Source organism: Peromyscus maniculatus, chromosome 5, assembly GCF_049852395.1.
Source record: "Peromyscus maniculatus bairdii isolate BWxNUB_F1_BW_parent chromosome 5, HU_Pman_BW_mat_3.1, whole genome shotgun sequence".
NCBI lineage: Eukaryota > Metazoa > Chordata > Mammalia > Rodentia > Cricetidae > Peromyscus > Peromyscus maniculatus.
The window spans coordinates 101376098-101520276 of NC_134856.1; the positions used below are offsets into that span (position 1 = coordinate 101376098).

At 40.4% G+C, this 144179-nt stretch overlaps 2 protein-coding genes and 1 pseudogene across 3 annotated transcripts; 2 read left to right on the top strand and 1 right to left on the bottom strand.

The window, feature by feature from the left end:
• Positions 1-13658: 13658 nt before the first annotated feature.
• LOC102925618 (T-cell receptor gamma chain C region 5/10-13) lies at positions 13659-42624 on the top strand. The gene is made up of 8 exons (XM_016007345.3): positions 13659-13947; positions 14054-14360; positions 21322-21377; positions 27829-28158; positions 30928-30975; positions 38912-38950; positions 40150-40194; positions 41909-42624. Exons 1-8 carry the CDS (start codon positions 13905-13907, stop codon positions 42049-42051), a joined length of 1011 nt encoding a protein of 336 aa, XP_015862831.1. The 5' UTR covers positions 13659-13904; the 3' UTR covers positions 42052-42624.
• A 3423-nt stretch (positions 42625-46047) lies between these two features.
• Positions 46048-86407, bottom strand: Stard3nl (STARD3 N-terminal like). 2 transcript variants are annotated; one of them, XM_006988903.4, is made up of 9 exons: positions 86279-86407; positions 63868-64150; positions 60628-60705; positions 59998-60075; positions 57941-57994; positions 57716-57833; positions 54528-54623; positions 47460-47533; positions 46048-46508 (listed from the first exon to the last, which is right to left on the bottom strand). In XM_006988903.4, the coding sequence occupies exons 2-8, from the start codon at positions 64090-64092 to the stop codon at positions 47475-47477; spliced, it is 708 nt and encodes a 235-aa protein (XP_006988965.1). In that variant the 5' UTR covers positions 64093-64150; positions 86279-86407; the 3' UTR covers positions 46048-46508; positions 47460-47474. The 2 variants fall into 2 exon arrangements, with proteins under 2 accessions (XP_006988965.1, XP_042134186.1); XM_042278252.2 differs by having other exon boundaries at positions 46375-46508; positions 47450-47533.
• A 13490-nt stretch (positions 86408-99897) lies between these two features.
• LOC102925300 (cofilin-1 pseudogene) lies at positions 99898-100369 on the top strand (annotated as a pseudogene).
• The last annotated feature ends 43810 nt before the right edge of the window (positions 100370-144179 follow it).

Consider the following 144179-nt stretch of genomic DNA (forward strand, 5'->3'; position numbering starts at 1 on the left):
TGGGGATCCTGTCTTTATGAATCCTCAGATGGAATGATGGCCAGATCCTGTCTCCACTCACCTTACATTCCTGTCTTCACCATCCTAGTTTTGGGATTAAAGGCATGTAACAACACCACCTGGGTACGTTCTTCTTTCAGACTGATTCAACCCCATGTAGCCCTTGGTAGCCTTGAACTCCTAATCTTCCTGCTTCCTCCTCCCAACTGCTGGCATTAAAATGTGTGCCACTACTGCCTGTCCTCTATGGTTAACTAGTGGCTAGCTCTGCCCTCTGATCTCCAGGCAAGCTTTATTTGTCAGAACACAAACAAAATATGATTTAATAGTTGTTTTATGCTTTTCTATTTTATTGGAAAGCTGGCTCTAGAGTTGGGTTATGGCTCTTCCTTCTCTAGACTCAAGCATATTGGAAAATTTCCTTTATGTCCTGTCTCAGAGTCACCTGTCTCTGTGACCAGAGAAGAAAGAAAAGCAGAACAACCAAAAAAATAGATTTGATTTATATGAACATTCTGTACCTCAAGATTTATAAGTTTATTTTATTGGGTATGGTTAAAAAGCTGTAAAATCTATGAAAAAAGTTAACTTCAGATTAGTAACATGGGGTTGATAGTTAAAAATCTACGCACACTAAAGGAACCATGAGCACGACTCCATTTGGGGATATGAGCAACATGTAGATTGCTGCTATTTTTAGACAGCCACATGGCTGGCAGCCATCTTTGCTAAGGTTGGAGAAGACAGATGTCATATGACTTCACCAGTATCTTGATAAAGGTGACCACATGATGTGGGCCCACAATGAGGCAACAAAGGATCTCCAAGATATTTTGGATTCAGATGGATGTTTGTATGATAATTTCTGTCCTGTCCTGAAAACAAGGTTTATGAAACAGGGTTCAAAAACAATGCTTATTTAGTAAGGTATTAAAGCTGCACCTCTATACTTTCATATGCAATAATTTACCTTGTTCTGGTAGCCAAACTGTAACATGGCAGTTACCCAGGTTATATTGTTTTAAAGACATGAAGGGGTAATGGGGAACAGATGAGGCTTGCAAATGTGTGGCAGGGCTAGAGTTCTCCAGTTGTAATGGTGGGCCTTAGTAGTTTTAGAAATGCCGGTTGGTGCCATGTGATAGTCACCAGAAACACCAGCCACAGTGAAATGGAGCAGGCTGGGATCTAGAAGTAGGATATATAGATATATATTGCCAAGGGTGGGGCCAAAGAGGTTATCCAAGCCCTTGATGGAAGCCCAAAGGATTACAAATGAATCCCAGATATTGAGCTTTGAATTGTTTGCACTGTTGAAGCTAGGCTTTGCCTTATGCAGAAAAATTGTGCTCTGTATCTTCCCTCTTGAAGTAAAAAAAAGGGGGGGGGTACTTTATTTCTTGATATTGCAGACACACACAGTTGAGGGATTTTAACCTTCTTTAAGAGGAAATTTTGGAGTTTTACAGAATTTAAATTAAAAACTGGATTTTTTTAAGGAGCAGCTTTTAAAATACTTAAATTTATAAGACTATGGGACACTTTAATCATATAAAATATTTTATATTATTAATATTTGAATTTAAAAATGAACAAAAAGGTTAAAAATTAGGGCTACCAGTATGAGCACCAAATACTAGACCCCAGAAACTGGAATGTCCCTGTCTTACAATGCAGTGAGACAACAACCTAAGCAGTCTGGCAAAGGGCTTGGAGCAGCTTCTCAGCCTGTGAGTCTCTACCCTTTGGGTAGCCAAGAACCACCTGCATGTTGTATGTTTGCATTGAGATTAATAACAGTGGTAAAATTACTGTTGTAAAATAGCAATGAGAATAATTTTATGGTTGAGGGTCACCACAGCACGCGGAACTGTGTTTAAGTGTCACAACATTAGGAAGGTTACACTATTTTGATAAGAAGCTGCTATATTAAATAATGGTGTATCATAAAAGGATCAGAAAATTTCTCCATATGTGGACTGTGTTTATGAGTCGTGTTTTATTTTGATGCACAAGGAGCATCAATTTAGAAATGGTTATTTTTAAGGCTCAAACTTAACAAAAATTAAGCTATAAAGTCCTAATCACATAAAAGCTTATAATTGTAAACTGTTAAAGATGATGATTAAGACATGCAAGTTAATAGTCACCTTATAAACAATCAAATTCTTTAATGTGTTCAGAACTATACCTGTAGTTATGCTAAGTACTAATGTAATTAAGTACAGGAAAAAGATTTATTTGGCCTCCTATATGTGTTTTCAAGGTTAAGCCTAGGTTTGTTTAGCTCAGATATACTTAATAAATAATGGTCATCACTGGTAAGAGATCTGATGAATATGACATTTAAAATGTTTAATAGAAAACGCTTACTATGACAGAGACATCCAGCTTTTAGTAGTGACCAAAAGGTCTCCAAAGAAGATGATGGGGCACCATTATGTCTCCACCTGGATTGTAGTAAAGCTAACCCCTGGGCAAGAATGCCCCAATGCTACACCTGCTGCCAGGACCTGGCTCAAACTGTAGAAAAGCAGCATCCTGGACAGTTGATTGTCCCACTTTGCCTGGACAAAGTAAGATCAGTCTCCACTCAATCCCCATGTTCCTCTTTCACAGGAAAGCTTCTAACCTTCTGGATCTAGCAGCCAAAGATGGATGCTGTCCTGATTCCTCTGCACCCCCCCCCCCCAATGCCATGGAGACCACAGAAGTGTGGGATGACTGGCTAGGTAATGGACTAGTCTTTGCCTTTTAACTATTTATGGGGATATTTGGTGTGATGCAGATGTGGGCAAAAGATAGCTCACTAGGAGGTTCAATATATCCCCCAAACATTGTAATTTGGCTACTGGGTCAGTAACATCCCAAAGTCCCCATAGTCGTTGAAATTTTTAATCAGCCTATGCAGATAGTGTCTCTTCGGGAATTCTTTCTAATTTGAAATGACAATAACCTTTGTTGTTTTAGAGGCACCTAGGGGATCCCTGGCCAACAGCTTCTAGGGAGTAACCCAACCTCAAAAATGAGATTTTTAACAACTATGTGGCTTTGGGGCATATCTGTTCCTACTCTTACAAGATCCATTTTTACTCTTTGTGAACAGATTTTTTTTCCTCTTTACTCATTTTACTGTACTCACATATTTCTCAAATAGGTTTCTAAATTGGCAAAACCATTTAAAGGTTAGTATTATGTTGTTTATATGTAATAACAACTTTTTCACAGAGGATGGGCAGGACACTAATGTGAAGGACTGAACCACTACCCTATAATATACAGTGGGGTCATGGAGATAACTGTCAGGTCCAAAGGAAACTCCATTTCCCCAAATTCTGGTGATTAGACAAAAACCTGCATTCCTCAGGAACTTGTGAAGCCAGTTCCCTCTATCAAAAGAAGCCACTTTCCTTATCACTAGCAGAAGGGGCAAGTGACCATCTGTGGTGCCTATTAGCATACAAAAGCACATGTTGGCCTCCAGGCTCCCTCAGTATCACAAGTGCCTGTTGCAAAATTCAAAGTCTGTACTGTCATTCCAGCTTTTCTCAGCTTCAAAGTCTCCAGCACATGGGCTTCCCTCTCCCAAGCTACTCATTTCTCCTTATAACCCCGCTGTTTGACTGTGCTGTCTCTTTTGCCTTTATCCCTCACGCTCTCACTCTAGTTTGCTTCTGCTTCTCTCCTGGGATAGTCCAATCTGCTCATTATGTTCAGTCCACTTTTTTCTTTCTCTGCTCTGGAGTCTTCCAGATGGCTCTGGCTGTTTTCTCCCTCATATCTACAATAATCAACAATCCTGTCATCCTACCACAAGGACACTGGCTCGATCATGTTCAATGCTGCTCTATTTATAATAGCCAGAAACTAAAAATAACCTAGATTTTCCTCAATAGAATAATGGATAAAGAGTCATACAAGAAACTGTGATATTTTATAATGATGCACCATCAAAGGATAAAGTTTCTTCTTAAAGGCGTGATGAGGCAGTCTTGTGTTTGGGTTTACAACCAATGAGAAGGCAGAACAGAAAGACTATTTAAAGACAGACACACAGGAAGTAGCTCTCTTTCAGGGAAGCTAGGAACACTGCAGGAGGTAAGATTTTAGCTCTGAGCTCTGACCTCTCGGCTTTCTCTTTTACATTGGTTCTGTGTTTTTTATTTTAATAAGACGGTTGATTACATCTTATTAAAATAAAAAACATCTCATCTCTATATACTGTATTTATGATTTAAAGGTTTATTTTGATGCTAAAGGATCTTAGATTAAATCTACAGCTCAAATTTTTAGGACTCAAACTTAACAGAGATGAAACTGTAAATCCTAATCTTATAAAAGCTACTAACTTGTGTTATGTAATTCATTTAGTGACAAGTTTTATTTAGCCACATTTAGTGTTTTCAAGGATAATCCCAAAACAAGTAACTAAAAACAAGTAAGGTTTATAGATAATGGGCCTCATACTTATCAGAGATCTGCTGAATATGGCATTTAAAATGTTTAATTAAAAAGCTTCCCATAATAGACAGGAATTCCAGATCCTAGTGGTGACCCCAAGGTCTCTAAAGAAGATAATGAGGCACATACTCCACCTGACTGTAACACTAACCACCAGGAAAAACTGCCCCATGGCTTGTCTGCTGCCAGGACCCTTCACAAACTGTGTACACTGTTGTGTTGACTGCTCTACTCTGCCTAAGTCAAGGTAAGGCAATTTCCCCATGTCCTTCTCCATAGGAAAATCTTTCAGACCTTCGAGGTCTGGCAGCTGAAGGCCAATACTGTTCTATACAGCAGATGAAGATGTTATTTTGTCCTATGTGGCAGCTGAAGACCTAAAACCACCACTCCAAATGGAGCTATCAAAACTACTGGAGCCTAGGGTAACCACTCAGAGGTGATGAGGGGTAGGAAAATGGCTTTGGAGTTACAGACATAGAGTTTAGGGTTACATGAGTGAGAAGAATAGCTGCCACCAGGAATTAGTCCAAGGGAGCACAAAGGAAGTGTGAAGTTACCTTAAGGGTCCCCTTGTTAGTGCCATAGTCACATGAGATGCTACAAAAGGAAGCATGTGGCCTCTGCATCTTGCATTTCTTTCCAATTCTGCTTTGTATTGGCCTGATTTGGTGTTCTGTGCCCTTAACTATGAAAATCAAGTGTAATTGCGTACCTTATAATTTCACTTTTAGGGTTCACCACACAAGAACATTCAGCATAATGCAGAGTTTTGTGAATTCCAGGGATCCCTTTCCTCTGTTTACTTTCTTCCAGTTGAAACAGCTTCAACACACAGTATTTTTTGGGATTGAGTGTATATTCTTATCTTACATTAGTTTCTTAATTTTAAGGACATCAATACAATTTCTTGATTAAAAGGATCTTTATCTTTCACATTCTAGTAGATTCTATCTATGATAGAGCTTCATGTTCAGAGTCCTGGAACAGCCATGCTCATTTCCCTGTGTAGAGAGGCGACACTCCCGAACCTTGAAACAAACACCAGTAAAGATGAATTGGGTGTGCTTTCCGATTTTTTCCCTTCCAAGAATAAGAAGAAAATTAGTTGGATATTCTAAATAAAAGCCAAAGCCAATGTCTACTGTGAACTGAAATGGTCAGCAGAGAAGCTGCACCCGTGTTACAGATGTTACAACGCCAGATGGCTGCCGTTTGTGGTGATGGAGAGTCAGTATGTTACTGAACAAAGCCAAATTACCTTGGGCTCTTTTTAGTTCCTTTGAAGATCATTCATTACTTTCTACTATGTCATAATTATACTGGAGATGTCCCTGCTTTGTTGTGACTCACCTGTCTTACCTATTTGACAAGTGTCTTGATGTCTAACTTTGTCTGTTACTATGAACAACTTCTGAAATTGTTATCACATTGGAGATAGAATTTGAAATATTTTGAATCTGTGTTCCCATATTTAGCTCCACAATAAACTATTCCTTGTTTCCTGTGAGGTGAGTGCAATGTTTTTATGTTGACAATAACATCTTACTTTAAAAATTGGGATGCTAGGGTTTTTTGAGATATACCATATATGAATCAAAAACTAGATGGAAAAAAGTTACTAATCATTATTTCAACAAGACTCTATGTGACAAAAAGTGGTCTTTCTCATCATAATCAGCAATAATTTTATGAAAAACTTATGCTCCATAAAATATTTTCAGTGACCCATTAATTTCTGCATTTTGGAGAGATTCACATTAATCATGAAATCAAATAAGAGTGTAACTTTATTTTCTATGGTTTGCACACTGAATGACAGAGTGATTTTCTTAACACTATTTGCTCAAACATTCAATTGATTGTTTAATTTTGCTTCATCAAATAAGTTAGGATTTTATATTTTGAAGCTTTATGTGGGACACATTTGTAGAAATATTTTTGTGCATCTTTACAAGCATCCACAGAAGCCTCTGCACCTTCTGTCTCTTGTCCTATGTTCTAGATGTTTCCTGGGTTAGTAATTGGGAAATGGTTAAATTTAAGTGATGGTCATACTTGTTTTAAGTCCTTCTCTGCTACTAGTAATCCTGGATGCTGAGGAATCTCTATGAATCTCAAGGGGTACAAAGTTCATTGTGTGTGTCACCTAATTGGTACTTAGCCCATGCTCTGTTTTCTCTAGGCAATTACAGAAGAAGCAGAGCTGAACAGAGCCATCTGGCAAGGCTCCATCCAGTCCAAAACTTTCCTTTCCACCAACCTTAGATAATATTTCTCTGTCCCTAACACGATGAAAGATGGACCACGCCATGCATGTCAAAGGTGATAAGCAAGAAGTTTATTGTAGTGTTTGAATGGAACCATGATTGATAATTTGAGCTAAAATTAAATTTGGAATGACTTTTTATGAGATTTTTCTTCATATGTAAGTGTTCTCTCCCCAAACTGTAACAGCATCACTACAAAGATATGATGGTGAGTTCTCAATACACAAATATCCACATGTGTGTGTGTGCGTGAGTGTAAAGAAAGAGGAAGATCAAAAATATGTTTATTACATATAGAAAGGTAGTATATTAGTTAGTTTTATGTTAACTTGACACAAGCTAGAGTCATTTGGGAAGAGGGACTCTCAGTTGAGAAAATGCGTCCCTGAGACTGGCCTACAGGCAACTCTGTGGAGCATTTTTTTTTTTTGACTAATAATTGATATGGGAGGTCTCAGCTCACTATCGGCAGTGCCATCTCTGGGCTCGTGGTCCTGGAGGCTATAAAAATGAGGCTGAATGAACTGTGGAACTGAGAAAACCAGCCAATAGCATTCCTCCATAGCCTCTACATCAGTTTCTGCCTCCAAGTTCCTGCCCTAGTTTCTTTAGGTGGTGGACTGTGATGCAGTAATATAAGCTAAATAAACCATTTCTTCCCTAAGATGCTTTTGATTATGATATTTTGTCACAGCAATAGAAAGAAAACTAAGACAGGTAGATAGCTACATAGATTCATAGGATATATATATATATATATATATATATATATATATATATATATATATATGGTTTAGTATATAAGTTAGCATGTTCTGTACATTTACAAAATGCCAGATACCAGGCTAAATCATGGAGGACTCAACAGCCAATACAGTAACCACAGGACCTTTGTTCTCTGGGTGAGAAGATAAGGATATGGGAGCATTGAGTGGGGTAGGATAGTTTAGCTCATCCACAGCAGCCTCTTTCTCTATATACCCTCAGAACTGCTGTAAAAGGAATGGCAGAGACCATTGTGTGACTGCCACTGTGTCTGTCTGTAATCCCCACCTTCCCAAGGGAAGTTTGCCAAGAGACCTAATCAATTAATGGCTGCAGGAGGCTTGTCCTATATGATGGACACAACTTAACCAAAGGAACAAACCTTGCTGCCCAAGGCAAGCTGACTTCAAACATGCAGTGAGTTATTCATCAACTACATCGCAGAGGACCTTCTCTCTTCCTCAAAACCTCTAAGAGCAGACCTTTGGGGTCTGAACTTTCTTTGGAAACTCCACCACACACTAGGTATGGAACATAGGTCTTTGGGTAAATGATGCAATGATATACCACCTACCCTCTAGGAACAACTCAAGGGAGAGGGGCATGGCTTGAAGCCATGATGTGGGTATTTGCTTTCTTTTTTTTTTTTTTTCTTTGTTTTTGTTTTTTGAGACAGGGTTTCTCTGTGTAGCTTTGCGCCTGTCCTGGATCTCACTCTGTAGACCAGGCTGGCCTCAAACTCACAAAGATCTGCCTACCTCTGCCTCCCGAGTGCTGGGATTAAAGGCGTGCGCCACCACTGCCCAGCCAGGTCTTTGCTTTCTTACCTAACAACTGCTACAGAATAACTACTCAATAATTCACTGAGCTATCTGGCCAGACTCAACTGTGCTCTGCATCATTTGGCACACAGACAGTCTGCCTTCACCTTGGTAGAAACCATGATTTACCAGTCTATAACTCCCTCTAAACTCTATGAATGGGCTTTGCCTTGGCCATAGTTACAGTCTTATTACTGATTCCAGGTAGTTCATCTTTGTTCACATTTATGGTCTGTGTCTTTTCTCACACACTCTAATTATTTCTAATAAATTCCAGAATTATCCCTTCAAAACTAGTCACAAAATTTCCAGATCATTAGTTTTTGTATGTTTTCCTTTCTAATCCAGGACATTTGACCAGTGTTAGGGTGCTTTGACAAACTGCTCTTCAAAATCTGCCCCTAAAGAGTTGTCTTTGGTTTTTACTTCACTGACTCTGAACAATCACTTACCATCCTTGGCTTATCTTTGAGGGGAGGGAGGCAGTTCTCTCCAGAGTTCCCTGTGAACACATGCAGCTGCACACAGACCACTGCAAGCTTAACACAGGGCCTTGGGTAAATGCACACACAACATGGAGTCTTTCTCCCTCCAAGTCCAGGGCCTGCCACAGATGTCCACGTGGCCCACTGCAGAGACAGGTGTGTCAGCTCATTCACTCCACTACTTCACACTTTAGTTCCTGGAGATTCTGTCCTAGGCATTTTTTTCAGTGTCTCCTGCTGCTTCCACTCTGAGCCATGCCTCCAGCCTTGGTCCTTTACCAACGCTCTCCACCTGTGACAGATTTCATCTGCCCACTTCCAGGCTGTGAATTCTTCTCCTGTTCTGCCCTGTTTGTGAGCATGAAGTCGTTTCCAGAACCCTGGCACTCTAGTGCCCCCATCTTCCTAGCCTTTCCACCTTGAGCTGCTCCCTACCTAGAATCCCATGTTTTGAATGTAGGCGAGGCTGGCAGCGTTTCCTAGGTGAATGCTGCTTTACCAAGCCTTTCTGGCTAACTCTACCCCCCTCTAGTCTCAGAGCAACCATGTCTCCTCCAGGCAGCCTCTCTCTCCTAGGAAGTCACAGGGCGAAGCCTCCAATTGCTGGATAGTGGCGCCCCCTTGTGTCCTCATCTGTCACAAACTTTCCTGACCATTGTTTTCTATTATGAACTGTTTCAGGAGATGTAGACCACGGTTAGTGTTTCTTTTATTTGTTTGTGGAGAAGATGAAAAAGAGAAGGAATTAGTGAACCAGTGGAAGTATTTTTATTTATTCTTATATTCATGAAAGATAACTACCTAAGGTATAATTTTTGAAAAACTTAACTAAGTAAAAAACAAGAACAAAGTCCTTCCTCCATTATGGGACTTTATAAATATAAATCCGATGAAATGAAAGTATATCAGTGTTTGACAGCTCTTAAAGGACATCCCTGAGTCTGAGTCTGCCTATCTACAAGGTCTGTGTCCTCTGAACATTTCCTGCCCTATGTTTCCTCATCTATCTGATGACAATGAGAAACACCCTGCCCACCAACACACACACACACACACACACACACACACACACACACACACACACACACACGACTCACTAGGTGTCTGTGACAGTCAGTAATCAAGCCCAAGAGAAGTGTTTAGTGTTTAGTACAGTGGCTGACCCACAAGGAGCTGAGGGAGGGGCACAAGAGGCCCAGCTCCTCACTGAGGAGCTACTAGAAATCAATGTGTGCTGAAAGAGGAGAGTCGTTTTTCTTCTGGTGTGTGTGTGTGTGTGTGTGTGTGGTCTTTTGCACTACATTTATTCATTCATTCATCCAAATACAGAATTATGAGATTTTCACACCCTCTATGATGGGATGAACGCTCAGTGAACATGGGAGTGTGGACATCCCTTTGCAAAAGCAAAGGGGATTTAATTTTCTTTGGTTTTCTATTTGGGAATTTGACAGCTGTGTCTCTTGGCATTTCTACTCTTGCATGGGAACTCTCCATTATGGTTTCTGTAATGACTACACCAATTTGTATCCCCACCAAAGGGGTAGAAAGCTTCTTTTCATCTCATACTCACCAGCATCCATTATCCTTGGACTTCTGCTGCTTTCCTGGCGGGTGTAATGTGTACTGCTTTCCTTAGGTAGCACGTTCCACATTGCACCTTAAGGGATCACAGAACTAAGATGCTGAAGATGGAAGCATCCTGTTCCAGAAGACTTGCTATTACTTGCTTTATTTTCATTTCTTCTTTTTAAAAGATTTATTTTACTTTCAGTTATGTGTCCATTTGTGCCTCACTGTGAGGGTACATGCACCGTGACTATAGATCTCTGCAGAGGCTAGAAGAGGGTCAGGATTCCTGGAGCTGGAGTTTCAGGCACTTGTAAGCTGTCCCAGGTTGGGGATAGCAGCCCAATTCGAGTCCTCTCCAAGAGCAGCACAAGCTCTTAACCACTTTCATGTCACTCACTTTAAAGGAGAGGAAGCCACTTCCAGGGCAGTGGCTTCACTGGAACAGGAGGAGGAGAAGGAAGAAGGATGAGAGCAGCCACTCACACAGGCAGTTGTGTGACCTCCATATAAGCGACCTGTCATCTCCAAATCAGCTGGCATCTATAGAGCACCTGTACCACTCACCAGGCCAGGTCCACAACACTGCCTTGGTTCGTCTAATCCTTGGGAATAATATGACTCTGCAGCACAGCTAGACGTCTTATTCAACAGACCATCAACATGGGCTCTTTCTGCTCCACACATGGGATTCCTTAAACAAGCCACTCAGCTGATGGGCATGATGTGGAGGCCTATAGTCCGTACCTCTTAGAGAACTGAACGGAAAGGATATCTTCAGCAAAGCATACATGACCAGCCCAGGCAGTGGAGTGAGATTCTGTCTCAAAACACAGATAAATAAAAGTAAAGTCAAACAGGACTATGACTGATGAAGTCTGGGACAGAAGGCAAAGCTTTAATCAGGGTCCATCCAAGACCCAGTAGTAAGTAATTCTGAGAATGAAACACAAATGCACTCTATAAAGTTACTTTGAGATTTTTTTTTTTTTTTGAGGAACAGAAGAAGACATTGAATGTGATTTATCATAAGGATTTGGGGTTTAAAAAAAAAGGAGTATGAAGAATTCAATGTCAAATGTAAGACTGGCATCACATCACCATCTGTGGTTATTAGTCCATGATGGGTTGTAGAAGACAGTATCGCGGGTAAAAGGAAATCAGTACATTACTCTGCATTTTAAACACACATTTGAAATGCTTCGTTTTCTCTTCTTGATGACAAAAGTTATGCTAGGACTTGATGACACTGAAGACTCCTGATGTGTTGGCTACAATTATGTGACAATTTTATGTTATATTCTAGTGTCATCCTCCTAATGCTTTTCAAAATTCAAGTGTGAATGAGGTACATGTGCTGAAATAGAAGCTTAAATAATTTAGGCAACATTTCATAGGGTAAAGAAATATTGAAGATTTTTTTCTCTTTGCCTTCATTAAATTTTCACATAAATTATTTGAAGCTCTACGCTTCTTCTCAGTGAGTTCATCAGTGGAAGAGAATAAAAAGCCATACAATACATACATGCAAATAGCACTAATACGTAGACCGTGTGCCTGGGTATGTGTGCATAACAAAGGATATTATTCCTTCTTTTTTCATCACCCCTGTTTTCACTAAGTAAACCATAAAATTCTCCTTTTTAAGAAGTTTCCAGAATTATAAACATATAAAATATGTATTTTGTAATGAGCACATAATAGTTGTATATAGTAATATTTACAGGGTAAAGTGGGACATTTATTGTTTTATTTTATTTTGAGACAGAGTCTTATATAGCCCCAGTTAGCCTTGAAATTGATATTTATCCAAGGATGACCTTAAACTTCTGATCCTTTTACCTCCATTTCTCAAGTCCTGGGAACTCGTGCTTGTTACACACCCAGTTTATGTGGTGCTGGGAATCAAACCCAGAGCTAAGCAAGCACTGTGCTGACTGAGCTGTAGCTGAGCGGGAAGTATGATACTTGAAATGATTCCAGGAACTAGAATAGCTGTCCACAATCATTCTAGCCTGCTGGAGAACATTAGAGATCATCCTCACTGCCTAACTGTACTTTGTCCCTTCACCCAAACTATCTCCATTCCTTTCTCCTCACCACTCTTCCTATGCTCTATCAATCATTATTTTATTTTCTACGTCTGGGACACCAGTTTTTCAGCATCCACACATGAATGCCCTCTTATAACAGGAATGAAGAAGAGTGACACACATATGTCTATGTTTCACTTATTTCGTACAACACAATATATTTCAATATTATCCTTGTTGCTACAAATAATAGAATTTGTTCCCTTTGGTAAGTGAATAATGTCGTTATTCATTCGTTGCATGCATTGTGCTCATGCGTGTGTGTGCACACACACACACACATGCACACCCACCTCACATTTTCTTTATCTACTCATCCATGGTTAGAAACCAAGGTTACCTCACATCTTGACTCATGTGAATAGTGCTACAAAACATGCAGAATCATATATCTCTGACAAACAGAGGGAATGTTCGCAGTCTGTCTCTGATGGGGTGCAATCCTGTTTCTATCCACAAATATGTGGAGGAAAAATTGAAGAAAATGTAAACATCAGGTGTCTTCGTGACTTTTTTCATCTTACTCAGATATTCGTTAACAGATTTTTTTCTCTAAATCATTATACTTAAAAGTTCTGTTTTATTGAATGTGTGATTTCACTTCTCTTTGCCACCATCTCCATTGTCAAATGGAGAGGAGTACAGCACCCACTTCATGGAGCTGTGGATAGGGATAAATGGAATAAAGCTTGTCAAATGCCTGAGAAATCTCCAGTGGCTCTGAAACACTAACATTAGCCTTAAGGCTATCATTGAGTATTAATCATGGCTGTGTCTCTACCTAATATATTTGATTCCATGCACCACTAAGAGGAGATGGCACTTTGCATAGATTGACTTGCTTGATATCTGTTGACAATTTTAATCCAGTTTTTTTCTTCCAAGTTTCTATATTAGAAATGAAATGTAATTATCCAAGTCACAATCTACTGGGTGACTTTGGAGTTAATAGAAGAAAACACAAAATGTCTATGTACTTGTGCACAGTGTCTGACAAACAAATACAGCGTCCGACGTTTTTGTTTTGTTTTCTCCCAGTGCAGAACATCATGGTCAGCCCTTGTATCTGAGTCTTGAATCAGTAGCAAATCACAGAAACATAGACAGAATATAGCAAATGTCTCTTTCTGGTCTCCAGGCAACATAACTACAGTAGCGTGAAGGATTGGCTGGTGACTCTCCCTACTCTGTACCAGATGAAGACATACAGACAAAGGATGTTTCTTAGACCTTTAACCCACATATATATATGACCTGCTGCTGTGGGGCAGGAAACCCCAAAACTGCTCAGAACTGGAGCAGATCATGACCAACCCTGGGGGATCCGTGGACCCTGCATTTCTCTGAGACACTAGGACAGTCCCACCTTCCTGCTTGTGACCTGAGACACCCACTCACAGACTACATCCTGCCTCCTTGTGAAGCAGCCTGACAGTCAAGATGCTGCTCCTCAGTGGATTCACTTTCTCCTGCCTCTGGGCTTGTAAGTAGACATTTCCATGTGCAAGAGGCAACGAAGTCAGCCTCATTTCCATTTCTTCAAATGTCTTTCTGTTATTGTTGTTGTTCATGAGAATTTTCTCTTGCAGTTGGGCTTGGGCAGTTGGAGCCAATCGAAATATCGGTCACCAGAGCAGTAAGCCAGAGTGCCCAAATATCCTGTAAAGTTTCTCTTGAAGGCTTTGACAAAGTAGATATACATTGGTACCGGCAGAAGACAAATCAGCCATTTGAGTATCTAATATATGTCAGGAATGATAATACTCATCGCCCTTTAGAAGGGATCAGCAAGAAAATTGAAGCAAAGAAAGACTTGCGAACTTCTACTGCAACCTTGATCATAAATTCCTTGAAGAAAGAAGATGAAGCCATCTACTACTGTGCACTCTGGGTTGAGCACAACATTAAAGCTTCTAGAACAGCCTGCATAAGAACCATCTCCCATCTGTGCCAACCCACATCCTTCTCAGCAGGCACAGCTACTTGCTGCTCAGCTGAGGGGCCACTGAGCCTTTCCCCACCACAGAGCTCTTGGAGCTGCCAGGCCACATCTCGGGTTCTATTTCCCCAGTGAGGTCCTGTGGACTATAGTCTGAAGGCAGGATGGCCCCACACTATTTCCTACTCAGGTAGGGTGTCTGAGAGATATTCAAATATAGGATGGAGAGCTTGCAACCTGACCTTATCTTTTGTTAATTCACTGCACAAAGGTTTGCAGTAAATAAATGGCTTAGAATAAGTCAGGAGAGGTCAAAATGTGACGAGAGATGTGTACCCCACAGGGATATTTCCTGATATAGTTTCCTAGTTCCTTCACAAGCACTGGAGATTTTCAGAGATTGGGAGACCTGTCATTAATTACAATTTATAGTTTATACCAAAGAAAGTTACTGGCCATTACACCTCTAAGTAAATAATCAGCTCACTGGGGGATATTAGAGGCCAAAGTACAATTCTTGGGAGATGGCTCAATGTGACAAAGCTTGGTCTACACCCTTGGATTCATGGCTGAGTCAAAGAAAGCTCTGTTCCTGTACTTAAGTGATTTGCTAAGAAAATAATGAAAAAAGGGCAAGAGCAACAAGAAATGCAGTAGGTCACAGAGCAAAATAAAAAACAAAACAAAACCAAAGTAGGTATTTGTTCCACCTATGGCCTTGGGGTACCAGCCCCTAGGCCACAGCCTCTTAGCTAGCTTAAGACCTGAGGAGCATGTACACAGGCCCCTTCTTCTCTCTATTGAGTTCTTGGGTGGTGGAGACTGATTCAGGCAGCATGAAACACAGTGGAACCTGTTCTCAGCCTTCCAGGGACTTTGCAACTGAAATTGCCATATCCCTTATCAGTGAGTTGATACCCCATATAACCCCTTAATAAATAGATTCATTATTGGTATCCATGGATTTTAACTCCTGCGTTATCTCCTGTAAACATGAAAAACAGAACCTTGCCCCGACCTTTGTTTGGTGAGTTTTCCTTACAACTTGTAGAATTGTTACATCAGTAGATGAGCTATCACTTCTCCTCACCAAGGGGTTTCTCTTGTTCAAACAGAATTTTTATTAATTTTGATGATATCTGTAGCTTTTCTTCTCCTGCAGAAACAAAAGCAAAACCCCTTCCCCAATGTAGCACATATCCTGGTTTCCATTCTGAGGTCAACACATCTTTGAAGTAGACAGGTTGATTTAACATGTGGATGAGATGGAAGATGAGGAAGAGTCAGATGGTGAAGTACTAGCTGGGTAAGAATAAGATAAAAAGGGCCTAGATGAGGCAGAATTAAAATGAGAGAATTAAGATAGAACTTAGAGAGAGCAGTAGATAGATATAGAGAGAAATCAGGCAAGAAAGGAACTAAAAATGAGAGTAGACTAGAAGCTTGTAGAGAGAGAATTGACACAGAATAATAAAATATATGGACTAAGGAGTTTCGTGCACATAGATTCATTTCTTTTCATCGAATATTAATTACCAGCTGGTTGTAGATTCTTCCCGGACCCTGCCTCAGAGGGGACTATCGAGGGGCTGGACCCCCATAGTCGTTGATAATGACCCACCTACCTAATATTTTCACCAAAGTATTTGAAAAGTGCCTTGATTTATGACTTTCTTTTTTTCCCATTACCACAATAACTTCATTAAACTGTTACATATTGGAACACAGCATTTGTGATACTCTCAATCCATGTTCCTGAGCAATGATCATTTATATTACCCTCTGAAATCATTTGTCTCTTATTCCCACTGAAGTGAGAGCTATGTTTTACAAAGATATTTCAAAGAATTACTGGGGAAAATCCTGATTTCAAAAAGTATACTTCGGTAGGTGCTGTGCTAGTCATGATATTTAGAAGGCCAAGCAAGAAGAGCATGGCACTGCGGGGCAGCAACATAGTGAGACACCAGTTCAGAGGAGTGGAGGGGCAGGGCTGGAGAGTGCAAAGCAGAGGAAAGTTTTTTGATATCACTGATGTAATCAGTATTAATAATAGAGGCATTTATAATGTGGGCTTCTCCATAGTTTTAGTAAATTTTCTTCTATGATTTTATTTAAGACATTTCTGCATCTCTGGCCTGGAATTCTCCTCCATCTTCTATATATATTATATCTAGGCTTGTTCTTTTCTGCATGTCCCGAAGGCCTCACATGTTGGGTTCGTATGGCTAAGATTTAGTATTTTTTTAAAAGATTTATTGTTTTCTTTGACTTAATGATTCACTTCTTCTACCTTGCCTTCAAGCCCTGATATTCTGTTCTCCACATGATCATGATATTGCTGAGACTTTCCATTTAGCTTTTTAATTTGGCTTATTGAATTTTTCACTTCCAGCATTATTTCTGCTTGAATTTTCTTTCCCTAATTCTCTCACTTTGTTCAATTCTGTTTTCAGATTCTTAGTTGTTTTCATTATTTAATCTGACTGTTTGTTTCTATTCTCTTAGAATTCTTCCAGGAGTTCCTTTCTCTCTCTCTCTCTCTCTCTCTCTCTCTCTCTCTCTCTCTCTCTCTCTCTCTCTTCTTTCTTTCTTTGATTGTTCTCTATGTAGCTCTTGGAACTTGCTTTGTAGACCAGTCTGGCTTTGAACTCACAGAGATCTACCTGCCTCTGCCTCCCGAGTGCTGAGATTAAACACCATGGCCTGCTTATGAGTTTAATCTTATCCTCTTTGAGTCCATCTGGGAGTTACTTCATGTTCTCTTTGAATTCTCAGATACATATTTATGAATTTAAAATCATTTTTCTGGGGTTTTGTCTAAATTGCTCTCACTGAGGACTGAATGGTAATTTTGGAGGAGAGGCAGTCTTGGCTTTTCATGCCACTCCTATTTTAAGATTGAGCTTGAACCCTTGGAGGTAATTTGCTGGTTCAGTTTTTGGTGTGAGTTTCTGGCCTGCCTTCACTGAGTAGGTGTTTGGATCAATGCTTGCTGTTCCCTTGGTTTAGCTGGTTTTCTTCAGCTGGATGCTGCTTGAGGTTCAGGAATGGCGCACTCCATTCTGATTCATGAGTGAGGAAGCTGTCCTGACCCCAGCACCGTGGGGAGGTGCACTACCTCTGATCTCACCAGTTGGTGTTCTGCTTGAGTTGGCATAGAAGTAACGGGGTGCCATGGTTGTCAGAGATGTTGTCCTTAGGACCTGGGGAGGAGGCAGTGTGTAGCCGGAGGTTTTCTCAGGTCCCTTCTGGCTCCATGGTCCCTCAGCCATTTATGAAATAATCATTCAGTGGCTTGATATTAATTACCAATTGTATGGCCGATGGCAGACGTCTTGCTAGCTAGCTCTTATAACTTAACCCATTTCTATTAATCTATAAGTTGCCATGTGGTTGTGGCATTACCAGTCTGCTGGTATCTTGCTTCTCCTGTGACAGCTAGAGTCTTCCCTCCTCTGCCTTTCTTTTTCCTGTCTCTCGGCTTGGATTTCCCACCTGGCTGTAAGCTTTCTTGCCATAGGCCAAAACTGCTTTATTTATTATCCAATCACAGCACACAGAAGACATCCCACAGCAGCAGTGTCCTGTGGCAGTGGGGGTTGGGCTACCAGAGGTGGGTGGTGTGGTCTCCTACCTGAGGAATGGGCAGGTATTCTGGAGGGTTCTGTACATGATGGTGGAGTTTGGGATGGCAGGAGTTGGCTAAGGTATGTTCAATTTAATTTTATCTTTCTCTATTTCTCAATGCTTAGTAAATGAATCTTTGTTACATGCACATTCCCTGGCATTGTCTGTGTGGCTTTGGTTAAATTATACATCTTTGACTAATTTTCCTAATTTGCAATGGAGGACATTAATATTAACCTTAATGAACTATTGAAAGGTCTCATCAAATTATACACATAAAGTTTTTTGTAATGTCTGTACTAATCTATCATTCAACAATTGAAACATTAGACTGATGTCCTGAGTTATTAGCACATATTACTGTACGTAATTTTTTAGAAAACTAAATATATAGAGCTGACTAAAATGTGCAGGTTTGGGGCTGGAGAGATGGCTCAAAGGTTAAGAGCACCAACTGCTCTTCCAGAGGTCCTGTGTTCAATTCCCAGCAACTACATGGTGGCTCACAACCATCTGTAATGAGATCTGGCACCCTCCTCTGTATACATAATAAATAAATAAATCTTTAAAAAATGCGCAGGTTTGTTTTTGATGCATTTTAAAATGGTACAAAAACATATTATGTCATCTTTAAGTTGGCCATTTAATGGAAAAACTTAATAGCAAAACAAAGTCTGAAGCAAGTTTCTTTGACTGGGTGGTCATAAGCCTAAAGTTTGGACAGAATTAAATTCTCCCTGCAGTCTATCACCAAATATTCCAGGTGAAGTGTAGTGTGAGCATCAATGTTAGTAGGAAAGTTTTGCCCAAGAGAAATGTCAAATGTAGACCTCAGGGACTATTTAACTTCTATCTATCTCTTAACTGTCATTTAGCTATCTATCCAGTATCCAATGTCTATATATTTATTTGTCATCTATTATCTACCACCTACCTATCATCAGTCATTTACCTATCTATCATCTATCTATCTATCTATCTATCTATCTATCTATCTATCTATCTATCTATCTATCTATCCATCCATCCATATATATATCTACTGTTCATAATCTATATATCTATCATTTACCATTTACCTATATGTTTCTATTATCTAACATCTACTTTGGTATCATTTCAATCACCCCCAACATCTCCTTTCTACCTCTCTCTCTCTCTCCATCCCTACCTCTCTCCTATCTTCATTCCCTCCTCCTTCTCTCTAGCTCTATAACTTTCTCAAATTTAAGCACGAAATAACTTTACAAATGAGAGACATACAAAGGTGGCTGCACTTGTATTTCAGTCTCAGTGCCTCTTCCTACCTCTCTTATGATCAGAGCTGAGCCAAGCTTCTTTTAGCAAATGTTTTGATTAGCTTTAATTCTCAACTTGGCACAAGTCAGAATCACCTGGAGAGTCTGAATGAAGAATTGCATATATGTATATACATACATACAGCCTACTTGTTTTTCTCATAGAAGTCTCCAACTAGTTAAGGACCAGAAGCCAGAAGTCATTAAAAGACATCAACATTTCTGGATGATAAACTGATGTGAACTCAATGCATAAACTATTATTTTCTTCCAAAATGCCAATTGGGGCCTGGAGAGATGACTTAGCAGCAGTACTTTCTGTTCTAGCAGAGGTCCCAAGTTTGTCTCCCAGCACCCACACAAAGGCTCACAAGTGCCTGAAACTGCAGTTCCAGGGGACTCCTGCCCTCTTCCGGTTTCTGTTGGCACTTAGCATTCACGTGCTATACATAACATATATGCAGGCAAAATATATACATAAAACTAAATCTTTAAACATTTACATTTAAAACCACATTCAGGACATAATTTTCTTCTACAGTCCTGTCCTCTCATTTGGGTTGGTGGCTGTGGGTGGGCTTTTGATGGGCAATTGTAGATATAACTAACCATTTTATTAAAAAAGAAACACAGAGCCAATACAGAGATGAAAGCCAAGAGGTCAGAGCAATAGCTAAGAGCTAAAAACCTTACCCTTCACTGTCACTGTTGTCCTACCTCTCCGAAAGAGACCTACTTCCTGTGTGTCTGTCTTTTTATAGTGTTTCTGTTCTGCCTTCTCATTGCTTTTAAACCCAACCACATGACCTCCTAGTCACTGCCTGTCTGTACAGACCTCCAGGTCTTCTATGGTTGGTATTGAGATTAAAGGTGTGTGTCTCCATGCTGGCTGTATCCTTGAACACACAGAGATCCACTTAGCTCTGCCTCCCAAGAGCTGGGATTAAAGGCGTCCTCCCAAGAGCTGGGATTAAAGGCGTGCACCACCACCACCCAGCTTCTGATAAGGCTTACTATTAGCTCTGACCCCCAGGCAACTTTATTTATTAACACACAAATAAAATCACATTTCAGTACAAATAAAATATCACCATAGGCAGTTGTTCTGATCACCATCAGTCCTCCATTTTCAAAAATAGAGTTCATGTCTGCTCATATAACTTAGGCCTGGACAGTGAGATGTGGGGAGGACAAGGCAGTCAGCCAGGCCAGGTAGGTGCTTCACCTATGCTCCAGGGTGTTTCTGGCCAGTCCTCTCCTCCTAAGGTGAATGTCAGGAGATCACAGAAATGCCTTCAGGGGGCTTTTTTTTTTTCAGAATTTCAGAGCACTGGATTTTAGTTTCCACTTTCTAGTATAAATAAGGGATTTATAATTTCATGGAAGATAGAATTTTCTCATACAAGGGAGAATAGGAAGTCATCCAAAAAGCCATATCCCAGTTGCCACCACTCTGATAATAAATCACGTTGGCAAGAGGTCATGTGGCTTTCTTGAACATGGAGGGCTTGGTTCACCATCCTTAAACTTTCCTTGGTTGCTGTATTTCCATTGTCGTTGATAGAGAGCTTTCTCCCTAAGAAACCCCCAAATTATTGCATGAGTGGCTTTGGTATTTCTCAGAATAGAGGCATATTTGATAAATTATCTTAGCAGATTCAACAAGAATAAACATCTGGGAATTTTAAAAAGAGACTTAATTCTCAGAATGTGTTTCCTGGTAACTTAGGGAAGTTGGTTTGTGGCAGGGCCCAGCCCTCTTTCTGCTTTGATCCTTCCCATCGTCTGTTGATACTTTCCAGTAACTGCTACCTCAGAAAAGAGAAGTTTGTGAAGTCAGTTTACAAGGAAACTCACAAACTATTGGATGACACAAAACTTTCCAAAGAAATTCGGGTCAACTTTCTAAGACAGAATTCCTAAATGGCTCATCGTACTGAAGGTCAAGAAAGGATTCGTGTTTTTGTAGAAGCCCTGAGCAGTGTGATAGGTCATCATGGATCAAAGTATTTTCAAAAGGGACGAAGCTCATAGTAATTCCCTCAGGTAAGAAAGCTGCTGTATTGTTATCTTAGTAGTGAATAACCGATGAGATTTTTTTCTTATTTTTAGAAAAATTAAAACCAGTTATAATCAACCATATCTGACAACAACTTCACAGTTATGAGTTATTGGATATAGAGTCAAAGCTACTTTGTAAGCAATTTCTTCCTTCCTTGTCAGTCAGCAAACTGAAATCCTGCGTTTAAAATACATACACAGGTAGAAATTAGAATTCTGTGAAGACTTAGTGTCTATGCCATCTACCAGCATTGCTGTTATATAAGGTTACTTCTCGGTGGAAGGTCTTTTAAGTAGGACTCCTCAACATGGAACTTTATTAATTTCTCCTCTATATACTTGAGGAATTATAATAGTTCCTTTCTTCAGAAAACTAAAAGATCTCTGTTCTTGCTTATGAATAGATCCTAAGTACCACTGAAGCATTAGTTCTTACAGAAAATTCTAAGAATATCAATGCACCCCTCTCATTTACCTGACGACACCTTAGGGTAGTATGAGAGAACAGACAGAATTTATGGCACTAAGACACTTGGGTACTGCCTGAAGAAGACCCAATTTAATGGAATGTGTATGTCCCACAGGCATTTGAGTCCCAGCTCCATGGAAAGTCTCTTTATGGCTCTGCTTCTGCATTGGTTCATGCTCTCAGCAGCTGAATAGCTTTTGTTCAGAATGTTAGAGATAAAAAGACCAGACATGGGACAAACTCTACATTAAAGAGCTTCCTGTCCTGAGGGTTAGATGTTGTGATTAGGCCTCACAAGACCTCTGGGTTCCAGAAAGTCAGGAGGCCCTGGGTTTCCGGAATCCTTTCCACTCTTAATTTGTGTAGTAGTTATTGCTTTTAAAATACGAAACCATATACAATCTAAAACACTTGTGGGTCTAAGCATTTTGGATGAGTGATATTTGAAAATAGAGCTAAGAAAAATTAGAGGATGTGACCACAAATCATCCTATTAAAGAGAAGAATAACATTACAAAAAGATTGAAAGCTAGACATTATGTTAAAGAGTGTGTGCCTTCAGTCATTATTCTACATCATTACACAGACGTTTATCTCCTTTCACAGGAAACAATGGGGCTGAGGCTCTTGATTTCTCCCCAGTTACAGAATACACAATGGTGGCAGATATCGATATCGTGTATTCCAATGTCACAAGCATTGTCATCTTTTAAGTTTAGAATATTCCCTGCTCTGTGGCTTGACATTTTACATGGACATTTTCATTGACACTTGATTAACATTCACCATTTGTATGATTACATGAAGCATCACATGAATGAAATGCTTCTGTCATGGAGCCAAACTTACCCCTTTCTCTCCACAAAAGATAATGGGGATAATTCTGTATACGTTATTATCAAATGATTAAGCTATGGTTCTTGGGTTATTTCTATAATGTGACCAGACAGCTTAACATTACTCGCTTTTATTTCTGTATCGGCATTAAATTTGCTGGAAATGTTGAAGATGTTGAAAGAGGTAAGTTGTATTAAATGCACTCCTTAGTTGCATAATTCACAGCTGCCTGGACTTTTATGATGAGACAACCAAGGGAAAAATATAGGTTAGTATGTTCTGATGTATAGTGCAGAATTTAAATTCAGTGCTCTGGAAACTGTCAAAGAATCCTCAAGTCAAAATGAGATTTTCCAAGCAAGGACTAGCTTGTGAGGTCATCATTAATAATTCACACCTTGAGGTTGGGAACAGCAGCTCAGTGGTAGAATTCTTGCCTAGCATGCCTGAGGCCTGGCCCCAGAGAAAAAATATGAATTTACTCTGTGAAATAACTCAAGTCTTTTTATCAGTTGGAATTGGATCCTAGCAAAAAAAAAAAATCATGTCATAATACATCTAGATGCCAATCACTCCATTCATTTGAATCACCAAATGACTAAAAGTATTATTTAATATCTATTTGCTAAATGTTCAAATTCATGAATACTATTATTGGTTCATCAAAAGTAAAGAAATATCTAAAAAGTGTAATTACGTTAGGCTAAGAGCTGATTTATACATGAAAACTATTTAAGGGAACAGATTTCTTCTTACAGCTATTAAAATTCCCATTGATCATAGGAGAATTGTTACAATATATAAGTAAGAAAAAACACCTGCTACTGCCATTCATGGCCATTATTCTGTGAAACTTACATTCAGTTGTTTATCCAGTATATTTTAATTATATTTACAAAATCAGGGTAGAGTAGATTCATGATACTGGATCTGACTGTTTTTACTTGGTACTATGTTATAAAGAGTCTTCACAACTGTTGTTGTTAAAATTATTCATATTTTCATTCATAGTTGGCCTGTACTATGAAGAAAATGACCTCCCTCTTTAGTGGGTATTATAAGAATTATTTGAAATTAAATATGGAAATTATCTAACTTGTTACCTGGGACTAGTAGATAATTAAATATTAACTTCTCTACAATTCAGGTTGCCATCTCTTATAGGTTCATATGAACTCAGTAATGAAAATGTATGAGCCAAGCCTAACACAAGTCTCACATTATAAAGTTCAGGATCTACACCATACTTATTCCTTCTACAATGAATTTTTCCTGATTCCAAAAGTGATTGCAATTTAACATGCATCTTGCAGAAGGTGACCTTTATTTCCCAGCTAACTATAGAAAAAAAAACTTTTCCACTCTAATTTGAATAAACTTAAAGAGACAACAAATACTCCAGTCAAACTAGCATTTACAATATCAGATTTCTTAATTTAAATTTAAACAAAGTTAAAATTTCTGTCAATACCAGCATCAGCTAAGAAATGATGCTGTGCCCTTATGTTTTATGAGAGTGTTTCCAGACTTGAACTGACTTACATCTACCACATAGCAACCTTCTCAGTCCTGAGTGGCCAGGAGGAATCACCCACCATTTTGTGGTATCATGAATATTTTATGCCCTAAAGCAATGATCTACTCACACAACAAAAGAAGAGCAGTTTCGCAGTTAATCTTTTATCAACATATGTGTGAAATAAGCATTATCTACAAAGGCTATATACTCATGTAATAATTACTAAATATATGTTAACTGTGTTTGCATTGTTTCCTTTTTATAATTTTAGTTTTTTGAGTATTTCATGAGCACTACATTTATATCATGTCCATTCCTACCTTTCCTCCCACTAACACCTATAATGTCCCCTCCCAACTCCCTCTCAAGTTTATGGCCTCCTATTCTTTAACTCATACTGTTACATACACACACACACACACACACACACACACACACACACACACACAATGAATTTATAAATAAACATGTTGAGTCCCTTTGGTTTTGCTAGTACATGATTAGGACTGACAACTTGGAATTGGATAACCTATCAGAGACCCTGATTCTCCCTAACTCAGCAGCCATTAATTGCCTGTAGTTTTTCAAGGAAGAGGGACCTTGTGAGATTTCTCCCATTGGAATTGGCATGTCAACTGATGTTATTCTTTTTCTCAGTTTTTGTTCAAGCAACCATATTCTTGAGACTCCGTGGGTGTAGCTTCCCATATACAGAAGACATTCCCAGCAGATGTCCTGGTCCTCTGGCTCTTACAATCTTTCCACTCCTCCTTCTATGATGTACAGAGTTATGCATGAATTGGGGCTGGGTACCCACTAGGCAATTGTCCTCTGCATTTTGACCAGTTGTGACTTTCTGTAATGGTTTCCATCTGCTGCAAAGGGAAAATTCCTTACCACACAAAGCTGTGTGCATAAGGAAGGATAGGCATTTGGAATGCAGTTAGAAATTATACTGCTTTAGGGAAATGGCAGTAGTAGGCTCTCCTCTAGAGTGGACAGCATCACCAGCCAAGAGTAGTGAGCCAGGTTTACAGTATTAGGCCCAAATTCTCTCCATTTGAGAAAGCTTTAGATCCAATTAGATGGCTTTTGGTTACCCCCCAAGATATACTTGCCACTACAACACCTTTAAAGACATCTGGTCATTATGGTTCATAGGTCTTTCTTTGATTGCTTTTCTGCCTTGGCAGCTTGCATACCTCCTTCTGGTACTATGAGAGATAATCCTTAGGAAGGAGGCTTCCAGGTCAACTCCACTTTAATTCCTCCAAGTCCTATATCTAAAGTGTGGTTCCTTCAGCAATAGGGTCTTATTTGCAACCTTAGAGGCAACCAAGAGCAATGTCAATAACCTATATTGTTCTGAGGGTCTCTTGGGCTCCTCTGATCAAAACCCAAAATGAAGTTTCCCATGGCTGGCACTAGAATGGGACAGCCTATGGATGAAAAGAAAGCTGCCACCCTAAGTCAGTTTCTCCCTCCCCCTATGTGTGTGTGTGTGTGTGTGTGTGTGTGTGTGTGTGTGTGTGTGCACGCGTGTGTGCATGTGCATGTAAATCTTAAGTAAATATAATTCCCTATGGCTTTTCACACCTCTTTAGTGTTATCTATCCTTCCCTCTCCCTCTCTGGCTTGCTCTCTCTTCTCCCTCCCTACTTAAAGCCCCCTCAATATCAAGGACTCTTAGTTGCTTAGTTATCCCTCCAGCCCCTGACTGCTTTTGGGGTTATCTACATATTTTGGATGTTAATCCTCTGTCAGATGTATAGCTGGCAAAGCTTCTCTCCCACCTGTGGGTTTCTTCATCTATTAACTGATTATTTCATTCGCTGTACAGAAGCTTTTTAGTTCTATGAGTTCTGTTTATGAATTTCAACTATGAAGTTAGCATTAACTGAGTCCATATAAATCTGATATTCTCTAAACTGTGCTGTGGTTCAGAAGAACAGAAGAGCATCTTCTCACATGAAGGTTGCACGAAGCCTACATGCACAGTTAGCCCTGTATCATGAGCGACAACTTGGTAAAGAAATCCTCAGTCTACGCTCTCATCTTAGATCTGCTTACATGCAGCCAGATGCATCCTAGTCAGGATGAGAAAGCCAGGACTGAGAATCAAATCTCCCATCCTCCTCAAACAATCATCTCACAAGGTAGAAAGAGAAATAGCTACACCACACAAACTGTGGATTGACTGTTCCCAATGCCTGTTTCTGAAATCTACTTAAGAAAAACTGGAACAATATCCACAAGGAGTCACCCAGTTAAGAAACAACAGAAGATCAGAATGGGAAACAAAAAAGGAGAAGCAGTTGTGGTTACCTAGCAAGAGACATTAAAATTTTATGCTCAAAGATAAAAGAATATGTAGTGAACACACATACTTTTTATTATTTGATAAAAAGAAACAAATCATATTTTGAAATCCACAATACATTTAAGAAGGGATTTCAGTGCACAAGACCTTCAGAAGGAAAGCAAAGCATAGAGCAGACACTGTCCTCCATCCACTGAGAGACTTGTTAAATGAACCCATGACCCTGCCGCCATGTCAGTGCTATGAACCTTGCAGACTGGGAACCCTCAGAAGACAGGTTATGATACGGTACTTAGCACTTAAGGATCTACGTTGGCTGTGCAGCCTGGCTATCTGCTGTGCCTCTAGTCAATCCTCATTAAGACTAAGCCAGCAGTTTCAGGCCATGCTTTGGAACTAGCTGGCTGAAATCAGTTTGCAGCTGTTCTTTCTTGGAACAGATTGGATTTGCATGTGCCATGCTGCTAACTTGGAGCAGAATGATTCTTCTGTACAGCAAAAGTGAAGTGTTGCCATGCATTGACACACCTTAGGCTGTAGCCAGGCAGGGCTCTCTTGGTTGCCTTAACATGAAGCTAAGACAGATGATCCACTGAAGCTGGTATGGGAAAGGCACTTTTCCTGAGATTACAACCTTGGGAGTTCCATCAGTCAAGCAGAGCAGAATGCAAAGAGAAGACAGAGGACTTTGTTTTGCTTAGATTCTGAGATCCCCAAATGCATGCTATTGTGCTTTGGAGGAAATGACCACTAAAACAGGCAACTCACCTTGTGACAGCTCATATGTGAGATAATGTAAAGAGGGCACATTTGAGAATCAGCTAAGTAGAGGGTGGGTTATTTGAATTGCAAATACATGGGAGAGTGACTTAGCCAAACAGTCTAGAAGACCAGCCATTAGGGAAGTGTTGATCCCAGTCCTCAGAGACATCACATTCCCAGTACTTTTTCATCCATCTTGAAAATGTGATCTAATCTGAGAAAACACAGGAGATGCAGCAAAGAATCCATGCTGGCCTGTGGAACAACTAAAGACAGATTTCAATTAGGCTTCTCCAGTCAACAGCTGACTTCTGGAAGTCATGCAGAAACCTCTATGAATCGTTCATCTATAAAGTCAGGACAATAGTAAATATCTGCAACCTACGGTGGGTGGAAGTCTACAGTGGGTGCTAACTCAGTTATAATTTGTCTTCCCAGTACAGTGCACCAGATTGTGTCAACTTCATGTAACAGTTGAGTCTCCCCAATAACTCTCTTTTTATATTTTATATTTTATGTTTTCCTACAGACAAACACCTTGGTTCAGATGTTTCCCCCAAGCCTACCATTTTTCTTCCTTCTGTTGCTGAAACAAATCTCCATAAGGCTGGTACATACCTTTGTCTCCTTGAGAAATTCTTCCCTGATGTTATAAGGGTATACTGGAAAGAAAAGGATGGTGATAAAATTCTGAAATCTCAAGAGGGAAATAGCATGAAGACTAATAACACATACATGAAGTTTAGCTGGCTGACTGTGACTGAGGATTCAATGGATAAAGAGCATAAATGTATTGTCAAACATGAAAACAATCAGGGAGGAGTTGATCAAGAGATTCTGTTTCCTCCCATAGATAAAGGTATGTATATGTTATAAAAGGGAATGGTCCTATTGTTATAATGTGTATTGATTAAAAAAATGAATCTTTCTGGGGTTGGGGATTTAGTCAGTGGTAGAGCACTTGCCTAGCAAGCACAATGCCCTGGGTTCGATCCTCTGCTCAAAAAAAAAAAAAAAAAAAAAAAAAAAAAAAAAGAATCTTTCTTAAATCTTACTATATATATTGTAAACACAGAACCATGCTGTTCTGTCTCAGAGAAGGCTATAGGGAAAAAATAGCAAAATATTTGTTTTTAATTTTCTTGGTCTCAGTTATACTATGTAAAATATGAAGATTATATCTTATTTTTTAGAATTGCTGCATGAATTAATTGAATCAACATACCCGAAGGCATCTAGCCATTCAGTGCTTGAAATGCTGAACCACTGTTCCCACTTTGGCTAGCTGTACTTGATTCAGATACAAGAACAATACACACCTTTCAGAAATGTTCTATAATGTAAAATAAACAAAATTTCCTAGTTCAATTTCAATGCACTCTATTTTACCTACAGTAAGTTCTTAACTGACAAGATAGTACTCATATAAAACATTTATATTTTAAAAAAAAAGGCAGAACTATTTGGCTACTGAAGATTTATGGCAGCCTTGAGGTTTTCTGATTTTTGTTTTACATATCACTGTTGCATAGCATTCATAATTTAAGTGTGGATGAGATAAAATATGGAACACATTTCTGTTTTCCGTGGTGAGTTGATTTCCTGCCATTTGTAAATGCAGCCTCTTGGGTAGACATTTGCTATGTCACCTGCATGCCGGATCCGAGTGAAATGTGGATAGGATGAGGTAGGGACCCAATGGCTGCAGTGAAGAGCCTGAATTCTGTTCCTCGTCGTTTGGAATCATGCATTATTCAGGAGCCATGCCCAGGACACTCACAGTTGAGCCGAAGGCTGAGTGGGAAAAGACAGGCAGTGGGCCAGCAGCTAGCTTTCCATGCGGGTACAATCTTACCCTGAGTCATGAAAGCATTCCTAAGGACCCAGAGGGTCAGAGAAAAAGAGCCTTTTGTTTTCCTCCATGTGGCTGACAAACGCTTTCGATCTAGTAAAGAAATACACAAATGACAAAACATGGGGACACCTTTGTCATTCACCCATCAGATATCCTCAGTAATCCTTGTCCTCCAGAATACTTTGTTTCAGAGTGGCCAGTGATGTCTGTGAAGTTGCCTGCCTTTACCTAGGGTTTCCATGGAGAGAAAATGAATTAACAGCAATGAAGGAAGTTGCTGTTTGCCACCCCGTAGCAAATCATCACAAGAGAGTCCCATATTCAATTTTCATTTTAAAGAGATAGAGGCAAGACAAATATACAAGGCTGGAAGTTCACATGGTCATTTTGTTAGTTTAATTATGTTATGACATTTCTAGTGGTCAAGGGAAAATAAAGAAGAGTAAAACCATTGGTGATGAATATATGCAGAGGAGAGGTTCCCCTTATTATAACTTACTTATGATGAACTTAGAAAAAGTGTGTGCCACGTGTGTCTCATGGTAGGAAAGCAATCAAGGCATTTCCGGTAACAGCATTCAACAACTTCTAATGTTGCTTCTGGGAAGATGTTTTGTTCTTGTGTGGTTTGTCTTGATAAAAGAACTTGATGACATGATTATAAAAGGACGGGAAGCTAAGACTGCAATTACCTTTGTCTGGGGGAGTTTAGAATGATTGTATTATTATACTATTATAATATATATTATACTATTCTTTTATACCTCAACCAATTCATGCTGATAGTGATGTTTGTTTATCTCTTAGATAATAAAGTCACTGAAAGGACCAAAAAAAAAAAAAAAAACTTAGAGCCATTAAGGCAGACCTTAAAGACAGAAAGTAAATATGGCTGTATTTACATTTTATCAAACACACACTGAAATCCATTTTAGTGCACACAGAACTTGTTCTTCAATAAAATCGCATAGTGGAAGGAAATCCATATGTACGAGAACACATTTCACAGAAGAATAAGCTCAAAGAATAGGTGTATGCTTCTCCAACATCATTTAAAATAGTTAAGCATATTATTTTTGCTTTAAAAATCTCACATGTGTCTCTGTCTTATTTCAAGCTTCACACAAAAAACTAGAAATATATCTATCTATCCTCAGAAATAACTGCACTGGGACCTTCAGATATTATAGTAAGAAGAATTGAGAGTTTAGCAGGGTTTTTTTTTTTTTTTTTTTTAAAGATAGTGTCCTACTCTGTAGCCTTGGCTGGCCTGGAACTCACTGGTAGACCAGGCTTCATTTTTTTTCCTTAGTGTGACATGTCAAGTCAAGCATATGCAGGCCAATATGTCAACCAATATTCTATTTATTTTCCATTGAGTTATGTATTTGCACATTCTCTCTTTTGAAGCAGAAGCTTTTCTAGGACCCATGAGTACATAAGAAAAGTGGGTCTGACAGGGAAATGTTGGGCATTACATTAAGATTGTGATAATGATGTAATCTTTGTGAACTTCAACAGGGCCACATGTAGAAACATATACGAATGTCACCTACAGAGTTACATACAGTGCAACTTAATGCTTCTGGGATTGCAAGGCTCATATTTTAACGGCTGTCTTTCTGTTAAATTAGATTTACATGCAAACATGAACAAATAGGTCTATAAATACATTCACAAATACACACACACACACACACACACACACACACACACGTACTGTAGAGTAATAACCATAGACAGTTGACTGATGTCTGCTTTCCTTTCCTTTAGTTGCCAACATCATTTCTCCCACAGAAGCTTATTTGAAAACTGAAAATGGTAAGTTTGAGATTTTATTTTTCTCCTCCTAATATCTTAACATTTGAATCCACTTTGCCTTACATATAAAAAAAAGGACTGAATTTTGCAGAACATACTGAGTGACATTTAAAGCAATCAGTCATTTCCTTGGCATCATATTAACATAGCAAATTAACAAATGAGAGAGTTTAGTGAGCTGCACTGAATGACTGCAAAGAAGAACCTAATCCATCTGTCCATCCATCCATCCATCCATCCATCCATTCATCCATCCATCATCTACCCAACAACCCACCACCCATCCATCCACCCACCACCCATCCACCCACCACCCATCCATCCACCCACCACTCATCCATCCACCCACCACCCATCCATCCACCCACCCATCCATCCATTATTTAATGACTGGGAAAAGTATGATACCAAGTTACTCTAGTATTGCTTATAAACATTGATAAATAAAACCCACACCCCAAGTTTGATTCAGAAAACCAGATACTTAAAAAAAATTACACAGGTTCTCTTGTCTTTCCCCAAATTGTGGCTACAGTAAAACACATAGAAATATAGAGAAAACATATTCTCTACAGAATAAGAGCTTACATACTTCAATTGGGAGGATAATAAATCCAGGACTTGAGGGCAAAAGATTACTTGCCTAGAAAAGGATGAAGTGTCTCATATCAAAAGAAGTTGTAGCTATATAGTCCATGCCCTGCATGTACACACAATTCAGAACCCCCTGGTTTGGGTTAGTGTAAACAAAGTGGGTTTCATGACACCATTTTCATGCATGTGTACCTTCACGTTGCTCCTGTTTGCCCCTGGTTACCATCACAAGCCCTTCCTCTCCACTCTTGCTGGCACCCACACTTCCTCTTTCGTATTTCTGTATTCATGACCTCCGAAATTCAGAGAAATCATGCAACATCTGTCCTTGTAAGTCTGTTTTACTGTTTTACATAGCTGGGTTATATGGTAGTTTTATATTATTTTATTTTTGAGGAGTCACCACAGTTCCCACCAATAACTCATAAAAAATTATTTCTCTTATCTTAGGCAGTAATTATTATTTTCTTACATCCTCACTAGCAGTAGTCATTTTTTTTCTTCCTTCCTTCCTCCCCCCCCCCTTTTTTTTTTGGTTTTTGAGACAGGGTTTCTCTGTGTAGCCCTAGCTGTTCTGGAACTCACTCTGTATATCCGGCTGGCCCCGAACTCACAGAGATCCACCTTTCTCTGCCTCCTGAGTGCTGGATTAAAGGCGTGTGCCATCATTGCCCGGACTGTCCTTTGTTTTCTTAAGACTGCCATTCTGATTAGGGTGAGAAGGAATCTCAATGCAGTTTTAATTTGCATTTTCCGGATGACTGAGGATCCTGAACATTTTTTATGTCTATTGGCCACTGGCATTTCATCTTTTGAGAATTGTCTGTTCAATATATTTGCCCATCTGTTGATTAATTGGATTTATTTGGGGGGGGTGCTTAAGTTTTTGAGTATTTTATATAGTCTGGATTTAATCTCCTGTCAGATATATAGTTTAAAATGTTTCTCCCAGGATCTGTAGGCTTTCTCTTACTTTTCTGATCATTTCCTTGTACTGGGCTATAGGAGACCAACTAACTATATCTTGAACTATTTTCTCTATGTTCTCCAATAGCAGTTTCAGCATATAAATAATAGAGGAAGAATTCAGGTTGTGCCTATTTGCAGATGATATGATCCTATATTTTAAAGGCCTTAATGATAAATACTTTGAACAGTGTAGCAGGATACGAAAGCAACAAACAAAAGACTTTTCTATATATTGATAGTGAACTTCTCAATAAATGAATTAGAAGATAAACTATTCACAATGTAGTAAAAAGTAAGATACAAATCCAGAAGTAAACCTAATCAAGAGGGTGAAAACAAGATCTCTCCAATGAAGACTAAAACAGGAAAGAAATAGCAGTCAGAAGATTGACTAGCCTCATGACCATAGTTAGGTAAAATTGATATTGAGAAAATGAATATATTATCTGAAACAGTCCTATTGGTTCAAAGAGATCACCATCAAAATTATTTTTTTTAATTTTTTTATAAAGCCATTTTAAAACAAAACAAACCAAAATGTTTACAAAAGAAAAGAAAAAGATACAGAAAATAACTTGCTTCGTATGTCCCCAAAAAGAAAAAATAAAGGGGACAATGCCAACTTTTGTCTCAATTTTTTTTTTTTTTTTTTTTTTTTGGTTTTTCGAGACAGGGTTTCTCTGTGTAGCTTTGCGCCTTTCCTGGGACTCACTTGGTAGCCCAGGCTGGCCTCGAACTCACAGAGATCCACCTGGCTCTGCCTCCCGAGTGCTGGGATTAAAGGCGTGCGCCACCACCGCCCGGCTAGTCTCAATTTTTTAAAGTCTCTTTAATATATTAATCTGCACTAACCTCTGATTTTATCTACCTGTAATTGAGAAATAATACTATTTTAAAGATTACTTGTGTCTGATTGGGTTTCTTGTTTAGAGGCCCTTTTAAAACTAATTCATTAGCTTGAAAAGTATATTTTCTAATCACAGGCTGGTTAGATTGATTGGTGTCTCAAGTGAGCACACGGGCTCTGAATGAATGACCTTTGCTTTTACTTCATTGTTTGTAACACTGTCTTCCTTCAAATCATGCATGCAAATAGGAAGACATTTAATGTGACTCAACTGGAAGCAGGTGTTTAGCAGTTAGGTCTAATAACGACAGCAGATAGGTCACAGCTGTAGGCTCTTAATGACTGGCACTGGGCACCTCCATGGCTTATTTACTGTCCGCCTTTTTTCCCCGTGTGCCTATAGTGAGGTGGTAATGCATTCACTGTCTTGCTTTGCAGTGCTCAGGAAATGGGGTGTTCACTTGAGGGTGCTTGTCTGTTATCTAAAATTCTAATACCATTGCTCACAGAATTATAAAAACCTAGAAATTTATATGGAAGCAGCAAAGATCCCAAATAAGCACAATATCCTTAACAAAGAAATAGCAAATGCTCCAATATCTGCTTTCAAATTATACTATAGTTTCACAGCAACAAAACCAGCATGATTCACAGAACAGCTTAGATACACAAAAGGTACCAGGCCAGGTGGAGTAGACAGAGGACCCAGAAATGAAATTTTCTCTTGCCTCATTGTTCAATGCCTTCTCTGCCTCTGTTGAGATGGTTATGTGATGCCTGTCCCTGAATCTACTTAACACGTTGAACTACAATTACTGCTTTCTGTATGGTGAATCATCCCTGCATTCCCGACAGGGTAGCACTTTTAATGTGTTGTGGAATCTGGTTTGCAAGTATTTTGTTGCAAGTTATCGTCTATGCTCATCAGGAAAATTTACTCTATAGATTTCCTCACTTCGTTTTGAATGAGGGTATTAGTGGCTTTATGAGGAAGAGTTGTGTAATTTTCTTTCCCTCTCTGCTTTGTGGAACAGTGTGAGGAGCACAAGTGTTCATGTTTAAATATCTGGAAGAATTCAGCACTGATGTCATACAATGCTTTTCTTTGTTGGGAAACAATTATTTCTTCAATCTCATTCCCTGTTGTGGATTTATGTCCTCTTGATTTGATTTAGTAGGTTTGATGCATCTCACACTTTATGTATTTATTCTGTAAATTTTATGCATTTTATGCCTTTGGGCATACAGGTTTCAAAGCAATCTCCAGTGACCCTCTGGACTTTCTTAGTATCTGTTATAAGGTTGGCTTTTACATCTCATTTCATTGATGTGTTCTCTCTCTCTCTCTCTCTCTCTCTCTCTCTCTCTCTCTCTCGACTGGCTAAGAGTTTGTCAGTCTTATTTATCACTTCAAAAAACCAACTCTATTTCATTATTTCTTTGCTTTGTTCTTTTTAGTCTATTTAATTCATTTCCGTCCTGATTATTATTTTTTTTTAGCATTTCTGTCATTCACTGCTTCAAGTTTTCACTTGTTTCTGTTTTAAAAATATTAAGGTAAATTCTTGAACTATTTATCTGAGATCTCTGATTTTTTTCTTTCATCAACACTGGTAGCTATAAACTGTTCTCTCAGTTGTACAGTTGCAACATCCCAAAATTTCTAGTAAGTTTCTCTTTCATTTCACTTAAATCTAAAACTATTTTATATTTCTTTCCTAATTTCTGTAATGACCAACTAATCATTCAAGATCATTCTGCGGAATCTTCATACATGTGCATACTTTTTATAGTTTCTCTTGTTACTTTTACCTAGTTTTGTTCCACTGTGTTTTGATAAGATAAAAGGTATTATTTCTTTTATTATTTGTTAACACTAACTTTATTACCTAAAGTGTTATCTGAGACAAAGTTCCACGGGCTTCTAATAAGAATGTGTATTCTAAATGAGTTAAATATAATATTCTCTGCCAGGACAGCTCAAACAGACCCAGCTACACAACTGTCTCCCATATGCAGAGGGTCTATTCTGATCCCATGCAGGTTCCACAGCTGTCGGTCTAAAGTTCATGAGTTCCTATGAGATTGGTTCAGTTGTTGTGTAGGTTTCCCCATCATGATCTTGACCTCCCTTGCTCATATAATCCCTCCTCCCTCTCTTCCACTAGACTCCTAGAGTTCAGCCTCATGCTTGGTTGTGGATCTCTGTGTCTGCTTCCATCAGTTACTGGGTGAAGGCTCAATGATAATCTATCCCTGGGGCATGAGCTGGCTTTCTGGATCTATTACCTATGGTCAGACACCTTGCTCACCCTTGAGGCAGAGGGGGGGGGGGCTTGGTCCTGACTCAACTGAATGTACCAGGCTTTGCTGTCCCCCTATGGGAGAACTTACTCTTTTGGAGGAGGGGATGAGGGGTGGGAGGGTGGTTAACCGGGTGTGGGGGGAGCAGGAGAAGGGATGAGAGAGAGACCTGTGGTTAGTATGTAAAATGAATTTAAAAAATTTAAATTAATAAAAAAGAGAAAGAAAATTCTGAAAACCATGATTAGGAAGCCAGTAAGAAAAGGTCCTACATGGATTCAATTTCAAAAAAAAAAAAAAAAACATGACCACAAGAAGCAAGTAGGAGAATAAAGGATTTATTCCACTTTACATTTCACACTCCTTCACAAAGAAAAGTCAGGGCAAGAACTCAAGGCAGGAACCTGGAGGCAAAATCTGAGCAGATAACATGGAGGAATGTTGTTTACTGGCTTGCTCCTCATTCCTTGTTCAGCCAACTTTCTTAAACAGCCCAGGACTACCTGCCTAGAAGTTGGACTACTGCATTAGCCATTAATCAGAAAAATGCCCTACAGACTTGCCTATAGGCAACCTTACAGAGACATTTCCTCAGTTGTGGTTCCCTCTTTTCAAATGACTCAATCTTGTATCAAGTTGGCAAAAAACAAATTAACTAACTAACTAACCAGGACTCATATGATCTCATGTAATCTACTCATTCAATAATGATTAAAGAGAAAATGGGCTGGTAAGAAAATAATAAATATAATATTCTCTAGATGTCTGTTAAGTCCTTTTGAAGTACACTTAAATTTTGAGGGTTGTTGATTTTTCAGTGTCTGGGTGGTCTGTCTATTGTAAGTGACTCACTATTAATGTACTTAGTCTTATCCAATCTTCATTCCCATTACCGTCTGCTTTTCTCAACATTCAATGCATACGCATTTATAATTATTATAGCACCTTGATGTTCTAACCCCCTTAATCTCTCCCCATAAATTTCAGTGAAGTCTACTTATCACCTGCAACTATGGCTATGTCTACTTGTTCGGGGCTTCTTTTTTTTTCTTTCATTTTTCTTTATTAAGAAATTTTCTACTAACTCCACATACTATCCACAGATCCCCCCTCCTCCAGCCTCCCACCCCCAGCCCTCTTTCCCAAGCCACCCCACATTGCCACATCCCCCAAATCAAGATCTCCCATGGGGAGTCAGCAGAGCCCAGCACACTGAGCCTAGGCAGGTCCAAGCCCCTTCCCACTGCACCAAGGCTGTGCAAGGTGTCACACTACAGGCACCGGATTCCCAGAAGCCTGCCCATAGACCAGGGACAGATCCCAGTCCCCCTGCCTGGGTGCCCCCCATTGTTTGGGGCTTCTATCTATCTGTCTATCAAATGATTTGCATCATTTCGGTCTCACTCTGTGCATATCTTTACCAGTTATAGGTTTCTTGTAGACAACAAGTTTGGATCCTGGTTTTTGTTGTTTAATTCAACCAGCTGGTTGGCATATTTTCATCAGAGACTAAGACCGTTTACATTTCAGATTATTACTAAAAGGGCTTTGCTGATGATTCCTGTCATTTGTGCTGGTTGTTTTTCTGCTTGAAGTAATTGTTCCTTTTCTTCCTCTTCTGTTTTTATTAGGAACTTTCTGTGTTGCTGAGCTGTCTGTATCGGGCTCTCCTTTGTTCATATATTTCCCTCGTGAAATGTCTTCTTCACTGTTCTCTCTGGTTGATATTGTCTCTCTTTCTCTTTGGTGTGTAGGATTTCAAGCTTCTTCTACAATGCTGGCTTCGTGGCCACAAAATGCTTCACTTTGTGCACTGCTTAAAAGGCCTTTGTTTCTCCATTGGTTTTTCAGATATCATTTCCTTGATACAACTGCATATATCATCAGCAGTTTCTTAAGCTCTGAAATGTATCGCTGGGCTGTTTCCTTGCTTTGAGGGTCCCTGCTGAGAGCTCTGAAATCCTGATATGTGTGCCTCTGTGACTTGCTATTTTTCTTCTATAGCCCTTCATAAATTCCTTCTATTGTAGTTTTTATATCTTGGGGTTTAATGTGCCATGCAGGGGTTCTTGTCTTATCATGTGTTTTTAGGATTCTAAGTACCTCTTGGGCTTGGATGTCTCTATCTTTCCCTGGTTTGGTAATGTTCTGTAATTTCAGTGAGTACATTTTTGAGACCTATAATAATTTTTTCCATTTTAACTTAGATGTTTCTCTTACTCCATAGTTTCTCAGGTTTAATCTCTTAATCATTTATCAGAATTCATGAATTTGTGGTCATGCTTATTTTTCTTTATTGATATATAAATGTAATATTTTATCAAACAAGTACTCTATTCTAGATAGTTTTTTTGTTTTGAAAAATATAAACGTTCCACAAGTTTGATGATATTTACAAAGTATTTCCCATATATCCTATCTATTAAATGCACACTATCCTTTAAATATTGACCCTCTCATTCACTGTTATGAGTTACGTAAGCTCTTTAAAATTTATTTCTTAATGTGTAGTTAGGATACCTAGAATTCAGCTCACTTTAATGTTACAGGAGAGTTAAACATGATGATGCTTAGGATACATTTAGCCAGTTCCTGGTGTAGCAGTGATCACAGGACAGACAGCAGCTCTTATTAATACACACGTTTACAAGCATCTTACCTCCAGCAACCAAGACATGAGTGGGAAATTTGGGAAAATGAGTGATTAAGAAAGCTGCAACTACTTTCCTCTGCTTAGATAGAAATTGGTCTATGTCAGATTCCCTCAAGGGCATGATTCTGTTGTTGACTCTAAGGTTAGATACATTCACTGTGGGTGGAACATGACATAGAGCCTAATGTGCAGGAGTCTGAAAATCAGCCAATTTGGACTTTGGCCTATTGACCATATCTTTGGTGCAACTTTGTGGCAAATTTTATGCACAAGATATAGATACAGAAGAAAAGCAGGTGATCTGGAATATAGTATTACAGGTAAAAAAATACATAACATATACTTCACAAACTTTGAAATCTTTGTATTAAAAAATATATGACAACTGTTTTCTACAGAATCTCAGAGTAACATCAATTATTCTGGGAATTGCAAGGCTCATATTTTTTAATATGGCTTCTCCAGTGTCTGTGTCAACATTTCAAAAAGATTAATTTCAAAAAGACACACACATACTTTCAAATAACAAGCATGAATAACTAACTAACTAATACTTTAATTTATTTTAGCTTTCACAACTATTACTATCAATCCCAGAGGTGAAAATGGTAAGTGTTCATTTATATTTGCCTTTGCCTTATAAGAAACTGTTTTTCTCCTCTTTATTACTTCATCTTCTAAACATCTTTGGCTTGATGTTAAAAAACAAATGAACAAAAACAATTGCTAAATGTAGCAGATGAGACTGATTGGCATTTTAAATCAATCTTTCCTCCATGTCACTGCAGATAAAGACAATTTCCATCTCAAACTTTATTCACAAAATAGTTGTTTTCCCCTCCTATCTTTCCACTATTAGAAATAATCGAACTGGAATGTTCAGCCCTTGCATTAAAAACAAAACAAAAAGTCATTTGCTAAGAATAAAGAAGAATTAAGACGCTCAAAGTAAGAGTTGTGTGGCATGCCTGTAACCCTAGCACTTCAGAGATAGAGGCAGAAGGATCAAAAGTTCAAGACTAGCCTGGGCTAAATGAGTGCCTTTGTTAAAATGTGTTTGTGTGTGTGTGTGTGTGTGTGTGTGTGAGAGAGAGAGAGAGAGAGAGAGAGAGAGAGAGAGAGAGAGAGAGAGAGAGAGAGGAAGAGAGGGAGAGAGGGAGAGAGGATGTGTGCAAGTTCATTGTGTGTATGCACGTACATGTGAAGGCAAGAGGAAAACCTTGGGGTCATCCTCAGAAATGCTATACACTTTCTTTAGGATTGGTCTTGCACTGGCCTGGAGCTCACCAATTAAGCTAGACTTCCTGGCCTGTTAGCTTAGGGGAGCCCTTCTTTCTCTGCCTATACAGCGTAGTGATTACCAGAACGTAGCCAAGCCTAGCATTTTCATGTGTTACGAGGATCAAACTCAGATTCTTACATTTCCAAGACAAGCACTTTTACCAGTGGATTTATTTCCCAAACAAAGGGCCTGTCTTAGAGAAATCATGTAAGATTTTTGACTATACCTTTTAAGCCTAATTCTTTTCTCACACATGTCATTTTTATATATTTTTTGTCATTTTTATATATTCAGAATTTAACTCATTTAGGTCCTACTGTGGAATTAAACACAACGAATGTGAATCATTTAATATATTGCCTGGTATAGCAATCATCAGACTACAAGTATGAGCTTTCATTATCAATTCTGTATGAGATCTCTCTCTCCCTCTCACTCTCCCTCGCCCCCCCCTCTCTCTCACACACACAGCATGTCAAATAATGACTATGGTAACTCAATAAAACTTGTTCTCATTTCTTCTAGTTAATAATACTACTGATCTGGAAGCTTGCTTGGAAGAAAGAAGGGGTATGTCTTAGCATCTGTTTACCTTTATCTTACTATAGAGAACATGATCTCAATCATCTTAACTTTGAACTTCCCTGATTTAAAGAAAAGCCATAATGACTAGAATTGCAGGATAAACTGAGTGATCACGTAATTTGACCCATTACTTCCTAGTCATTTCAACAACTGGTCTTCAGACAGTATGACTTTGATTTGGGCCCACAGAACTTTTTAGTAGTTTTTGTTGTTGTTGTTGTTGTTATTCTAAGGTACTAATCACATTTCCTGGCACCCACAGATTCCATTTTAGACAAAAGGCCCTTGATCTGGATTCTGTGTGTGTATCTTTTCAGATGTGGTCAGTGACCTAATATTAAGTCCTCTGTATATATCACACATCGAGATCTGGGGGTTCCAACTCAGGTCATCAAATGGCAATTTGATGATTTACCCAGCTTTGTATTTTCCCTCAAAGTCACAGTGTAAGGAGATGGCTATGATGCAATGTCATAGGAATTGGGAAGAACACAGACTTCAGGCTGCCACACATCAGTCTAGTGGTCCAGTCATTTTAATGATCAGAGTACACATATATGCATGGGTGACTTTCACTCTGTAAGCAAAATTTTCTTCACTTGACAATGGAGAATTATTACCCAAAATTCAGTTATCGCAATGAGTGCGTCAAATGTCCAACATAGTTATCATATTTAGTAAGCATAGTGAGTACTAGTTTCTGGTCCAGGGCTGACTGTTCTTCTATATCCTCAATGTTATCATCTCAGAATCTGAAGGACCACATGAGGAATGGACCTGAACAAGGACAGAGTTTAACATTTTCATTACTTCAAATCTATTATACAGAAAAAACCATGGCCTTGACTAAGTGGTTACTGTGGTTTTCTAATCCCACTGTTGTTTTAATTGATGACAGCACACATCTCTTATAAAAGTGCAAAATATTTTGGTTCCAAATACCCATTATAAAGTAATGAGAGACTTGAGAGAGACAAGGGAGAGTCTTGGGCATCGGGATTGACAAGTTCCTTCCGGATTTTCTGCAGTGCGCTCTTCTGAAATCCCCCATGCACCCTGCTGTGCTACCATTAGATTTCCAAGGACAGTGCCTCCTGACAGAGCTCTGTAGACTCCATCTACAATGCCTCAGATGCTCTGCTCTGCATTTGTCCTTATATTTTTATGTCTGGGATTATAGTTATACTTGGAGATGTAAAAAGAAAGTAAGTAATGATTTTTTAAAATCACTTCTGTGGACCAAGACTTAGGCTGTGGCCACTTAGTACTATTAGGCAAACTATCTTTCTGTGCACATGGAAATGAAAATAATTCCTCCACCAAAAGCTATTAATTTATTACGAAAGAATGTTTCATGGGCAAAGATGTCAGATGTTATTATTGCTTATAATTTACTTTGTACATGATGGATATTATTCACGATTACTTAGAAATATTGGAAGTAAAGAATTCTCAACTTATGCCCCACTTAACCTTCAAATGGATCCATCTACCCCAAGGGCAACTTCTCTTTTCAGCAGTAGTGAGATTATAAATGAACTTGTCAGGGTTGTTATTAATCTGACTTCCACGATGAGTCCTCTTCCTGGTTCTGGTAAGAATGGTAGGTGTTGCGTTGTCACTCAATGGAAAAAAAAAGTTGCCTATCTGGGCTACTGTGTCAAAAGGGCAGATGAACCTAACTACGGGATTCTCTTAGATGTGCTGCAGATTCAGGTGACGAACACCTCTGCATTCTACACCTACCTCATCCTGTTCTTCAAGAGTGTGGTCCACTTGGCCTTCGTTATGTTCTGTGTGTTTAGAAGAGCAGCTCTGCGTTGTGACGGTCAAAGTTCGTAATGGATGATGAAACAGGAGGGTCACGTGGCCGTCATCCTTTTCTGCCCCTCAATATCTTCTGAGGGTTTAGCTGGATGTGCTTGCTGCTTGGACCTCCTCAAGGTCACACATGTGGGATTTCGTATCATTACTATACAAATGTTTTCCAAACAGGGAGGGAACTGATCAACTTCACCCTACAACAAATAGTAGCCCATGGAAGCACCCAGCCGTCCACACCCATCCTCTCTCAGTGCCCCCCCAAAACAGCCCAGAGCATCACAGGCCCAATGTACACAAACTGCAGCTTCTAATCACCCCACTTCATGCCCTTGAACCAGATAATGCCCTAAAAGCCTCTACTTCACATGCCCCAAAGAATCTTATTTGAACTTGAACTCTGTGCTTTGTTTTGCAAAATACAATAAAAATCAAGTCTACTCTTGATGTGTTGTGTGCTTTCATTGGTGGCAGTGATTCAAGGTTCAAGGTGCAAAGCAACATGAAAACCAAGCTATGACACACAATGCTTATTGGTAACAAGGTCCAAAACTATATTCTAAATCTGTCCTTTAGATGGTGGCTGGGACAATTTTCTGGAGCCAAATGCAGAAGCCCAGTGACTGTTCTCTCAGGGGAAACTAGGCCTGAGTCATTTGGTTAAAGTCATTCCCATGGAAACAGGAAAAGGTCTAGTAGGATGTGAGCTGTGTGATCAACTCTGTGCCTGTTTCACAGTATTTATCATACTTCCCAATCTTCACTGTTCCCAGGAGAGCTGCCAAGCTCCAGAGAGGAAAGGTGATGGAGGAGATGAACACATGGACTGTAGACCTCAGGAATGGGATCCAGAATTTAGTATCTGGGTGAGATCAAATACTGAACTCTCCACACCATAGTTTCCTCCTGTAAAAGAAAGTCAGAATGGTGTGTCCCCTGGAGCTGTGCACGTTAGATGGGTTAATAAAGCTGTGGGCTGGCAAGTCCCCAGGGTCTTGAGACATGTTCCTCACTCTACCTTAGAAATACTGGGTATCACACCCACACACCACACAAAAACACCAAAAGTGAGGACAGATGAGAGATTTAGCTTCTATCGTACACCAGGCAAATTATGATTCTCTAAGAGTCCTTTGATCTGAGTACAATTCTAGCCTACAAATTAGAAAATTTGAATTTACTGATTTTCAAGTAACAGTCATAATTTAAAATGAGGTGTCTCTGAATTCAGTGTATGTTTTATAGACACAATTTATCCAGTATCATGTACCTTCCTCGAAGTCACTATCAACTGAAGAAAATAAAGTAAACGACTTTTGATATTCACATGTCTGTTTTCCTTACACACACATAGCAATGGTGACGCACGCTTGTAATGTCACCCGTGAGGAGGCCGAGACACACATATTCTTGGTGCTCACTGGCTGGTCAGTCTGGCCTACTTGGGGAGTTCCAGGCCACTGAGAGTTCCAGTCTTAATAAACAAGATGGACAGTGCCTGAGAGTCAACACTTGGGGTTGTCTCTACATGGACTTGCACACACCTGCACATATGTGCAATCTGGTGATATTGAAAAGGTATGCCCAATCACTCTTCACAGAGAGTCCGCTTCTCTCTGCAGCCCAGGTGTATGTGAACACCCTTAAGAGGCCTGTCATACTTTAGAGCAATGCTAACCTTCCAAGTATAAAACAAGATCTCACTATGGCATCAATTTATTTTTTCTGAAGATAAGCATCTCTGGTTTTGGTCTGCTTATATGTCCTGTTTATAGATCTGTTTACATGTGTCTCTTCATATCCTTTCCCCATTTTCTACTGTGAAGTAATACCTGCAGGCATGGCACCCGTTAGCCATGCCTGGCACTTCTGTAAGCAGAGATATTAAATGAAATGTTCTACACGTGGTAGCTGGATGAAAATGCAGTGTGTGTTCCACACCTTTTCCAATAGGCAAAGTTAGAACTTCTACATTTGAATTCAAATGAGATCTAACTTTAATATTGGAAAGGCTGTTTACAATCAGCCCAGGGCTACAAAGCTGGAAAGCAAACAGAGCTGCACATTTGGAACAATACATGAATGAGATTCAGAGATCAGATAACTCCTTGACGGTCCTGAGTTGATCAAATCTTTTCAGGCCAAGCTTCTGGCCCTGCTTTACAGACATGGAACTATTTCTGCAGGGGAAGAGCAGATGTAGAGGCCGGAAACTGACAATCGGCAACAGCTTGGTGAGGCTATGACTAGCCAGGACACAGGCGGTGTGTCCTGTGGTCTCAAACCTCTAAGCGCCCTCCTTCCTGAGTCCACATGGGCTCTCCAGTCCCAGCAGTGCAGGGAGCGTGCCAGTTGCAGGGGAGGAGGGGACACTGGAGGTTGATGCTGTGCAGGCTGGTGCTGCTGTGGCTAATGGCTTCGTTTTCTCAGGCATCTATGTTTACCTGCTTGGTCAATGTGGTTGCTTCCTGGAAAATGCTCAAAGTCAAACCCACCCTTACTGACTGGGGCAACACAAAGGGTAGCTAGGGTGTTAGAAGAGAAAATAATGGCAGTTAAACCACAGCCAGCTCTGCTCGGTTTCAAAAGGCCATGGCTAGCGGGGTGGGGGTGGGAGGATCTAGTTTCATTGTGTGGGAGGTGGCTGTCTAGCTCAAGAGCTACAGCAAAAGAGGCAGGACTCCCTGGGGTGCACACTCAGTGCTCCCTGCTTCAGCTGGAATCTGATGCCCAGGACTATACGATAGGTCTCTGATCATTCCCTTGGATGCTCTAAGAAACACAGAAGGTTCTCTGTAGCACCAACATCACCTTAGCTTCTTTCAGGGGTGGGGATTGGGGGGGAGGGGGTGTGTCTGAGGCCCTTCATTTACAACTGCTGACACTTTACTCTTTTTCAATCAGAATGTAGAGGGTGCAAGATGTGCATTCTGATTCCAGTGGACAAAGTTGTGGGCCACAGTAATGTGCTTTATGAACAAAGAAATGGACATCAACTCAACGCTACTGAAACAGTCATCTTTCCAAGGTGTGTGTGTGTGTGTGTGTGAGAGAGAGAGAGAGAGAGAGAGAGAGAGAGAGAGAGAGAGAGAGAGAGAGAGAGAGAGAGAGAGAGAGAGAGATCAGAGGCATCACAGCAAGGCTAACTGTAGGATAGCAGTATGCAGGAATGAAAAGCCAGAGAACAAACAGATTGAGTGCAGAGTTGACACCCAAGCCCCAGGGCTCATCTGTCCTGTCCCAGAGGAAGCATGACTACAGCTGAGATACCGCCTCCAGGATCTCAGTGTCTGATCTGTTTCACAATCACATACATACACTGTCCACCAGTGTCTGTCATCAGTCAACTTCTTCACTTGGCTGCACTGTTCCCAAGAGAGGACTGGCCACATCTACTGGCTCGGGCCAGCACTCTAGCAGTGTTCTCGGCACTGACATGTGACTAGAAGTATATACTGCTCCACTCCTGACACACGAAATTGCCAGCGAGTTTGTTCCATCGAGTTCCTGAGGTCCTGTCCCAAGAACAGACCCGGAGAGCTCCCTCTGCTCTCCCTAACCCTGAGTAGCCCTTCTTGGTTGCACCCCAGCCTCCTTCCTTGTGGTACTGCTGAGGTGGGCATAGTTTCAGAACAGTGCAGATCCGGGACTGATCTGCACTGAATCTTTTTCCACCCAAGCTGGCAGCATCACGGCTGCATGCAGCTAACTTTCCTAGAGTGACAGTCAATGGTGGAGACTCTGTCCCTCTGGGAAGCTGAAAGTAAATTTGGAAAAACAGTTGGTGATGTAAATTAATTCATATTAATCCAAGCTAAGTAGACATCCAGGAAAAGTGGCAGCAAAGGCATCCACGCCCTTTGCAGGTAGCCTTGGAGGTAAGCTATGAGACCCCGATCTCAGGACAAGATATTCCAGTAGAACCATACAAAACGCAGGACAATGGTTTTTATGCCCCTCCTCCTTCTATAACCCCACCATTCCTGGCCAAATATATAACATATATAAAGCAAACAGTCAATTTGATATGTTGGATTTATTATTTTAAAATTGTATAAAGAGCACATGTGCATGAGTTTAAAAACACAAGTGAAATGTAAGGAGTTAAAAAAGAAATACAAAAGAAATCTGAGACATGAAACAAAAAAAATACATTCTGTGAATTGAAATAAAAATGTATCTCACTCACTACAAAATTGTTATTTCAATATATTAAGCAGTCTTTTGATTCGGATGCAGCACAAAACTGAGTTATTCATTATCAGGTCAGACGGAGACTCACAGAAGAGAGGAAGGACCACAGCACGACCCAATGGCCGCAGGCAGGGATGATGTAAGTGGAGGTGGAGCAATGTCCATGAGGTATCGCCATAAATAAATTCCTTAGCTCATCAACACCCAGCAGTGAGCAGATCCACCATTTCCTGTCAGGGGAAACCCAGCTCCACCTGGATGACTTGCAGTGAGGGTTCTTCACACTTAGAGAAAGAGTGGAGACAAATATTGAGTAGTGGTTGGACCCCAGTGATATGCTACCTACCAGTTTCCCAAGTCTGTACTGCAGGTGGCAGAGACTCATAAAGGACACCATGACAGCAGAGCTTTATTTTAAAGGGCTTCACAAGAAGTCTGACTATTTCATGTTGACAGTTCTGCCTCTTGTATTCAGCTGCTGTGGCGTGCTGTGTGCTAACATTGACGGGGACACAGGGCTGGTCTTCTCTTGTATGGCCTGAGCCAGCAACCCATGTGCCCGCCTGCCTGCCCTTGTTTCAAGAACCACAGTCTGACTGCTTCTTCCCTGGTGGCTACGGCCAGAAGTGCTGCTGCCCTTCACCTGCTGCTTACTGTCCTTGCATGGAGGATGCTGAAATGACTTCCATGTCATTTGAAGACACTCACCAATGTCCATGCTGACTTCACAGCTTTCCTATCAGAAGCACTAACACCCTGAAGATGCATTCCTGTAGGAAACTGCAGAAGTCTCTGGGGTACAACTAGGTGGACCTGAGCTCAGGTCCCCATTTCATACTGTGCTACCCCAGACAAGCTCCTCACCTACCCTCTCCATCCAAAAGTGTGACATGGAGGTAACAGCAATCCCGTATCTCACAGGATCACTGACCTCAAAACATGATAAGGTAACAATTGTTTGAAGCAAGCCAACACTCAGCATTGACATTCTGGCTAAGTTAATGCTCATTTTCTTAGAAACGTGGGTCTCTGGGGACCTTTCAAACTATGCATTCCCAGCCCATACACAGTGTGAAGGCCTCGACCTGAGTAAGGTGCAGTTATTACACATACACAAGCAGAACAAGCCTGGCCCTGCCTGGCTGCACACTCCGAGACACTTCTGTCAAATCCACCCAAAGGAAATGCCCACATTTAAACACTTTGCTGATACAATTTCACTTACGCACACTCACTTCATAGAGCAGAACTCATAGTTCTAAAAGCGGTTTCTCGCTGTCCTGTTTTTCCTCAGCTTCTTCTTCAGAACCTAGGAGGTGGAAAAGAAAAGGAAAAACAGGGTCTCATTGTATTAACATTACAAACTTCTTCACTGTAATGTAGACATAAATTCATAAAATTCTATGTAAAAGATACATGTTTAATCTTCAAGAGACTGGAATTAATAAACTGCCATTTTAAAGTCTGACCTTCGGTCCTGTAGGAGGAAACTTCAAACACCACTTATACCTATAGCTTGGTGAAGTGGACTCACTTACATACTAGTCAAAGGAACTCACATACCAAGAGTTATCAGCTGCTAGTTTTCATCTCCCTCTTTGTTAAGACTTGTGAGTTTTAAACTTTATTTTGCATGTATAGATGTTTTGTCTGCATGTATGTCTGTGCAGCACACGCATGCCTAAACATGGATATTGGAGCTCCTAGAACTGAAGCTGCAGACAGCTGTGAGCTGCTCTATTGGAAATTGAATCCAGGCATGGAATGGCAGCCAGTGAGGAATCTCTCCAGCCCCACTGTGAATACATTCCTAAGTGGAAATCGTATTTAATGTAGGTGTATTTAAAAACCACTGCACAGGCTGAACTGGGCACAGTGACGGCTCCGAATGCTGAAGGAAGGACCACATACCCAGGGACCACTGACTAGCTCTTCTGCACAGATCATTTTCAGCTGTAGGTTTTTCTACAATTGAACAAGACATCGAGCTCTGAAATTCCTTCCTTTGGATCAATACTAAATAAAAATACTATTTGTCATCAAGACTTTTTCTCTAAAGATCAGAAATCAGAGCTACCTGTCTGAGTTATATTTCTGTGAAATAACTAGCACTCATTTAAAGCTAATTTATATGTAACATATAACAACATGAAAATTATTGTAAAAGCAAATTCATAACAAATAGTTAAATAAAGTTTGCACACTCTAAACTTGAATATGTCAAAATTAAAAAGTCAAATGTATATATACAAAGGAGAAATAATAGAAAATAACCAAAAACACATATTTTGAATATTTCAAAATGTCCACAGTCAAATGATAGTAACTAGTGTTTAATTCATAACTCCACAAACAGAATCTTGCTTTTACTGTAGGAAATACAGGCACAGGGGAGTGAAATCACATACATACAACTAGAAGAAAACACCATGAGCTGTGAATTCCGACACTGCTCTGTAGTTTGATGGACAGGTCAGCTTTGAGTTTTTATGGAAGTGTGTATTATTCTCATAATCAAGGAGGGATTTTAAGAAGGAAAATGAGGAAAGTAAGGCTCAGGTAAGGAGGTGGTAGTCTTGTGGACTGCAGTAATTGTAAGATGATGTGCTCTCAAGGGTGTCTTCAGAGACTTCTACTCAATAAAGCAGAGATCAAGCATGGTACAGGGGAAGGCATGGTGGAGAATCTTAGGATTGTGCCTCACATTTTAACCTCGCGAATGTTAACCATTTCAGGTGAATTTGGAGTGACTAGATAAAGGTAAAATGCTGAGGCTTCACCTCCAGCTTACCAAGTGCTTACTGTATTTGATGGAGCCTCTGGGTGGGCTATTACCTTTCAATGTGGGGGCGGGGGGCATGCGCAGAAGGATGTTCAAACCGCATTCCTGCTCTCAGGCTCAACTGACAGCTGCCTGGCCAATGGCATGAATGAGGGTTTCTGTCTTGGGTCTTCTACAGACAGCTCCATTCTGCCACTTGGCAGAGGAGAGGGGCTAGTGCAGGGGCTTGAGCCTGACTGCTGCCTAGTCACTGGATACCACCAAACATGGCGGAGTCCAGAGACTTCTGGGAAGTGAGGCTTCAAAAAGAAATGGAGAATGTAAGAGTCAGAGGCTAGGGAGGAGTGCTGTGAAATTCTGTCCACTAGGCATGACCTTTCACACACATGAACTCACAGCAGCTGCTGCTACCCGCACAAGATCAAGCAAGTGAAAATGCCAGTGTGGAAGGAGGAGGGCACCTAAGGGCCCACCCTAGTGGGGGAGCATCTGGCAGTAGGTGGCTTCTGGGGCAGGGAGAGCCGCTTATTAGGGGGTTGACTGTCCACTGGTAGGCTGTCCATGCCCCGACAGATTACTCCACACCCCAACACCCTGTCCAAATGCACAGCACTAACTGGACTCAGTGGACTGAAGAGAAAAGAGAAGGTCAAGCTGCGAAGCAGATGTGCTGGAGGTACTCACAGAGGGAGGGAGGGAGGGAGGGAGGGAGGGAGGGAGGGAGGGAGGGAGGGAGGGAGGGAGGGAGGGAGGCTACATCTTAGACACAGGAAGTCTTCAAAGAATAAACACAAGTTTCTTAAAACTCAGACAAGTTTAAAATCAAGTTTTTCAGAAAAGGGAAACAAAACACATACAAGAGAAGAAGCATTATTCCACATAGTGTAATTTCATGGTTAATTTACTAAGTGAACAAAGCTGTCCTTTCGAGAAAGGGAAAAAAATTACAAATTTAGAACTGCAATACTATAAAGTCAACAAAATGCAACAGAAATTATAGGAAGTGTTATTTAAAAAACACAACAGGCTAATGCGATCCTTCTGAAAAAGACAGACAAAAAGTCAAAACAAGCTCTCTGTGTGCCTCCAAATACCCTATCTAAGCAGGAAGAAATCAAAACAGCAGTAATAAATAGTCAAAGGACACAGAATCAACTTAAGAAAGTAAAGAAAAGCCATGATGAAGAGCAGCCAGAGACTGTCAACGAGGGTAAAGGTTAAACTGAACAGAGACTGGGAAAACAAGTCCTAGAAGGGAAAGCTGAAGAGTCGGAGTATCTGTGAGAAGGGATTCAGGAAAGCGAGAGCAGGCAGCAGGAGCATCTGGCTTCACTAGGAAGTGACAACAGCAGAAGAGACCACAGGACACTGAGCAGAGACAGACACTGGCCGGTGACACCGACATGTGCACTGGGGACGCCGGGGACCAGGAAGATGTTTGAGAAAATTCCAGCAAATTTTCCTGGGTTCATTGAGAGCCACCACCTCCCCGATCTAATGGGCTGGAGAAGTGTGAACACGGACCTACACAAAGGGCCCCTCACCAGCCTGTTGGTAACCAGGGAGCACAGCAAATCAGCAGGTCAGAATGTATGGGACACCAGGAAAGAAACTACAGCTTTAAATGCCCGTCTCAGACAGTAAGAAAGGTCTCGAGTCAACCAAGCAAAACTAAGTGACTCTCTTTAAAAAGGAGAAAGAGAATGTGGTAAACCAATCCAAAAGGAGTCAGAGAAATAACTGACTTAGCATACTTACAGCAAATGACTCTTAACAAATGTCAAGTGGGTTCAGTGGGGAGTCACTGTTTTATTAACTGTTTCATGGACAAATGGACAGATAGCCAACATCAAAAGAATGTACATGTAGTCCTTTATTTCTTCTATAGATGAAAAGTAATTAATATATCATAATCCTAAAAAAATGCAAAACCAAACAAATGAAGATACCCAAATCTTAATTGAAACTTCTAGACAGAAACCACAGGTAAATTCCTTTATGACCCAGAGTGAAGGTAACGAGACCTTAGACATGTCTACAAATACACTTTCCTCAAAAGAGCAAACCCATAAACTAGGCTTAGTTGTTAAAACATAATGCTGAGAAGAGCACAGGACAGGCACCGCATGGCAGTGGGCCTGAAGACTGTTGGCCCGGGACAAATGCTTCAGCCTTGGTCAGAGAAGCTTCCTTTGGCCGCCCACAGAGGTAAATGGAGATCTCACGGCTGCGAGGGGTGCTGAGAATTAGAGTTCTGAGTGCTAAGTTCTACCAAGGACATCCAAGGCTCAGAGACCATGGCGGGTAAGGGGCAGAATGATTATGAGAGCCACGGCAGGCAAGGGGACAGGAATGACTACCTGACGGATGTGATATGGATGATCCAAAAATGAACTCACAGCAGCTGCAGCCGCCTGCACAAGACTGGGAAGGTCAACAGTCAAGCATGAATGGGGAGGCTCGGGGCCCTGCTCCTCCCTGGGGAGCTACTGAATGTTGGTGGCTACTGGGGAAGGGGTAGTCACTGTCTTCAGTAGTGTGGCCCCTGGTGAAGTCCCCATGCCCCTGCTGTCACACCTGCACTCACAAGCACTCTGGGAAAAACCAGAAGGTCACACAACCAAGCAAAAAGACATAAGACTGGGGAGGAGGGAGTGTGATCAGACTGTGTTATATAAAAGTATGGTCGTAGTTTGGGTGCTGGGAACCAAGGCAAGCAGGCAGCCCAGTCTCCGACACACCAGTCTCTGTGGGCAAGCAATACTGCTCGCTCTCAGCGCTGTGAGAGCTACAGGAGGGAACAGTTCCAGCACATTAACTTCTGCAGTAATTTTACTGTTTTCCAAATTGAAAATTCAGATAATAAATGTAACACAAGAAAGCAAGCCCTTTGAGTATCCACCGTTCACCACTACTAATGCGCATCTTGTGTAAATACAGCAGCCACCTGAAGGAACATTACAGAATTGTTGCTGGTCTCACTGTCATCATAACCCAGTGTAGTTCCCCCAGAAGACCACTAGGTGGTGGCAGACATCACAGACAGGCCCCACGTTGGTCTGGAAAGATTGAAAGGGAACAAACAACTGCTTCATGGTATTATTGCCCTACTGATCTGAGCTCCTTGTTAAGAAAACAAACTGGTATTGAGAAACTGCATCAGCATGGGGAAACTAAGCTAAAATAGTTACATTTGAATTAGATTATAAATCTCATTTTTCAAACAAGTCCTATGACATAAAATACCTGAATCAAATACTCATTATTAAGCAGAAAAATGTTTCACCTTTAATTCTATTTTCTACAGCTTCGATCTGATACCAACATACACCTGTACTTCATAGGGCCTACGATTTTTCTATTTCAGGCTGTCTTAGATCCCACACCAATAATCCACAATGTAAATAACTGCAAGTTCCTTTAGTTAACACTACACGGGGCTGCACCTTCCGTTACTTCCGTAATCCTTTCTGCCCGTTAGTAGAATTTAAAATGGTCCTTCTATCTAACGTTGCCACCACAACAATGTAGCCTCTAGCTCAAGTAACATCACAGAGGCAGAGGCAGACTAACTGACTGCTAGAGACAGGACAGAGGGCACAGGGTGGAGGGCTGTAGACAGGAGCTAGAGGTCCAAGGGTACCCTACCCAAGAGAGCAGGAGGGTGGGCAGGCGGGGAAGGCTGAGTGGAGGTTCTTGGAGCTTTAGCTAGAGCTACAATGTTCAGAACAGAAGCATCAAGATGCATGATGGTTTGCAGGCTTCGGAGCCAACCTTTTCTGGAAAGTTAAGAAGAGAAAGAAGGCGGGTGAGAGGTGGACCAGGGAGTGAGAGGGGCCAACAGAGGCGATGTTGGCCAGGCCACTAAAGGCTTTGGGCAGGGAGCTTTTGGCCCAGCTACTCTGGCACTTCCACTGACATGGACAGCTGTAAGCATGCAGGCGTGAGCATGGACTCTCACACTGGAGCCAGCACTGGGCCCAGCACCACCGCTCACTGTGACGCTGGCACACATCTGTTCCGTGCCTGATCCTGCTCTTCTCTACACTGCTACAATAAGCTCACCTCACAGAGTGGTTATAATATGTGAATGAGTGAACACCAGCAGATCCCTGGTACCCGGTACTTGCCTATAAAGTTCTAGCAACTTAAAAACATGTTTTATATTGTATCAAAATAAATGTAAATAAAATCAAACATTTTACACATTTTTTACCTCACCCACTATAGCATTTTAACCATTTTGAAGTGTTCCATGCAGTGGTATTAAGGTTCACATTACTTTGCACCCATCAATGGGATTCATCGGCACAACTTCCTCCATCCTGGGCAACCACTATTTTACTGACTCTTGGTATCTGACCTCACTGGTAACCTTAGTAATGGGAATCATGCAAGTGTTAGATTTTTGCATCTGGCTTATTTTATTTCATATATTCTGCTCAAGGTTCACAGATATTGTGGCATGGGTCAGAATTTAATTCCTTTTTAAAGCTATAGTATGGCCCACTGGGTGAATATGTCAAATTTTGTGTTCACCTGTTGATAGCTACTGTATACAATGCTGCTGTGATTACAGGGGCTCACTGTGTCTCTTGAGTTTGTTTTCCTTTCTCTTGGTCAGACAGCCAGAGAAGCAACTGTTGAGTGATATCATAATTATATGTTGAATTTTGTCGGCAAACACCATGCTGTTTTCTATGGGGCTGCGCTGTTTTGTCTTCTCAACTGTTGGGACATACAGATTTGACTTATTCCATGTCCTCACCAAAGGAGGGGATTTTTAAAAATAATATTACATTAACAGGGTACAGTGATACCTTAGCATGGTTTTTGCTTGTATTTTTCCCAAAGATTATTGGTGTTGGCATGCTTCCACATAGAAGTGGCTTTCTGCATACCTCCCTAGGAAAATGTTTATTCTAGAACTTTGTGCATTTTTGGTCAGGACCTGTTGCTGCTGCTATAGTTAAGTGCACTGTTGTTTTTAAGAGCACTCTGGCAGCTGGTTATTGAGTAGCTGTGCAGAGCGGAAGTGACAGACAGTAAACCAAGAAATGGTATCTGGTTGGAACTGGTACAGATGGTGTGACTTGAAGCAGAGGATGCAGGCCGAAGAACACAGGGTAATCAAAAGCCTATGGATGATGAGGCATCAGCCATGGGAGAGGGAGGTGGTCTTGAGACACGTCCTGAAGGGAGCACTTAGATGGAGCTGCCTCTCTCAGCCAGGAGCAATCCTAGAGGAAGGCTGGTTTGGGGATGGAAGGATGAGGACAGAATCGAGTCTGCTCCCTTCTTCCTTTTTTCTGGGACATACATCACAAGTTCCAGTATCCATGCCATTCCAGGACTTCTGTCTTTAGAACTGTCTCACTCGTCTCCTGGGAGACTCTCCTACTCAGTTCTACATCATGGCATGCTCAGTATCTGCTGAACAGCCTGGGAAATAGACAGGGCAGGAGAGGGAAAATGGAGAGGCTTCAAGACAGACAAACACAAATGTAAGCGATTGCTTTACCTGCTTCAGACTCAGGCGGGGAGTAGAACTGACCATCAGAAAGTCCTGCAGGGATGAGGACTGCCCTCTCCGATGCATCCTGAACTAGCAGGAGTCCTGGGAGAGAAGAAATGCAGAGGCTAAGAACCACACAGCCTTCCTGGTATCTTCCTGGCAAGATTAACTGTTGTAATAATGGCATTTCAATACTTCAAATAAACTATTAGCAAAACAAGGTACTTTGAAATCTTTCAACCATCAAATAAAGATTTCATTAATAAACTACACATCAGCCCTGTGAAGATTAAAGAAAAACAGAAAACAAATAGTTTTAGTAATCATTTCCAATTACTCCTGGGCTCACTATTCAAAGCTTCAATCCCTTGAGTAGTCTCATTCCACCACAAACATCAAAACCAACTTCAAAACCAAACACTAAGTGAAATCAAAACTGAGTCTGCATGGACAAATGGTCTACCACCTAGACTTGGTTAGGGAAACAGCAGATGCCAAATGTAATGCCTACATGGCCTTTTAGAGTGCTGCAGATAAAAAATTGTTATTTATTTTACTTTTAAATATTTTTTAAACTATGTGAGTATGTGCATGCACGTGCTACAGGATGCCTGTGTATCTATGTCTGTTGGAGTATGCTCATGTGGGTGCAGGTATTCACAGACCCAGAAGAGGGCATCTGGTCCCTAGAAGCAGGAGTTACAGTCAGTTGTGAGCCACCCTATTTGGGTACTGGGAACCAAACTCAGGTTCTCTGTAAGAGCAGGTCACACTCTTAACAGTGGAGCTACCTCTCCCGCCCTGGTGTCTATTTAAATTTTCTCAAAGAAAAATACGGTTTCAAAAAGCAGAAAGAGGAGTGACAGAACCTCATATGAGGAGGAAGACTGTCCATCTTTGAGGCTTTTTTGCTTAAATCAGTGTCAGTGTTAAGAACTGTGGTAGCAAGTACCTGGCGACACAGCAGATACCAGGTACGTGTCCTGGGTGCCACTACAGTGAAGGCAAATGCTGCTTTAAACTTCATGAAATCTGTTCTCATTTTTTAACATAAAAATAACTTTACTGCAATAAACTCACAAATCAAAACATCATGCAGCAGATGAGTGTAGCCACCCAAGAAACACATGCCCAGCCCTGAACTCTGTACCTCTCTATGAACTTCTTTCTTTCTGTATCGGTTACATTTTACATTTATCCAACTGGAACTGTTTTAAAAAGGTAGCTAAAACCAGTGCTGTGTCCTTACTGTGCTGTCCTTTCTCAGCACTCCACACTACCTTTCCTGCTCACCTTTCTGCACGGTATACTGTATCTACAGATGCATTTATATGTGCAAATAAATATATGTATATATAATAAAATGTATACACTATAGGCTAGAACTATGTGTGAGGGAGAACATGGTTTTTATTGGGCGACTTTGCTTAATGTTCACGTCTCTAAATTTTTTTTCATGTTTATTTTTGCGTGTGTGCCTGTGTGGGGGTGAGCATGTGCCACAGTGTACGATCAGAAGCCAATCTGTGAGAGTCGGTTCCCTCCTTCCACCACGGGTTCTGGGGACTGAATTCCGGCCATCAGACTTGGCAGCAGGCATCCTTACTCACAGCCACCTCTCCAGCCTTTGTTACATACTGGGAAACAGCCTTACTCACATAACCATTCAAACCTCAGCTATGTGGACACTTGACATGTTCTCAACAATGTTCCGTTTGATGTTTATAGATAATAAAATGTGGCCTCCCTACACTAACTTGACACTCTCCTTCTATGCTGGAAGGACACAGAATGGCAAAAGAGTCTTGGATCACTGTTAGTATGCTCTGTAAATTCACTCTTGAATTCAAATTCTTTTTTCAGTTCTCTGTTAAGGAAATTTTTCAAATCAAATTTCAAATGTGAAGCGATTCTTGATCCTGTTGCTTTTGGAGCTATAATTATGTTTAACTTTCTATAAAATACAAGATTTTTTTCCTGTTAGGGCAAATTGAGCCAGATGCTGGGAAAGGGTCCAACAGGGATACATCTGAAGCAGCATGCCTAGCTAAACTGAGTTCTGATCCATTTCCCTCCCAGAGGGGCGGGTAGCACTGTGTCTCCACTAAATGTTTCAACAGAGAAGAACCCAGGCCAGTAACCAACCACACAGCTCTCAATGGACCATTTGACCTTCCTCAACACCCCAGTTCACTGGAGACCATGTGCTTATGTAATAACTTTGTCAGATCTTAGAAGAATATGGTGCCAGATGTCACCCAGCCACTCCAAGGAGGACAGTGGCCGGCTGCAAGGGCAGGGCTCTGCTATAGCTGGAGTTCTACTCTAAACTCCAAATGGACCACCATGGTCCCATGCCAGGCACCTAACTGTCTGCTCTATTTGTGACCCAACCAAGCCTGCTGTATATACTGTAATCACCTGTCTGCTCTATTTGTGACCCATCTAAGCCTGCTGTATACATAGTGATCACCTAACTGTCTGCTCTATTTGTGACCCATCCAAGCCTGCTGTATACACTGTGATCACCTAACTGTCTGCTCTATTTGTGACCCATCCTAAGCCTGCTGTATACACTGTGATCACCTAACTGTCTGCTCTATTTGTGACCCATCCTAAGCCTGCTGTATATACTGGGATCACCTATCTTCTCTATTTGTGACCCATCCAAGCCTGCTGTATACACTGTAATCACCTGTCTGCTCTATTTGTACCCATCCTACACCTGCTGTATACACTGTGATACGGCGCTTTGCAGAGCCACTTCTTCAAAACTGCTTCTTCCATTCACTTAAAATGGGTTTGCCATCTCTGCCCCAGAAAGGCACAGTTCTGTTCTGTACAGATGCTTAGGGACCTATGAGGATCATTATAGTGAGAAAAGATCAAGCCTGACAGGGAGAAGGAAGTAGTGGCTACTCTCTGTTATTTTATGAATGTCTGTTCGACCAGAGGCCACACCTTCTAGGGGGAGCCTGGTCCAGCAGTCAGAAAGAGGAGCCACTTTGTCACTACACACTCACCTATCCACCCACGCTCCCCTCAGTTGTGACAGAGCCACTGAGGACAAGTGCCTAACTGCCTCACTTTGGTCTCTGAAGCTTCCCTCATAGTAAGAAGCCACATCAGTTCCCTGCAGTGTGGTATGTGTAAGCCTGGGAGGCTGAAAGTGAAAAACAAAAATAAAAACTTACTGTTTTCTTCTTCTGCCTCTTGAGGCAACACTTTGAAATCCAGGAACCACGTCTCAATCCAGGCGAGGATGAAGGAAATGATGGGCAGCACATAGCCAAATGCCCCTTGAGAGAAAAGCTGGAGAAGAAGAGGTGTTGAGGGAAAGTTGTCACCACCAGCTCCCACGGGAAGGAGGGCTTCATCATGGCACAGGCAACAGGGCAGGGAAGGAGAGCCACACATACCTTTGAGAGGATCACTTTTGCTAATAAAAAGGCACTGGTCACTGCTGTGGTCAACTGCAAGACACATAACACAACACTCCTCAAACAGGACATTTCACACTGTGACATGTCACACTGTGAGGGCACCTGAGCAAACTGCCCCGCCTGGCTACTTTCCACGTTATCTGTGCTCTCCCACACACCCACTCTGGGGAAAATGGGTTTTCTGTGGCACACAGTCTGGGAGGCTGTATACAACATTCCTTCTCTTGAACTGTAGAACTTCCCAACTAATGTGTTGGGAAACTTCTGTCAGCACAAGGTACAACTCTAACACACTTGAGAAGAGAAAGGTGACATGCACGGACAGGGCTCTCCCCAGGGTTGTGAATGTCAGAGCAATCCCATCATGCTGTGCACCGTTGCTCCCTCTTCCAACTGAGACTTTAGCCCGGTGGAGCCTAAGGACAGTGAATGGCAGAAATGACTAAAATGACTGGCAGGATGGAGGCCAGGACGCACTGTTTGTCTCTAAGTACGAAGCAGATACACACACCAAAGTAATTCACTGGGAGAAAACATTTCTGTATCAGACAGTAATTTACTTTAAAGACTGATACCAATTGCTCTTAGGTGACTAAGCTGATTTCCCCTTCCTGCAAATATATCAAATAATCAGAAACAAAAATAGGATTTGACCATTCCTTATTTACACTATCTGAGATGTAACACAGTACCATTCGAATCTAAGCTGAAATCGATTTGAAAATGAAAGCAGGTACTTTATTGGGACTCCCTGCACATATCTGGGCAAAGCTCTTCCACAACACATGCCGAAATGGATAGTCTTGCAAACATGAGTCTAATGGAAACTGTGGAACAGAATGCCCCAAATGCAGAATGTTATGGGAAAACAGAAAGGCGTAATGATCAAAACTACCATGATGTCAGCAAAAGAGATGTGACTCAGGCTTGCTGAATTGGTCAGTTACATCCTAAAATGAGACTCCATACATCCGAAAGTCTGACCTGCACCTGTGATGTGGAAGGTGGCACAGGCAGAGGATGACTCTGGATGACTATCTCCTGGGCCGTGTGGCTCCTTCTCGTACCAGCTCAGTGGAGACGGCTACTGCTGGATGTCAACTTGCTCCTGAGCTCCCTCTAGTATAAGGAGCTCAACAGCTCTGTAACTGTCTGTCTGCCTCACTAGGTTTGTGAGAAGGGATGAACAGCATTCAGGACACCCCTGGACATGGCAAAAATGATGCAGGCAGCCAATGACTCAATGAATATACTAAGAATATTCAGCTTCTTAGTATTTACTGAAAATGAACAGAATGTGCCCAGCCTCTGTGCTAGACGCAAGGAACGAGCCTGGGCAGTGGTCCACCAGTCTGGAGAACCCAAAGGAACAAAAGGACGAGAGTAACAATAGCTTTTCCTGCTTTGACAGTTGGTTAACATGACTAAGGACATGCTGGGGATTACAATCCCTTAACAGATAAACCTCTGAGCATGTCTGTGAGGATGTATGGAAGGAGGAAGACCAACTCTGAATGTGGGCAGCAGTGTTCCGTGGGCTGGGGTCTAACACCGAACACAAAGGAGAAAGGGGGCTGAGCACCAGCATTCATCTCTCTGCTTCCTGACTATGGAAGCCAGGCGACCAGTGGCCTCACACTCCACGTATGCCTTCCCACCTGTAAATGGACTATACCTCAAACTGTGAGCAAAATACAGTCTTCCCTTCTCACGTTGCTTACGTCCCTTCAATAAAAGTAACTAATATAGAATAAAAGTAACTAATATAGACCGTCAGGTGGACTGAGGGCACGGGGTAGGGGTGGGGTTATCATCAAAAGCTGGGCATTTTCCACACACCTCAGTGGGAGGCACTGCCATCCACTCTTATCTGAGGGGGAGGAGGAGATGCCTTCCCACAGTGACGGAAGAAGGGGATGTAGAAAACACTGGCAAAATTAGAGCTCATTAAAATCCTGTTTCCTCTCATTAGAGTCTGCTGTGAGCACCCTGGCCACCAGCCTTGGCGATGACCCATGATGCCACACACTTACCGCTATTGCCCACCAATGGCGTAGTCTGCATACAGCATATCCAAGTATCAGCACTTTAAATCGAAAAACTGCCAAAAGCTGAGGAGAGAAATGGTAAGAAAAGACACATAAAAATCTGTAATATACATATACATACATATATATATATATATCAGCTTCAATTTCCTACTGTTTTTCTGACTTAGCTGGCGGACAGCCCAGAGAGGCTCGGGTCCCAGACCGCCACGTGGAAGTGTAGAACGGCGGCCCTAGATCCTGTCAGCCAAGGTTTCAAATCAAGTCCCTCTTATCCATATAAATAGGACGATAGAAAAGAACAGAGAGAGGGACTAGCTCTTCCTCCCAGGGACCAGGACCTGTCAGCGTGGTCTACTGCAGCTAGGGAGAGGATGGGCGTGGAGAGGGCTCCTTCCGCTGGCCTTCCTTGTCTCTCATTTACCGTTTCGTTTCTTGTACCATCCACTCCTCAGTGAGACAGAGAACACTGAGTGAGCAGGCAAATCAGAGAGAAGAAACACGACCACTGCTCAAAGGGAGGAAAAACAGCATTGCACCTATGGCCTGTTTCAAGGGATCTTGCCTCTTGGTGCCAGTTTCATTCCATCTGGATCAAGATATAAAAACACTCACAAATATATCAAAGTAAGAGGAGTAGTAGTCATAATGAATCACTTCCCTCTTCAGTGTGTTCTCGATGCCTCCATTCACCTAGGAGAAGCAGAACGCGGAGAGAAGTGGGTGAGAATCAAACAGCGAGGCTTCGACATGCTGCCCTGCATACCTCCTTGGAACCCAGAAATGTTCAAAGACGGAATAAAAAAACTCTATCAGTCTGAGTTGTCTTCACAGATTTCTTGAAAGAGCCAGGGACCCTGATCTTATAGCAATCATCCCCAAGGCCAGTTGCCATGACATAGAACATATGTGCCAACATTTTCTGTGGCTAGTTTTGTTTTAATTTGCTTTTGACATTTAAAATTGGACACTCTTATAGATTTTTTATATTAAAAACTAGAATAGATTTGATCTACAATCATATATAAAAGTTACATCAAATAAGGATAATAAAATCCAACAGGATAACCTTCTTATTTGTTCTTCATACTACCAAAATGAATTGTAAATGACCAAGTCCAGAATTATACAGATTAAACTATGCAGAGTAATACTTTTTTTAAAAAAAAATCAAGTAGGAGTCATACTCCAGGCCATTTATATAGCCCAGGAAGGCTCTCTATAGCCCTGGGCTGTGGCTCAGCCTGGTCAATTCAAGTTTCTGATTACAAATTTTCACCCCTAACAGACAGATAGTCTGAACACAGGATAGAACAATTAAATAGGCAACTGGCTAAGAATGAAGAACCATTTCACAAGTTTCCAGAGCTGTTCACCTTGAAATAGAAATGGTCACATAGAAAGGGAGGTCTTAGCTATTCCATTGACTTGCATTTGCTACAGGAATGGAGGCAAAACATGAACACTACTCTGTGCATCACAAGTCTTGAGCAGTTTAGGGTTCTGAGTGACAAGTGTTCATTAGCTACAGACCTACTTGGCTATCGATCTGCACAAGAGAAGCGCAAAAGAAAAGAGAAACCATATGCAAGTAGTCACCTCGCCTCACGCTGTGTCTCTGCCAACTACAGAAAGTTGCCACCCAGAATATCAAAAGAATAGTTACTTCCAGTGGCCCAAGCAAAGAAGGTTCTCTAGCACAGACATCTCCCTCCTGCTTCCGTTTCCTGGGTGCACACTGGCTGGGGGAAATGCTTTTCTTTCCTATTTGGGTGCACTGTATCTTGACTCTCTATTGTCTATAAGCAGAGTTCTTACAGTCTATATCTGAGACCCAAACTTGTACTTTATATCCTTAATTCACAATCTTTGGTTCAGGGGTTCTCAAATAGACCAGTTACAGCTCAGACCAAATCCCTTCCTAATCATCTTTCTAGAATAAACCGAGCATCCCTTATCCACACATGTGAATCTGAACTGTTTCAAAATCTGAGCTTTCTAAGTACACACACCCTGCAAGTGGGAACTTCCACACTTGACCTCAGGGGAAGAGTCTCAGTTCAACCTCAGGTCCACTAAGAGTGTAATCTGACCATCAGACTATGTGAATAAAGTATAAATAAATAAACTTGTCATTGCACTGAGTCTCATTCCCAAGTTATCTTACTATGTGTATATAAATATTCTAATACCCGCAAACTCCAGAGTTTGAAGCACTTCTGAGCCCAAGCACCTTGGGTAAGGACAGTGTGTCTATACTGGGCTCCTAAACACTGGGGTGGATACAAATCGACTTTCCACAAGTCTACCACTGCCTCCTGACTGTGCCTCTCAGATGAGCTCTTTCTTCCTAGTTAGGCACTCGAGTGGCATTCCTTCACCAGCTACTGACTGTGTTCTTGCTGCCACCTGCCTCTAGCTTAATCCAGCTGCTCACCATTACAGCAGTGATCTTCATGCATTCGCCAAGTATCTGCCAGGAACCTATTGAGTGCCTGGCATTGTTCCAAATACAGGAAATACTTCAGTAAGTAAAACAATGTCTGTCTCCAGGAGCTTGCCATTGTGTAAAAGACAACAACAAAGAATTACAACGCACACATACAAGAGAGTAACAGAATAATGGTGACATTTACACCGATACCAGCACAACAGGATCTCACCAGCTCCAAGAAGATACAGGAAACCAGTAATTTAATGCAGAAAAAAACCATTACTACAGCAGTCTTAAGATAGACAGGAGCCTGTCCCAGTCTGAAAGCAGGCCAGAATGGCTGAGGAATAAAATGAACCACTGACAAAAAAAGGAGACAGTGTTTTCACAGAGCAGGGTCTTCCAGGAGGGCTCAGGCCAGGTGGTAGGGAACACAATCAACCAGACCCAAGGCTTTGAGAAACAACAGGGTTAAACAAATGTATTATTACAATAACTTCCACCTGTTTATTTTAATTTTATTAATGTACAACAGAGAATCTAAAAATATATGTTAAAGTTTGCATTATATTTCTATTTGATAGTACTGACATAGGTAACTATTGGGTAACATAATTGCATAGTTCTCCAAATTATTCTAGAACTTGTTCAATGAAATATGAAGAAAAAAATCTCTTTTGCAAAATCTTAAACAAGGGAATTAAAAAGCAGACATAACACGGAATGCATATTTCAGAAGCATTTTACACATATATTTTAATATTAAAAATTATCTTATGTATATGGGTGCTTTGTTGCCTGAATATATGTTCATGCACCATGTGTGTGTCTGGTGCTCTCAGAGGCTAGAAAAGGGTATCAGATCCCTGGAAACAGTGTTAACAGATGTGTGAGCCACCATGTTGTTGCTGAGAATAGAGTCTGGGCCCTCTGGAAGAACAGCCAGTATTCCTAACCACTTGGTTTTTGTTTTTAAGAGGAATATCTGGTAAGTTTTTAATCTAAAAAGACCCAGGAAATGATTCTTTTTGCCTTTTAAGCTAGGTTTTGCTCAACTACTCAAGCCGAGTGCTGACATGGATAAGTAAGCCTGTGCACAGTGAGCAGGGAGGCCATGTCCTCAGGAAGCTTTGTAAAGACAGACAGCGGAATGTGCCCCACAGGACAAATTATTATTAAGCAAAGCACCAGGAATTCCAATTTTATAATCCCAGAAGTGAATTTTAAGTTCACTAGGTGTACTTCACACACTAACACTAAAAAGTAGAAAAAACTTAAGTCAGCTAGAGACAGGCAACACATTGCATCATTTGAAGAAAAAAAAAAAAAGATGGAATCCACTAAATAAGACAAAATGATGAGAAAAAAATTGAAACCTTTGTACCTCTGGAAACAAGAAGTTATGAACAAAATCAACTTACATTTAACTCTATTATCCACAATAATGCTACAAATAAGAGGTCAAAGGTGACAAACAGACAGAAAGTCCTCCTGACATCCGATATGCCTTTCTTTTCCCTTCCTTCATAGGACTCAATCCTGGCCATGAGTTGTGCAGGGTTGATGGAATGGATGTCCCGCAGAGAAGCGTGTGAGCTCTGGCTCCCAGTCAGAGTATTTTCCATGTCTTCTGGCAGGTGGTTCATCCTGGAGGAGGATTGAAGGAGTCTCCATCCAACTCCACCATCCCTAGTGAGAAGCAACCTGCAGAGGGCAAAAGAGAAAACCCACATTAAACCTATGCTGCTGTCTTACAAGCATGCTACCCTCGTCAGTGGGAGATTCAGCCTAACTGAGCCACGCTGCTCTGTCATAAAACATTGATGTTTGGACAGAAAAAAAGAGGGAGTAAAATAAAAAGCAACAGGTGTACTCAATATTACTAAGTGGCTGCATTAGAAAAGAATGTCAATAAAGAGGAAAACAAAGTTATAGTAGGAAACCATGAAGATAGGCTATTAAGCACAATGCCAAAGCATTCCCCAGAACCTGGAGCCTGCTCTCTTACCACACCAGCAGGTAAATCTCCATGGTCTTGTTATTACCCATGGGCTAGGAAGCCATAAACCAAACTTCTTCCCAGATGGTGGACCACCACATAAACTAGCTATAAATTAGTAATTGTTTTCTACCCAAAAGACATCATTAAATTTAGCATTTCCCCATCACCTCTTCATAAACAAGTATATTATCTGGGCATCTTCTTAGGAAGGTAAGGTTTATACCCCCAGAAGTCCAGCACTATGCAAATACCAGATTGATAATTACAGAAGTTATGGTCCCATACCGGGGTTCCCCAAGACCTGGGGTGCTTCACTCTAGAGTAAGACTGAAGAGAAGTAATCTAAATGAGCAGGTTACTCAAAGGTGGGGTGAGGTCACTGAACAGAAACAGTGGGTGGCTGCAGTGCTGGGCACTCCAGCCTTGCATCCAGTGGTACCTCTCCCTGTGGGAGGATTATGGTTGTGCTTCTGGATCCACCGGTATTCATGTTTTGCTCTGGCCGTGAATGTGGACAAAAAGTTGGGTGGTAGTTGTGCTCAAACTCACGTGTTCACCTTTCTAATTGTCACATGACTGGCGGCATTTAGACCAAGATCAGTTTTAGGATGAAACAGAATTTGAAAACAGATTGCTAAGATTTCCCCAACACAGTGTGGTCTCATTTCAGTCCTACTCACTTCCCAGAACTCTCTCTCCTTCCATTGGTCAGTGCTCTCTACTTTCCCACTCTCAGGTACAAAAGTCCTCTTCATACATTTGTATCATGTTAGAGGCTTAAAAAAATGAACCACACCACAGACATCTAATGCGAAAGCTGAGCTGCACCACTGGAAGTCAGTTAGTAGTTGCCTTGGAGGAAGAGCACAGTGACTGGAGGCTGAAATCAGGAGTGGGTCCAGAGAACTTAGTGAAGTTTTACCTTTGACCCTGTGTTCACCTGGTAGTTTTATATTCATGTACATGTACACGTATGTGGAGCCTTTCAATAAACTTGCCATTGAAATTTTAATAATAAAATAAATATCTATAATAGTCTCAATCAGAAAATTAACCTGCTACTTAATAAAAGGAACAATTAAGGTGTTACCTGGAATAACCATGTAAGACTGATTTAAATGGATCCTTTATCAGGCCTTTATAATGAGTTAGGGTAATGCTTAGATTACAATAACTGGATTAAAACTCTAATGCTAAATGGAGCATGTGTGTGTGTGTGTGTGTGTGTGTGTGTGTGTGTGTGTGACTATAAAATAATTCCTTAAAAGACTGTATTTATAACAGAAGCTAGCAAAGATTATCTGAGTGAGATTTTAGTTTTCTCCTTTCACTTTTTCCTCAGTTTTCAAGTGTACTTTGTACACAGTCTGTTTAAAACAGGAAGAACTCAAGTTCATTGCTTTGCCACTGCAGTCTCAATCTATAATCTGTTTCTTGCTGGGGAGCTAGAATCCGTTTTTTCCTTTAAACTTTCTTTGGGTCACCTTTACATAACCAAATTTGCCTTACAGTGGAAACCAAGATAGTTGTGTTTTTGTGAAACAATCTTTTAGTAGTACTGAGGGACCATGTCAGCAACTATCTTAAATCTTCAGTTATAGCTGGCATTTCTGCACGGACACACAAGACCTTTAGCAAGGAAGGGTAATCCAAGGCTATAGAAGAAACCTGTGTTCTCTTTTGGTTTCATCCTTTATTTCTAAAGACTAATTAATTACAAGCAACTTGAAATTTTAATGTACCATCTCTTATTTATTGTTTCTTTCTGAGGTATTAAAATATCTAGACTGAATTTTGCCAAATGTAAAAGGGAGAGAAGTTACTGAAGACTTTGAATACTTGCTTTTTTTGATTGATGTTCTAGGCTTGTGTCCTTAGTGCCTCACGGCTGTTTGGTGTCCTTTATTGATACAAAGTGAGCCTGTGCCTTCATTCTCTTGCCCATTTTGGTACCAATGTAAATTTGTGTTAGAAAATCTTGGAACTGTGTGAGTCTTGGAAGTCTATATCTGAATTCTATTCAATACATTTGCTGGATGTGAAGAAAAAAAAAACAGGAAGAACTAAGTCCATATGTCACACTGTTAGGATTCGGAACAGAATGGGTCAAGCATCTATACAGCCCTCTTATTTTCTTCCAGATAACGTCACTGGGTGACATTAGCTCAGTGTTTGGGCTGCTTGTCTCCTCAGCATCGGCAAATCAGCAAAGTATCTTAACCTCTGTAGGAATCAACTTCAGCGTGCTGTGAAAAGAAAGCAATGCTTTAAGATTTGAAAATATTTGCATGTCTTCTTTGTCAATTAGGTCAACAGCATCCTACTATTGGTTGAACAGACAAATTATGTAAACTTAAAACAACCTTTATTTGTTCTGAAGCTCACAGGCCTTCCAATTCCCAGCTGAGCAATTCTGCCTCCCTCACCTTGATTTCAAATTGTATCAGAGCTAGGTCTGCCCTGTCTGCCATGTTCCTTACACCAAGGAGACCACAGGCATTTTCCTGTCCTGAAAGATGGCAGGAGCACAGAAGACAAGACAGGCCACATCAGCACACTTAAAGTCTCCATACTCATTATTTTGCTCACATTAAGTCAGCCAAAGCATGTTTCTGGAAGTTTTACTAGAACTCTGCCAGTCCATTTGTACTGCCTTGGATGCTTTCATATCATAACACCAGGAATGAACGACAAACATCTGCAGAAGAAACTCTAGGGTCTACAAAGCTGAAAATATTTGCTGTGCTTTTTTTTTTTTTCTAGAAAGTGCTAATGGTTTCTTCTCAAGGGAGATCTGGCTGAGACATGAAGTGACAGTGTCAGTGTCTGAATAGGTTAAATGATCAATGTCAGTTTCTAATGGCTATTCTGATTCAGGGGACAGAAAAACCATGTGAGCATCTGTATGTTCCCCAGATTACTCTGCTGATACATCCATTAAACACAAATGATCCTATCTGATGGAGAGGCCACTCCAGAAGTGCTTGCAGAAAGAACATACTACCCTGCCAGTGCATGTGTCTGTCTGTCTGTCTGTCTGTCTGTCTGTCTGTCTGTCTGTCTCTCTCTCTCTCTCTCTCTCTCTCTCTCTCTCTCTCATTCTTCTCTCACATGTTACATCCTGACCACAGTTTCCCTCCCTACCCTCTCTCCCAGATTCACCCCCCCCATTTCCCCTCAGAAAAGGGCAAGCCTCCCAGGGACATCAGCCAAACATGGCACAACAGGCAACAAAAAGACCAGGCACATACCATCACATCAAGGATGAGGCAACCCAGCAAGAGGAAAAGGGTCCCACAAGTAGGCAACAGAGTCAGCGACTACCTCTGCTCCCATTGTCATAAATCCCACAAGAACACCAAGTTACTCAGCCATAACATATATGCAGAAGACCTAGGTCAGACTCCTCCAGGCTTCCTGATCTCTGTGTGCCCCCATGAGTCCTGGTCAATTGATGCTGTGGGCCGTGTTCTTGTGGTGTCCCTGACCCCTCTGGTTCCTCTGATCCTTTCTTCCCCTCCTCCACAGGACTCCCCAAGATCTGCCTATTGTTTGGCTCTGGGACTCTTCATCTGCTCCCATCAGTTGCTAGATGAAATCTTTCTGGTCTCTTGGATGAGGATTCTGCTAGGCTCTGGTCCCAGAGCACTCTGCAGGCAGGACAAACTGTAGACTGAAAGTTTGTGGCTGGGTTGGGGTCCCAGTCCCTCCACTTGAGGCCTTGCCTGGTTACAGAAGATGGATAATTCAGATTCTGTGCCCCCCATTACTAGGAATCTTTGGTAGAGTTACTCTTATAAAATTCATGGACTTTCCATTGCACTAGGTTTCTACCTCACCCCCAAAATGCCCCCAGTTCCAGTCATTTCTCCCAGTATTTTGTCCTTTCCCCGAAGTTGAACCCTCCTGTTCCCAACCCCACCCAATCTCAGGCCACACCCGGAATTTATTCTATTTCCCCTTCCCATGGAGACCCTTATGTACCTCCTTATTCCCTCATTACTTAACCTCTCTGGGTCTGTGGACCATAGTATGACTATCTTTTACTTTACAGCCAATATCCACTTATAAGCAAGTACATACTGTCTGTCTTTCTAAGCAAGTGGAATACCTGTATGATAAAAACTTCAAGTCTTTAAAGAAGGAAATTGAAGAAGATGTCAGAAGAGGAAATGATATCTCATGTTCATGGATCAGTATGATTAACATAGTAAAAATAGCCCTCCTACCAAAAGCAATCTACAGATTCAATGCAATCCCCATCAAAATTCCAACACAATTCTTTACAGACTGTGACAATATTCAATTTCATATGGAAAAACAAAAAACCCAAGATAGCTAAAACAATCCTCTACAATAAAAGAACTTCCAGAGGTATTGCCATCCCTGATTTCAAGCTGTGCTACAGAGCTGTAGTAATAAACCTGCATGGTATTGGCATAAAAACAGACACTATGATCAATGGAATTGAATCAAAGACCAAGATGTAAATCCACACACCTATGGACACTTGTTTTTTGATAAAGAAGCCAGAAATATACAATGGAAAAAAGGAAGCATCTTCAACAAATGGTGCTGGTCCAACTGGCTCTCAGTATGTAGAAGAATGCAAATTGATCCATATCTATCACCCTGCACAAAACTCAAGTAAGTCCAAGTGGATCAAAGACCTCAACATAAATCCAAATACACTGAACCTGATAGCGGAGAAAGTGAGGAATAGCCTTGAATGCACTAGCACAGGAGACAACTTCCTGAATTGTACAGTGTTTCCTTTACCTACATGACTGAACCTGTAGCAATATTATCCCACCCATCACACAGTTTCCTCAGGAAAGTGAGAGCACAAAAAGATCCTGTCTGCTTCCAGGGACATGTTTGCATCTTCCAGATCATTTTACTCCATCTGTCCCCATGCTGTGTGGAAAGTGGAGGCGAACTTCAACCCCATCTGTTTCCACACAGCAGTGACAACACCCAGACAATAAACAGCCACCACTACTGCAAGTGGTGGAAGAGCGGGATCGACAGTGGATGGAGATGCAGTAGTAAAATCCATTATTTTGTATACTAATTGAAAAAACGAAGGACTTTTACCTCTGCTCCCAATGTTTTATAGAAATGCTATAAAATCGTGAGAGGGAGCTTGCCCTGCTTAGCAGTAGCCGCCAGTTTACTAAGTCATCATAACCCCTAAGTACATTCTAAACACGTGTCCTTCTTATACCCACAGATAGGTACAGTCCTCACCCCGTCACCAAGGAAATACCTCTTTGGAACAGATGGAGACCATTACAGAAAACCACAACCAATTAAAATGCAGAATTGTGGAGCCAGGCCCAATGAATACAAAACCCTCTCAGGGAACAATGCTAAAGAGGGGGCGGAAGGACTGTAGGAGCCAGAGGATCAGGGAATTGCTGTGAGACGTGTCTCCATGAATGTCAGGAGCTACAGCCATGAATATGACTACCCTGAGGTGAACGAGGACAATCACAATGGCCACGCTAACATGGAGAGCATGGATGGGGAAAGCCCATGAGGCCTCTACGACACAAAGAAGCACGGGAAACTAAGGAATGCTGAGAGTGGAGAATAACCTTCCCCAGGGTATAGTACACTAATTGGTTACCCAATACAAAATAGCCACCCCCCAAAACATTCATACAAGAACACTATACGGACTGCATAGGCTGTGTTCATGGATTTAGAAATAAATGTATATGTTTATGTATCTAGAAATATGTATGCATCTGTATACATATGTAATGAAAAAAGGGGTCATAAATCTGAAAAAGAACAAGAGATATACAGAAAGGTTTACAGGGAAGAAAGGGAAGGAATAAATGATGTACTAATATTATAATCTCAAAAAATAAAAGAAAATTTATTTAAGTTTTTTTTAAAAAATGCAAAGATGAGAATGCAATCTTGAAATAGAACCAAACTGCCGGGCGATGGTGGCACACGCCTTTAATCCCAGCACTCGGGAGGCAGAGCCAGGCGGATCTCTGTGAGTTCGAGGCCAGCCTGGGCTACCAAGGGAGCTCCAGGAAAGTCGCAAAGCTACACAGAGAAACCCTGTCTCGAGAAAAAAAAAAAAGAAATAGAACCAAACTAGAAGGCTATGTATCTTAAAGGCTTTCCCTAAAGTTTCAGCAATCAAAACAGCATGCCACTAGGTTAAGGATAGATGAATAGATCATGGGATATAGGTAGGCCCCATATAGATCCACATGTATATGGGCATTTGACTTTTGATAAAGATATCAAAGCACTAGAGTGGAGAAATAAAGCTTGTTTTCAGAGAGGTATGCTAGGACAACCATATAAAAATTGAAAAAAAAAATTTCAACCTTTACCTTATATCATGTAAAAAAAAAAAACTAATTCAAGATGGATCATAGACCTAAACACAGACATTAGGAATATAAACCATGAGTGGGGCATCAGGGGCTGGAAGAAGTGAGTGGGAGAGGGAGATCGGCAATGTGAGGAGATGTAACAATAAAATCCAGTATTCTGTATGCTAATTGAAAGAACACGGGCTTTCTTTCTCTGCATCTATTAGAGCCTGTGGAGAACACATTTAGAATCTTTTTATAAATATAGACTTTTTAGAAAAGACAAAAACCAAAATCTCATGACCAAAAAGTATTTGTGCAGGTTGTCTTGAAAGACCACCTACTATCCAATCAGAGACAGTGTGAACATGGATGTATGACTAATAACAGCATGGTTGGAATTCATGCTGGGAAAAACCTAAATCTTAATAGATTACGGCTACATTGTAAAAACAGAGGATTAGGCAGGAGGTCAGATAAACATGTAGGAGGAAGAAAATTAGAAAAGCCAGTTTACAAGTCTCAGTGCAGGGATTCTCTAGGCAAGAAACATCAGCAGATGCTAACAAGTATTTTAAATTTATGAGAACAGTCTCAAAGTATTACCTCTTAAATAAGTTGACTTCTGTTGGGGGACAATATGCCTTTATAGAGGGGAGACCTGGCAGTCAGCATCTGGACCGACGCTAGAACAAACTCACATGATATCATTTATTGTGTCTCAATAAACATGTAACAACAACTACTGCATAGTCCCTACTATTAATGTTTAACCTGAATGTAGTTATATAGAAGTAATCAATGATAAGGAAATAATCACAGATTAAAAACCAGTCAACAAAACAGTAAATGCAGTGGTGTAACTACTCTTTAAAATGAAAAGGACATAAAGAGCAAACATAAAAGTGATGAAAAGGCCTGGCTTGAATAAGGAATTTAACAAGAACACAGGTCTATGAGATGGCTCAGTGGGTAAGGCCACATGTGGCCCAAGCATGACGGCCCCAGTTAGACACTGGAGCCCACAGAAAGGCAGAAAAACAGAACAGACTCCACAAATCTGTCTTCTAATTCCACACGCACACCACAGCACCATGAGCCTAGACACATCTACTCACCCACCACACACACACACACACACACACACACACACACACAATTTTTTTTTTTTTTTGGTTTTTTTTTGAGACAGGGTTTCTCTGTGTGGTTTTGGTGCCTATCCTGGATCTTGCTCTGTAGACCAGGCTGGCCTTGAACTCACAGAGATGCGCCTGGCTCTGCCTCCTGAGTGCTAGGATTAAAGGCATGTACCACTAACACCAGGCTTAAAAATGTTATTTTTTTAAGAACTACAAAAAAAGGAAACACTTCAAAAGACAACTGCAGAATGGATTAGCATTTTGAATTTGTTACATAGGATGCCCTCATTCCTAGAGAAGACACATGTTGAAACACTGGAGACTAAGCATCACAATACATGCAAACTACCTCAGAGTAGCTCCACAACACACAGAATGTAGGCACGTTTGAGGATGGAGTTACTGTATCTACATCATTCTATAGACAGCACATACAAGCATATATACAGCATAAATATAATTGGACACAAAATATTCCTTTAACAAATTAAAAATATTACTAAACTTTTAGTTGACAAGTATGCTGAAAGAAATATTAAGAAACAAAGACTGCATAAAAATGTGATAATGTTTTCATAATTTATGAGATAGGCTTAAACTATGTCCTGAGAACCAAAATATGAACCTGTACTATAAGATTTCAGAAGAGATAATGCCTGAAAAATCCAAAGGCTGCCAAGGACACACCACATCTACTTCACCCATTCCTCAAACACAGCTGCATACCAGAGCTCCAGCAGGCCATCCTCTGAACACTGGAATTCAGTGATTAACAAACCCCAGCTATCTCCTAGGCTGGGTGAGCTTACCTTCTGGAGATCATAGACACAAGGAAAAGATAAGGGTTTGAAAACACTGTGACGGCCATGATGTTGTCACTAAGTGGGTTCATCTGAGCAATAACTAACTAGCAGGAGATAAGGGAGAAGTACCAGGAAGAAAACAGGATGAAAGCATCTGCAGGCTGGCTGGCCACCCAGGAAGGACTGTGGCCAGCAAGTCAGAGCTGCTGGAGCATGTTGAGATAGCACAAGGGGATGAGAACTGTGAAGGGCAACAAGACATGGGCATGTGGGACCACCGGTACCACTATGAAGACTTCCACTCAAATAAGACAGAGTACCCTAGAAGGTGTTCTCCAGAAGACAATTATAACCAGTGTGTATAGTAAGTATGTACACTGTGAAGAGAAACAGAATCCAGGGAGCTCTCGGTGGACACAACATGGCAGTAACTTAGAAGAAAATATATGGAGACTAGGTCATGGCAGCAGAAGTTTTAAAAACTACCTGGTCCTCATGCCAAGGCCAGAGCGTCTGGAGGTAGACTGGGCATGAGGAATGGAATGAGAACCAGAAGGAACATAAAGAGCTGCTGTGTGCTGAAATGGAGAAGAGAAGGAGGACAGCAGGAGACAGAATATCCATTCTGTTTGGATGCATAAAGTAGAGGGTATTTATTCAGATCCAAATAAAAATAAGCTATGAGGAGAACCAGAAGTTCAGGGGAGAGATACTGGCTAGATACATATATTACTGGGTCAACACAGGATCGAGGGAACTCTCTTCAAACTATAAAAATAAGAAAAAAAGTAAGAACAAATGAAGTAAATTTATTTGCAGAACAGAAAACACTTTGGGGATAGGTCCTATTTGAGTTTTTACTAAGAGTTCCCATGTTAATATGTGGTGGTAATCTAATTGTACTGAAATGTGATTTTGATTGTATGTTAATAAATAAAGTTGTCCGGGGGTCAGAGCTATTAGAGCCATAGCAAGAGTGTGGCGGTGGTGGCACACGCCTTTAATCCCATAGATCTCTGTGTGTTCAGGGATACAGCCAGCATTGGAGACATATGCCTTTAAGACCTAGGGGCCTGTACATTCAGACAGTGACGAGGCAGTCACGTGTTTGGGTTTACAACCAATGAGAAGGCAGAACAATAATACTATAAAAAAGGCGTACAGACAGGAAGTAGCCCTCTTTCGGGAAGCTGGGACACCGCAGGCGGAAGGGTGAGATTTTAGCTCTGAGCTCTGACCTCTTGGCTTTCTCTTTTACATTGTTTCTGTGTTTCTTATTTAATAAGATGGTTGGTTACATCTACATTAATAAGCAAGCCCTGGTCATGAAGAAAATATAATACCAGAAACATTTAAAAAAGTTCAAAATATTGAACCAAAGATCCCTGCTGCCAGTAGATCCTACATCTAGTCAAATGAGAAAATAAAACAAGGGACTGACTCAAGAAAGGGGAAAATTCCAGTGCAAACACAAGACAATAATTGTGTGACTGGGGATACTGCTTGGGCTACGGCTGGAAGACATCAGCCTATGTGTCTTTCTTCTTCCACAGACAAAATGGCAGATGTCACAAAGTGGCCAAGGTCTTGTTGGGTGGTATAGATGACTTGTCAGCTCACCTGCCCTGAAGAGGTCAACACCTGATAGTCACTCTAGCACTGCTGAGTCATGGGTAGAATGTTACAGCCATACCTCGTCACTGCTTCACTAAAAGCCTCTCCCAAGAAGGGCTCTGGGAACAAGACTGTTCTTTGATTTCTTTCTCATGTTTTTCAGAAACTGCTATCAGTTACTCCAGGATAACCAGAACAACCGGGTCTTCATAGTAACCATCCTCCATTCCTACCGTCTCTTTCCAATCCTGAGTCTCCTCCTAGAAAGGCCCTTCCAGGACTCAAATGAATTTTGCATCTTAGACTCTATTATTACACTCAAAATATTTCATCTTCACACAGCACCTAAAACTCTTTTCCTCAGTCTCTTAGAGGAATGGGTTACCTCTTTTGGGGTTGTTGGCCAGTAGTCTCATATAATCCCAAACACAGGCTATTGCCAATGCTGTTTGGTCCTCTCCAGAATTTGACCATAAGACTAATTGTTGATCATACCAATATACTTGAGTCATACAACATGGAAAGATTTAGCTGGTACTCAACTAGAAGCTTCATCCCTACTGGCTTGCTTCATAATGCTTGATGATGATATGCATGCCACTGTAATCATCAATCTCACCCAGCTGTCAATCCTGCAAGCTACAATAGTGCCCTGCCTGGTAACATATGCTCATTTGTGCAATAGCAGCATACAAGCAATAGGAGTAACCAACCAACTTTTGTTGTTGTTGTTGGATATAACTGTCAACGAGGCCAAGAATCTGTGGCTAGATAGAAACTGTCAACAAGGTCAAGATCCTGTGGCTAGATAGGTCATGGGCCCTAGTAGAGACCCTGCTATTATTTTGCTAAATGGACATGGTACTAAAATGCCCCCCATAATTCATTGCTATGTCCACAGCTTAATGTACTGTTCAACCTTCATCAGAAGCTTCTTCTTGCATCAGATGTCAATTAAAGCAGAGATTCAGAATTGCTTGATGTGCAGAAAATAAGAGACTACTGAGTCGTCAGTCAGTCCAATCTTAGCTTGCTTTCTTAGATTTATCTTTTTAAGTATGTGTGTGGGTCTGTGTATGGGTATGTACATGTAAATGCAGGTGCACACTGAGGCCAGACATATCTGATCACCTGCTGGAGCTGGATTTACAGGTGGGGTTGTAAGATAACCATGAGACTGTACTGGGAATCAAACTCAGGTCCTTTGGAAGAGCAGCATGAATTCTTAACCATTGAGCCATCTCTCCAGCCCCTTAATTTACTTTCTATTGTTATGATAAACACCATAACCAAAAGCAACTTGTGGAAGAAAGGATTTATTTCATCTTACAATTCCTAGGTCACAATCTATTACTGAGGAAGGGCAGGGCAGGAGCTCAACCATGAACCTGAAGATAGGTTCTGAAGCAGAAGCCATGAGGAATACTACTTACTGGCTTGTTCTCCAAATTCACACTCAGCTACCTTTTTCTTATACCTTCCCAGACCACCTGCCCAGGGTTGGCATCACCCACAGTGGGCTAGGCCTTCCCACATCAATCATCAACTAAGAAAATGTCCCACAGACTTTCTTACAGGGCAATCTGATGGAGGCATTTTCTCAAATAAGGTTCCCTCTAACCAGATGACTCTATCTTATGTCAAGTTACAAAAACTAACCAGCACAAGCCCTAATGTGATGTCTCTATCTCACCCTTCCCTCAAGGCTGGGGGATCATTATGGAATACAGTGCAGAAAGACTTTACGAGCAAAGGGTGGTGTCTTCAAAGAAAGTGTTTCCAGACAAAAGAGGAAGATGCAAATATAAACTCACAATGATTGTGAAAGCACGCACAAATCCAGATAAAATCCCAGCTTAGAGGAGGGAAGTGGGCATGAGATCCCACCCACCCTTATTTGATGATCTTTTGGCATCTGATTGCTTTTTAGAGAAATAAACTCATTTTCTTTAATGGTGTGACATTTGATATATCAACCACACTCCACTCCAGGGCAGGCCTCATACCCAGGAGTAGTTGGACATCACAAATGGAACACGTTGGGGGGCAGGAGCAAGAAGTTGGGTGGGGAAGTGGAAGGATCTGAGAAGAGTTGGGAGAGGGGATGAATATGATCAAAATACACTGTATTTTGCATTTGTATGAAATTCTCAAATAATTAATAAAAGCATTATTTTTAAAATCGAACCTCTTATGGTATTTATCTTGCATCCCAAAGACCAGAATTGGAACTGGGTTTATCACATACTCTTCATGTTTCCCAGACCTATCTTTTCTAATAGAGATAAACAACAGCTTCATTCCAAGAAGCAGCCTAGCAAGTAGTCAGCCTACTCTACAAGCCTCTTCAGAGACAGCTGAGTTCCCTGTCATTTAATATCACGAGACTCTTCTCTGGAAGGTGGGGCAAGAACTCCTGCAAATGTCATTCTACTGATGGCAAATCAACCCACTGCCTCTTTGGTGTCTCTAATGTAAGAAGGACTCAAGGAGAAATACCTGGGAACACACAACATCAAATTCCCCTGAAGTCACTTGAGACCACCTTCACAAACTAGAAAACTCCAATAAAAGGATGAGTCATTTCCACCTATGACAAAGAGTATTTACAGGCAGAAGTTCCTTCTGTCACTTCCTACAATGCAACAAACACACAATGGCCACAGCTTCAAAAATTATTTTCTAATCTCCACCATAGATAAACATCTGTAGTTGAAATTACAGTGAATGTGAGCTAGAGATATAATCTTAAAATATTGATACCTAGATTTAAAAAAAAAAGTATTACTTTCTCTCTTTTCATTAGATTTTTTTTCACACTTACACAAGAAACTAGGTCTTCAAATGACAAGAATCAGGTACAATTTCTAGGATCATCTTTACCAGGCTAATTTGTGCTTCAGAAGATGGAATCACATAAAAGAACAAAGAACACTGAGAGATGCCATGCAACTCTAGGCTGATATTCCAAGAAAGCAGTGTGCTGTATGCCCAATAGTGAAACACCTCCCTGTTTCCCTCTCCTTTCCTCTTCCTTTCTCCCTCCATTCTGTCCCCTCAGGTCTCATGTAGCTCAGGCTGGCTTTGAGCCTGCTATGGATTAGAGGATAACCCTGAACCTTCTACCCCTCCCCAGAAGTCCAAGTGTAGGAATGACAGGCATGCTCCACCATGTCAGACTGTAGCGGGACCTCTACAACCTCACTCGGTATCTGTAAAGACTTCAAAGTAACAACATTCTCAGAAAGTTTAATCTTGTCATTTTTAGAACCAAGTAATTACAAAATCAAAATCATAGTGACTAAACAAAGATACTGACATATACACATTACCTATAAACACTTCCAAATATCTAAGAATAGTCACTAATCACCAGTAAGGTCTTATTTACAGCTCTACAAGAACCCATGTTAAGTCTGACTCTGCTGCGGGCACCATCCTCACTGGTGAACAACATGGCCCCTACCAGTTCTCACCAGCCTCTTCTCAATCATCTCTCATCCAACAACCCAGCCTCTCCAATTTCCCAGCACCCATCCCTCCCTGTGCTCAGAAACAAAGCTTTCCTTTCCTAACACTCCAGCTGTGCTTACAACTCGGAGTTCCTTGTACAGATTTTGGCATTTGCACCTTTGCCATACCTCAGGCCCACCTAGAATGCCCATTCTGCCAATCACCCAGCTATCAACAGCCTATCCACTGCTCAAGGAAGCTCATGTGTCACCTCCTCAAAACATTCTCCTCATCCCCAAGGGCTTCTCAGTATCCCTCCAAAGGCTCAGGTGCCAGCATCTTGGTTCTCAACGTGGAAAGCCATGCAACAGATGGTGAAAGCATTAAGAGGCTGGACCTGGTTTGGGTAACTGGCTCACTGGAGAAAGACATTACTACAGTTTCCGGGGACTGGTTGGTTCTGGAAAAGGCACAAGATTACAAAAGAGAAGTTGTGGGCCCCGAGTCTTCTGTTTTACCATGTGATCTCTGCACAGAGCCTTTTCCCATCCATTTCTCTGCTATGCTGAGACAGTCCGGGACCCTTGCCAGAGGCTGAGCTATCAAACTGCCTGGCCATGGGTTTCCATCCTCCAAAACAACGAGCTAAATAGCCTCTCCTTTTAACACTGAGGTGGACTTTACATAATATAAAAGTATCAAAATTGAGTGTACAATTCAGAGGTGTTGAACATATTCTCAATATTGTATAATTTTACCTCTATATAGTTCCAAATATTTTCAGCACTGCCAATGGAAACTTCATAGCAATTACACAGAAACTCCCCATTCCTCCCCTTTGCCCTGCCCTGACAACACCGATCTGTTTTGAATATTTCATGTGAATGAACATGTTGTATTTTGTATGGAGCTTCTTTTACTTATCACAATGTGTTCAAGATGTATCCATTCTATAGCATGAATTAGCAAAAGGTGGCATGCTGTTCTCTTGCCTCTGTTCCTGTGATAAATACAATTACCAAAAGCAACTTAGGAAGAAAAGGGTTTATTGGGTTTATACTTCAGAACACAGTCCATCACTGAGGGAAGTCAGAGCAGGAACTCAAGCAACAGCAGCAGCAGGAACATGGAAGAGTGCTGCTCACTGGCTCACCCCCAGACTTGCATTCAACTGCCTTTCTTAAAAAGCCCAGGCCCACCTTCCAGGGATGGCTCTTCTCACAGAGGGCTGGGCCCTCTTACATCAATTAGCAATCAAAAACTGCCCTCAGAGACATGTCCATGGACTAATCTGATACAAGCAATCCACCAACTGAGCCTCCCTCAGATTAACTCTAGGCTCTGTCAAGGAGACAGCAGAAGCTAACTGGGAGATCTATTTATAAAATAAACCTCTTATTTATAAAATTATCCTACACCAGTCCTTTTGTTCTAGTAATAGATTACTTCCTCTAGGTATGACATGCATAGATACCTTCAAGATAATCTCTATTCTACTAAGTGGTCAGCCCTGAAAACATATACACACAAGTAACAGTATACAAACTGAGCAGGTTTACTTATGTATTTAAGAACACACATACACAAACACATGCATATAACAACAATGAAAACAGAGGCCATGAACGTGAAAGAGAGCAAAGAGGGACCTATGTGATGACCTGGAGGGAGAAACAGGAGGGAAATGATGTAATTACTAACTAAGAAGTTAAAAAGGTATTTTTAAAAATAGAAACTAAAATAAGGATTTCTTCCACCTTATAATATATATTTTACACACTGTTCACAGGTCTTTTGTCAAGCACAATATCAAAGCTCCTATAGAACAATAAGGTATCCTTAACTATTTTTCTTACACATTAAAAGCTCCTAGAAAGCCAGGTGTAGTGGCACCCACTCTAGAGACAGGGCCAGGAGCAGCACAATGTGAAGGTTATCCTCAGCTACATAGGGACCTCAAAGTCAGTTTAGGTTATATGAGGCCCTGCCAAAATCAAAACCAAATGAAAACCAAAGGTGTGTGTGTGACCTTGCCCTGACTCTCCTGTATATACAACTATGCTTTCCCCAAATAAAGAATATTAATTTCAGTTTCTATTCTTGGTAATGGGCTTAATAAAAATGTCCTAATCTTCCTCAATAGATTAGATTGGTCATCAGTCTTTCCAATATGCACAGGCACAGCACGAATGTGCTGTACACACAAGAAAGCACATAGACATCAACTAGATGCCTGGGACCTACCAACCCAAACAGATGCAGATTTACTGCATCTACTGCATGCACAGCATTGTGCTAGCTGCTGTGAGGTAAAGTAAGATGCAAGAGGCACCGTCTGTATCCTTACATACAAATTATACAAGTAGTTTGAAAACAAAGTACACACAGATATAATACAAAGAAGGCTGAGTATCAGTTGTGAGCAGCAATGCCATCAAGAAAAGGCTAAGCTGAGAAGAAACATGGCTTTGAATGACCTGAAAAGCTGTTCAATGTATCAATGAAGAGGAAGACAAAGGCAACTGAAAATGGATTAAGCACAAGCATGTCCACCAGCAGTAGGTTATCCTCTGTCTGGGGAACCCAGGGGAGGGAGCTGAGGGAAACTACTGGGAGACTGAACAGAAGTGTGTGGACAAGTCAGAGAGAGCTGTGAAAGGACAGCATGGGAGCGAATGCTCCTTTCCCATAAGGCTGGGCTGAGGAGAGCAGGGTCATAAGGACAGTGCAAACACCAAAGGCCAGCAAGAGTTCAGTATTTCTAAAATGTTGGCAGAGAACTTCCTTGTTCAAAGAAAGGTAAACAAGAACTCCAGGGTAAGAGGCTCTCAACAATGTGAAGTATGGCTGTGGTTCATTTCTCCAGGATGGAGGCACTCAATTCCAGAGTCTACGTTTTCTCAACGCCCCGTGAGACGAGGTGTTTATTTAAACACTGGGGCAAGTGGCAGTCATAAAAGAAAAGTATGAAGAATGCCTGTCCTTGCTAAAAGCTGGCAGTTTCATCTGTAGCAGCAGCAGACTCGGTGCAGAGCATGTTAGATGACCAGCTTTGATCTGCACACAAGACAATGCCTAACTTGCCCATCCTCATTGCCACCTGTGCCCCCCACTCAACATGTACCCGACTTCCATCATCAAGTGGATGCACACCTCTTTAGGTCATCAAAGCACTACCATATGCCTCCAAAAAGACCTCAAACTAACAGTGGGGGCTGTGTTTATTTGTTGCTTACACACTTCCTACACAGGGAATCAACTGTCAATATGCAGAGATGAATATTTTCACTAATGAAATCCCCAGGTTTCTAGTTTCTCTTGACTCACCAGTTTGCCACCCAGTCACCGTATTTACTTCTCGAATCAGCTGGCTCCTGCTGGCATTTAATTTTCCTTCTGATTTATAGGATCTTTAGGTTACTGACAGCGGTAAATCAGAGAGAGGGGCTATGTTGGAGCACTGCTTCGTTTTTACATCCCAATATTGACACCTTGGCCAGGTTACTTAGCCTTTTTATGGTTTAACATGTTTTCCAAGATAGGGACAGTAATACTGCAACCTAACTTAGAGGGAGGTTTGGGGAATAAATTAAAGACAACAGAGGTTCCCAATTGGACAAGATATTAGGGAGAATGTGCTCGCTGCCCTGGGGCATTTGTGTAGTTGTCTATCTACGGGTAGAGACCCGAGATGGTCTTGGACCTCCTACAATCAAAGGCTAGCCCCATAACCCCATGACACAGCTCTTGACACAGAAAATCTTCTGGGCTAATTACTAGCAACAACGCCAAAGCAAGTCCTGGCTTGGTGCTTTCACCTGTGCTGAAGAAACGACTAACAAGAGCTGTTGTTCCCTTTGATGAATTTACAAGACAGGAACCGAGGAAGGGCACTGGGAGCTGAGGGGTGGCAGAGCAATTAAGAGCACATAATGCCCCCACAGAAGACCTGAGTTCAGTGCTGGTGGGCGTGGCTAACAACCACCTCAACGCCAGCCACCTCAACGCCAGCCCCAGGGGAATTGGTGCTCTTTTGGACTCTGCAGGTGCTTGAACTCAAAGGTACATATTCCCACACCCCAACACACACATATATACACGTAATTAAAAATAAATGTTTAAAATAAATTTGAAAAGAAAAATGTCACTGGAATTACTTGATTCTGCATTATCAAATCAACAAACAGGAAGCGATGAATGCAAAGAATTATGGAATATATTTTTCTAAAACAAAAATAAGAGTATACTATAATAAGCAATAAACAATATTCAAAAAGTCTATTGTTCTGGGAGATACAGGATACAGAAATCTGTAACTGATTCAACTTAAAAGGTTCTAAGCCAAATCGTGCATTTAATAAAGTGAAGATTAACTAGTCACAAAACCAGAGAAAACAGAGGAGTTTTCAAACTCGGAGGACAAGAGGAGCCCTACCCAGTTCCTGACAAGAAGACCCTCCAGACTTAACCAGCCAGAGTCAAAGAGCTGGGTGAGAACTGAGGCTCTGATCTCCACTAACCACAAGAAAAGAACCATCTTCCACATCTAAGTCTGTTCACAAAGAAGGGAAATAGCAGAAAGACTTAAACAAAGAGCTTGCCCAGAGTTCTGAAGTGCAGCAAAAGCCATAAGTGTTGACCAGACCCAGTAAGGAGCCAAGAGCCTTTAGGCCACACTCTCTGGACCTCAGCTTTTCCATCTGTATTAACAATATTAATGACTGTAACTATTTTACCATGACATTTTTAGTAGCAATGTGCTCCAACATTTACATCTAAAGATTTAAATTTCTCAAAAGGGGCAGGCTGGAAACTATAGAAGTCAGACCCAAGCTGGAACAGGAAGACAGTTCTGAGGAATCAGAGCCAAGAAACACTTACCAACACTTCTCTCAAAGACGGTAATGAATGTGCAATAAAGCTAGAGAGCTCTACAGTGCAAAAACCACTCCGTGTACAGCCCAGATGAAGTCTTTAACCCCTTAGCCAACACTGATTTGAGGATGCATCTACGAAAACCCATGACCAAGGGGATGAAAGTAAAACATGTTGCAGAGAAACTGTCCCAAAAGTGCTAGGAAAAGAGAAAGCTCACATCATGGAGACAAGATAAATGTTTTATTGAGAAAGTCCAACATTAGAGTGGACTCTGAGGCACAGGCAGAGCTTTGGCCAGCTGTCAAGCAGAACACAAGCAGTGTCACTGAGGCCATCATGAGAACTCACCATGAGCAGATAGTCTGGATGTCTATAATGTGGGGTCTGATTTGGACAGCCTAGATCTCTAAGAATGTAGGCACTAGTTGCGGGAGCATCCTTACAAACAATGAGACTTGGTCTAAATACACAGTTTTGATATTTTGGGTTAAAGTGCAAAAAAAGCTCTTTTGCATAAATGTTAAGTATCTTCTCACATTTAAGAAAGATGCCAGTTCTATTAATATTATTCTAAAGCCATTAAACTCAATTTCCATTATGACAACAGGTCAGCCAGAAAGCAAATTAACCTACTGGTTTTAATTTTTATAAATCCAGTTACTAATCTAATGTAGGTCATCAAATAAGTGAACCCTAAAACTATTGGTTCTTTTTAAAATTTAGGACCACGCTACACCATATAACAAACTGGTCCTTCCACCATATAAAGTTTATAAACTGGTTTCTACTTTTTAAAAGCAGCATCAGAAAAATTACATCATTGAGCTGTCTCAAGTGCTTCCTCAATCATGGGAAGAAATCTACTGGCTACCAGAAACAATGAACCAGCACACTGCATGCCACATTACCTCACATCTAAGAATAAGATCAGGCTGGCAATGTATTAGCAACTTTTAAATCTTTTTTAAATATTGCTGAAATTAACACTTGAATCAAAAAGAAATTCTGATGTACCTTGGATTGAATCCAGGGCTGCTCAAGTATTCTTTCCCTGAGCTACAATCCTGACTTATTTATCAGAAGACAGGGTCTTCCTAAGTTACCAAGGCTGGCCTACAACTTGGGATTTCCCCCTTCCAGAGATCTGCATATAGTTGGTATTACAATCATATACCACTGTATTTGGCGTCACTTATAAGCCATATGTATCACTGTGCTGGGAGTCACTTACAAGCAATAACCTAACAAAAAGGAAGGGCGTATGTACAGTGCTGGCATCTACTTCTTCAGAAAAGGGGAAAAATGAAAGAGGATTATTTTAGTCCAAGGGAAAAGCACTGTCCCAGCTTTTAAACTGCCTTCTATGAGTTTAGGAACAATGTATTCTAGATATTGACACGCTGTACTTTGATATATGCAGACACTCTTTGATGAGGGATTTTCAAGAAAGAAACAGAGCAAAATAAAATACTAGCATGAAAATCTGGAGGTGAGCATTTGGCATGCTTGGCCATTTCACACACTGAGCTTGGGAAACTACTGCCTATCTAGGGTTCCAGAACACCTTCTCCACTGAAAAGGTCCACTACATAAGCTCTAAAATGTCACATCAGGAACCAAGTTTGAAACACTATCAACCTGTAGATCCTGTCACATGCTTGGTGGAGAAGGGGTGGAGCATGGTGAAGTCGACTGGAGTAAAGCCAATGACCTCCATCAGTCTAGCTGAGGGGACTGAGGGAATGTTTTCTTCACTGATGAACAGTTTTGTCATTTGCGGTATGTCTGAAGGAAGAGAATGCATGCAATGTGCCCAGAAAACTGCAGGAATTAAATACAGAGTAATCCTTAGTCATTAATACACATTCTAGTGGAAAAGGCTAATCTACTTACTGTTGTACTTTCTCAGCAGAGCAGGACTGCCCACCAGTGCTTTCCAAATGGAAATGATTGACGACTGGGAGCAAGGAGATAAAAGCTAGAGCTGAAGATCAACAGAGGGTTTGAGTCTTGCACACAGCAACAACAAAAAGGAAAAATAACTGTGTGTTAAGAGGACCCCCAAATAGAAAAATATAAAATGAATTAACAATGATTTCATAATCAAAATAAACAGAAAGCAGCTAAGAGTTTATGAGTGCCAATAAAGTCTGATCTTCCACAAAGGCCTCAGATTCCTGTTCATTGTACAGAATCACCTCCAACCAAGGTCCACTTGCCCACTGTTTCCTGTTAGAGTCATACGGGACTCCTCTCCCACGAAGCCACCTCTTCCCTTCCAGGCTTTGCCTTGTAACTGGAAACTCCCTCATCTTCTCATGACTCACTCTAAACGTCAGGTCTCATCCACACCATCACCTGTTCAGGGACATTTTCCTGCATCCCACATACCATAGTCACACCAATGTGTCTTACTGCTTGATCTTCTAGCATTCATTACTATCTAAAACCATGTTTTCATTTGCACATATACTCCATCTTCACCAAAATCTGAGGAATTTGAGAGCAGGAACCTTATCTAGTGTTCAATACTCAGTTTCCAACACCTTAAACAACATGTGGCATAGACAGACATTCATCATATAAACTGTCTAATGATTAAATCCAAATGATAATCACTATCCTGAGAAGATAAGTCCTCAGAACAGTTTTAATTTCCTTTCTTTAATACATTTGATGATGTAACCTTTAAAGGTCCACGTTTGAGACAGGAAGATTTCAAAGAAAAATGTATTCTTCTCAACAATACAAAATAGTACATATGTATGGCTATCATGTAGTGGATGTAGAGAGAGGCACAGTATACACTGTCCCTTCATAGTCATGTTTATCCAGCATTTTACTTATCCATAAACACAGTCATAATACTATAAATTGTTCTTTTTCATCAAATCCTGCTCTAGAAGAGGATGCTGGGCAGATGAAGCAAAGATGGGAAATCCGTTTAGGATCCTTAAACAAAAACATCAGACGGGATATGCTGAAGTAACTCTAGTGCACTGAGAAGTTAAACCCGTCACTGTGTTCAGCCTTACTAACCTTACCCAAACTAGTACTGGGTCAAGTGATGGATTCGGTGATTCCATCTGTGAATAGAGACAAATGCCTTTACAACTGCCATATTGAGAGAACACTAAGGAAAGTTCCACGATGTCCACCCATGTTCCGACCAAAAGAGGAAGAGAAAGAACGCTACTGAGATTTTAAACAAACAAACAAACAAATAAAAGAAAAGGCAGAATGAATGGGCAAAGCGGAGAGCTAAACCCAAGTCTAGAACATTCGTGACTCATGCTTTAATTTTCGTTTCATTTTGTTATATTAGGGCTTTTCTTGATGCAGGCGAAAGGCCGGTAACTGACAGTACCTGTCAGCCCATACCCGCATGTCATCCCGGTCTTGACCGGTGAGTGGCACCGGGCCAAGGCACGGGACCACCCGCCTCCTGTTGAGTGTGGGAGTGGGCCCGGGGACCAGCATCACTACCGCACTCCGCCGGATTTGCACCCACAGGGTGCATGGCCCTGGCCAGGCGTGGGGAGTCCTGCGAGTCCCGAACCTTTGCGAGCTGCCCCGCAGGGCTCGGGAAAACAGCCTACCTCCTCTGCGGCGCGAGCCGCCCGCTGGCCTGCAGACCCGGCTCCGCGGTCCAGGCCCGCCGGGCTGGGGCGGGGCTGCAGGGCGGGACCCGCCGGGACGTCAACACGCTGAGCACGCACAGACGCTGCCGCTCGCCGGAACAGTGGAGAGGTACAGGAGACAGCGGATTGGTTTGAGGAATTATCAGTTTCGTGACAACCAGTAGACGGGTCAGGAAGGAGGCAGTGGGCGGGTCTGGAATCAGGCCGAGCCTCCAGAGCCCCGCCTACAACTGCAAGGTTATAGTTAGTTGCAACTTCCTGAGGGATTCTAGTGAAGGCTTTATTAGTCGCGATATAGGGTTTGGGCTGCAGCCGGTGAAAAGTAATCCTAAAGTTTCTAAGTTGCATTAATTGAGGTGAGAAACCCACCCTGAATGTGAGGAGCAACATTCATGTTCTGGGGTCCCAGGACAAATAAAACAGAAATGAGCAGAGCAGCCACATTCATCTTGATGTGTTTCCAGATAGTGGATGCCTCTGACCATAGGTCTCACACTCTTGCTACCACACCTTCTTTGCTATGTTCGATTAATTGTACCCTAAATGCGAGCCAGAATAAATCTTTCCTTCCTTGTTTGTCTTATACTTGATCCAAGCAATAAAGAAAATAAATAATATTTGCAATATTGTAATACATTATGTTTGTAATATTGATATATATTAAAAGAATAATGTAGTACTTTAACATTCTCAGTTTTGTTTATAGTTTCAAATTTTGTCCATTCTACTGTTTCTCAATATTGGGTTATTTAAAGTTTGGAGTAGTTAAAAATGATGCCACTATGGATATTCTTGTACCACATCATTGGTGCCTATAGCTATACATTTGATTTTGGTATATTATAAAGTGTTGTGTCACTGTGGCACAGGATATACATATGTGTTTAGCAGTAATGGACATCTCCCAGTAATTTTTTGGTTTCATCAATTTTCACATTCACAGACAAGGGAAAAAAATCTGATTACTCAACATTTGCCAAAGATATTTTCAGTTGTGTTCTTTTGTACTTCTTTTCATCTATCAGGGACTAGGGGGGTCCAGCCCCTCAATAGTCCCTTCCCAGGGTCTGGGAAGAATCTACAACCAGCTGATAACCACATCTTTGATGAAATGAAATGAATCTACGTACACGAAACTCCTTAGTCCATATACTTCATTATTCTGAATCAGTTCCCTCTCTACACACACACACACACACACACACACACACACACACACACACACACACACACGGCTTCTATTCTGCTCTCATGCGTACTAGCTCTTTTCTTGCCTGATTTCTCTCTACATTTATCTGCTGTCCCCTCTAAGTTCTATCTTAATTCTCTCATCTTAGTTCTGCCCTATCTAGGTTCTCATCCATCTAGTTCTTTCCCATCTCAGCTCCTCTCCCATCTCCTTTCTCATCTTGTTCTTCTCCATCTGGCTCTTCCTCATCTACCATCTTGTTCCTCTAGTACTCTCTTTTAGCCCTTCAATCTAGTTCCTCCCCATCTAGTTCTTTCCTCTCTAGTTCTTACCCATCTAGTTCTTCCATTCTCCTTTCTCTTCTCCTTCTCGTGCTCAAGATCTCTCTCTCTCTCTCTCTCTCTCTCTCTCTCTCTCTCTCTCTCTCTCTCCTCTTCTCTTCTCTTCTGAATCTCATACCTCTCAGTTCTTCATTCCCAAGTTCTCTAGGGTATTCAATTATAAACCCAAGAAATAGCAATCCTCCCTCTCCAGCCAGGTCACCAGGCTTGAATTCCTACAGGGCCATAAAGGCAGGTAAGAATTTTCCTCAGGCAGTGACAGGCTTTGTTTTACAACCCAAAAGGGTGTGGTAAAGGAGGAGGTCAACTGAGAGCTAATGATCAGTTAGTAGATCAGTAAAAAGGGAATTTATATGCTCAAACTACATTCCTAGAAGTGTTTAGATTTAGTGTTTAGAATTTAGGAGTCTATAATCTTAGTAAGGCTGTATAGGAAAGGAGGGTCTCACCTTAAGTTGCACAAGAAATAAAGCTATCTGCCTAACCTAGGAGACAGGTGTTGTTTCCATAAGGATGTTACCTTAGTTCAGGAAGATGGTCTGGCCTTGGATACTTGGTAGACATTTTAGATAAATACCCTGTTAGTTCTTGGAAGCACACAAGAAAATAATTTTAGGAACCAGCTAATATATATACAAAAGCTAAAAATATCACCAAGACTTCTTGAGCCATGACTTGACCTTCAGAAAAGTCCTTGACTTTTCCAAGTAGTAGTGTTTGTGATAATAGCTGAGTTCCATTACATTTTCCTTCAGCTTGCAGCATTCATCTTTTACACACGTTTATTTATGGGCATTACAATGTGGATTTAACTTGCATCTCCTAAATAAAAATGAGTCTATACCCTTAGACTGTTTGGATATTCCTTTTTGTCAATATCTGTCAGAGGTTTTTTTGCTTATTATTTAATTATGCTGTCTGCCTTTTTCTTAAGGATTTCCTGCATTCTTAATGAGTCCTTCATCTCAAACATATAGTATCAGAACACGTACATGAATTGTGAGGGCTAAAGTTATGTTTTAAGTTTTCATTACTGTGCTTAAAAGATCTATAAAACAAAAATGCCTCTAACCTGTAAGCTCCATTTGCCCAAGGACAGATAACTTCTTGGAATGCTAGGGGCTATTGTTCATGTAAGATAACAAGCCACGAGTTTTCAGTTCTGTAAACAAGGTTGGTTGCCCCAACTACACAGGATGTGCTTGATCACTTGTAGGCAAGAGGTACATAAGCAGGAAGTACATTAGGATGTATGCTTGACCCTGATTGGATGAAGGTGGGAAGTGTGTAGCCTTGTGGGTTTTCCCTTTATAAGCACCAGACTAATTAATTTGCTGCCATTTTCTGAGAATCCTGGGTATGGATCTGGCCATTGTCCATTGTCCTGACCAGTAGTTATAAAGCTTGCTTCAAACTTGGCCCAAAAATTGTGATGGTGATCTTATTCTCACCCAGTGGGATTGACAAAATAAAGCTGTGTGAGTTTTCTCAGAGCTTGTGAGAAAACTTCAAGTAGACAACAGTTTTACAACCTTTGTTCTTCCATAACGATGATTCATTCTTGGAATGTGCACCTCCCAGGTGTTGTAAATAGGGGTCTGTTTACTTTATATTACCCATTATCCTAGCCATTATTAATTCAGAATGATGTTTCCAAGCACATGTCCTCCTGGATGTGTACATCCTAAACTCATGTGCCCTTGCCCTTGTGATTGTATACAATGTGAACTCAAGTGAACTTTGCTTACAAGACCCTGCTTAACCCTCAAAATACCTTCAGCATATAAATTGCCTGATGCCCTGAATAAAGTGGGCTATTGTATGAGACTTTAGTCCCCCTCATTTTCAGGCTCCACTCTCCTAGGTTCATTTTGCCGACTAGAGTAGTAACAATATTGTGGATATATTTTATTACCCTGTGGCTCACATTTTCATTACAAAATTATTCTTTGACTACTTAGAATCTACTATATTCTTCCTAGTTCTTAGACAATGCAAGCCTTCAAACATTTTAATTTCCTTAGTATTATGTAAATGTACCATGCAATTAAATTGTCTTTTAAATCAAGCAGAGTGCAATTTTAATTTACATAAACAGTGTTTATATTTTTCCCATATATTTATCATTATTTTGATTTTTATTGCATCATACAACTCTGGGACCATATCAGCAATGATTTTATTCTTTATTAAACGTGAATCTGCTGGTATAGCTAGCTACTGTTTACCTAAGATGAGATACTATTGTTACTGTCTATTACTCTGAGTTGATTTGGATATTCTCAGAGATAACTATTTTCTTTTCCCATTTATTTCAACAATATGGCTACCCATGGGTGATATTACAGGTTGATAGTTGGAGTGAAACCAGGGACAATAATACCCAGAATTGTGACTGAGCATGTTGATGGATGCCAATGATACAATTTCAGTGTTATCTAGTCTATAATACTGCTTTGCACCATAAGAAAAGAGTCTAGAGTGCTGTTGTAAACAGACTCCTGTATACAACTCCAGTGCCCTTTGTAAATGCTCTGAACCCTTAAATGGAAACTGTCAGAATTAAAACCTGGTCAAAACTCTAACAACATTTGAAATTTTATAGCAAAACAAACATTGAGTCAAAAAGAATGAACTTTAAAGTGATAGGAGAATTTCAGATCATTTTTACTTAGCGCTGACCAACTCCCTTTCAGATTTTGTAGCAACTTTAAAGACAGCAGGCTTCCCATAGAAGACTCAGGTTGCCAAATTAAAAAGAAGCAGAAGAGAGATTACAGCTTACAAAGAATTACATTTGCCTCTTCCAAATGGCACCCTTGTGAAATCCTTTGAAAGCCTTTTGAAGGCACAGCTCTTCTAAGGATCTGCTAGTCTAGCTTTTTCATTAGGCATTCTTTCATATAAGTGTTTTAAGAGTGAATGCACCAAGAGTGAAAACATCCTGTGGTCATTAAGTTTCTCTATTGAGTTAGAGTTTAAATTAGTGAAGCCCCTTTCTTAGGCTGGCTCCCCATTCCATCTGTGTGGTGAAATTTGAGCAAAGAGAAATGCAAATAGGGTATCACAAGTCCCAGTGAGCTGTTCTTCATGGAGCATTTTAGTGGCTCTGTCAGGTGTTTGATTTCCTTTAGTGTCAGTTTCTTCATGCTCTGGGCAGGATGTGATAGCCATTTGAACTGGCAAATCTGCTGTCTGAAGTATGGCTAGTGTTTCCACAAGATGCTTCCATATCATTATTTCCTGAAGTTTCTTTCTCAAGGCTGCATGTGCACAGACTAGTAGGAAGCTAGGTTTGGAATCAATTTAGGGGTTGATTTGTTTTCCTGGGGACAGTTGGAAAGCTCATCCTTTATGTGGAAGTGCCAGCTTGGCAGGTATGTGCTTTTCTTAATTTTATCTAGACCTCTCTCACACAGCATATCCAGCTCCATGATAATTCCTAGATCTCAGCTGTCAGTGCTAACCTGACAAATCCAGTCTGCTGAATTGAAAATTTATTTATTTATTTATTTTTGTTTTTTTTTTGTTTGTTTGTTTTAGACAAAGCCCAACTGGCCTAGAACTCACTATTTAGCCCAGGCTGCCTCTGAACTTACGGCAGTCTTCTGCCTCATCCTTTTGGTTGCTGAAATTGCAGGTGTGAGCCAACATTCCAGGCTCTATCTCCAATTTCTAAGCAATTCTGTTCCATATCAAAGTCATATTCTGTCTCTGGAAATATGGTTGCTAGGATTAGGGCTGTGAATGTTTGTAAGACAATGTTTAGATTGTCAAGCAAGTAGTCCACATTTGCCCATTCTTTCCACTTTCCTTTCTATCAACAAGGATCCTTACTATCGTCATAAAGTCAACATTGATGATGTTCAAACACTATAAGAGACTGTCTCAAGTAAACACTGCTTTTTCTTTGATATCCTTAAGATACTCCTTGCATATCACTAGCTGAAACTGCTTGAAGACTGGGTGACCAACTTTGGCTATAGGTGCTATTTGCTTAGGAAATAAGCTATAGGTTCAGGATACATATAATAAACAACTGGAAGGACTCTTAAAGGGTGAACAACAGTAAAGCTGGAAATGATGTTTTAATTTCTCTTTAATATGCCAAGTGCCTGTGTTTCTGCCAGTTGACCATCTCATTCAAACCTCTGATTGTATACTGTTGTTATGTGACATTTGTTTGGGAAGTTTCTCAGTCCAGCTCAGCCCCACGGTCCCACAGCAGCTTATAAAATAATCATTTATATTAATTACAAACTGTATGGCCCATGGCTTCAGCTTCTGGCTAGCTAACTCTTTCATCTTAAGTCAGCCCATTTCTATAGATCTGTATGTTGCCATGTGGCCATGGTGTTACCAATCTGCTGACATTTGTTGCCTCTTCTACATCAAGCTCTCTCCCCATTCCACCCTTCTTCTCTCTGTATCTCTACTTGGATTTCTCACCTGGCTGTAAGCTTTCTTGCCATAGGCCAAAACAGCTTTATTTATTACGCAATGGGGAGCCACACATATTCACAGCATACAGAAAGATATCCCACAACAGACATTGTTCCTAGGGAGACATGAACAAATATCTACTCACTCCAGATAGGAATGATAAGAGATCAAAGAAAGGATACCACCTAAATCCAGCTTGGTGAAAGTGGTAGTTTGAAAATGGGCCCCATAGGTTCACAGGGAGTAGCAGTAGGAGGTGTGGCTTTGTTGGAGTAGGTGTGACCTTGTTGGAGTAGGTCCCTAGCTGGGGGGACTTGGTCCTGCCTCAACTTGGTATGCTAGACTTTGTTGACTCCCCAAGGGAGGCCTTAACTCCTCTGAGGAGTGAATGGGGACGGGATGGGGGCCAGGGGAAGGGAAGGGAGGAGAAACTGGGATTGGTATGTAAAATGAAAAAATTTTTTAAAAGCTTGTGTATTTTCAGAAAAAAAGGACCAGACATCAATGAAGACAAGTAGCCCAGGTGATTCAGCCTCTCAGAATGTCTCTGTTGCAGTTTCCTCAAAATTCTGCATCCAGAACAACTTTAAAGCTGCTAGCTGAGATGGTTCAGCCTCACAGACTACTCCAGCCAAGGTTTCAGATAAGCTCTACACTTTCCCATCACACAGAGTCTAAACAACAACAACAAAAATACAGCTAGCTCTCTCAGCACTTGACTATTATCCTAACTTTCTCAGGCCTCCTAAAAATGCCGTTGATACCTGATAACAAGAGGCAGTCATGGTAAATGAAGACATCATAGGAATAGGAAGAGGCAGAGTGCCAGGGAAGTTCTCAGGAATGTACAAGGATGACCCCACCTTGGACTACTGGCAATGGTGGAGAGAGTGCCTGGACTGGTCTACTCGGGTGACCGGACTAGTGAATACTCTGTCATCATAGAGCCTTCATCCAGTGACTGATGGAAGTAGATGCAGAGATCACAGCTGGCACCAGGCTGAGCTCCGGGAATCCAATTGATGAGAGAAAGGAGGGATTCTGTGGGGAGGGGACATCATTGTCTTGATGGAAAAATGTGCAGCGATGACCAGACACACTAATGGAAACCCATGAACTGTGGACTAGTAGCTGTGGAGCCCCCATAGGACTGGATACAGGAGACAGTTGTTTAGCTTGAACTGTTTGGGGGTCCCCCAGGCAGGGGGATTGGGATCTGTCCCTGGTACATGGGTGGGCTTTTTGGAGACCAGTGCCTGGGATGTGACACTTGGTGTAACCTTGATGCAGGGGGAGGGGCTTGGACCTGCCTCAGCTGAGTGTGTCAGGATCTGCTGACTCCTCATGGGAGAGCTTGACTTGGGAAATGTGGGAATAGGGAGTGGGTTGGGGGGAAGGCTGGGTAGTTGGAAAAGAGAAGATGGGGGGGGGATCTGTGGTTGGTATGTAAAGTGAAAATATAATTTCTTAATAATAAAAAAAGAAGAAGCAGTCTAAATAGCACAATACCTACATTCCCAAGAGGTGGTTTGGGTGGTTTTTGATCATTCAGTGGATTATGGATGTTTGTCTTTGTTTAGGGAGCTTGGTTACAAATTGTTACTGGTCATGGTAAGGGAGGAAACTAAGCAAGAGAGGTTGAATTCAAGGATCCCTTTCTGAAAATAAAAAGGGGGGGGGATATGGGAATGATAGGATAAAAGGGTAGATTATTGAATCTACTTTTAGACTAAAAAGCAACTACTAGTCTCAAATATTTTACATTGATACAAATTTAAGATTATTTTTGTTATACTGTATATGTGTTTCTATTCTTGTTTAAGGTATTGTACTTATGCAGCTCATTTAAAAATGTAAAATGTAAAGTTCTAGTCCTTAAAAGCTTTTTAGGATAATAAATAAAGATAGGTTAGTAGTAGGTCATATATAACAATCAAACTTATAGTCATGTTAAGTATGTTTTTAAGGTCAAACAGAGATATGTTTTAAATAGATAGATGGTCTTCAAACACTTCAGAGAACTACTGAATACGACACTTAAAATGTTCAGGAAAGCTGGAAACTGGTAGCACACTGAACAACTTGGAGGCATCTCGACAGGTTGGAGAGTGTTTCTTCCCTGCAGCTTAGATGGTCTTTGACTCTTCCAGACAGCTTGGCTGGTATCTGTGTCTTAAGAGGTTCAGCTTGCCCGAGAGAGTGCTGGTCTGAGAATGTCTCTCATCAGTCCTTACTGCTTATAGGCATTTGGGGAAGGAGGAAACTAGTGAATATTGTCAGTTTCAGGGACTTCCTGAAGCCTTTGGGTTGTTCCTAAGCTTAAAGGGCTTCCCTGAATAGAATGTTTCATCTCCCTGTAGAATATTCTGCGTCTGAAATTGTCTACCTCCAAGATAGAAGGTTTTACCTGAGAAGAGATTACTACATGATCAGAGTATTGTCCTGCACCAAACTAGGGTATTCCTTTGCTAAGGTAATTAGCCTGTCAGGTCTTCAAGGAAGAAGCCATTCTTGATGTTTTCAAGTGCTACAGAAGACACAGCTGTAGCCCATCCTTATTTGTTTGTGTCAGCTGGTAGTACTATGGGCTCAACAGTAACCATGGGAGAGTTTTTAGAAGATTAAAAACCTGTTTTTATTTTCACTTTCTTTTTCCTCTTGAGTTTTCCTGTCCTGAAACAAAGTAAAATCCAGCACACCTTCTTTCTTGGTGACCTCATTACACAACAGCGTAAGAGTTGTACTTAAGGAACTTCACTGTATTTACTTAACTCTTACAAAATGCACAGTAATCCCCATCATATATGAGTTTGATAACTTAAAGAATGGCCAGGGAACCATCTGTCAGCAGAGTCTTCTCTATCTATGGACTATGCAATGTTACAATAGTGTATCAACTTCTTAGTTCTAGAACTGCAGCTATAACCTGACTAATTGCCTCATGTGCATTCCAGAGGACTCATAGCTGAACTTGAAACTGACACCCCCATCCTAGAAATACAAGAAAAGAAAGGCAAAAAGTCAAACCCAACCAACAGAATGTTTCAACAAAAATCCTGAAAATTGTGGGCCTCTGAATCCTGCTCAATATGAACCAAGACTCTCACAACCTGCACAGCTGTCTGAGCTCCAAACCAATTGAGTGAGTTTACCTTGCACCAGTTTATACTGCAAAGCAATTTAAGCTAGATTCAAGAGGTTATTTAGTCCAAATTCTGAGATAGAAGGTCCCTGTTATCTATTGCAATCTTTATGGGAGTCCAACAACTTCTCAAAATTCAAAACAAAAACATATGCACACACACACACACACACACACACACACACACACACACACACCAAAACAACAATAAGAACAACAAACAGAAACACAGAAGAAAAAACACTCTTAAAGCAAAAACTGGTATTTAGGCAGAAGCTACCAGCTCCAAAAGCTAAAACCATTTCCCTCCACCAACTAGTGTGCAAACACAGCTCTCTCATAAAAAGGGATAAGATAAGACATAGTCTACTCTTATCTAAATATGAGTGGCCAGAGTGTGGGAACACAGACTTAAATTACCCCTAATTCTGTCTTCAGATGTAACAACAGTTTTGTGGGTTTTATTTTATAGTAACAGAACAAAAGAAAGTCAAAAGTCAACACACTTTTCAAAACCATTGGTGGCTATATCAGGTAAGCAGATTATAGCAAGAGTTTATAGCAACTGCCCAGCAAGCCTCAGATGCTATTTAATGACATAGTTAGCTCTGGGGTTGGTGGAAGATAGGAGTCTATTCGTACATTTTAAAAGATGCATCTAATAATCACAGATTTTTAGGTCACATGCAGAGGTGGGCAATAAACTTAGTGGGCTATTCAAGGAGGCATGACAGCCTAAAATCATTTGTAATTTAGTTCCAGACCCGAAGCACTAGAATCTTTCCACCATAATTGAAACTCTGAATAGTCAGCAGCCTTTAGGATATTAACATAAGGGCATCTTCTTTCAGGGAACTTTAGTTCAGAAAGTGTTTATAGTCAGCCAATGTGATGAGCAGGAAACTCTGATACACAGTGCCTCCAGATAGCTGCTGGTGTACCCTAAAACTCCAAATGTAGGATTAGCTAAGCATGTACAGTTGAGTCTCCTCTTCTTTAGCAGTTGCTGGTACATCTAAGGAAAACGAGAGGGTCTTGCTGGCCTAAAAGGTCTGGACTCATTTTCTGTGTTTAGCATCGCCAGAGTCCACTACCATTATCTAAAGTTTACATTGCTCAATGCTTCACTGAGAGTCTAGGAGCCTGGTCAGTGAGATGGCTCAGCAGGTAACAGAACTTACCTTGCCTGAAGACCTCACCTCAGTCACAGAACCTACAGTGGAAGGAGATGACAATCCCCCCAAACTGTCTTCTGACCACCCCACACATGGTCACTACAGTTCCTCAGGCACCCACACAGGCACTCACACACATACAGACACCAATCATACACGTTGAAATGCATGCAATAATAATAAATAAATACATTTATTTTTTAAAAACTTAGTAGACCATAGTGGAAGGAAATGAATTTCTTTAAGAATGGTCCTAAAGAGAATAGAAGGAACATTTTTGTCTCAACTGTCCATCTTGAGAAGGAAGGTGGGTTAGGAATGTAGACTCTTTTGTGGGACATAACTTCAGTGAGACAACCTGTGAGAAATCCCCTTGCTGACTGGAAGTTTTCTCTCTTCCTTCTTTGTCCAAAAATCAAAACAGACCTGGGACCTGGACTCCCTGATGCCAATACCTGCATTTTTTTAAAATTTCAAATAGACATTGAATTCTGCAAATCAATTCATGTGAGGCCTCTCCAGAATTTTGAATTGTGTATGAAAGGGAAATCCACTAAAGGATTAAAAATGGGATTATTGAGTTTAGGCAAAGTTAACAGATTTTTCATGTTGTGTTACAAAGCAAGCAGTCTGCTCTGCCATGTATTCTTACCAAAAAGCGTACCACATGGTCAAAGCAACAGGTCCAATGTCTCTGGACTGAAAGCTCTAAGATAGTAAACTAATATTATATCTTATATCTTTATAACTTCATTATCTCAAGAACTTATTTACACTTGTTTAAAGCCAAATAATGCAAGTGACAATGGAGCAAAAAGTCTCTTCCACAAATAGTGCTGAGAAAACAGTGCAAACATGTGTACAATGAAATTGGACCTCTGTTTCATTTCATATACAACAATTTACTCAAATTGGGGAATGACTAAGTATAAGAACTAAAGCTATAAAACTCATAGAATCAAATATATAAATAAATATCTAAGTACCATTATTTTTTAGTTATTATAAATGATGATTTACATATTTATTTATTTTTTCTTGTACACATTTCCTTATTTTTCTTAACAAGGAGACAGTGAAAGTGAACTTGTATACAACAATAACAGTTGTTCAAGTTATCGTTGTAACCATTGTGACATTGGTGACTGTGACTATCCAGCACCAAAGCTCCCCAAGGTAAGCTCAGCTAGGATCAAGAAAAAGACTATGTCACATTCAAACAGCACACATCATTTTCATCCAGGGTGAGTGTATAGATTGGGAAGGGAGAACCCAGGCAGAATTGTAGGCGACATCATCATTTGAAGAATAAACCGAAGCAGAAGGTATCAACAAGAAGCCTAGACAACATGAATTTAGAATAGAGAAGATTGTGTAGAACAGCCACAGATGGCATGAGAAAACAGTGCCTGGAAGGATGGATTGACCTAGACTTTAACTCAGAACAAGATAGATAAGAGCACAATGGATGAGACTACAGGGTAGGAACAGTGACATAGTTGAGGAAGATTTACTAAAGAGACCGAGAGTCAAGACAGTAGCAATGACTTTAGTCTTTGATGATTAGAAACATAAGGAAGCAAGTAGAAAGACAAGCATCAGAAAAGCAGTGAGAAGATGTGGTTCGTGAAGTCTTGAGGACAGGCATTCTTGATTGAATGGTGTGTCGAACCACATGTACTAGACTAATTCTGAGAGGGAAGGAAGAAAGGAAGAAATGTTTTGTTCTGACATTTTCCATGTCTTTCTTTTTCCATTAATTTGAAATTAAAATAGTTTTAGGCATTTGTCTAGAAGATCAACCTCTTTAGTTATTTAGTAATAGACAAAGTATGAAGGTATATTACAATTTAGTTTCCACAAAATTATGTTGTTATGTAAATAATGTTTAAATACAAGGATTGTTAGTTTCAACTTAAAAAAGAAAACACACCAGTTCTGGAAAGAACAAGACTATGAAAGGACATTGAATCCATATGATCCAGACCATTGATTCTAATTCAAACTGAGACATTTGGATCTACTCTGGGTGGACTTTGAATGCTAACTTACTCTTTATAGTGAATGGAATGAAAATTCCTATAGAGCTCATTGAAAAGTATGATTCAGATGTAGCAAATTATCTCGAAGAAGTTGAAAAGACAAAGAAAATATGATTTATGAGCCCATAGCTAATGTTAGAACTTGGTAGAACTTTGCCAACCCAAATAATCAGTGAATTTGGTCATTTCCATCCTGTTCTCCCCAAACATGAGGGATCCAGTTGCATTTTGGTGAAACTCTTTAGCTCAATGTGGTCTGTCATGTAACTCAGGACCACAACTCCAGTGAGAATTCTCTCCTGCTCCACTGGGTGAGTCAAAATGGCCAGGAAGGAGGCACTCTTCTGCCACTATGACTCACCATGCATGAGACTGAGCTGGTGACCTGGGTAAGGAGCCATGGCATCTCCCTTACATGTGGACCCACAGCCAGCCAAGATTGGTTAGACCACCAATTCCACATGTCAAATTAGGCCTTTGCCTTGCAAAGTACCAAGGAGTCACACAGAGGTCATGGGTCTATTCTTCCCAGCTATACTTACAAAGTTTTCACACAATGTTTATATTGGCAGGAAGAATCTCCTGAAGGTTCTGGTGGTAATGTGTGAGGAAGGGCCAAAATAATGGCGGAATATCCAGGAAAGCAATGCTTACCATTGTCGTGAATTGTTTTCAAAGAAAGTTATCTTCATTGTTTTTTTCTCTTATTGGGAAGGCTTAGTTTTACTGTAAGCATCTGCAGTCTGTTGTTCTTGCTGTGATGACAGAATATGAATAAATTGTTAGTAATTTCTAGTTTTTTTGAGAGCCTTATGTTGGTACAAACTTTTCTCTATAAATATGTTCTTCATAGTGTTCCTTGGAAAGCAGATACATCACATATCACTCACACAAGCAGCAGTGAACACTCAGCACTTGGTGAACCCGTTTTTTCACAAGCAGGAGCTGACAGAGTTACTGGGGTGTTTGGTTCTTCCCCTCCTCCTCCTCCTCCTCCTCCTCCTCCTCCTCCTCCTCCTCCTCCTCCTCCTCCTCCTCCTCCCCACCTCCCCTGCTGTTTGTTTTTTTTTGTTTGTTTGTTTTTGTTGTTGTCTTTTTGCCTGTTTAGAAGTTTAGGGGCAAGTCAGATTCTGGCAGCAGCTGCAGCAGCTCATTTCTTCTGTAGCTCTCCCTGTTTCCCTCTTGCTTCCTGAAACAGGCCTCTGCTGTGGCTCTCTCTGATGGTGTCCTCCAGATGTTCATCACATGAAAGTTTGCAAGTCCGCAGTGCCAGAAGTGAAGAAACTCAAGAAGGCAGGGCCTCTTCTGCCTGAGTGAGGACAAGAACATCATCCTGGAGGACAGCAAGGAGATCCTGGTAGGAGTTGTGGGGCACATTGTGGACGATGCCTACATCACTTTTGTCAAGATGCTGCCAGACAAGGACTGCCACTATGTTCTGTAAGATGCAACCTACGAGACCAAGGAGAGCAAAGAGGAAGACCCGGAGTTCGTCTTCTCGGCCCCTGAGAGTGCACACCTCAAGAGCAAAATGGTCTATACCAGCTCTAAGGACGCCATCAAGAAGCGAACAGGAATCAAGCATGAGTTACAAGCAAACTGCTACAAGGAGGTAAAGGACCACTGTACTCTGGCAGAAAAACTAGGTGACAGCACAGTTGCCCCTAGAGGGCAAGACTTTGTGAGCTGCCTCTGGTCCTCTGCCTGGAGCATCTGACAGCCCCAGACCTGCTCTTGGGTGTTGCAGGCTACCCCTTTCCTACCAGACCAGAGGGGCTGGGGGATACCAGCAGGGGGAGGTCAATCTCTTCACCCCAGTTGCCAGGCATCCCCCTCCTTCCACTTCCTGGACCACCCTCCTCCCTCCATCCCTGACGGTTCTGGCCAATCCAAAGTAGTTTTGATCTTCTGATTCCTGAGTTGAAGAAGACCAAGTTTGTGGGGAAGCCTGTATTATTTTTATAGACACCCCTACTCCTCGTCCCTCCCCATTCCATACTGCCAACTTCTAACCACAATAGTGACTCTGTGCTTGTCTGTTTAGTTCTGCGTATAAATGAAATGTGGAAATGACCCTCCCTGTGCTAGCTGGTTGCCCCCGCAACCCCTTTTCCTTTGTCTTGGTCACTCCTGGAAGTAAGGCCAGTAAGGGACATTAAAAAAAAAAAGAAAGAAAAGACTAGCCACCGGTGCTGGTGCATGCCTTTAATCCCAGCACTGGGGAGGCAGAGCCAGGCTGATCTCTGAGAGCTCAAGGCCAGACTGGTCTACACAGCTAGATCCAGGACAGGCACCAAAACTACACAGAGAAACCCTGTCCTGAAAAACAAAACAACAACAACAAAAGGCTAATTAACAAAAGGGAAAAAAAGTTTAAGGGAAAGGAGATTAGAGCTGTACCTCTAACTCCCTGTCCCCCAGTTTGGAGAAAACACAGTTTCTATTACACCTGGCTCACGACTATTGTCAGTGTTGGAGCCAAACAATTTCAAAGAGTGTTTGACTTCAGAAAGCTGATTGAAGACTGCTCACGGGTAGGTAGACAGTACTCAGACCCACTCCTTACCAATGTGAAATAAACCTGCATAATGCGTTAATTTCAACTTTTGGGTTTAAAAACATGTCATATATGGGACACTTTGCTCAGCCTTGGTGTAGGGAAGAGGGGACTAGATCTGCCTTGGCTGAGTCTGCCAGGCTGGGCTGACTCGCCAGGGTAGACCATGCCTTGGAAGAGGTGGGAATGGGAGGTGGATTGGGGGAGAGGGCTGGGGGCAGGAGGAGGGAGGATGGGAAAATCCGTGGCTGATATGTGAAATCAAGTTAATTATAAAATAAAAGTACTTTTAAAAATCATGTCATAAAATAGTATGTGAATACATTATTTTTGTTATAAATCAAATAATAGATATATTGCAGTAAAGAGTGAAGTCTCTCAAATGCCACCATCTCACTTTCTAGTCCTTCTCAGAAGGTGACTATTGCTGTCAGTTTAGTGTACAATTTTTCTAAGCTGTCTCTTTTGACAGTACAGCTAATTTTATGTCCAGCATACTGGACAAGCAAAACAGATTTGAAGGCGTCTCAGCTCTTGTTTCTCCTCATCTGTGAATACACTGGGTAAGAAATTGCTTGCTTAGCCAGTGGATGAAAGTGGTCATATCTATGCCTTTTGCTGATTCCTAGTTAACTCTTAGTTATAAGCCACAGCTCTTTGCTTGCAATTGGAATGAACAGGTTTGTGTATTGATCAGCACCTTACCATCTTCTGGAAGGAAAGCAGAGTTCAACACAAGTAGATAACATGTTATTAGAGAAAAGATGACCTTTTCTAACTAGTCCCTGTCCCCATTCTGGCAGTGATTTCTGACCCCTTGAACATGAAGCTGGTAGAACATGGAAAAGAGAGAGAGAAGGCATAGAAGGCAGGTAGGGAATGTAGTATTGCTTTAATAAGATTTTTTTTCAGGATGGCTCTGTGATCTCTGGGCCACAGGGTTTCACATTGTTTAAATTTTATAATGAAAGGAAATATATACAATTTAACTAACTTTTTTGGATTTTAGGTGTATAGTTAACTGGTACTAATTATATTCAAATTGTGGTTCAATTAAGTTCTAGAACATTCTCCTCTTACTTGTAGAAACTGTATCTACTGAACAGCACTCATATCTTTTCTTCCAGCCCAGGGCCTCTGCTCCTATGACTTTTTTTTTTTTAATAACTCACATCAGTGGGATCATGTAGTACTCTGCCGTTTGTGGTTGGTTTTGTGTACATATTACAGTGTTGTCAGTGTCCACCCATGCTGTAAAGACATCACCGGATTTATTTCTTAAGGCTGAGTTGCATTGTAGTGTGTGTGTGTGTGTGTGTGTGTGTGTGTTTGCTTTATTCTTTTGTGTTTTGAGACTATTTGAGGTTCCACTTCTTGTCTACAGTGCTGTAGTGAACGTGGGTATGAGAACATTGCTTGAAGATTCTACTTGAAGATTCTTTTGTGTATTTACACAGAAATCGGGTTGTTGAATCCTATGGTAGATATACTTGGATTTTTAAAATGGTGACCTCCATACTCTTCCCCGACAGATGCATAATTGTACAATCATATCAACAGAGCACAGGAGTTTCAGTTTTCCACATCTCAATAATGGGGCTTCTTATAGGGATGGGGTAATATCTCATTATAGTTCTGATTTTCATTTCTGTAATGAGTAATTCTGTTGGGAATATTTCATTTGCTTTGATACATGTTGTCAGTCTGAAAGAATGTAGAGTAACCTTGGAGACAGAAGATGGGTATGAATGTGCGTGATTATCTTGATTGAGGTAGAACTGAGGTAATTGAGGTAGAAATCCCTGTCCACTGTGAGTGGCACCATTCTCTGTCTGGAATCCTAGACCATGTAAGCAGAGAAAGGGAACTGAGCACCAGCATGCCCTCATTGTTGTCTGCTTCCTAATTGTGGATGCCATGTGTCCAGATGCTTCAAACTCTAGCCATGTTGACCTCCCTTCCCTGATGGACTGTACTCTTGAACCATGAGTCAAAATAAGCCCTTTCTCCTTAAGATGCCTTTGTTGGTGTGTTTTATCATACCAGCAGGAAAAAACAAACAAACAAACAAAAGACAAATGCTCTTATTCATTTGTGTACCTTCTTGGTAGAGCAATCAATCCCTCCACGTCCTTTGCCATATTAATCACATTGAGTTGCTTTTGCTTGTTGCTAAGTTGGATGTGTTTTGTGCATTTTGGCACTAGATCCTAAAAAGGTATAAGATTTGCAAATATTGCAAGCACTCTATCATGGGACTATATTCCCAATCCTATTATTATTATTTTTGATGTGATATATAGTGATTATTTTAATGCTTTCTTAAAAAGTTTATCTTGTATATGTATAGAAATGCAAATAATTTTGTGTGCTGACTTAATATTTGGCTTTAGCATCAGGGTAATTTCTGGTCTCTTGGGCTGGCTTTGGGAATGTTCCCTCTCCATCTTCAGAATGTATATTGGAAGTCTTCAGAAGCATTAATGTTAATTCTCTTTTAAAAGTACTATAGGATTCTGTGGGAAATCTATCTGTCGTAGACTCTTGTACAGAGATAGTTTTGATTCCTAGTTATAGATACTTTAAGAGCTTTCATTTATCCATGTGTGAGTCTTTGTACGTTGTATGATTTTAGAAATTTATCCAAACTCTAGATTATCGAATTTGTCATGTAATTATTTAGTCTCTTAGATTTTTTTTTTGTTTTTTTTTCGGTTTTTCAAGACAGGGTTTCTCTGTGTAGTTTTGCTCCTTTCCTGGAACTAGCTTTGGAGACCAGGCTGGCCTTGAACTCACAGAGATCCACCTGCCTCTGCCTCCCAAGTGCTGGGATTAAAGGCGTGTGCCACCACTGCCCGGCAAATATTTTTTAATTTAATATGGATGAGGGGTTTGCCTTCACATGTATGTCAGTACATCATGCATGTTCAGTGCCCAAGGAGAGAAGGCCAGAAGAGTTCATGGGATCATCTGCCACTGCAGTTACAGTTGGCTGTGAACCATGTAGGTGCTGGGAATAGATCTTGGATCCTCTGCAAGAGTAAAAAACTCTTAACTTCTGAACCATCAATCTAGACCCTTCGAATCCTTTTCATTTATATCACTTGTATATCACTCCTTTTTTATCTGATTTTATTTTAGTGTTTCTGATTTTTTTCATATTTTAGACAAGAGTTTGTCCATTTTGTTACTCTTTTAAAAATCTTAATTTTGTTGGTTTCTATATGGTTTTCTATTACAAAACTTAATTTATTCATTCTCTAATGTTTATTACTTTCTTCCTCTGTAAATTTTGACTGAGGTTATTCTCTGTTTCTGGTTTGCTGAGGGTTAAAGTTAGATCGTTGATTTGAGGTGTGCTTTTTAATGACAGTGTTCATGCCTTTAGCATCCCTTAGTGCTGCTTTCACCACAACTCGTACATTTCGGTATTCTGTCTTTTCACTTTCCCAAGTTGTTTTCTAAGTTCCTTTAGAGTCCTTCTTTGACCTGGCTTTGTTAAGACTTTTCTAATTTCTATGTTTTCCTGAAACATCCAGGGCACCTGCTATTGTTTTATAACTGCTTTCCATTGTGATTTGTCTCACAGTTTCTATTGCTGTGCTGAAACACAATTATCCTCATGTGTATTCTTATGGAGGCTTTTCAATATGCCCTTGAGGATAATGTATATTCTCGTGGTGGTGGGTTATACTTTCTGGGTATGTCTATTTCCAGTTGATAGGTAAGTGTTCAAGTTGTCCATTCCCTACTGGCTCCTCATTGCTCTATTCATTACTAGAAGCAGATTTTTTTTTTTTTTTTTGGTTTTTCGAGACAGGGTTTCTCTGTGTAGCTTAGCACCTGTCCTGGATCTCGCTCAGTAAACCAGGCTGGCCTCGAACTCACAAAGATCCGCCTGCCTCTGCCTCCCGAGTGCTGGGATTAAAGGCGTGTGCTACCACCGCCCGGCTCTAAAAGCAGATTTTTGAAGTCTCCTACTATAACTGAGCTGCCATTTACCTGTGAGAAAAAAAAAATATTCTTACTGTTGCACAAAGAAATACTTGAACAAAATAAAAGTAGCCAGCAAAGAAATTTCTTTTTTTAAAAAAGGATGTACCATGACCCAAACTTGGCGGGCAAGCAGCACACAGGGCCGAGATGGTCTCTGTCTTTTAACTTTTAACTCAAGGTCGCATCTTGGCAGTTCCTTCACCAGATGAGGTTCAGTTTTACAGTCTACTGTTGATCAGCAAATTAGCAAAGTGGCACAAAAGAAATGAAGGAAAGGAGGGGGGCTCAGCCACTGGGATCATCAAGTGCCGGAAATTGACCAGGGTCTTTGAGTAAAAAAGGTTTTACCAGGTAAGAGGGAGACAAGGTTTGCACATAAGTTTTACCATGTAGGGAGATTTATGGAATACTGGTCCTCAGCAGGCTAGCCACCTTGATAGAAAAAAAAAAGCCAAAAAATGTTTCTCACATGCTTGTCCTATAAAATGCTGTTTCTTTATGATTGTGGTTTCTTCCTGGTACACTGACTGTTGTTGCCTCAACCTTTTTTGACGCCTGTCATATTCACCTTGGTGTGCCTCTGTCTTTGTGCACTCTTTCCTTACATTTGAATATATTAACTATTCCTGCTGTGCCTTGTGGGAATTCCTTGGTGCTATTTTCCATTTTGTTAACTTATAATGTCCCCATCACCTTCGTTGACATTATTTTGCATTTACAGATTGTTTTTGAGACAGGGTTTCTCTGTGTAGCTTTGGGGCCTTCCCTGGAACTCACTCTGTAGCCCAGGCTGGCTTCCAACTCATAGAGATCCACCTGCCCCAGCCTCCCGAGTGCTGGGATTAAAGGTGTGTGCCACCACTGCCCAGCTGTATTTATGAAATTTTTAGTTTCATTTTAAAATCATCTTTTCCAGTTTCATAGGAGTCTTCATGTTTTATGATGTTTTGTTTGTTTCTACTGATGGTACTAAGTTTAATGTGGGGCATAACTTATTAGGGTCAATCCACATGAGTCTATTAAATGGGTAACATAATTTATTAAAATATAAATTGAGGAAATACACTCACAAATACAGAACAGAGTAGACAGCTGAAGTCATCCTATGATCTGACTGGGAGCAAATCCACCTCACAAGCAGGAGCAGGGAGAAGGGACATGTGACCCTTCTCCCTTCTCTTATAAGGGGTCACCTTCAGGCCCTATGGCCCAAGGTCATGAGCGGAGCAAATATCACTACATCTATGTGCTCTTTTTTTTCTAATTTTTTATTCATTTTATGTACTGACCACAGTTCTGTTCCCACCCATCCTCCTGCTCTCCCCCACCTCCCCACCCCACCCCTCACTCCCCATCTACTTCTCCAAAAGGGTAAGGCCTCCCATGGGGAGTCAACAAAGCCTGGTACATTCAGCTGAGGCAGGACCAAGCCCCTCCCCTCTGCATCAAGGCTGAGTAAGGCGTCCCACCATAGGGAATGGGCTCCAAAAAGCTAACTCATGCACCAGGGATAGACCCTGGTCCCACTGCCAAGGGGCCCCTCCAACAGACCAAGCTACATGACTGTCTCCCACATGCAGAGGACCTAGTTCGGTCCCATGCAGGCTCCACAGCTGTCAGTCATGAGTTCCCAAGAGCTTGGTTTAGTTGTCTCTGTAGATTCTCCTGTCATGATCTTGACTCCCCTTGTTCATAGAATCCCCTCCTTCCTCTCTTCAACTCCCAGAGCTGGGCCTGGTGCTTGGCTGTGGATCTCTGCATCTGCTTCCATCAGTTACTAGATAAAAGCTCTATGATGACAGTTAGGGTGTTCACCAATCTGATTACAGGGGAAGGCAGTTCAGGCACCCTCTTCATTATTTCTAATAGTCTTAGCTGGGGTCATCATTGTGAATTCCTGGGAATTTCCCTATCACCAGGTTTCTCCCTAAACCCATAATGGCTCCCTCTATCAAGATATCTCTTTCGTTGCTCTCCCACTCTGTCCCTCCCCCAGCTCCGCCATCCCATTATTCCCTCATGTTCTCATTCTTCATCCCTCCCTTCTACCGCCCCCCCCTTCTGCCCCTACTTTATCCAGGAGATCTCATCTATTTCCCCTTCCCAAGGCATCCATTGTCCCTCTTAGGTCCTCCTTGGTACCTAGTTTCTTTGTTCTATGTGCTTTTTAAACCTACCAGTTCTAAGAACTTATGTCAAAAGCTTCTGATTATTCATTTGGTTGGTGCTGTAAATTCATATGTTTTGAAACTTAACTTTTACCAGGCTCGTCGGACTGTCTGTCTGTCTGTCTGTCTGTCCACCTGTCTACTAGTTGCTCATTCTTCCATCTCCCAGTCTCAGATTTTAGCTCGCCTCCATTGGGGCCTCGTGGCATTTCAATGTAGACTAGATTTACACAATACCCGGAGCTGATACTGCCAGCAGCTGCTTTCCATGCCTGCTTGTGGGGCTGTTTCTGCAGCACCCTATTTCCTCCTTCTGCCCATAGCTTCCTCCAAGCTCTAGTTACTTGCTGCTTTGGTCAGTCATAGTTTGTTGGACATTCCCCTCCACACCACCCCCACACATCCTTGTGAGCCTCTTCACAGCCAACATAACTTCCTGGAGTGAAGTCATGAGTCTGAGTGTATGATACCTGTGTTTTCTGGTCTCTTGATCTTACCTGAACCTGGCTTCTAGTCGGAGAACTCAGCTGGCCTGTGAGGTTATAGGCACATGAACCTCTTTGCATTTTCTTCTGATTTCTGCATCAGAAAGTGATTGTTTTATTTCCAATGTCATATATCTTCCTGTAAGGAATTGATAAAATTTCTATACTTTCCTTCCTATAAATCTATAGACTTACTTTCTGTGGTTTTAGTTGCTGTCTCTAATTCTTTAAATATGGAGAAATATAGCATGTTTACAGTGGAGGTTATGAGAACATGTTAGGCTTGCTTAAAGTACAATTAGGTATCCACAATCTTTACCAAAACTGAGAATGAGTGTGTCTCTGAATCCATTGCCTGCCCCCTCCCTCCCATTATTCCCTTTCCTTTCTCGTAAGTGCACAACACTTAAACCTCACTCTTTCTTTCCCTCCTGTTTTATTTTTACTTTCATTGGTATCCCTTAACAAAATTTAAATGTTACATGGTTTTGAATGTAGTGTAATGTAAACCCCCTATGATTTGCTTCTTTTACTCAACATAGTTTTTTTTTCATTTCCCATATTTATTTATTTATTTATTTATTTATTTATTTATTTATTTATTTTTCTATTATCAGCTTGATACAGTATAAATTCTTATCCTAATAGTGAAATGTTTCATTGAGGCTTTTTTTGCCCAGTAATTGAGTAAAACCAAAACTTATTATAAGACACAGTCATTCTAGGGTCCCCCCTGCTATGTAGCCTCCCTGGTCCTGTGGGTTGCAGGCTGATTTTAACATAGTTTTTGAGATTCATTTTTGCTGATGAAAGTAAGCCTTGGTCCATTGATTTTCAGTCTTTCGTAGTTCAGCTTATCATTGTATGACTGTACCACAACTGTACACTTTCAGAGACACTTATGATTTATTGTAGGTGGAGATTTTCATCAGGACTGCCGATCAGCTCTGTTCCACCACCAGCTGCTCCCAAATAACCACACAGAGACTTATTATTAATTATAAATGCTCAGCCAATAGTTTGTGCTTGTTCCTACCTGGCTCTTACAACTTAAATTAACCCATTTCTATTTGCTTTCTGCCATGTGCCTCATGGATCGTTACCTCATTTGGTACACAATCTGCTGCCTCTGCATCTGGCTGGCAGCTCCTCAGACTCTGTCCTTCTTCCCAGCATTCTCTCTGCCCAGAAAATCCTGCCTAGCTACTGGACATTTACCTTTTTTATTAAACCTATCACAGCGACATATTCACACAGTGTAAAGGAATATTCCACAATTTGTATTATAAGCACAGCTGCTAGAGAGACTGAAGAATGTGTATTTTATGTACTTATGCATGGTGCAAAAATGCAGAAGCTTCTGAAAAACATGTAATGATAGATTAAAGGGCAATATATAGGTAAACTTATTTCCCTTAATAATTATTGTAATATGCACCAATCTATTGTAATAACGATTTTGTGAACAAAGACTCAGTTTTCCTCACATTCTGTTGGAGAAGTTTTATAGTTTTTGCCTTTCTGTAGACAACAGCAGTTTCTTTTCTTTTCTTTTTTTTTAATGTTTGTGTATGTGTGTGTCTCTGTGTGTGCTTGCATGTGTATGCGGGTGCCTGAAGAGCCCGAAGAGGGCATCAGATTCTGTGTAGCAGCTACAGTGTAGCTGGACTCACAGGAGGTTGTGAGCCTCCTGTGTGAGTGGTTGGAACGCAGGCCCTCTGGAAGAACAGCAAATGTTGCTACTCTCAGAGCCGTGTCTCCAGTCCCACCAGTAGTTTCCTATTTTTAAATTTGCATTTCACTGATAGCTATTGAGCACCTGTTTTCCTTCCTCTTTCAGGAAATTTGAATTCATATGTCTTGACCATTTTTTCTATTGAACAGAATTTTCTGCATCATATTTATTCTTGTTCATTTGTGGTTGACATACTTTTGGACAAACGTCTGTGGTTACATAATTTGTAACTTTCTTAAAATGTGTTTGTCATCTTTATTTGTCTTGTCATTTTCTCTCTGCGACTTATTTTAATGTGGTAAATACATTAGTTCTTTCTTTAATGTCTATGCTTTTGTTTGTTGTTGAATTAAGTTCTTCTTTACTCCTGTTTATAAAGTTACCTTTTTTTCTTTCCTTTCTAAGGTTTTATAGCTATATCTTCTACATTTGTTTTGGTTTAACTCAGACTTGGATCAACTTGCAATTAAAGCATAAGACAGAGACCTATTTTTCCTGCAGATGGCCAGTCAGCCAGAACAATTGCTTCTTCGCCAATCACAGAGTTTCCTCATATATATGTGTGTCTGTTTTATACTTTCTACTCTATCCTATTGGTCTTTTCCAAAGTTTATTGCTTTGAAATGAGAATTTTTCTCAGTCACTGGAAAAGCAGAAGGATCTTTGGCTTCCTTCCCTTGTGAGCAATTTGTTTGCTGTCCATCTGCATTTCCATAATAGCCTCTTTCAGCTCACCAAACTGCATTCATAAAACAAGCCCTTTGTATTTTGTACAGAATTACAGTGGATTTGTAGGTCATTTTGGTAGAGTGGGCATAGTTATGACATTAAGCTGCTCACTCCACAACATGTTCTCACTACTGAGTTATAAACATTCTGTATATATTCTGAACGGAAATTCTTTGCTAAATTCTGGCTTTGCAAATAATCTTTTTTGGGCTTTCCATTTTATTTCTTGTGACTGACTTTTGAAGAACTAATACTTTAATTATGTCCATGTCATCTTTTACTTTTATTTTATTTTGATTATATCATTTATTTCTCTGCTACTCTTTGTATTGCTTTTTAAGAAATCTTTACCTAACCTTAGTTCATGAAGATTTACTCTTATTTTCCAAGAGACATTATAGATTGAGATATTTTTGCTTATATACAGGAATTTAGATATCCATCATTATTTATTGAAAACTTTTTTCCAATATTGAATTGTGCAGCTATCTTCATTGGAAACCAGTTGACTATTTCTCTGTGTAGATCTAATTTAGGGAAGGCCTCTTTTACTTCTTTGATCATTGTGTCTTCTTTTTTAAAAAAAATATAGATAACTGTGTCCCAGTATCTGTGCCTCTACATGACTTTGAAATAAGAAATTATAGTTATAATAGCATGCTCTAAATGTGTCTTCCTATTTCAAAATTATTTTTTCTGTTCCTTTGGCATTTCCTTACTTCCATATAAATTTATAATCAAGTTTCAAATGGAAAGCGCACTGGGTCTATGTTTATTTATTGTTATTTATTTATTTATTTATTTATTCATTATGTTATTATTGTACTTGAACATACAGATTAATTTAGAAAGACTATTGTCATAAAACTGATTCTCCTGTTCTGGGGATTCATCCAAATTTCTGCACATGATAACAGCTTGTTCTGTACACTCCCAAACAGTTTTCCATTATATGAATAGTCTCTGGTTTATTTGCCATAGATGGACTTCTGGTGTGATTCCAAGTGCTGTTATGAATTAAATTACTCTAAAGAATATTATAGTTTGATATCTATCTATCTATCTATCTATCTATCTATCTATCTATCTATCTAAGCTTTTAATGCTCTGGAATTCAGTTGCTTGTTTAAAGGGTAGTTGCATGGTTAATTTTTAAAATGAATTACCAAATTGTTGTCTGGATAGGATATACATTTTCATTCCCATCAACAGAGTATCCAGTTTATCCACATCTGACCAGCATATGAGTGATCCAAATGCTCCATTGTGCATTTGATACCATTATTTTTATTTTATGCATTCTAACAAGTATGTACTGATACCTCGCTCTGACTTAAATTTCTAATTCCAATGGCTAATGGCATGAATATATTTTATTTTTCACACAGTTATTTGCTATTTGCATATCCTTTCCTGCAAAATGTCATCTTCCTGTTTTGAGATTGAACTGTTTATTTTATTCTATTGTTTTTAAATACTAGTCATTTGTCATATCTGTAGCTTGAAAAATTCTCTGGTTTGTAGCTGTGGTTTTACCTTCTTAACATGACTAGAATCCATCTTTTAATGATAATAAAGTCCAGTTTAATGACGTTTCCTGTCCTAATTTGGTTATTCTGATAAACACCATGACCAAGAGCAACTTGGAGAGGAATGGTTCCTTTCAGCTTAAAGGTTACAGTCTATCTATCATACAGGGTAGCCAAGGCAAGTACTCAAGGCAGACTGCCAGTCAGGGACATGGAGGCAGAAAGTAAAGCATGAGCCGTGCAGGAATACAGCTTGCATATATGTATGCATACACACACACACACACACACACACACACACACACACACACACTACATATATGTGTTCTTGCTATGTAGCCCTGGCTGGCTTGGAACTTGCTGTGTATACCAGGCTGGCTTCCAACTTGTAGAGATCCACCCTCCTCTGCCTCCCAAGTTCTGGGATTAGAGACTTGTGCCACCATGTCTAGCTTCAGCTCCCATTCTTATACATCCCAGGCCTACATGACCATAGATAGTAGTACCCACAGTGGACTGGACCCTCCTATATCTATAAGAAATCAAGAATGACCACAGGGGCTGGGAAAATGGCTCAATTCGTAAGAGCACTTGCTGCTCTTTCAGAGAATCTGGGTTTTGTTCCAGTTCCCTACATGGTTGCTCATAGCCATCTGTAACCCCAGCTCCAAGATATGCTGTACTTCTGCTAATCTCTGAGGGTACCAGGCCTGCATATGGTGTTCATAAATACGTACAGGCAAGACATTTGTACATACAAAATAAGGGATTTTTTAAAAATGCTTTTTAAAAATGCCCATGGACCAATCTCATGGAGGCAGTTTCTCAAATGAAGTTCCCTCTTCCCAGGTGTGTCAAGTTGACAGCAGAAATTAGCTATTATATTTCCTCTATTGAAAATGTGTTTTGGCCAAATCCAAGAGCATCCTAAGGATCTTCTTCTATGACTCTGTCCCCCTAAAAGTATTACAGTTTTTATATTTATTTATATCTATTTATATTTAAGTCTGCAATGCATTTTGAATTACTTTTGAACAAGTGTGAAAGGTAAGTGGTTTGTTGTTGTTTGTTTGTTTTGGGGGGATTGTTGTTGTTTTTGTCTGTGGTTATCTGGTTATACCAGCACTATGTATGCTAGTATTTATGTAATAGGTTACATAAATGTTCTAGCACACACACACACACACACACCCCTGGTGGAGCCAGTCTAGCTAACAGAATAAAGATGAAAGTTGAAACTAAAGCCAGGGTTATTTAATGACAAAGTGCACTATTTGCTAAAGCAATAAGAAACTGCTCCAGGAGTATGGGTTTCTCCAGCTGCATTCCTGGGGTGGAATGGAGGGAGAAAACTGCAGCAACAGGGATCCACGTAGACACAGGTAGTCAGGACTTCACATTTAGTGGTGGAATCACTTCGTGCAGCCCTTTCAAGTCTGCAAAACCCCGAGACCATTCTGTTGTCTAGCCCACCGCAGAGCAGCTGCAGTGTCCGTCAGGACTGTCTAGTACTTTGGCAGGACACATAGGACATTTATGCACACATGTCACTGACACAGGGAAATGAGACAAAATTATTGCATAGAACATGTCACTGAGTGGAAGAGAGAGGTAATTTGACTTGGACAGACAGAATATGAGAAGTTCTCACAGAAAATGAAATAGGATATGAAGGATTGGGCTTAGGCCAAAGATTGCTGTCAGGGAAGCTTCTTCTTGTTTTCAAATTAAAATTTAACCTGTTTGTCTTACAAAATGCCTAGTTTTAGGGTCTTGGTCCAGAATTGACCAGGCCTTGTCTCTGTTACAGTGATTTCTATATTAAAAGAGAAAATCCGTTTCAAGTTTTAAAACATACACCTGTTGTCACCATGAATTCATTATACTTTCCCTGCTTGAGGTCACTTTAAAAAATACAATACAAGGTGCATTATTACTTCCAGAAGGCACCCATACACTAGGCAAAGAGGGGTACTGAAGTGTGAACCTAATTTAATCTTATCAATAATAACCAGGAGTCAGATATTGGGGTAATAACCTGAAAGATCAGAGAAGCAAAGGAGCAGCCACCATCGACTTCTTACCTCTCTGGATCCTCAAACCAAAGAGGGGCTGAGATTCTGTCTCCACACACCTTATAATCCTGTCTCTACCTTCTGATTGTGCTGGGATCAAAGGCATGAGCCTCCCAAGTGCTGGAATTAAAGGTGTGTACCACCACCACCTGGGTCTATGGCTAACTAGTGGCTAACTCCACCCTCTAATCTCCAGGCAAGCTTTAATTGTCAAACACAAACAAAATATCACACAACAGGGTACTGTCTCAATCACAGGTTGGTTAGTAAACTCTCCTTGCCAGCTTCAAGTCTGAACTTATAAAAATAGTCCTTTCCAGAGAACGTTGTTCCTTGGAGTTATTCACCACCTCTGGCTTGTACAGTCTATCCACCTCATCTTCTTCATAGTTCCCTGAGACTTGAGGGCAAGGATATGATGCAAACATCCCTCTTAGGGCTGAGTGCTCCAAAGTCTCTCACTCTCTGCGTGTTGTCCCTGTGTTCATTACTATGTACTTCAAAAGAAGCCTCTCTGTTAAGGGTTCAGTGATGCCCTGACCTACGGTTATAGCAATGTCATTAGGGATTGCTTTTTGCTATGTTCATCTGGACACAGTGTGCCTGGTGCACATATGAACTATGCCAGCATACATCAGACCTCTACAGGTTCAAACTAGTCAAAATCCCAGAATGGAGAAGAGAAAATGGGCACAAACTTTTGTCTTTCTTCCTTGTAAGACAAACTGATCTTTTGCCAAAAGCTCCTCTGGTCTTAATCTCTGCTCTAGTGTTACTTTGGGGTTAGGGGAGGTAGATTGGGGGATGAAGGAAGTCCTGAAGTACCACCGAGAAATAGTGAGGGAAGGAATTGCTACATAGATTAACCCAGAAATATAACCCTACCACAGAGGACCGTGTGGCCAAATGACCTTCACTGTAATTAACTTTTCAGCCCTGCAGGCTTCAACCCACTGCTAACTCTGAGAAAACAGTGATTGAATTTGGTGATGTTATGACTTAGAAAAAATGTAATTTTTGTGGTTAGTTTGCCTATATACACTTTCCCCAAGTCAGCAAAACAGACAGTTCATCTGACATCCCCTTTCCTATACTTTCCTGGTCATAAGAACCACCCGGGGCAACAGATGAAATACAGACTCCTGCCCTGGCCTCGTGCACCCATCTCTGTAGGAGAGGGCTTCTGAATACCTACCAACTTTTAAAAAATTCTTCAAAGGAGCTCCATAATCAAGGGAGTTTGTAAATACTGGGGTAATTCAGCTTATAAACACTGTAATATGCATTTCCAACCCCTCCCTAGGGTAAACACACTGGTAATGGTATGGATGTTCATTGGATATCCTGAGTTTCTGTTTTAAAATTCTGAGTTTCTCCCTGGTTCCAGCTTCTGTGATGTACACCAACCCACTGAATCAGCATCCTTAATTAAACTAGAATGGCTGTTGCTTATAAGTTACTGTGCATATTATTTCTATAAGAAAATAATATGAGGTGTATACAAAGGAGAAAGCTGTTTCTTTCATAAAGGGAGGAAATGTTTATAAGGTGTTGTCATGATCCTTAGGTAAGTATGCCATATAACTGCTGCAGAGCACAAGAACCCATTCTACAGATGTGTGTACAGCCTGGGGAGAGCTAAGCAACTTTCACCATATCCACCTTATACATTCTGTCTAGGATCCAAATCTAGATAATTTCTTAGGAGAGCAAACTCACAAACCACGTGGGATTGAAAATGTTGCAAATGTGTGCTGTATATCAAAACCAAAGTCCCCAAGAAAGAAAAAAAAATCTTCTAATGCTAATAATTTTGATTTGTTGAGAACTAACCCTGAAGGCATTAGACTGAGATGCTACATAGAGAATACGGAATGTAATGTCTTCTGTATTGTACAAATAAGTGAGATTTAGCAGTGGTGTCTAAACAAATCTATTTTTAGGGATATTAATCTTATATAAATGATTTAAACAGCAAAACATACCATAGGTCCCACACTGCCAGTTTTAGTTTCTAAAAGAAGAGGTATATGCTGGAAAGATGACTCAGTGCTTACAGGTCTATATGACCCTTCCAGGGGTCCAGTTCTAGGTTCCCAGTATCTATTTGAGATGGCTCACTACTGCTCATCACTCCAGTCCTGGGCATCTGATGCTCTCTTCTGGGCTCTGTGGACACTGAACTCCTGTATATATGTTCTCACAGACATACATACATACACATAACTTAAAATAATGAAAATAGATCTTTTAAAAAACAAAAAGGTAGTGAAGGTGTGGTGATAAGTGCATTTAATTCCAGCACTTAGAAGGGTAGAAGCAGGTAGCTCTCTGTGAGTCCAAGGTCATCCCAGTCAACAATGCAAGTACCCAGGCCAGCCAGGACTACATAGTAATACCCTGTACCAAATCAAATAAAGCATTTTAAAACTGAAAATGAATAGATAAATGGGGCTCAGTGGTTGGACATTCGCCTAGCAAGTGCTTGAGACCCTGAATTCAAATTTAAGTACAAAAACAAAAACAAACAAACTAAAAAGAGTCAACAGAACAACAAAAATATGTAGGAAGAAAAGCAAATAATGCTACCTTTAAAGTATATCTGAAGGCGGGCGGTGGTGGCGCACGCCTTTAATCCCAGCACTCGGGAGGCAGAGGCAGGCGGATCTCTGTGAGTTCGAGGCCAGCCTGGACTACCAAGTGAGTTCCAGGAAAAGGCGCAAAGCTACACGGAGAAACCCTGTCTCAAAAAACAAACAAACAAACAAACAAACAAACAAAAAAAACCAAACCAAAACAAAAAGTATATCTGAAACAATTCTAAGAATTCTTCTCAAACAGAGAAACAATAAAAAGTACTAAAAGTTTTTAGTATTTCTTTAGCAGTTCTAGGAGTCAAACCTTCAACATGCCTTGAACATGCTAGGCAAGATTTATATTAAGCTTTTCAGGGGCACATATAGTTTGTACTTTGTTTTATTTTGTTTATAAACAAATAAACAAAGCCGTAGCTCCAGCTCTGTAGGGAAATACAGTGCAAGATGCAATTAGGCTATGGGGTTTATTTTGATGATTTTGCCATAGATTCTTTTTCTTGCCATTGTTGATGTTGAGCAAAGATACCCAGCCACAATCTTTAAATTTTATATACACATATTAGTTCCAGAGAGTTGTGTTTCACTAATTCTTCCAAGGGAGATATGAACAAATGGCCATTTTCCCTAGATGGGTAGGACACTAATGGCAACCCAGAGAAACAGTGCCACCTGTGTTTAGCTTGCTGATCCAGTGGGTTTAACTGCAGTTGTTCAAAGGAGTGTGGGCAACTTACAACCCACTGCACTGCCTGTGAGCCACCTTGTGAGCCACTGGTGCCTCCTCATGGGACCTTCCTCTCTTCTCCAAGAGAGCATGTGTGGTAGGAGGGTGGGACAGAATCAAACAGAGGCTCTGGTGGGAAAGGAGACAGATCAGTCCCGGGGGTCAGGGTGGGTAAAGAGCCATCTGCAGTGAAGGCACAGTCACAAGTTGGGAGTGGAGCAATCAAGGGTGTCTCTGCAATAAAGGCAGGGTCAGAGGGAGGATGATCCTCTGGGAACCAGAGGTTGGAAGGTCATGGTGAGGGGGTAGGGCTTTGCAATCTCTGATTTTAGAACCTATGCACATTCCTGAGGCCTAAATCAACCAGACTGGCCATTTGGCTTAAAGAAAGAGGGCAAAGATCCCAAGAATGGTTTCCATCACACCCAACTGTGTCTTCACCAACGTCCCAGATCAAAACTGGACTGAACGGAGAGCAGGGTTCCTGACTCAACAATTTCTCTATTTCCCACCTCACTTTCCTTAACATTTAAGAAGAATCTGGTTAAAAGTAACTATTAATTAGATCCTGAAAAGTGCTGACTATAGGGAAGGATGGAAAAAGCCAGCGTGTAGGCATCCCTCAGTATCACCCAAGCAGGTTGGCATTGTGAGCTCCCACCAGCAGGGCTCTTTTCAAGGTGTTTATATTACAGGAAGTCTCAATTGCATATTTATTTCAATACTTTTTAATAAAAGACCATGTGATGGAATAATCTGATACTAGGTGTAATGTTCAAAGATGCGTCAATGAGAGGATGACTTGGCCTAGAGGTTTTGAAACACTATGGAAAAAAGGAACTCTTGGGCTGTTCTCATTAACTGCTGTGGATAACCACGGCTTTGCCCAATCTGCAAAGTATGCAAATGGAAGAGTCACAGAAATGGTTTTTGGAAAATGGAAAAAGTAGATTTATGATTTTTTTTTCTTCCAGCACAGTTTATTAGCATTTAATTTGATTTTCCCCTGTACCCTTAAATACTATCACCCACAACTCACACAGGAACTAGAGCACACTGTAGTCATTACTTTGTGGTTAAATATCTGTTATCTTTGAAGGCTTTCTTAAGTATACACACACACACACACACACACACACACACACACACACACACACCAGCATATGGCCTCAGTCCTGCAAGAGTGGAAGCTGCCTCTGCACACTGTGCCTCTGATTGCTTCATACTGCCACTAGAGATTTCTTAGCATTTCCCAGGGGACCAATGCCCTGATCTTAGGGAGGGGAAATGGTAGGCTCTGAAAAAGGACCCATTGCCCACCTAAGCAACATTCAATTTTGGCCTAAGCTGGTGAAACCTAACAAATCACCATGTCCTCCACTTCGCTGGTTTAGAATGTTTTTGTATTCAAGGATGATGTTTTTAAAAGTCCGCCCTGGTTCTTAATTGTTCTAGTCCCTCAGCCAAGTTTCACTAAATTGAGCCTTCTGATAGAATGAGATATTCTCCAGATTACTGTTTCTAAATGCTGTTGCTCAACCGAGGGTGAAGAGACTTAGGAAAAGATGCTCTTTGACCAGTCAAATGTAAATGTTTAATGATGTAGAAAGGAGAACAGCTTGCTCTGATTTATCCCTCAACCTTCTAGCCGCATGACTGCCTCAAGCAATGAAAGAAGAGACATTCTAGCCAACTGACGTTTTAAACAAAGGAAAAGAAAAAAAAAGAAAGGCAAGTTGTATGTTCTTTTCTGTACCTTAAATTATGTCAAAACATAGGATAGAAGTGCAAAGTTGGCTTTGATGAATCCAAACCAACAAAAGAGCTAGTGACAGAGTCCCACCAAGAAGCTAGTGACAGAATTTTTTAATCTTTGTCTTACATACATTAGTTAATCACATATTGAATTCTTTCAGCACTTTTTTTAAACTCCAAAAATATAGCCTTGTTCAGGTATTTTAACCTGTGGTCCTGAAGCATCCTTTCTTCTATCCTCTTCTCTGAACCTCAGACTCACTGGGACAAGCCATTCCAAATCAACCCCAAGCAAGGGTCTGCAGAACATGCATTTATCCGGTTCTCATCCTGGTCAGATAGTTTTGTAGAGTCCTTGGGAAGTTCACTCTCTGAGATAGAGCTATTGGGTACAGTGAGCACTAAAGCAGACATTTATCCCTTCCATGAAGGAAAGCGATCTCCTCAAACTAACTAAAAAATATGGGGAGGCTTCCTATGTTTGCCTGTGGTTCTGTTCTGCTTTGCTGCTTTTTGTAATAAACTCTCTGGTTGGGAGACTGAATTCTGATGAAGTGACATGATGCTGCATGTCACTCTGTAGCCACAGAAAGGAGGTCTCTGTGTTCTTTTGAGGCACCCTGGAGCACGGGCTCCCATCAGACTCTGTGAGAATTGAAATACAACAGCAATTCTGACATGTGGACTGACTACAAACCACAAAGAACAGCCACAATGTCAACAACTTCCCTTCTTTACCTCTGACCAAACATTCTGAAGCTGTGCCCTGGAACTGTAATGTAGAGTATCCTGGTTTTGGGGGTGGGTGGCTTGGGAAGATGATGTCTGCTTAGTTCTAAGTCAGCATGGGAAAACAGGGAGTGCCGAACTTTAGCTCTCTTCACTTCCCCTAACAGATGAGAAGACGAATGTGCAGAGCAATGTGCTTTGCCTATACATTAAAAGGACAAAAACTTAAATTAGAAGATCTCTAGGAAGGGTCTGTAATTGTAATCTTTGTCATTTTGCTTCAGAATATATTCTACAACTGCTGTAAGAGAATTACTTAACAGTATCCATTTAAGTGATAAGCGGATTTCAGAAGTCTTTTAAATTAATTTTTCTTAATTTATAGAAAAAAATAATATTGTAGTGACAAAAAAATCTTCCTGGAGGACTGATTGCTTTAGAATGGATTGGCAGAATGTGTATGCAGTTCCACTTCTGGAAGTTGCTGGATATAGGCACATCTTAATGCCTAGGAGAGAACAGAAATATTCCTACTTAGTGATGCCCATGTTTTGTCTGTGTTCAGGAGTTAGTTAGTGGTTATTATAGTTGGATAATATTGATGTTCACAAGCCTGTTGTTCTAGCTCCAGCAAAGGGCCTAGGTAGGGTTGGGTTTTAGGGAAATAATAAATAAGATTTGGAGATAAGTGGTAGAGATTGAGTTGTTACACATAATTCATTTCAACTATGACTTTGTGTTGTGGTGAGAATTTCTCTCTCTTCTGACTGGTTGAGCATTGTTTCCATTTCTATGTTACTGTACATCTAGAGTAAATTTAACCATTAGCCAAGGCCATTTCCATTCTGTTCATTTTATTATACTCAACTCTGTGTTTAGCACTTCCTTTATATATGTGCATCATTTCAAATCTCTGCTTAAGGCTACAGAATATATTTAAGCAAGAACAAACTTTAAAGAGAATTTATTTATTCGTTTATTTATCTATTTATTTTCTGAGTTGGAAGTTTCCTTTAGTTGTCATTGGTTGTTGGATTATATGGATCCCTAGCTCTTATATGGCAAAGAATAATGATTTCTTTTTTCCTTTAAATAGGTTTATAGATCATCTTCTTGGCATTGAACTGCTGAGGATGCTTCATATAGTCTAAATGCAAGACTGTAAAGGTATGTGCCTCATCTGCACAGGGTAATTTAATTTATAAACAGAAGTTCTCTAGGTAGAGGAAGGGTTTGCAAGCATTAAAATTATTTGGTGTTTTTGTAGCAAGGTCTGTGCTGGCAAGAGAAAACATTGTCCAGTTTTGGATAAAAGTGGGTCATGATCATTAGGGTAAAAGGTGGAGAAGTTGATGAAAGAGAGTGGGATAGAGGAGAGGTAATATTGAGCAAATACATGGATGAAACCGAACACACCCCCAATCTTAGCAGCTCTGGAGATTATGTGCAAATCATGTAAAAATGGCTTTTGGTAAGTTGACTATCTTAATCACAAAACTAAATTGGTATGGAGGGAAGCACGCCTGTACGTAATGACCAAGTGTCGTTGCAGAAAGTGACACAAGGAACAAGGTTCTTGTCCCTACAGTGTTGGTGTTTGTGGGTCAGTCGCTGAACCACTCCCCTGCCGTGGGCACACTCTGAAGAAGGCCTGTGCATTAGGAAGGGGCTGTGTTCCTGTAAGACTCTCAGTAGTGACATTGCATGACATAAATCGCAAAAAGAAGAGCTTCCACCAGGGTCAGCAGGGTTTCCAGATATTTCTTTTGGAGGGTGGGGGTTAGCATCTAGGGAATTTTGGAGTTCTCACAGGAAGGAGTGTCCAAATAAAGAAGAAAAGGATGTGTGTAATCCAAACTGACCATTCCAGAGTCTGGAGAGAACTTCAGAATAGAGACGACAAAGGAATGTTTATCTTCCCTCTTTCTTCAGGACCATCCACACTCAACAGGGAAAGCCAAGATCAAATCCATTTGAGGGCTCGGAAAGGTTTAGTATGAGTGACAAGCTGCAACCCAGCTTCCCATTCACAACCTCTTGGTAGGAAGGGCTTAAACTACAAGCTAAAAATGAGCTTTTCTCAGATCCACATGGGTTTAAACCCACACTTGTGCGCACTTTAGAGATATTACTCAGCTCTAGACCCTGCTTCCTTACCCACAGAATGGATACAGAACAACACAAGCCATGGAGCAATTTTGAAAACCTGATGCGCTAACTAACCTACAGAGTGTCAACCCCAGCGCTTGACACAGTAAACTGAAATGTACTCAATGCTGCAGTTGTGCCTAAAAAGAGAAAAACATATTGCTTGCTATCTTGCTCTTGAACCCTCTGTCATCTGTCTTTAATTCAAGATTCATTTGTATGTCAATAGATCATAACTCCTATATTATTCTGTTTTATCATTATAGTTTGTATTTCTGGAGAGTATTTCAATATTAATATATTTTCTGTCTCAGAATCAATAGACATAGGTTAGAAAATAAAAAATTTGAGCAGAGCCATAGTGTAAAGATTATAAAGAAAACAACATCCAGACACCAGACTGGCACACGTGGGAAAGGAGATGAAAATAAGCGGTATCTGGCATGGAGTATGCATACACTCCCCACAGAAATACCAGAGAACCTCAATTGGTTTGGTCCCTGTTAGGAGAAACTACTATGTCTCCAGGGTTTCAAGAGAAGTACGAGACAGTTTAAAAATTATGTCGTGTGTGTGTGTGTGTGTGTGTGTGTGTGTGCGCGTGCGCGCGCGCGTGCGCGTGCGTGTATACATAGTGTGTGTGTGGGGGGGGGAGGTGTACATGCCACACGGGTGTGGAACCAAGAGGGCCACTTTGTTGAATGTGTTCTCTCCTCCTACTTTTACATGGGTCGTGGGAATGGAACTTAGATCCTTGGACTTTCATGGCAAGTGTCTTTACTTGCTGAGCCACTCCATAAAGAGACACAATTTTAAGGGTATTCAGAGACAGGAAACCGTGTTCGATATGTAAAATAAAGGGGAAAATGTTAATTAAAAAAGAAAAAGAAAAGAAAAAAACTTTTGGTGAGTGCCACCTAGTGGCAAAAAAATATAATTTAAAGACGAAATTCTGTTTTCTAATGTAAAGCTAAATATTAGACAGTGATATATCCTGACTGATTTTTTAGTAATTAACCATAAATAGAGTCTGGTAGCTTTGGAAGCCTCTTTAATAACAAGAAGTAGTGCTCTGCTTGTCCTGGTTAGTTTTATAATCGTCACCTTGACACACCTGGGAAGAGGGAACTCAATTGGCTTCACCAAACGGGCCTGCATACATGCCCATGGAGCATTTTCTTGACTGCTAATTAATGTAGGCGTGCCAAGTCCACTGTGGGAGGGAGGTACCATCTCCAGGACAGTAGCCCCAGGCACACATCATTTTGCAAAGTTCAATATTAAGTAATATATTTATCCTTTATCCAGAAAGTACAAATTCATAGAAGATCTTAGCACAATATTGCTTTTGGGTGTGGTATTTTAACTCCCTATTTTAACTCTGAATTAATTAGTTTATAGAGTCATATGAGAAGTTGTGAATAATAATAGTTTAATGTAGCCTATTATGTGTCTTATGGCAGACAACTTTTAAATGTAAGGACAAAAAAAATGCCAATTGTAACAGGATGGAAGAAGACATCCGATAGGTAGTTCTGCCGATAATGGAGAGGAGACTTTCAGATAAGAAACACTGCTAACATTCGAGACATTTTATTATATTAAAAATGATAATTCTACCAAGAAAAAAGCTATTGGAAATTGTGTATATTTGCTAACATAAGTTTAGAAATTAAAATATACAAAAACTAAAGGAAGGCAGGTTTGTAATTATGATGCACTTAATGCACCTCTCTAAGCAACTGCCAGGAAAGCCGTACTTCAGGGAGTGTGCGGCTCTGAATCTGGGACTAAGTGCAGTGACTAAATGACACAAACGTAGCACTGCAGCTGACAGTATCACATGTTCCCAGGGTCCTGTAGAACCACCAGTGGATCTAGCAATGTATTTGACCATGAGTTGCAAAAGGTTTTACTCATTTAGAGAGGGTCCCCTGCTATAACAAGCAGCAATTTAGAAATTTGCAACAAAAGTTAGGTATATAGCCTTCAAATATGTATACATTTAATAGCATACTTCTAAAGAATAATTGTACAAACGAATGGTGATTGAATTGCATAATATTTGAAGCAAAATTATAAAAATAAGGTATTAAAATTTTTTGGAGATAAAGCTGATTAGAGGGAAATGAACAGTTGATGTTGTTGGAACAAAGAGTGAAACTAACTACATGAGCATCATGAACATTATTTTATTTTTTTAATTTTATAATTTAATTTAATTTTACATATCAGCCACGGATTCCCTTGTCCTCCCTCCTCCCGCCCTCCCTCTCCCCCCCCCACCTCCTGGGGCCCACCCCTCATTCCCATCTCCTCCAGGGCAAGGACTCCTCTACAGATTCAGCTCAGCCTGGTAGATTCAGGTCCAGTCCCCTCCTCCTTTCACCCAGGCTGAGCAAAGTGTCCCTGCATAGGCCCCAGGCTCCAAACAGCCAGCTCATGCACTAAGGACAGGTCCCGGTCCCACTGCGTGGGGGCCTCCCAAACAGTTCAAACTAATCAACTGTCTCACTTATCCAGAGGGCCTGATCCAGTTGGGGGAGCCTCAGCTATTGGTTCATAGTTCATGTGTTTCCACTAGTTTGGCTATTTGTCCTTGTGCTTTTTCCAGTCATGGTTTCAACAATTCTCGCTCATACAATCTCTCCTCTTTCTCGTTGATTCGACTCCTATCATTTTAAAGATTGTAGTAAATAAACAGCTAAACTCACTTTGAGTTCATTAATATATAAATGGAAAAAATAGAGGAAAGAAGTAAGACACTTTTTTTTTGTTTTGTTTTTTTTTTAAAAAAACAAACTAATGCAGTTGATAAGATTTGGAAGATAAAGCAATTTTAAAAAATTGTAAAACAAACAGGATATTGGTTAAACAGTTTCTTATTTTAAATGACCTCAGCATCCTGTATCTCAAATCTTGGGTACCATCCTGTGACATCACTGGGAAGTGGTAGAACTTTTAGGGATTGGAGCTGAGTGAGAAGAAGTGAGGCTCTTTTACAGACGTTGAAAGACTGACCCTACTTTCTCCTGACCATCAACTCAATTCTGTGACATACTCTGTTGTCATAGGTACAAAGCAAGTGTGGCCAACTGCTGATGGGGTGAAATCTCTGAAACCTTTAGCCAAAATAAACAATTCCCTCTTTGAATTGTTTGATTTCATCATAGCAAAAGAAAACTGACTCATACATTCCAACACAAAACAACCTCTACATATATGTATCTGTCATGTAAGAAACACTTCAGTATTTTAGCATAGTTTTACAAATAGTGGCCTATTCTTCAAGAATGTTCTGCTATTTTTGAATGTTAGTATTTTTAAAATGTAAGCTTGTCAATTTGAACACAATAACTCAGGATAAGCTGGGCACGGTGGCATGTGCCTTTAACCCCAGAATTAGGAAGGATGAGGCAAGCAGAACCCTGAGTTCTAGGCTAGCCTGATTTACATAGGAGTTCCAGGCCAGCTAGTGTACTCAAAGAGACCCTGTGAAGAAAAAAGAAAGAAAAAGGGAAAGAAAGAAAGAAAGAATAAAAAGAAAGGAAATTAGGGAAAATAATAATAACCTGTATAGTAGTAAGTATTCTGTTCTATTATTTTAGCATAACCTCTATTCATTTATAAAAAATGAGGTCTTCCTCATTTTTTATAAACAATAGTTTATAGTTAGTGTTCCATGTAAAAATATTGTGCATTACTCTGAATATTTTCTTTAATACATTAATTTATGTTTTCAAAAACCATACCTGCTATTTATTGCTGGAATGTGGAAACAAGACATTGAAAATGAAGAAGTGACATATCCCATTTGATATTTTGAAAAATATTTTATTGGCAATGTGGAAAAAATGAGGAGAGAACTTGCAGAGAAAGCCAATTTAGCAAGCTTCTATACAAAACAAATCGCAACTAATAATGAACTAAAATAATAAAAACAGAAAAATAATTAGTAAAAGGAGACAGTCAGAGCTTGCAGCTTTGTAGGTAGCATGGCAAGTGGTTATTTGATTAATCGAATGTGTTGAGGGATTATAACATTATCCACAAATGTAGAAGAAGAAAACTTGGGGACTGACTGGAGAGAAATGTCCCAAACTTAAATCACTGAGTATGAGAAGTTTGTGGAGTCATTAGGTAAATCACCTGTGATGTATGAATGTAATGTGGGTTTACAGTTAAGACAGAATGGTAGGTAAAGTCATAAAATTTGGGTAGATTACTTAATAAATATAAAGGAAGAGAATGATCAGATGTAAAATTCCTTATGTGCCAGTATTTAAAAATGGGCACCAGGAAATTTGAAGAAAAATGGATGGAACTAGAAAAAATCATCCTGAATGAGGTAACCCTGGCTGAGAAAGACAAACATGGTATGTACTCATTCGTAAGTGGATATTAGCTGTAAAATAAAAGATAACTATGTTACAATCCACAGACCTAGATATATTAGGTAATAAAGAGGGTTCACGGAGCAGGGGCACTGGGGTCTCCCTGGGAAGGGGAAATAAAAGAGATTTCATCAGTTGACTGAGGACAGGTAGGGATGTGAACATGAGGGATCAGGTTGGAAGGTGGAGGGGGAAAGTACTGAAAGAGACAACTAGATAAGGGTGGGTGGAGGATATTGAGGTCAGGTAAAAACCTGTCGCAAGGGAATCTCCCAGGAATCGACAAGGATGACTTGAGCTAAGACTCCTAGCAATAGCAGATACATAGCCAGAACTGGCCATCTCCTGTGGCCAGGTAAGACTTCAAGTGGAGGGAGTGGGAAAACAACCCAGTCACATAACCTTCAACCCACAGTCAGTTCTGCCTATGGGATGGGATTGGTGTCTACCCCAACTGTCATCAGAGAAGCATCATTCAGCAACTGATGGAAACAGACCCATAGCCAAACATTAGATGGAACTCAGGGAATCCTGCAGAAGAGGGGAGAAAGGATTGTAGGAGGCAGAGAAGTCAAGGACAGCACAGGAAAACTCACAGAATCAACTAACTTGGGCTCATACAAACTGAACCGACAACCAGAGAGCCTGCATGGGACTGACCTAGGCACTCTGTATATATGTTACAGCTGTGTAGCTTGGTCCTCTTGTGGGATGCCTTACAGTGGGAACAGGAGCTCTCTGCCACTCTTTGGGACTCTACTCCTCATAATGAGTTGCCTTGCCCAGCGTCTGTAACTTGATATGCCATGTTCTGTTGATACTCATGGGAGACCTGACTTTTCCTAAACAGAAACAGAGGAGGAGTATATTGGGGGGTAGGAACAAAGGGGGGCGGGTGGAAGGGAGGAACTGGGAGCAGAGGAGAGAGGGAAAAGTGCCACCTGGATATAAAATAAATTAATTAGTTAAAATAAAAAAACTGGGCAGATAAATATGACCAAGAGATAAGTGTTTATATTTTAAAACTACAAAGAAAATACAAAAGAGGCAAAAACTCCCCCCCCCACCACCACTTTTTTTTTTACTGTAGAGTTCAAGTATATGTGCTATGTTACTTAACCTTGTTACCAGGCACATGTGGTAGCTGTACTTAATCTTCAGAGGTGAATAAGTAAGATTCTTATCAAGAACTAGGTGGTAGAGTCCCCCACTCATCCTAAACATTTCTCATGGTATAATATTCTTATATGCATAATCTTGGTAGCAGAGCAGCTGGACTGAGACTCTGGTGAGGTTGGGAAATAATAAGGTTTCATAACTTCACACTTCCTTTGTAGAATGATCTGAAATCTGTGGTGAATCTTTTGTGTTTCTATGTGACCCATTAGTTCAGCTTGTGTTCAATTCCGCTCTATTGAGCAGAAAGCACAGACTGTAATAGAGATTCTGTTTTGTAAGTCAGATCCCATGAATATCTGTTCATACATAGCTCTCCATGTCAAAAGTATGAATGCTGCTTCAAGGTATCAATGACATCATGAGTATTCTACACTTTCAGTTCAAGATAAGTTGCATACCAGTTCTAAAGAGCCAACAATATCCCTATCCTAGAAAAAAGGTTGGGGATAAACCTAACACTTTCGGTTTTCTACCATCCAAACCCAATGTTTTATTCCCATGTCCTTGCTCATTTTAGCCTCATTAGGTTCATGCAGAGTTTAAATTTATTTCCAACCCCGAGCCCCATAGGGGTAAAGTGAATGTGTTTTCATGGTTTTCTGTAGCTTTCTTTCAGCACCAGATGTTTGACAGTAAAAACATCTGGTGGAAGAGGCAGGTAAGAGTGAGGAGAAGCCGTGCAGCTGTCACCCACATTCAGAGGGCATAGTTCGATCTCCTGCAGGTTCCCCATTACAGTCCATCATCAAAGGAAGTCATGGTAGGAACTCAAGGCAGGAAACTGGAGGTAGAAACTGAATCAGAAGCTGTGGAAGAGCGTTGCTTACTGGCTTGTTGCCCCAAACTTTCCCAGTCTGCGTTCTTTTACCATCCAGGATCATCAACCCAGGTCTGGCACTTCACCCATCGGGCTGGGACCTCCCACACCAATCATTAATCAAGAAAATGCCCTTCAGACTTTCCTGCAGGCAATCTGATGGAGGAGGCATTTTCTCATCTGAGGATCTTCTTCCAATATAACTCTAGGTTTGTGTAAAGTTGACAAAAACAACCAGCACATCATGACATTGTGGCACAATGATAATGCATAAACTAATGGAACAGGGCATAGAATTCAAAAGTAAACCTGTATGTCTGTAGCAAACTTATTTTCAAGAAAACCATGACAGTCATTCAATGGACAATAAGTATTATTTTAACAAATAGTGCTGGGGAAACTAAATGTAAAAAAAAATGTGAGGAGATTGGACCCTTTGCTCATACAAATTAAATTTTAACTCAAAATAGATCAAGGACAAGAGTTAACATGGAACAACTTTTAAAATTCAAGAATAAATCTTAATCTTAGAATTGGCAACATATGCTTCTGAAAATAAAGCAAAATTTATTTATTTATTGTATGTGTTCTGACTTTATGTATATGCACCATGTATGTGCAGATGCCCAAGGAAGCCAGAAGAGGTTGTTTGATCTGCTGGAACTAACTGTGGTGGTGCTTGAATTCTTATAAATAACGCAAAGAAGCAATAAAGAAAAAGTAGACTGCTGTGGAATATCGTTCTATATGCTGTGAATGTGTGTTGCTCTGATTGGTTGATAAATAAAATGCTGATTGGCCAGTAGCCAGGCAGGAAGTATAAGCAGGATATTCCAACTAGAGAGAGATGAAGGAAAAAGGCAGAGCTGAGGAAATACTGCTAGCCACTGCCAGAAGAAACAAGATGTAAAGTACCAGTAAGCCACAAGCCATGTGGCAAAGTATAGATTTATCGAAATGGGTTAATTTAAGATATAAGAGCTAGCTAGTGAGAAGTGTGAGCCATTAGGCCATATATTTTAAAAATAATATAAGCTTCTCTGTGTTTATTTGGGTCTGAGCAGCTGGGGACCAGGTGGGACACAGGAAAACTTCCAGCTACAGTAGATTAATTTATCAAAATAAAAATTTTGGTTTTGTTTTTGTTTATTAAAGAAAATCATCATCAAAGTGAAAAGAATGGAATAAAATATTTATGAGCCTTCTGTCTGGGAAGATCTAGTGTCCAGAATAGCCATAAAGAACTCTTTACCTTAATAAAAGCATACAGGCAATTGTCTCAGCATGTTCAAGTGACTTAAGCAATGATTTTGATATTTTTTTATGTACATGTATATATTACATGTGTATGCAAATGTGCATTCATGTGTATGGGTGCACATGTGTGTGGTTATATATGCTTGTGGAGCCCCACAGTTGACATTGTGTCTTTCTTGCTCATTCTCCACTTTATTGAGGAGGCAGGGTCTTTCAATTAAGCCCAGAACTCAGCAATTGACTCGTCTATCTAGCCAACTTGCTGGGCGTGCTGGGACTACAGGGAAGAGTCACAACAGCCTGGCTATTTCTGGGGATTCTGGAAATCCGAACTCCAGTCCTCATGCTTGTGTGACAAATGCTTCACCCACAATCATCTCCCCATTCCAATGTCAGGGAATTTACAAGTGACACAAATTTATCACTGCTAGTTCTGGCTGTTCCTCAGTTCACAATCAACGGATCAGCAAATCTTGTGTCTGATTAATGTCTGTTTCTCATCGATGGTGCCTTTTATGGGCCCTCACCAAGCTTCTAAGTCATTTCCCTCACTCTTTTGAAAATTGAATTCATTCATGTGGGTGAAGCCTCTATGACTCAACCACGTTCCCAAAGACTCCAACTCTCTTTTTTTCTCACGTTTTTATTTATTCTTTGAAGATTTCATGTAATGTATTTTGATTATATTTCTCCCTTCCTTCACTCTATCCAGGTATACTTCCCTCTTCCCTATGTCCTTTATTTTTCCTTAAACCCAACAAGTGCAATTTGTCCTGTCCACATACTGTAGGTTGTTCAGCCTTCACTGAGGCATTGACAACCTACCAGGGGCTTTAATAGGAATTGACGTTCCCTTTACATCTATCAGTTTTGTCTGGATTAATCTTGCATAGGTCTTATGCATGTTATCTCAGTTGTTGTAAATTCATATGAGCAGTTGCCCTGCTCTGTCCAGAAAATAGCTTCCATGCATGGAAGACTATCTACTGCTTCTGGCTCTTACAATTTTTCTGTTGTATCTCCCTTTTTTTAAATAATCCCTGAGCTTTGAGAGGAGAGGAATTATCATATACAGGGTGATAGAGATATCCTGTTTAGGGCTGACATTCTTCAATTCCTTTTGCATGTTGGCCAGTTCTACTTAATACACACATGTATGCATCAGGTTCCTAAACCAATCTCCAGACCACAGTACAACCTAAATAAATAAATATGTAAAGTACTTGAGTGGATACTTCTCTAAAGAAGATATGCCCATGACAAAGTGAGTGACAAGGTGTTCAATAGTATCAATTAATAAAGAAACGCAAATCAAAATGCCAGGAAATACCACTTCATGTTCACTACAATGGTTATAATCAGAAAAAAGAGAAAACCAAAAGTGCTGATGAGGTTGTGGGAATGATAAAGGTGCAATGGCAGCATAAGCCACTTGTGAGCCCAAGGAGGACAAGGCAATTGTGAGCTTCTCATCAGGAAATATGGTGAGCTGCAGTGTGGAGAGTAATAGACTCTGTGTCCCTTGCTACAGTCATGTGTATTGCCAATTCTAGGCATTTACATTTACGTTTTATAAGGTTAAATTCAAGTAAATTGAATAATCTCACTTTGAAATTCTTAGTAACACATTTAATCTTTATTATCTCATGTTATTTGAATGTTACAATATTTGCTTTGTTCTGATACAGCTGTGCCCCACCTTATTGTGACTTGAATACTAATGTAATGTTGCTGAAGAATGGCAGAGTTTTAAAGAGGAATTAATGTCTTTCTAATGAGACTGGAAGAGGGAATTAATTCCGATAAGAATGTGTTTTTATGGAGTAAGTCTCCCCCTTTCTACCCCCTTGCTTGTGTGTGCCTCTTCTTAGCCTCTCCATCTTCCTCTCATGTACGAGGCAGCATGATGTCCTTATAAAGCAGATTGGATACTGAAACCCTGCCTTTGATTTCTGTGCTTTTTAAAACTTATGCTCAAGCAAATAACTTTTATTTATATAGAGTATTCATCTTCAAGTGTTTGTTATATCAAGAGAAAATGAACTGGACAGTATACCAGTAGTTATACTCCAAGGATTGCTCACAGGTCCTAAGTTATACTCACAGGTATTGCTCAGAGAGAATATTGGTATTGGGCAGAGAGAAACTGTGACTAGGAGATAGAATCAAAGGATATGGACTAATACAATTTTCAAAATCCAGGAAAGAAGTATAGACAATTATTGTCAGGCTTTTCCCAACTCCCTTCATTAGCACAGGTTAACACCTCTGCTAATGGAAGACTATCTGACCCTACCCTTCTGATCCATACACATTATCTTTCATAACTCAAAACACACAACTGCAGGTTTATTTGTACTTTTACTATTGTAAATTTATACTTTAATCTCCTTAAACTCCTCATTATAAATACGTAATCATAACAGGAAACTTAACTGCCACCCGATGCCGTGTTAGTCTGTACGCTGCCCCAGAGAAGCGCAAAGATCGAGATGCTTGAAGAAGTGGTAACAGAGCATAGCAAGTGGAAGTGTGAGCTGCACAGGAGCTCGCAACCTGGCTTCTCCCTTAAGCAGCGCTTGTACGGCTTGTCTGTCCTGCTGCATTAACATTCACTGTAACCACGGGGTCTAAAGAGCAAAGCCAAAGTTGAGCAAGGGAGTTCAGAAGATGGAAAATCCCGCAGGCAACAAGGTCTACTGGTGCTCTTAACAAATGACAGGGCACCCTGGCCCGGGAGTCTTCTTCCACTGACTGATTAGGAAAAACCATATACATGTGTAAATATCTGACTCAGAGCTGAAACATCCACACATATATATGTATATTTACTATTCAAAATCTTTTCAATCACTGTTGGTGAGAGATAGAAGGTTCCAAAGAATTAAAGAAACTATCCATGGCGGAAAGGGAAAAAAGAAAAGAAAAAAGAAACGAGCCATAATTTTCAGTCCCACTTTAGCCTGTTGCGCTTACTGCTTCTTTTGAAATGTAGTAACAAAGGTGCTTGCACAATGCTTGTTTCTCCTCAAGATGATGAGGGCAGAGATACTACCACCAACACAGCCTCCTAAACATGACGAAAGGAGGCTCTGGTAAGAAAGGAATGCTTTCCTGAACCATATAGCGAGTGTCATGTGATGGGGCTTGTACCTAGGTTTAGTCTCTTTCTCTCACCTCTGCTATGCTGGTGTACAGGTTGTCGTTAAGTTGGAGAAAATTGAGCAATCAGTGTGGTACGGGTCTCATACCTTCTCCTCCAAATGAGTCTTGGCTACCAGAAAGGCATATATTCTAACAGTTTCTGGCATATATTCTCACAGTTTCTATCCTCCAGTCTCAAGTTTGATTCTGGTGACTGTTGGAGACTTTGGAACCAGAGCTGATTCCTCTAACAATAATCTTAGAACTGATGAAAAGGACTCTAAATAGTAACCACCTCACAAAGGCCACAAAAACTGGTAATTTGGAGGCCGAAAGGTTGTCTTACTTCCTTTAAGGAAAGTTTTGTACAAAGAGGCAACATTTAAGCAGATCTCTGAAACTCCAAGTCAATGGCATGTTTCAGAGTGATCAAATTTAATATGGTTTGAGGTTTTGCAGTAAAATCTCATCTGATGCTAAGCAAAAAAAATGAAAGCCCCTTTCCAGAGTCTTGGAAAGAATGTGAACTCACAATATTGAAAAATAGGTTAAACCAAACCAAAGGAAACAGACACTGGGATGGAGGCGCTGCCAACACAGGATGGACTGGCACAGATAGTCACACACATTATCATTTTCCAAAACATCCTCTCTTGTGGAAGCCAGTGGTACCACTCGGCCTGCCAAAACCATGTGATCAGCCATTAATAACAAACTCAGGTCAACCATGTCCTGTGAACGTCCTCTTAACCCTTTAATCAAAGAATAGTAGCCAGCATTTTTATTTGTGGAAGTAATTTGAAGACTTGGGGTAACCCATAAGAAGTCTCAAGAAGTGGCTTGCTTTCAGGCATCATAAAATCAACTTATGGAAGGACCTGAAACTCCCATGGTTTATGTTCAGCCATTCAGGAGGCAATTACCATTTCAATTTGTTTCTGGAAGCTCAAATGTACTTCCATGAAAAGAAATGAGGCTGGATATTAATATTCTTACAGTAAAAGATGACAGCTAAAAAACATTCTCTGCAAACACATGATATAGAATAACACACCCACCCCCAGATGCTGAAATGCTGTTTTCCTTTCCCCAGGCAAGCACTACATGTATCTCTGTCATAATTCAATTTTGTAAACAGCCCCACTTTGCGGAGTTTTTATACTTAAAGCAAAGTCAGAGTGGCTAAGTACTATTTCATTTAGTGCAAGGGCATTATGAAATTAAGTATTCATTTCCCCCTAAATGCCCATGCTATTCCTAGGGAAGTTACAGCCAAATTTTACTTGGGTATTGAAACACACATTCCCTGGAAGATTTTGATTTGGGGTAAAGTACACATAAATTTTGCCATCTTAACCATTTTCAAGTGCACGGATGGATGTTTAAGCATATTCTTATTTTAGGGAAAACAGCATCAGTATTAATCTCCAGAACTGTTTCTACCTTGCAAATTGGAACTCTATCTTCCATGAACAATCACTGTCTATTCTCTTCCCTTTAGCAACCCATACCACCATTGTACTTCGCTTTCACCTTCCCATACTTCACAAAATAGCGTCAGAGAGTATGTTCTTTTGTGATCATTTGATTCAGAAAGGTGGATAAAACCCATAAAAACCTTAAAGAAGACCAAGAGAGGATAAGAATAGGTGCAGAGCACATTCATGGTTTGTGTGTGTGTGTGTGTGTGTGTGTGTGTGTGTGTGTGTAAGGACACATGAAAGGAAAAGTGGACAAGAGGGGGTAGAGAAACTAGGGTAGAATGAACTATGACACACTTTGTTTTAAAATGCTTTTAGAGATATCTAGAATTTTTTAGGCTAATTTGAAAGTAAAAATTATATTTAAAACTGTCTCCAAGGTTCATCTATACTATAGCAAATAGTATAGATGTCAGAATTTCCTTCCTTTAAAGAGGTTTTATAGATATATGGAATTTTGCTGACCTACTGTTGATGGATACGTAGGGTGGTCCCACATTTCAGCTATGGCTAATAATGCTGCTGCCATCACAGGTGTACGTATGCATCATAAAGACCATACACTCACTTATTTTGGAATTGACATGGTGGAATCATTCTGTTTCTAGATTTTTGAAGAATTATCATGCTCTTCTTCTTAGTTGTTGTATTGATACCAACAAGGCACAGGGCTTCCTTCTATGCATGTGTCCTCTCCTGGACACAAGATTCAATATTCTATGTACCTTCTCCTGGTTTTCTTTTTCTTTTCTTTTCTTTTTTTTTGGCAGTATCTTTTGACACAAAGAGATTTTATTCTAAAGTAGAATGTGCGTGTTTTTTTTCTTTTATTACCAGTATATTTTGGTACCATATCCAGGAAATTATTTATGGGTTTAAAAGTTGCACCTTTCAAGTTTAGGCTCTTGATTTATTTTCAGTTTATCTTTATATCATGTTAGATGATAGATATTTAGCTTGGTTGCTTTGTGTGTGGATGTCCAATTTTCCCAGTATCGTTTTTGAAAAGACTGCCCTTTGGCTATGGGATGATATTGGATCCTTCATAAAAAATTAAAAAATAAAAACAAAAAATAAATGAACTACTCCCCCTGTGTTTAAGAGCTTCCCTTATTGTCCCCTATGGTATGCCCCTGCTTTGTGGCTACCTCTCCTCCAGGAACTGGAGTTTGGTTACTGAAGCATTAACTGCAGATGTCTCAGATTTTTCTTTTCAAGGTTGTGAAATCCTTTTCAATTTGTGGTGTCTTAAGATTCAATCTGGCTGGGCGGTGGTGGCGCATGCCTTTAATCCCAGCACTCAGGAGGCAGAGCCAGGCGGATCTCTGTGAGTTCGAGACCAGCCTGGGCTACCAAGTGAGTTTCAGGAAAGGCACAAAGCTACAAAGAGAAACTCTGTCTCGAAAAACCAAAAAAAAAAAAAAAAAAAAAAAGATTCAATCTGAATTTTAGAAGTAATTCTTTATTTCTACAAAATTCCACCAGTGGAACTTTGATAGCAAGTTTGTTGGTTCTTTATATGGAATTTAATAGCATCTTAGCACTAAGACTTCTAATGAATGTACATTTCATGTCTTTTCTTTAAATTCAGCAGTGTCTTAATGTTCTTAGTTTAATAAATTCATTGATGTTTTATGATTTTCACATCGCTTAGGTTGAAACTGCTTTCCTTATTTCTATTGAGATTACTGTTGTTAGTATATTGTGGACTATGAAATACAACCCACAGGCTCATGTGTTTATACACTTATACCCCAGATGGTGCTTTATTAGTAGAAGGTTGTGAAACCTATAGGAGGTGGACTTGTGCTGGAGGAAGTGGGTCAATAGGGGTTGGCCTTGAGGCTTTATACCCTGGCCTTACTTCCTGTTCACTTTCTGCTTCCTGAGTGGGGACACAGGGTCACTTGACAGCTTCCCATTATGTTGATATGCCTCCTGCCAAGATCAACTGTATCCCAATGGAACTGTACATCAAAGTAGCCATGGTATTTATTTTTATTATGTTTACTTATTGTTTTATGTATACATGCCAAACACATACATATATATGGAGGTCAGAGAACAACCCAGAAGAGTTGGCTTTCCTCTCTACCATATAGGCCTAGGGACTGAACTCAGGACATCAGGCTTGATGACAAGCACCTCTGTCCGCTGAGTTGTGTCACTAGCCTATGAGTGATTTCTAACTCCGTATAGTTGTAATTAGAGGACATGCTTTGTAGACTGTTACTTAATTCATTTGGTTTCATTTGTGTTCTACATGTGGTCTACCCTAGAGAAATTTTCATAGGTAAATGAAAAAACCACTTAATTCATTTGGTTTCATTTGTGTTCTACATGTAGTCTACCCTAGAGAAATTTTCATAGGTAAATGAAAAAACCATCATTTTTTTATTAGGTAGGGTACCTCATATGTGTATTTGTGTATATATGTACACACACGTGCAGTTGATTTAGTTGGTTTATTATCCTGTTTCCTTATATATCTTCTATCTGGGAGTGTTATCCACTAGTGAGTGTAGATTATTAACTATTGTAGAAATATCTGTTTTTCAAGTCTGTCAGTTTTTGTTTCACATATCTATGGATTGCTGCTATGTGCATTTTTTGCAGTATTGAAACTTGTATTAATATAGAGTGTTCTTTTTTTTTTTTTTTTTTTTTTGGTTTTTCGAGACAGGGTTTCTCTGTGTAGCTTTGCGCCTTTCCTGGAACTCACTTGGTAGCCCAGGCTGGCCTCGAACTCACAAAGATCCGCCTGCCTCTGCCTCCCGAGTGCTGGGATTAAAGGCGTGCGCCACCACCGCCCGGCTCTAATATAGAGTGTTCTTTATCTCCTAGGGACCTTTCATTCAAACCCTATTGTGTCTCCAGTGTGTACTTTTTGCAACCTTATCAAATATTAAGTTGTTATAGTTACACACACTTATGTTTGAGTCTTCTACTTTTTTCCATTGATCTACATCTATTTTTGTGCCAATAACACTATTTTTATTACCATGTTTCTGCAATATACCTTGAAATCTGTATGGTATTCACTCCAGCATTGTTTTGGATCCCTGGGATCTATTGTGGTTCCATGTGAACTTCAGGATTTTTCCTTTTTTTGTGAAGAATGCTATGGAGATTTTGACGGTGAGTACATCACATCTGAATTTCTTTCACTGGCATGGTCATTTTCCCAGTTGTAATTCTACCAATCTGTGATCATCTGAGATCTTTTCATTGTCTAGTGTTTTCCTCCATCTCTTTCTTTAGAGATTTAAAGTTTTCATTGTAAAGGTCTTTCACCTCCTTGGTTAGGTTTATTTCTAGATTTTTTTTAAAGGTTATTCTGAATGAAAGTGTTCTTATGATCTCCTTATCAACTCTTTGCTGTTGATATACAGAAAGGTTATTGATCTTGGGAGCCGATGTTGTGGCCTGCTACTTTGCTGAAAATGTTGATCATTTCTAGGAGTTTTCTGGTAGAATTTCTGGCTTTTGTGTATTATCATACCATCTGAAGATAAAGATAAATGGACTTCTTTTCCAATTATCATCCTTTTCATTTTCTTCTCTTGTCCTATTTCTCTAGCTAGTGCTTCAAGCTCTATATTGAAAAATGAAGGGATAGGGGACATCCCTGTTTTATTCCTGATTTTAATGGGGTTACTTTGAGATTTTTCTCCATTTATGATAATGGTGGCATGCACTTGTCACATATAGCCTTTATTATGTGGAGTATGCTACCACCAGTCCTACTTTGGTTAGAATTTTTATAATGAAGGCACATTTGATTTTGTCACAGGCCTATTCTGAATCTATTGAAATGACAATGTGATTTTTGTCTTGAAGTCTATTAAGATGATTTATTACATTTATTGACTTACATCTATTGAACCTTCATCACATCTCTGGAATAAAGCCAAGTCAATTATGGTGGGTGGTCTTTTTGATATATACTTGTTATTTTGTTTGAAAATAAGTTATTGATTTTTACATCTGTGTTCATCAGGGATATTGGACTGTAGTTCATTTTGTTGTTGTGTTTTTGCCTGGGTTTTGGTATTAGAGTAATGTTGGCTTTGTAGAGGAGTTTGGAATGCCTCCTCTGTTTCTGTGGGATGCATAAGCCCAATTGATATATCTATAGCACAACTCCTACATCTAATACTCAAGGAACATCATGGAAGAGAGGAGTGGGGGACACTTTTAAGAGCTAGAGGACCAGAATGTCTGTTATGAGGCAATTTCTTTTATATATGACAGGGAATCTCAATAACATGGTAACTCAAACAAGACCAGAACAATGTCAATCCTAGTTGGCATGTCAACATGGATGGAAGAAATCTCACAGGCCGTATTCCTAGATGAAGAGGTGCAGGCAATTAATGACCACTGAGAGAGGAAGAATCAGTTTCCTAGGGATGAGTCCCCTAAATGTCAGTTCTAAAAATGTATACATGCAAGCCACACTAAATGGACGCAGCAAGTAGCATTTATATATTTATATACATGTATTCATGTAACAATAATAATTAAAGAAAATTAGAAAAAATAAACAACACACACGTGCAAATAAAATTATCCAATCATATCTTCTAGAAAGCCTTTCTTGGGGTTATCTGCCTTCTGTATCCACCTGTTAGAGCTCACTTTTGCTGTCGACATCACTAGCTAATTATCATCACTAGTGCATGATAATTTTTCTACTTACTGTTGATAGTTCATTGGAAGAGTTTCAACTTAGAAACTCCATCTATCTATGTTTAATTGCTTCTTACTTGTTACTCTTGGTGAAGAAGCTCTGCCTTAGACTGTACAAATGATCATTCAGACAATTTATAACTCTCTTTGGTATATTAGTACTGTCTTTTTGTTTCTACTCTTTCTAAATGATCTCTTTAAATAGTTTAATAACAAGGCCTAGTTTTGTTTTGTTTTCATTCAGAATACTAGTTGTGACTGACCATGAATATATTATTTTCTTTTTTGAAATTTTTATTTCAAATGGCAATAGGTTTAGTCAAACTTTAAAGTTATCACATATGCTAGTATCTATGGGTTCTGTGTCCTGTTCCAGTGACTGAGGAGTCACTCCATAGCTAGTCTGATGCTATATTTGCTTATTCCACTATATTTGTGAGAATCACAAAACTTATATTATTCTTTTTATATTTTCATTGCTATTCTTGAGCCCCTTTCTACTAAACTTGAGAAAAATGTCCACTGCATGTGGACTAGAGGAGGGTTTATAGTATACAAAGCCGGGAGGACTAATGTGAGAGCTCCATCTATGAGGGTACAGGGAAGCCCTCATCCTACTGGGTAAAGCTTTTCAGGTTGGGCTATTTTGTAGAGGAGCACCCACACTCTTGTAAGTCACCCCCCACTTATGCTCTAAGGAAACCCCAAAAACCCATTCGTTTCCCAGAGTGAACTTTGGCATGTAGTACCTTGGTTTGTCATTGGAACCTTAGGACAAGGGGTAGACAGTTTATACTTAATTCATGAGAAGGAATTTTAGCAACACATATTCAACTGTACCAAAAATACAATAATAAATAAGAAAATAGTTGATAACTGTTTTGATTAAAATGGTTTCATTGTTTTTTGCCTGACAATAGCTGGTTTTACTAAAGTCTATATTATATTTTCATTTTTCTCTTGCGCTCAAAGTTCTCTACATTTAATGGACTAAGATAATCAAGTAATCACAGGGTGAGTGAGATAGGTGGGGGAGCAAAAAGCACATTCTGAAGTGAGTCGGAGAGGAAAATGTATTAACTTGTATAAGGAATAGATGAAATCCACTCTTCTGGAAGTGATGCCAAAGTAATGCTGAGAAATTGTTTGGCACTTCATGCCATTTTCAGAAACTGTAAACCACATCTTTCACTTTTCAACAATAAATCTCCATGAGGAATAAGTAAGTATGCACCCGTATTTTCTGTTGTTGTTGTTGTTGTTTTCTAAAATCTCTTGGATTCAAACCAACAACTGGGAGAGATGATCTTCAGTTTGAATCTCGGGCTCTTATATAACACAATAATGAAGTGTTACTTTGTTTAGACAGACATCAAAATACATGGCTACAAAGGTTGTCTGGAAAGTGCAGGGAAGGGCCATGCACTGCTACTGTGAACGGGAATGAGCTGGCATGCATGCTGGGTGGCTTCCGTGGTTTTATGTGATGTTCAAAAGAGGCAGAGAAAGGGATAAAATGGGGACTGCAGTATCTACCCAAGGAATAAGATGAGAACAGTAGTCAGGTGCGTATTTTGCTTGTGTTGCTCTTAGACACATTAAATTAATAGCACATTAATAGCATGGGAAGTAAATGCCTCTTGTAATTTAGTATCTTATGCATTCATGGGATAGTCATAGAAAAATAGCACTGCATTAGCTACATTTGTGTGTGTGTGTGTGCTTCTGATCAGAGAATCTCCCATGAAGGATGGATACTACTTTAAGTAATGAAAATAAACTGGAAACATGACTTTGACCTCTGAGGCAGATAGTGCTGGTACTCAGGAGTTGATACTAAAACTTGTCTTTTCTCTTTGCAGCTTTTTCTATTTGCCTCTGAAGATTTAAAAGAGATGCTAAAGATAAACTGTGGTCAGCAAAAACACAAGAATGAAACTCAAACTTTGGAAATACAAGGAAATAGATTCTCCTCTTTAGGAAGAGAGACATTCTCCAAGTCTCCTGAAGGTAAACAGTGGAATCAGAGCCACATCCTTCACTTTAATGGACTCAACATTTACTATCACAGGTCTTATTTGGTATGAGGTACACATGCATGGGTGTACAAGTTTGCACGTGTGTGTGTGTGTGTGTGTGTGTGTGTGTGTGTGTGTGTGTGTGAACAAGTGTCTGAAGGCTAGAAGATATGCTAGGGTGTCATCCTTAAGCAGCATCCACATTTTTTAGGCAGTTTTTTTTAAACTGGCCTAGGACTCACTAAGTAAGCCAGCAAGTACCAGGGACCAACATGACCTAGCTCTGGAGTTACACCCCACACTATTATGGCCTGCATTTTGTTTGTTTGTTTGTTTTTGTTTTACATTTGTACTAGGGGATCAAACTCAGGTCTTTGTTCTTGCAAGACAATCATTTTACCACCCGAACTACCTCCTCAATTCCACATATTTAACAGTTTTATTATAAAAAAAGATAAAGTCTTGAATATTACCAAAAGATTTAATCACACTTATAATGTGTTGTATTCTGGGGGCATTGTTGATTTAATCAGACCTTTGAAATGCTTTGTAAGTATATCTGACCTATAATCATATTGTATTATTTTTCTCACTGAGGTTTGAAATTTAAAAATTCCCAAGTTGATAGAAAAGTAGAATAAGTTTGTAGGGAGCATTCTTATAAATTCAATTAGATTTTATAATAATTTTCATTATAGTTGTTATATCACATATTCATCTGTCTAGTCCTCTATTCATCAATCAGTCCATTTTTATTGTTTTTAAATATAAGAGGTACATATGAGTTTACTTCCCTTAAACATTTTCAATATTTGTTGTTCTTTTACATATAAATTTACATGCATGAGATGCACAATTTGAAAAACAATTTTTTTTTGTATATTTTTGTGCCTATAGGAGGGTATGTGCACACATATGCAGGTGCCAACAGAGGGCAGGAGTTCCTCTGGAGCTTAAGTTACAGGCAGTTGTGAGCCACCAGTTGTAGATGCTGAGAACCCAGCTTTGGTCCTCTACAGAGCAGTAAATTCCCTTCAGCACTGAGCCATCTCTCCAGGCTCAAAATGCACAAATTAAAACAGAATACTTAGATGAGTATTGGCAAACCCTTGTCAACCTACAGAACATCATATTCGTCTAGAAAGTTCCTGTGCTCTGATCTCCTTCCCTGCTCCATCTGGACATAATCACTGTTCCAGTCTTCCCCCCCACCAGCATATACAAATGCTCTCTATGCTAGAACTGCATACAAATGGCTCAATACAATATGCACATCTCTGTGCAAATCCTTTTTTTCACTAGGGATGATTTTTTGATATGTGTCTATATTGTTGTGTATATGCACACATCATTCTTTTTTTTTTTTTTTGCTGATGGACTATCCTGTTATAGACCCCTCAGTTGCAAAATGTTCAATATGTAGCAGGTAGTAGATCTGTAGGTGAAAAGAAAAATCACCACAGTACAGGCTATATATATGGACACAGGCATGGTTTCTTATTTATTAAAAACATACACACTTTATTCTTCTGAGTGTAACTTACAAAAGGAGGGGGCAGTCACCAATATCATAACACGTCTGATTGGTAGATTTTTAGTGATGATCTTTTTGGTTTATGTGATTTCCAGTGTCCTATGATTCATTTGAAATAAATATCAATTTATCCCTTTCAGTTACTATATACGTATGATTGGGCTGAAGAGAGCTATGATTGAAAAAATAGAAACCAACTTGAGCTGGAATCTGACTTCCCTAAAATCAACAGGAAGAACAAAAATGTAAGTGCCTGGCTGGACAAGCCACCACAGGCTTCTCCCTGACAGCAGCCTGTCAAGTCATAAAGTGCTGTCCGCGGAGAGAACTCTTGCAAGAACGCTTCTGCAAACCAAGATTCAGACTGGAGTCTTGCAAGCAGATTTAAAAAAAAAAATCCCATAAAATCTCCCACAGTTACTTCTTTTCTTTTTTAGAACGACTGTTGGTTCCTAAGGAGAAAAGGGTGAAGAAAGCCCAAATCATTTTACAGAAGCCAATTGTGAGCACAGCTTTTATGTAAAGGGAGGTTTGTAAAAAAGCCAACCAAGTGCGTTAGCTCCTATCATCACCAGAGCCATGTGAGGTTCACAGGATAAGTTCTAGTTTCACGGGTAACATAGGAATAGTCAAGTAATGTGACTGGGCAAAAATCACAGGACATGACAACTGATTATTCAAAAACTATGGCTTTATTTGTAAACCAAAACCCTCTCCATGGTATCTGCTGAAGACCCTCAAATGTGTCATTCTGTTAAAAACTTTGATGACTTTTCACTAAGTCTGGGGCAAAAGGAGTCACCTGCAGCACATAGTTACATTGGTGTTCTTTGGGAGGGTTCCACAAAGCTGAAGTTTACCTGGAGTCTCAGAGCTTTTGGTCCTCACTGGAAAGTGACAGTGGAAACTGAAGAGCTGGCCCTGACTTCCTAAATGGATTGCTTCAACTTTGTAAAACTACCAGAAGTGGGTGGGCAGTGAATGAGGGGAGTTATAAGCAAGGAGCTGTCAGCAGTTGATGGTGAGCTCCAGGGCAAGTTCCTCCTGCCCTGCACAGCTGTTGCTATAATCCTGTCTTCTCAGAAACAGTATTCTCCCTGGCCTTTCCCATTGAACCTCCCTATTCCTTTTCTAGATTTATGTCTTTTGCGGGAGAGATTAAGAATAATAAAAGAATTGCACAACTTTCCCCCCTTTTTGCTGTCACTAAAATTATATTGATTTACTGACCACAAAACACCAGCAACTCAGAAAGAAGAGTCTGCCAGAAGTCAGCTCTGGGAGGGAGAATAAACATGAAGGCCAGTGAGAGAAAGCAGACTGAAGTCTAGAAGACCAGTCTGAGAAAGTGGACAGAAATCAAGAAGGCAAGTCTAGTTGGACAAGTCACCAGTGCTGCCATTTCTCAGCATTGGCTGAGGACCAATGCCTGAGAACAAGGTCAAAGACAGAATAAGTAAAGTTAAAAAGTGGCAGCAGAAAAAGATACCTCTAGGGTAAGCTTTAAAGAAATAGTGTGTGTGTGTGTGTGTGTGTGTGTGTGTGTGTGTGTGTGTGTGTGTGGTGTGTGTATGTGTGTATGTGTGTGTGTGTGTGAGAGAGAGAGAGAGAGAGAGAGAGAGAGAGAGAGAGAGAGAGAGAGAGAGAGAGACAGACAGACAGACAGACAGAGTCAGAGAGGAGAGTGACAGAAAGACAGAGAAAGGGAAGGGGAAGGGAGAAATAAAGGGCAGGGTGCTGTGGGATGATCTGTATGTCAACTTGCTCCTATTGGTCAATAAATA

Coding starts and splice junctions, on each gene's coding strand:
- LOC102925618 (XM_016007345.3), top strand. CDS start 13,905: ATGCTGCTCCTCAGTGGATTCACTTTCTCCTGCCTCTGGGCTT. Junction 13,948..14,053: donor TTTCTCCTGCCTCTGGGCTT/GTAAGTAGACAT, acceptor TTTCTCTTGCAG/TTGGGCTTGGGCAGTTGGAG. Junction 40,195..41,908: donor TTGCTTGGAAGAAAGAAGGG/GTATGTCTTAGC, acceptor GGATTCTCTTAG/ATGTGCTGCAGATTCAGGTG.
- Stard3nl (XM_006988903.4), bottom strand. CDS start 64,092: ATGAACCACCTGCCAGAAGACATGGAAAATACTCTGACTGGGAGCCAG. Junction 57,834..57,940: donor CAAAAGTGATCCTCTCAAAG/GTATGTGTGGCT, acceptor CTTCTTCTCCAG/CTTTTCTCTCAAGGGGCATT. Junction 47,534..54,527: donor CCCGCCTGAGTCTGAAGCAG/GTAAAGCAATCG, acceptor TCCACCTCCTAG/GTTCTGAAGAAGAAGCTGAG.